Raw genomic sequence first — 144,179 nt, forward strand, 5'->3', positions numbered from 1 at the left:
ATCCCACAACTGGAGGTTTTTAAGGACAGGCTGGACAAACACTTGGCAGGGATGGTCTAGGTTTACTTGACCCTGCCTCTGTTCAGGGGACTGGACTTGATGACCGCTAGATGTCCCTTCCAGCCCCAAAGCTCTATGATTCGTGGATAGTTTAGACACAACAAATCCTGCACCTTGGCAGGGGGTTAGACTAGATGACCCTTGAGGTCCCTTCTAACCCTGTGGTTCTATGATTCTAACTCACCCCACCTTGCTCCAGAGCAGTTCTTATGCAGAGGACACAGATCACACGCTTCCCTCAGAGACCCTTTGCCTGCAAGGAGGATCAGGAACCCCTTAAAATTTAAAGTTATAGCTGTAATTTTGACACCATTTTCCACACACCACAGAAACAAGGAGGAGCAGCCAGCCCCACATGACCCAGCAGCCCTTAGTAGAACACAGACGAGTGTTCCGTGGGCTGCGGGCGGCCTGTGGACCACAGTTTGGGAACCCCCCCGACCTCACAGGCAGTCTGCTGTATTTGGAACCCTCTTTATTCCATGGGTGGCCACCTGGGTCAGACAGAGGTAGAATCCCTGTTGCAGCCAAGCAGCCTCAAGGTGACAAAAGCGCGCCTGGCTGAAGTCAGAAGCACTGCTGAGAGGGACGGGGCCAGCCTCCTAGCCAGACAAAGCTGAGAAAAGACTTTTCTGACTGGGTGTTGCTGCTGCACATCCGTGAGCAGGACCCGAAGGTTTCAAACCACCTTGGCAGTTGGAGGGCAGCTGGGCTTAACAGTTTCTGTGAATCCCTCTTGTTCTGTCATCTGCCCTAGGGTAACCAGACAGCAAATGTGAAAAATCGGGACGGGGCTGGGGGTTAATAGGAGCCTATATAAAAAAAAGACCCAAAAATCGGGACTGTCCCTATAAAATTGGGACATCTGGTCACCCTCGCCACCACTGAGAACAGCCGAGCTCCATCCTCTTTGGAACCCCCCTTCAGGTAGTTGAAGGCTGCTATCAAATCCACTCTCACTCTTTTCTTTTGCAGGCTAAATAACCTCAATTCTCTCAGCCTCTCCTCATAAGTTATGTGCCCCAGCCCCCTAATCATTTTTGTTGCCCTCTGCTGGACTCTCTCCAATTTGTCCACATCCCTTCTGTAGCGGGGGCAGGGCTGTCCCTACCTATATGCAAAGTACTCAGATGAGTAGGGCACCAGGCAATTTGGGGCACCACATTTCCTGGTACCCTGTGCAGCTGCGTGCTACTCCGCCCCAGCCCCTTCCTCACTCCCCTGAGAACTGCAGCAGCGCCGGGCCTGCACTCACCGGCAGCAGGAAGGGCAGCAACCTGGCCCCAGCCACACCGCCGGTGAGTGCTGGGGGGCGATTCATTCCACAAGCCAGCCCCACCCCACCTGGAGCCAGCCCCCCCCCTATGGAGGCCTGTCCCCCCCATGGGGGAAGGCTGCATAGGGCCCCAGAATAGCTAGGGATGGCCCTGAGTGGGGGGCCCAAAACTGGACACAATACTCCAGGTGTGGTCTCACCAGTGCCGAATATCTTGTGTCTTATCTGAGATGAAGGCAAATCTCTCTGTCACATCCCTATTCCCTTCAGACCCTGGTTAGCACAGAGGATAGCGCAGCCCATGCTAGACCAGCATACTGGGGCCTGTGCAAAGCAATGCACATTGGAAAACATAATCCCAGCTATCCATATACAATGATGGGACTAAATTAGCTGTTATCACTTAAGAAAAAGACCTTGGAATCTTTGTGATAGTTCTCTGAAAACATCCACTCTATGTGCAGCGGCAGTCAAACAAGCAACAGAATGTTGGGCATCATTAAGACAGGGAGAGATAATAGGACAGAAAATGTTATATTGCCTCTATAAAAATCCATGATATGCCCACATCTTGAATACTGCGTGCAGATGTGGTCGCCCCATCTCAAAAAAGATATATTGGAATTGGAAAAGGTTCAGAAAAGGGCAACAGAAATTATTAGGGATATGGAATGGCTTCCGTATGAGAAGAGATTAATATGATTGGGACTTTTCAGCTTGGAAAAGAGATGACTAAGGGGGGATATGATAGAGGTCTATAAAATCATGATTGGTATGGAGAAAGTAGATAAGGAAGTGTTATTGACTCCTTCTCATAACACAAGAACTAGGGGTCACCAAAGGAAATTAATAGGCAGCAGGTTTAAAACAAACAAAGGGAAGTATTATTTCACATAACACAGTCAACCTGTGGCACTCCTTGCCAGAGGCTGCTGTGAAGGCCAAGACTATAACAGAGTTAAAAAAAGAACTAGATAAGTTCATGGAGGACAGGTCCATCAATGGCTATTAGCCAGGATGGGCAGGGATGGTGTCCCTAGCCTCTGTTTGCCAGAAGCTGGGAATGGGGGACTGGGGATGGATCACTTGATGATTCCCAGTTCTGTTCGTTCCCTCTGGAGCACCAGGCACTGGCCACTGTCGGAAGACAGGAAACTGGGCTAGATGGACCTTTGGTCTGACCCAGTGTGGCCGCGCTTATGTTCTTATGTGGCAGTGGAGAGGGCACTACCAGCTCACTCTCAGAGCTGGCCATTCGACAGCAAGGTAGGCACAGCCACGGGGGAGGAGTTTTCACAGCTGCTGATGTCCTTCCACCTGCAGGGCAAGAGGGCCATTCCTATCTCTATGACCCATTCCAGCCTCGGCTGCTCTGCCCAGCCTGTCAACACGGGGCTCCATGTTCATTTCAAAGGGGAAACGCCATACAGCTGTCAGATGCGAAGGGCTTCTGGTCTCTATTGGCTAGGCTGATTTCTAAGCAGCAGTCGAGAGGGGGAAGGCTTGACAGCCCATCACCAGTCCCCACCCCTTAACCCCATTGTATACTATCGGGGTTGACATAAGTGGGAATGCAAACAACCATAGGACACAAACACTTCCCACCTACGTCTACACCACCCAACCCACCGCTGGTACCATTTACACACAGCACACACAGTGGGGCCGAGGCCAGGGCCAGTTTCTTGGCCATTCGAGTTGAATTGGGAGCTTTTGCTCCTCCCTTTCATTTCTTTTCCCCGTCGGCTGTGCTGACAAGTTTTTCACCCTGAATTCATTCTGTGAGTGCAAGAAGATGAGGCTGTTAGATGTGGTATCAATAGGTAGGTGGTAGAAAGCCCTTTACTGCCTAGGAACACCACCACTACGAGCGTGGAACATGTCTTCGCAAGCAATTACAGTTTAAAAAAAAACCACTCATTAAAGATGAGAAACATAAAAAAAATCATGGGCCTTTTCCTTCCCCCACCACCCTCTCTAGGCCGGGATTAGAAACAGATTGAAGTAGCCTGAGAAAACAGATTCATGTGTCCTAATTCTCCCATTAAACAGTAGGTGGTATGTCTTGCCATGTGTTTGATATCATCAGGGTTTGTTTCCCCACTCCCACCCCCTCTTTTGCTGTGTGACTCCCCCCCACCCCATATGAACAGAATTTCCCAGTGAACTTTATGCCTGTACTGTACATACTTTCTTCCTCCCTCAGGTTTGAAATGGTAGAAAGCTACCATTAGCGATCTTAGGGTAGCTTTTAGAGGCCCCCAGCTGGAATCAGGGCCGCCCTTGTGCAACGTGCTGTGTACATACACAGTAAGAGACAGCAGCATTAGCCATCCTTGTTCTGCTAGAAAGAGTTGTTGGCTAGTACAGACCATCTGCAAGCATCTTTTATAGCAAGGGGGTGTCCCACACCTAGCATACTTTAACCGTACAATTTATTTATAATTATAGGCAGTTAAAAGTTTTTGAAGTGAGAGAGAGACAGTGTGTGTAAAAATTGCCTTTTCTTAAAATCGTAAATGTTCATGACAAATCTTTGGAGGTTTTTCCATTTTTTTCCAGTGTTCCAAACAAACTGGAAAATGAAAATTTTAGGGGATTTCAGTGGAAAAAGAAACAAATGGGTCCTAAAGGGTGGAGGTATGAGGGTGGCAATAGGAAAATTAAAACAAACAAACAAATGAAAAAATGTTAATCCAAACATTGTCTAAAATGAACATTTTTATAGATGTTTTATGCAAAACTGTTTGAACACAAATAGTTCCGTTCCAAAACCTGCAGAATGAAAATCACCTTAAAGTTTTCTAATTTATTTGGTTTTGGTTTTTTACAAAAATTGTTTTCCATTTTTAACCAACTCCGTTCACAACATTTTCCATTCATCCCAAAGAACTTTAAAACCTACATACAGCCAGCCCTGCCTTCACCCATCCCTCCCTTGTGTTAATCATAGAATCATAGAAGATTAGGCTTGGAAGAGACCTCAGCAGGTCATCTAGTCCAATCCCCTGCTCAAAGCAGGACCAACATCAACTAAATCATCCCAGCCAGGGCTTTGTCAAGCCGGGCCTCAAAAACCTCTACAAATGGAGAGTCCACCACCTCCCTAGGTAACCCATTCCAGTGCTTCACCACCCTCCTAGTGAAACAGTGTTCTTAATATGCAGCCTAAACCTCCCCCACTGCAACTTGAGACCACTGCTTCTTGTTCTGCAATCTGCCACCACTGAGAACAGCCAAGCTCCATTCTCTTTGGACCCCCCATCCCCTCTTCAAGTAGCTGGAGGCTGCTATCAAATCCCCCTCACTCTTCTCTTCTGCAGACTAAATAAGCCCAGTTCCCTCAGCCTCACCTCATAAGTCATGTATCCCAACCCCCTAATCGTTTTCATTGCCCTCCACTGGACTCTCTCCAATTTGTCCACATCCCTTCTGTAGAGAGGGGACCAAAACTGGACACAATATTCCAGATGTGGCCTCACCAGTGCCAAATAGAGGAGAATAATCACTTCCCTCGATCTGCTGACAGTGCTCCTACTAATACAACCTAATATGCCATTGGCCTTCTTGGCAACAAGGGCACACTGCTGACTCATATCCAGCTTCTTGTTCACTATAATCCCCAAGTCCTTTTCTGTAGAACTGCTACTTAGCCAGTCCGTTTCCAGCCCATAGCGGTGCATGGGATTCTTCCATCCTAAGTGCAGGACTCTGCACATGTCCTTGTTGAACCTCATCAGATTTCTTTTGGCCCAATCCTCCAATTTGTCTAGGTCACTCTAGACCCTATCCCTACCCTCCAGCGTATCTACCTGTCCCCCCAGCTTAGTGTCATCTGCGAACTTGCTGAGGGTGCAATTCATCCCACCATCCAGATCATTAATAAAGATGTTGAGCAAAACCGGCCCCAGGACTGACCCCTAGGCACTCCGCTTGATACATCCTGCCAACTAGACACCAAGCTGTTGATCACTAGTCCACAGAGGGTGAGATTTTAACTCCCCCCCCCCGCACCCAGGGCAGGCTTGCAGAAGAGCAAGGGGAAGTAAGATGTATCACAGGTAGCACTGCAAGGAGGACAGCAGGATCCCAGAGCCTGCACAGGTGGGCAGGGAGTGGGTAGGACATTGGGTCTGGTTCCCACAATGCACCAGCCTGCACCACAGAGGGAAAAGCAGTGGGTGCCAGATATAGGTCTGATGCCAAATACTTCCCTACTGGAGCAAGGCAGAAACCAGGCACCAGACTGCAAGTCAGCATCACCGCCTAGCTTCTGGTCTGCCCCTTGCACAGTTCAGCGACATGCTTCCCTTTGCTCAGGGCTTGTGGGAAAGCCATAATTGAACCCTTAGGCTGTAGGCTCCTTGGGGCAGCGACCTGCGTTCTCATGGTAATTTATTCATGCAGTGAAATGCAGTCACCTCTGGGGTGGAGGGCAGCAGCCAAGCAGGCTTCATGCATTATATCGCGTACATGAGTTCACAGGAGGGGAAGTTTTGACCAAGGATACTAGGGTTAACACCCTTCTTTTCTGAAAAACCTCAAGGGAGCCACAAACAGCGGATAAAGCCTCAAGCTTACATTTTTTTAAATGGCTAGTGATTGTCTGTGCCCAAGTTGAGATGCTTTAGAAAGGGGGCCCGATTCTCAGTAATTGCCGAGCACCCAGCCTCTGAAAATCAAGCCTCTTTAAGGAGTCTGAAGCCAGGCTCCAAAAATCACTAACTTTTTATTAAATTTAGGCCACACGTCAGTCTTTAATGTCTCATCTGAAAGATCCCCACAGAGGATGAAGGTCCAGGGGAGTGCCGGTGTGACAATTAGACCACTAGGCAATCAAGCGCCTTCCCTGGCATCCGAACAGCTCCCCATGCTCCGTCACGCTGAATTTTAGCTGTGTGCTGGCCGTGACAGCATAGAGCATGTCCACAGCTATGTAATGTTTTGCAAAGCCAACCTGGCATGAGGGGAAGCGGAATCCCCATGGAGCTCATTTAAGCATGACAGAGTCCATCTCTTTAAATCCGATTTGGGAAAGTGGAGTCAAATGAACAGCTCCTCTTCCTGTTCTGGCCAAGCCTGTGGTTTTCCAAGGCACGGGGAGGAGGGGACACATACCTTCGGAATTGTCTTTATGGATGGGAATTCATCGGGATTTATTTTCTCAAGGCTCATGGCTTGTCACAAGGCCTTTTAAAGTCATAAGGCTGAGGAGGGTAGGGAGAGAGAGATTTTTTTTGGTGTTATTTTTGTTAACATAAGAAATGTTGAGTTAGTCATTCCTATTTCGTAAGCGAATGATTATAAAGCCACTTGGATGTTCTCATTCGCTGAGGTCTGGAACAAGTGGGGGGGAGTCAAAGGGTGAAAGACTCTCTTGGTACCGAGGACAGCCTTGACCCATGTCTGTGTGTCCTTGTAGAGCCTGCAGCTCTCTGGAGAACCTGGGTGGTTTTTATAGCATGCCTGCTTCCTGTCCTTTATTCTAAGCATGGATCTGATCAGCCACCGCCATCTCTTGGCCCACTTCACCACTGCTCTGCCAGCGTGAAGAGGATGAGATGTCCCCGCTCATTCTTCCCTTAGGGCAGTGTTTTACACTCACTCTGCACAGCTGTAAATGGCTGCACAAGGGGCAAAGCAAGGGAGAATCAGGCCCATAAGCCTGCCGTCCAGCTACTCGTGAACATTCAGCTGTCTACATGCCAATTATGGGAGAGAATTTGCCTCCTCTCCAGTGGTATAACAGCACAGAGGGCTGTCTAATAGCTATGTCTCTGGAAAGCATGGCAACATGTTATGCTATATTGAGGACTGTGTTGAAATAGCTATCAATTTAAAAGTAGAGTTCCTGGTTCTGATTGCAGGCTCCAGAGTGTGATCTGGGCCCAGCAGCGTTCAGGCTGGAAAGATCCAGCTTAAAGCAAGATGGGATGCATTGTGCCACTGTTTTAGGGAGCAGCCTGTTTTCTCGCTCTCTGGTTTTGGGTTCCTGTGTGAACATGTTCTGAATTCTAAGAAATAAAGCAGTATTACACTGCAGCATTCCAGCAAGTGTATTTATCTTTTTATCTGTGTGTACGCTGAGAACAAATGTCATTCAGGGTCAAATCTTGCAGCCCTTACTCAAGCGAAACTCTCATTGACGTCAATGGGAATTCTAACCAAAAAAGGATCTCCTACTACAAGGTCACGAATAACTTAATGTGATTTCACACCATTCCTTCCACTATAGTGTGGCATGGAGCAAAATACAGTACCTCTTGATAGGATGTTACCAATAACATTTGTGGGTAGTATTGTGCTTCCTGAAAGAATAGCATTGTATAATCATAAATATCAAAATAACCACCAGTGGTGTTGGAAGGCATATTAGCCCTTGAGCGCCAGGTCATAAATCAACATTAACTATTAGGGGTCAGGAGAAAACCTTTCCTGGGGGCAGACTATCCCATAACTGCCTATTACAGGATTTTCTTCTTTGAAGTAGCAGGGCCTGGCCACTGTGTGACAGGCTACTAGGCTATATGGGCCAGTATGGCAATTCCCATGCTTCCAATGTTACCACCAATGTCACAGCTCCACATAGTATCACAGCACCTAGTGTGATGTGAATCGTAATGTATACCATGAGCCCAGTCTTGCACCCACTGAAGATCCTTTCCCACAGGGCCTGAAGCAAAGCCCATTGAAGTAAATGGAATAATTCCCATGGACTTAAAAGGGGTTTGGAATAGGACCGTAATGTCTCCGAGTAATACGGTTATTCATCCTTGTAAGTTGCCATCTCTATTACAGAGCAACAGCCTCCTAACAGAGGGCCCAATTCTGCAACCCTTACTGACGTTGCATAGGACATGCTTCTGCAAGCAATCTCGCTTATTTCAATGGGGCTATTCACCGGAGTGAGCACTCCACCGTGTGAGAGAGGGGTGCAGAACAGGGCCCCGAATGTTACTCTATGGTTATTTGCTTCTGCTTGACATTTTATTTTGGGAGGTTAATTTTTACAGTGTTAGCACAACCCTCAAAAATCAACAGTTCTGAGCCAGTCCCATATCTCCCCTGCTGTTATCGTGAGACTGGCTTAAAAGATCGGGGGAGTTAAAAAACATTGGGAGTGGAGGGTACTTGGTTTTCTGGGTTTTGAACCTTTAGGGTTCACATTTGCAAGCTTTTCTCCACAACCGTGAGGGCGAGAAAAAGTGAAAGCCGAGAGTCTCACAAAACCCCATGACTCCAGCAGGTGGGGCTTGAAGGAAAACACTAGTATCGTGAGACTTGCGATACACTCAGGAGAGTTGGTGACACCGTTTTTTATCTTTTTTGATCCCTGACTACTTCACAACAGGGACCCCAGCATTTCTGGGAGCCACCGCAACTCATGGTGAGGTTATTTTAATTTAGGAAACAAACACTTAAGCTGCTCCCACCATAACATACAAACTTTGAGACTCTAGAGCTTTGCCCTGAATAAGGAGCAACAGGGTTGCTGTGTCATTCCAGGAACAGCCCTGGGGGTGACTCAGAGAGATACAATTTCCTCAATTGTTCCCCTCTAATTCCTGACGGGGCAATAATTTACTGAAGCACTTCATAGGTTGCAACATTCTTCCCACCTTGTCCCAGCTCTGCTACGCTGACCAAAGCTGCGCCCAGCCCTCACCGATCTCCTCTCACCAAGGCATGCTCCGCCCCCACCCCCCCACACACAGAGAGGTGATCTGGGTGGGCTGCATGACAGCAAAGGAAAGGCAACTGCCAATGGCATTGCACTTCATTACCCTACCCAACAACATAAAAGACGGTTACTCACCTTTGTAACTGTTGTTCTTCGAGATGTGTTGCTCATATCCATTCCAGTTAGGTGTACGCGCCGCGCGTGCACATTCGTCGGAAAACTTTTACCCTAGCAACTCAGTGGGCCGGCAGGTCGCCCCCTAGAGTGGCGCCACCATGGCGCTCCATATATACTCCTGCCGGCCCACCCGCTCCTCAGTTCCTTCTTGCCGGCTACTCCGACAGTGGGGAAGGAGGGCGGGTGTGGAATGGATATGAGCAACACATCTCGAAGAACAACAGTTACAAAGGTGAGTAACCGTCTTTTCTTCTTCGAGTGATTGCTCATATCCATTCCAGTTAGGTGAATCCCAAGCCTTACAAAGGCGGTGGGGTCGGAGTGAAATGTGGCAGAATAAAACTGCCGAGCCAGAGGCTACAGCCTCTCTTGAACCAGGGCATACTGCGAAGCAAAGGTAAGGACCGAGGACCAATGGAGCTTCGCGACAGGTCTCGTGGGTAGAAACACGAGCCAGCAAGGCGGCAGATGAAGCCTGAGCCCTGGTAGAATGCACGGTAATGTGGCTTGGGGAAATATGAGCCAAATCATAACAAGTGGGGATGTCCGCCATCACCCAAGATGAGATCCTCTGAGAGGAAAACAAGCAAGCCCTCCCTTTGGCCCGCTACCGGGGCAGAGCTGGGGCACCTTAGGAAATGATTCTGTCAGCACAACTAATGCGAGCACTCCACAGATGTCCAAGGAGTGCAACGGTTATGCCCATTGCGTTGAGCTGTGGGTAACATAAAAGGCCAAAACACCTTAGGGAGGAAAGCCGGGTGCGGTCATAACTGCACCTTGTCTTTGTGGAACCTTCGTAAGAGCTCTGATCTCAGAGACCCGTCTGGCCAAGACTAGGTTGAGGCCCCAGGGCGGGGCTGGGCGGCGCACCCGAGGGTGCAAGCGCTCCAAGCCCTTGAGGGACCTCGAACCCATAGTGGGACACTGAACGTCCATCTTAGCCTGCTGGAAGGTAGGGATGGCTGCTGAGAGTATCCTCAGCGATGATACCGCCAGATCCTGCCGCTGAAGGCCAGAGGCAGGCCAAATAGAGGGGATCGAGACCTCAGCAGGAGCAAGATCGAGCGTACTGCAGCTGTAAAGGAAACGCTTCCACCTGGCTCGGTACGTTGACCAGGCGGAAGGCTGCCTGTCACCCCGACTCAGGTACATGAGGCGAAGAGGCTGCAGGTCCAAGTGACGAAGCCTGTCATTGCCCTGAGTGATGAGGTCTGGGCTGACAGGCCGAGCAACGTGGTATGTCAGTGCTGCCTGGACCACTCTGGAGTGATCATGATGATGATGCACGCTCCGCCCCTGCGGAATTTGAGCAGGACGTAACGAACCAGTGGGAACAGCGGGAAGGCATAATGCAGTTGGCCGTTCCACGGCATCAGGAATGCGACCAAGATCGATTCCGAGGAGAGACCTTGGAAGGAGCAGAACATCTGGCATTTCCTGCACTCGCGGTGAGCGAACAGGTCTGCGTGAGGAACCATTTCCACTTCCGGAAAGCGGGACGCCTCACATGGGGCAGAGTGACGACTCGTAAGACAGGAAAGACCTGCTGAGTCAAAGAGATAAGACGTTCCGAACGCCTGGGAGAAAGGACGTCGCCAGCTCCATCGAGTGGGCCATGCAAAAGACCCGGAAATGGATGGCCTCCTGACAAAAAAGGGGGGAGGACTATGTCCCCCCTGAATGCTTATGAAGCACCTGGCCATTGTGTTGGCTGTAAACACCGAGATACAACGGCCTCGCAGCTGCCGATGGAACCCCTGGCATGCCAGGCGGACTACTCTCATTCTTGGGGCATTAATGAGGAATGCCAGCTCCCTAGAAGACCGAAGGCCTTAAGCTCGGAGGTGACCATGAGCACTCGAGCAGAGAGATGATGCGTCCGCCGTCAGGGGCAGTGAGGGCTGGGGCGGATGAAACCGCATCCTGTCCACACCAAGGAGGGAGTTAGCCACCACTCTAGGGAGCCTAAGGCGTTCGAGGGAACGGTGACTACCATGACCATTGGCTCCCTGTCCAAGCGGTACGCCGAGGTGGGCCGGACTTGGAGAGGACGGAGGCGGAGCTTGGCGCGTTTGGTTACAAACTTGCGGGCAACCATGGACCCAGGAGACTGAGACAAGAACGAGCTGAGGTCGTTGGGAAAGCCTTCAGACCTCAGATGATTGATGCCATCGCCTAAAACCGCAGTTGCGATAAGCAGGCTCCGGCTAGGTAGGAGACCAAGATAGCCCCTAGGAAGCCCAACCTCTGCGTGGGAACCAGAGCGGATTGCTCTATTAGTAATCGTCAGGCCTTGTTCTGTGAATAAGACCGTGACGATGCCCACGGGCTGAGTGGTTTGTGTGTCAGAGTCTCCTCGGATAAGCGAATCGTCCCAATACGGAAAAACGCATATCCGACATAGCTACGGTAGGCGGCGACTATGGCCGTAAACCGGGAGTATTCACCGCTGGCTATAAAGCGGAGGCATCTCCCATGCGGAGGGAAGATGGCATTGCAAAAGTACGCGTCCTTCCTACCCAGGGCGGCATAGTAGCCCCCCGGAGGCAAGGATGGAATAATGGTTCCCAGGGATACCATGCAGAACTTCAACCTTATCCCAAACCGGTTGAGTCCATGCAGGACCAGGAAGGTCTGACCTGTGGTCGAGTGGGGGACTAGGGCATAACGGGAGTAAAACCCCTAGCCCCTTTCGTCCGCTGAAGGGGGACAGGGCTGGAGCAATTTTAAGGTGGTACCTATGCTCCATCGTGCGCAGGACCCAGCGACCTAAAAGTAACTGGGGCCATGCCAGGAGAAAGCGGGATCAGGATCCCGTCCTGCGACTGGTACACCGCCCTCCGGTGAACCTTGGAAGGTCCGTCTTTGGTCCCAGTGGTAATTGCGAGGGACCTCGACTTTGGCTTTTTAGGGGGCCTGACGTTTGTCTGCGACCACCTTGGCCTTGCCGTTTTCCAGAGTTCTGCCTCTGGCTAGGCACAGAGTATGGCGGCTGGGGCCATAAAGGCCTGCGTTTGGTCGCAGGCGTATACATGCTGAGACGCATTAGGACCCTATTGTCCAGCAGGCTTCGCAGTCTGGGGCTGTCTCTGCCGCGAAGATGCCTTTACCAACAAAGGGTAAATTCTTTCCCCCGTCCTCCAAGACGGCAGCGAACTCTAGGTGGGAGGTTCGAGGGAGAAACTCCTCCACCCAGGTGCTATAATTATCGCAGCTAAGCAAGGCTTGTTGCTTTGCTACCCAGAGGTGCAGGGCCCCTGCAGAGTACACCTTGCATTCGCCAAGGCTCTTTCCGCTTCGGGGCTGGCGCCCGCTGGCCATGATATCAGGATCGTGGTCCTGAGCATAAAATCCGCGCATATGGGGTGACACGGATGCGTGTCCGGACGGCCATGGAGGTACTAAAAGAGGGCACGGGCCGAGTCCCTGACTCACTCGGACCTTGCCCAACTCGGCACCGGGGACCGGCATCGGGAGGCGTATCGGTACCTGGAACGAGATCCAGACCCGCAACCAGAACGGTGTCGGGAGGTCGACCGAGATCTCGAGGCTCGGAGAAGAGCTACAGGAGTCAAGGTACCTGCCCCGGTGCCAGATGTCGGAACGGTGCCGATAGCGGGTCGGCGAACGGGATACCGACCGGTGCAGTGAGTGTGACCAGTACCGAGGAAAACAGTACCGGGACTGCCAGTGGTGTCCGGCGTGCCGACAGGACTTGGAGCGTCTGCGGGACCGTGATCATAGACGGTGCCGCTCTGCTGTACTGACAGGGGACAGTCCCTTGAAGAGACTGTATTACCCGTACCGGCGGTGCCCGGGTCAGGCAGCACTGACTCCGTCATGGCACTGAGAGCCCTCGCCGTTGGTAACATCTCCGGCGCGCAGGGAACAGCAGGCTCAACCACAGTGCGTACTGGGGAGCTGTCAGGCACCGGATTCGACGGCCCTCGTGGGGCCGGGATCCATGGTACCGAGGTCATCAGAGCTTCGGTAGGTGCCGGTGCCGGGAGAACCGAGTTAGATAAGCCGTCTGGCTGGGGTGCCGTCAGCACTGAAGCAGCGGGAGTAATACGCTCAACCACGGCGCGTGCCGGGGAGCCGTCGGGCACCGGATTCTACGGCCCTTGCGGGACCGGGATCGACGGTGCCGAAGCAGGTGTCGGTGCCGGGCGATCCGACTTAGACTAGCCCTCTGGCCGCGGTGCCGTGGGCACGGAAGCAGCCGGAGAATTAGCTCGACCACGGCGCGTGCCGGGGAGCCGTCAGGCACCGGATACTATGGCCCTTGCGGGACCGGGATCGACGGTGCCGACGTCATCGGTGCCGCAGCAGGTGTCGGTGCCGGGCGATCCGACGTAGACGAGCTCTCTGGCTGCGGTGCCGTTGGCACGGAAGCAGCCGGAGCAATACGCTCAACCACGGCGCGTGCCGGGGAGCCGTCAGGCACCGGATTCTACGGCCCGTGTGGGACCGGGATCGACGGTGCCGACGCCATCGGTGCCGCAGCAGGTGTCGGTGCCGGGCGATCCGACGTAGACGAGCCCTCTGGCTGCGGTGCCGCTGGCACGGAAGCAGCAGGAGCAATACGCTCAACCACGGCGCGTGCCGGGGAGCCGTCAGGCACCGGATTCCACGGCCCTTGTGGGACCGGGATCGACGGTGACGACGTCATCGGTGCCGTAGCAGGCGTCGGCGCCGGGCGATCCGACTAGACGAGCTCTCTGGCTGCGGTGCCGCTGGCACGGAAGCAGCAGGAGCAATACGCTCAACCACGGCGCGTGCCGGGGAGCCGTCAGGCACCGGATTCTACGGCCCTTATGGGACCGGGATCGACGGTGACGACGTCATCGGTGCCGTAGTAGATGTCAGCGCCGGGCGATCCGACTAGACGAGCTCTCTGGCTGCGGTGCCGCTGGCACGGAAGCAGCAGGAGCAATACGCTCAACCACGGCGCGTGCCGGGGAGCCGTCAGGCACCGGATTCTACGGCCCTCGTGGGACCGGGATCGACGGTGCCGACGTCGTCGGTGCCGGGCGAGCCATCTTAGACGAGCTGTCTAGCTGTGGTGCAGCTGGCACAGAAGCAGCAGGAGCAGTAAGCTCTACCACGGCGCGAGCCGGGGAGCTGCCAGGCACCGGATTCCCTGGTCCTGGGGGACTGGAATCGACGGAGCCGAAGTCATCGGTGCCTCTGCAGGCCGGATAACGCAACTGAGGCGAGCTCTCTGGCTGCGATGCAGGTGGCACGGAAGTAGCGGGAGCAGGGGGCTCAACCACGGCGCGTGCCGGGGAGCCGCCAGGCACCAGCAGGAATCGTAGACTCTCTCGACCTCGGAAGAAGGGAACGGTGCCGAGTCGACATCGGTGCCGGCGACGGTCGGTGCCGGAAGGCCTTGGTGGTACCGGCGGGGTCCGGTGCCGAGGAGGCGCTTCTGCCCGCCGCTTGAACATCGCTCCGCGCCCAAGGTGGAGGGGCAAGTGAAAGTCCCGCACCTTTTTGTTCTCGGCTTAAAAGCCTTGCAAATGGGGCACTTATCTGTCAAGTGTGATTCTTCAAACAGGAGTCATGTAGATCTCTCTTCGGCCGCGGCTTCTGGCAAGCCGGGCCCCTTTTGAAAACCCGGTGAGCCATGCATGGCTCCGGCACTGGGCTCATGGAAGGGGCTACTTCCTGAACCCCGCTAACTAAACTAACCATGTTAGCAAGGAAAACACGTATAACCATACAAATATATATATATAAAAGTGTTATAACTGCATAATTATATACGAGAAAACGAGTAGCTAGGGAAGTGGAGGTCAGCTAAGCCGCGCTCCACTGTTCCAACGACCGACACGGGCGGTAAGAAGGAACTGAGGAGCGGGTGGGCCGGCAGGAGTATATATGGAGCGCCATGGTGGCGCCACTCTAGGGGGCGACCTGCCGGCCCACTGAGTTGCTAGGGTAAAAGTTTTCCGACGAATGTGCACGCGCGGCGCGTACACCTAACTGGAATGGATATGAGCAATCACTCGAAGAAGAAGGGACCGTTACAGTCTGGCCTGGAAGAGAGTAGGAGAGGCTACCAAGCTGTGAAGCCCGCAGCTTCCAACCGAGGTTTGACATTGCATCCCAAGAGCGAATGACTCCTACAAGTCAGCTCCTGGTTGGATGCTGCCCAGTGAGTTAACTCACAGTATCCTGACCCCTAACAGGCCACTCAGCACGCTGAGCTACATCTACTATTCACAGCACCGGAGAAGTACAGTTGCCAAAGAGTCTGCAAGGGGTTCAGGGAAGTCCTGCTTCAGTATGTGGTCTGCATGTGGATTAAGGCTCCGAGGTCTGGGCAGGACCCCCCTCTGTCCTGCCAACACGTCATGCTGTCCCAGGTCACTGATGAAATGGACTGCCTGGTTCCAAGCCAGCCTTTGGTACCAAGTTCTCTATCATCGTGTCTTTAACGGCGGTGAGACTCACCACTGTGGCGCCTCCTGCTGTCGTCCTGGGAATTATCTCTTTCACACCCTTGGAGCACCCTCTGTAGGCCCCTGTCTTGCCCTGCCAGGCCCCCATGTCCCTCCCGGACCCCGGTGCCCCTTTCTACTGGGGTTCTGCCCCTTGCAGTACCCCTACAGTCTTGGTGGGTCTCCCTTCCCCAAGGAACCCCTATCCCCCTCCTCACCTCGCCTCAATCTTGGCTACTGCCAGTCCCCATCTGCGCCCCGCTCACTGGGGCAGACTGCAGTATGATTGCCACTCATCATTGGCAAGGAGGGTTTGGGCCTGCTGCCTCTGCCTACCTGTGGGCTGCCCTCTGCAACCCCAGTACCTTTTGGCCTTGCACTAGGCCTGCAGCCTGGGGGTTTCCAGGCCAGAGCTTCCCAGCTCCTCTTGCCTTCCCCCAGCCCTGCTCCACCTTAGGTACCCAGGCACACTCCCCAGCAGCCAAGCCCTTCTCCCTCTAAAAGCAGGGAGAGAGTCTCACAGAGTGCCTGGCTCACAGCCCTTTTATAAGGGCCAGCAGTGTTCTGTTTGGGGCACGGCCCCAGCTGAGGCTGCTTCCCCAATCACAGCCCTCTCCTAGGCTGTTCTAACCCTTTAAGGTGGGAGCAGGGCGAGCACCTCGCTACAATGTCCCAGAATCCATCTCCCTGCTAGCATGTGGCAGCAACAGTGTAATCAGAAGCAAAGCACTCAGAGGCCAGAGTACAGGAAGGCTCCTCTGCAGAAGGTCCATACATGTTAGCACTTCTCCAGGAACAGAAGGGCCGTCCATACCCCTGTGTCTCTCACCCATATTGATCAGCAACGAGAAAACTTCAAGGGTCAAATAATCCAGCGTCTGGGTGTTTATTTTACCCCTTTGTGTCTGTGAAACTAGGATTTAGGTCTCCCAGCTGTCACCTCTCTGCTGATACTCCCAGTCTTTCCTGCTTCCAGATGACCAAAAACACCATCAGAATAAACCTCTCTCATGGCATGCTGGGTTCCCAAGCCCGCTGGCCCAAGGGAATAGAAGTAGTGTGAAAATGGGAAATAATGAACAATGTTAAGCCAACTTTTTCCAGTCTCAGAAACACTTCAGCTCAGGTTTGGTTTGAGTTTCAGGCGTGAGGGTTAACAGGGAAGTTTTCTTTCAGCCAGCCTAGCTCACTCATCCTGTGTGTGGTGCAGGGAAGAGGGTATAAACAAGAGGAACAGGATGGAGTTAACAGATGGAAAATTTAGGGTTTCATAAATTCAGTGATCTTAGGGCCAGAAGGAACTATTAGGATCATTGATTCCACAGCCTCGGGAGGTTGGGGTCCCTTCTAACTCTATGATTCTGATCCCCTGACATAACATAGGCCGCAGAATGTCACCAAGTGATTCCTGCATCAAGCCCATAACTTCTGGACGAGCTAGAGTATGTCTTCCAGAATGTCTCCAGAACATGGTTTAAAAACGTCAAGTGATGGAGGCTCTACCATATCCCCATGCTAACCTGTTTGACAGTGAGAGCTTCATGTGGAAAACCGGTTTCTGAGGAAGACCCATCTCTTAGGACCTTTAGTAAATGTACCATACACAGGGAACGTTGGCCAGGAGGTACATTGGGTGACTTAATAAATCTTTTCCATCTTTTTTCAGTGTGCTTATATGTGGCTGATCCAAATACCTTTGGAGTCAATGGGACTTCCCGTTGATTTGGGTAGGCTTTGGATCAAGTCAACTGATCCCTAATTCTGTCGTCCCATCCCCGCCCGGCCCGAAGTCCACTGTTACTCTCAATGCCTGCACCAGTCTGCAGAAGCTTCGTACGGGTCCAGTTGGCTCCTGAAGGCCAAGTCCCTTCTTTAATAGTCCAAAACCACAGGATGCCGACTAATTGCTTCTTGAATGACCCCAGTGTTACAGGCTCAACTACCATGGCTGGGAGGCCATTCTGTGCATTACGGTGCCTCATGCTTCCTGACATCTGGTTCCAATTTACTCTCGCTTCAGTTTCCATGGAAGCTCAAGTGACCTCTTACCTGTGCTAAGGTATAAATAATACATAGGGTAAATGTTCCCCAAAGCACTCTGATCAGAGTTGCTGCTTCAGCTAAAGCCTTATCTTGGGGGTTGCTATCACAAGAACCCCTACTCAGCCTCTTTGCCGATTCAGGTTAGACCATTAGCCACCATGACCAACGCTTTCTAAGGACCCCCATTCTCTCCCTCCACTCTGCTGCCCCCCTACTTAGATAGATTAGGTTCTTTTATGGCCCCAGTCCCCATCGGATCTGAGCGCTGCACAGTCATTAATGCATTTCTCCTCACAACCTCCCTGTGAGGTAGGGCAGTGCTTTTATCCCCATTTCACAGATGGGGGAACTGAAAGCACAGAAAGACTAAGGCTGATTTCAATGGGAGATAGGCACCTCAGTACATTTGAGGATCTGGGCCTAAGTGATTTGCCCAAGAACAAAGAGGAAGTCTGTGTCAGAGCAGGGAATTGAACCCAGGTTTCTGGCTAGCACCCAAACCACTCAGCCATCCTTTTTCTATCCACTCTTTTTGCTGCCATCTTGTGGCTCTGGTTGGCTGCTTCCCTCAGATCACTGATTCCATACACCTTTCCAAACCATGACCCCTCACCCACCCATTGTTTCCTAACCACTGTCAGTGGCCAATTCCCCTCACTGGTGGTTTTTCTTATGGCACCTCCGGCCTGCCACCTTCAGAATCACCAGGGCTACCTCCTGCAGCACAGCACCGTGCTGAGGTTTTGCTTTAATACCGACTCAGGAACGGGCACCCTCCGTTCAGTTGTCACTTGTGAAACAGGCTTCTCAGGTGTCCACACAAATAACCAATCCTGGGCTCAAAGTCCTTAAGAGCCCTAACAAAATACAGAATGCAAACTTAGCCAATCACCATTGCTTTGCAAGGACAGGCAAAGAGCAAGACTGCTTTCTCATTAGAAAGGGGAGCCTAGTCTAGTGGTGAAGGGGTGAAATTACTACTAAGGGCTTCCGGGCTCCCTTTGTACTAATACGTTGACTTGCGATATAGTATTCAGCCACTAAATATCTCTGTGCTGTATAAAGTTCCAGGCAGGGTGTGTGATCCCTTGTAAACATCAAAGACATGGCTGGAGCTGGAATTGCTCCTGGAAAGATGGTTTGCAATGTTGTTGTAGCCATGTTGATCCCACGGTATTAGAGAGAGAAGGTGGGTGAGGTAATATCTTCTATTGGACCAACTTCTGTTGGTCACAGAGACAAACATTCAAGCTTACCCAGAGCCAAAGTAGAACACAAAGACATGTGACTCAAAAGCTTGTCGCTTTTACCAACAGAAGTTAGTCCAGTAAAAGATATTACCTCACCCGCCTTGTCCCTGGAAAGACTGTCTATTGTTCTGTGTTGCCATTTTCCTTTCTCAAATGCCTCCTGTGTATGGACAATGGCTCCAGCACACCATTCACGGCTCTGCCACTGACCACTGTGACACCTTGGATAAACTATGTCATCTGACTCAATTTTCCCCCTCTGTAAAATAGTGGTAGTAATCATACCCACTTCCCTCCTGGAGGAAATCTGAATCTTGACTAGATAATGCTAACAGATTGCTTTGAGATGCTCACATTAAAGGCATTATGGAAATGCAAGGAGTTAACATTATTATTCCTTTCAATAAGTAGATGCAAAATATCCATCCTTGGAGAGTTCCCATGCACTTCCCCTTCTATTCTGGATTTCTTTAATATGTTCACAGCCCAATCCATTCTGACATTTTTTGCGGGGAAGAGTCTGGAACCCATCAGATCATATGGTTTCTGGGGCCAACACTGACAAATGCCTTTGTAACACAGCTTCGGGTTTCTGGGGCATTATTACTTCAGGTCAGAGACATGGACACAAGTGACCAAATTCACATCTGGAACTGGATCTGATTTAGGATCCAGTGGTCCAGTTTGGTCCCCCCCTTACCCCTATGGATCCAGCTGCCTGAGTGTGGTCCGGGCAAGAATGAACATTCGCCTACTCTGCAGAGAGCAGCAAGGGTCCAGAGCCTGAGCTGGCATGCACCAGCATACCGGCACAGAAGTTAGTGGAGAAATGTGGCACTCGCCATCACTGGAGTGAACAGGTTTACACGGGCCGAGGATCTGGCCAAGGAGAGACTGAGAAAGAGAGAGACACCAACATGATCAATTACAGAGAATAAGCCCAGTCCACCCACCACCACCAGCGTCCAAAACCAACACTTTCTGTTGCCTGTAATATAGAAAGAAAACAATAACAATTAAACAGACATGGGGTTTTTGTATGAGAATTCACCAATGCAGGGCTCTGCTCAATGCACCATGCTAGCACTATGTGCATACATATATGTAGATATATGCCTGAAGCCTATATACATATATATAGGCCCCTCTACGAGAGCTAGCCAAGAACCACTCAGTATTGTTTGCATGCAAGCCTCCTTGGACTGGCTCACATTTCTCTGTCCTATGCACTCCCCTGACAGGGGCTGCAGCCAAAATCATCTGTGGCGCTGCCTAGCTCCACGGCTGGCACGTAGTAGCCAGGAGGTGGGGGAAGAGCCCTTTGGCACAGATGGCGCAGTCCATGCTCGGAAAGCGCGGGAGAGGAGTGTTTGCTGGTGATTGACGCTGATAGTCAGGGCCTCTCGGGCATTTTGAGGCCAGGCAGTCCTTGATTTAAAAATATTTAGCACCAGGCAGCTGCACGTTCTCCAAGAATGAAAGCGGCGAGCGAGGCCAATGGAGTTTATTGCCGGTAGCTGCAGCCCTGCTTCTGCAACGCGTCTTCTCTCAGCAGCGAGGCCACATCCAGTCTGCAGGGGGCAGCATGACAGCATGACCAACTAGTGCTCTGATTCCACCTCCCCCAGGCCCATGCAGACGTGCAGAGCTGCACAAAGGCCCAGGCAGGCCCAAGCACACAGAGGTGCACGTGCACACAGATAGGAAATACACACACAAATTCACAGACACACACCCGCAAGGCCACCATCCTCCTACACAATGGCTCACTCCCTGACAAGGATATGCGGGCCCACATCCGGCTCTCCACAGGTGAAAGCATAAGTCATTACAGCTTGAGCTACAGAGCAGGCAGTCCAGCTAAGAGACTCGCATCCTCTGTGCACCAGGCAGGGCTGGCCTTAGGGAAAATGGCACCCTGGGTGAACTTGTATTTTGGTAGCCCTGGCCTCCATGGGTGCAACCCGCCCCATTTTTCCTGACTCCCGTGATTGCCCCTTATTGCCCCCATGGGCTCCCCACTCCCCCTTCATCCCTAACTCCTGCACTCCCCTTCTGTGCCCCAATCCCTGTCCCCTCCTGCAGCCCAACCCCTGCACAGTGGTCCCTTTGCCCCAACTCCTACATTCCCCGTTGCATTCCCCTCTGCACCCCCAACTCCTGCACTGTGTCCCCTTCACCCTTAACCCCTGAACCCCCCTCCAGCGCCCACATGGGGAAACTAACCTGGTAGGGTTGCCAACCCTCCCAGTTTAGCCAGGTGCCTCCCGGAATAAGACTCTATCTCCCGAAGGCTACTGAAGCCAAACCGGGAGATTTTAGGCTGCTAAAAGTCCGGCAGCGCAGCAGGGCTAAGGCAGACTCCCTGTTTGCCCAGGCCCCATGCTGCTCCTGGAAGCAGCCAGCACGATTATACAGCTGGCAACCCTATGACCTGGATACACGGAGCAGCTGGCATTGTTGCTCGCTCACACCCTCGAACACTGCTCCTCCATGCACCCCTAGGGGGACGCTGGAAGCAGGGTAGTGAGGAGCGACATCTGGGCTCCCTGCATCCAGGTCACGTTCCCCACTTGGGCAGTGCTGTGAGGTGAGCATCAGGAACTGCTGCACTCCTGCCCTCCCCTTACGTAGCCCAGGTGGGGAACGTGAACTGGATGCAGGGAGCCTGATGTCGCTCCTTGCCCCCTCCACACACACACACACACACACAGCCCCATAGGGTTGTGTGGAAGAACACTGTGGGAGCGAACTGTATCTGTGCATCACCACTCAGCTTCCCCACCCTTCCCCTGCTCCTCTGCCGGGAGGGAGCAGAGAGAAATCTGGGCAACCCCCATGTGGTATTCCCCAGGGAACAATTTCTAACACTACACTGGCAGCACGCATCTCTGCACTGCAGCATGGCACCCCCTTGACCACCGGATGCCCTGGGCAACCACCCAGGTGGCCCACCCCAAGGCCGGCCCCAGAACCAGGCAGAGAAGAGAGTCACATACCACACGTCAACCAGAGGGTGACATGAGCCACTGCCCCTCACACACACCCTGAGACAGCCCCAAAGTTCAAAGGCTTCCTGCAGCCCCAGACTCTCCCCACTGCACCCCACTTGGAGTCCAGGGTGGGTGCAGGTTTGTCAGCCTCCTTCCAATCTCCAGCAGCAGTTGGACTCTGACGGGGGAGGGGTCCCCTCGGACTTCCCGATCCATCAGAAAACTTAGGCATGTTGCCTTGAAGTCCATGGGGGTTGTGCAATCAATTTCAGTGGGAGCAGGACTAGACCCCATGGGAATACTCATGTGCTTAAAGTTAAGCATGTGCTTAAGTGCCGTCCTGGATCAGGGCCCTAGACTTTTGGGCAGGCAAGGGAGGTAATTTGTCCCAGCCATGTTGAGCACAGTGCCCCCTGCCCCTGCCTCAAGCAAGAAGGAAGGAGGGTAGCTGAAAAAAATTAAACCTAATCTAGAACAGAAGACTTCAAATTAAAGATTTATAACAATCATAATGCTCCCCGCCATCTCCGCCCCCAACAGCTGGGAGTTTGGCTGATTATAAACATCAATCAGCCCACACTTTGATCTGCGACTAGTAGGAAGGGTTAGTGGTTTCAGCACCATCTTCCTGAAGCCAAAATGACTGCAGCTGGCTGGCAAAACAAGGTTAAGCAGGTGGCAGGTGCACATGAAGACAGCGTGCACTGCGTGCCCTCCACATCTGTTCACAGGAGGCAGGAAGTGATGGAGGGAGAGCAGGGAACTACCTGTGGGCAAAGTGGTTGCCCCTGGAGGTTAAAGTCACAGCCAAATCCTTCCCATTGACTGCTATGGGAATACTGCCCTTAGAGCAGGTGTTTCTCCACAGATCCTGGCTCTTTGTGGCTTTAAAGCAGATCTTCTTCCTTTCCATTTTATTGTGGCATCGACTGGACCATCACTGGAGTTTCTCTCTCATCTGGGTGTCAGAGGTGCCCACACACAGGGTAAGTGCTCGGGAAGGACCCAGTGTCGCTGCAGATGAGCTGGGAGCTATCCTGGGTCTCAGCCTGTCACGGCACGTGTGCTCAGCTGCAAGTGGGTAAACACAGCATGCATGCCTGACCACAAGCACAGGGGACCGCAAGGGAGCCTGAACCAATCTCCTGTGCTGTGCATGGACCGTGAAAGCTGAACTAATAAACGGCTTCCATAGGAAACCAGCCACAGCCCATCGGCCTTTGTAACGTTAAGACGGGGCACAGATTTCAACCCATGCCAGATATGGGTCCCACCATCATATAGCAATGAAAGATCCCAGCTGGCATGGCTGTGTCAATCCATTGGGAACATCCCATGTGCAATTTATTAACAAGCTTTCAACATTTCAAGAGCTATAGAATACTAAGTAAGCTGAGAAAGCAGGCCTAAGTCAGCTCAAATTGGGCAAGCAAAATTAGTGGATGCTTTTGACTTTACTCTCTCTCTGCCTCTCTTCCCCATATGTAAAAGAGGCATAAAACCCCCTCCCCTCACAGGTATGTTGTGAAGATAAGTTAGTGTTTGTGAAGCACTCGGATATGCCAGAGATAAGCACCACAAAAAAAGCCCATTCGAAGCACTGCCCATCATGGCTACTGTGGGAAAAACTAGGATATGATCATGTAATTAAACACAGTGGGGCTGAATTACGGTTGCACATACAACCTTAATTCTTGCTGTTCCCATCTTTTCAATGCTTGACTTTGCAATTTTAATACTGTTCTTTTTCTATAGTCGTGTGTGTATCATTTCCTAGAATTTTAAAAAGCAAACTAAAAAAAAACAAATTCCATCATGTGGCATTGTATTGACAGGGTTGGAACATTTAGCTTCACCGCACAGACCTCTCTGCACTTGAGTGAATGGAGTAACTGACAGCAGGGGTAGATTATCATTCTCTGTGTGGACCAGCACTGGAGGAGATGGGACACTTTGCCAGAGGGTTTCACAGATATCGGCTGAGAGCAGAGAATGGTGAGACTCAGGGATCTTTGGTTCTGTTCCAGGCTCTCGAGGAGAGTTCTTCTGCCCATTTTCCCCCAGCATGATCCTGTCTACCCTGTCCCTTCAACCTGGCACTGTCTCTTCCCCATCCCTGGCTCCTTATTTCAATCCCAATCTCCTCCCTTAGCCAGTACCAGCTCCACTCCTTAGGCTTCTCATCCCAGTCTCCTTCTCATCCCAGTCAGCCATTCTTAGTCCGCACACTCCAGCTCCTTGTACCCAATGTCCTTACTCAGCCAGTCTCAGTCCCAGTCCCCCCTCGCTGCTCCCCTGGCTCCACATCTGATCTGTCTCTCTCCCTCACAGTGTCCTCCAGTTGTGCCCCCCTCATTCACTTTCCCCATTGCCACTGGTTCCCAGTCCCAATCTCCCTCCCCAGGCTCCTCATCTAATCTCCATGTTCTCCAACCCTGGGCTTCTCAGCCCAGTCACTTTCCCCAACCAGTCCCTGCTCTCCTGTCATAGTCCAGCTCCTCATCATATCTGTCTCCACTCCCTGCTCACCTACTTCCTCCTGCCCTGTCCTGACTCCCAGCCTCCTTGTTTAATCACTACATAATTCAGCTTTTCACCTGGGCAAGTGGGGACTCTCACAAGCAGTGAGAGCAAGAGTCTCTTGCACGGAACCCTACGTTCATATTTCGTGATGGAAGCTCCAAAGATACTTCACATAGGGTGAGGTGGCACCACTGGGCCCTAGTCATTTACTTCCGAAGACCTGGGTTCAAACTGTAATGGCTCATAAATGAGAAAGGGGGCAGGGTGGAGGGAGGGGGGGAACAGTGCCTTCACTTACATGCTATGGAGGTCTGAGGATGAGCCACCTCCTCTGGGATCATGAGAGACGGACAAAGCCAGGAGAAGACAAAGTACAAGGAACACCCATAACTTACAGCTGGAAGGGAGGGAGTTGCAGTTTGTGGCAGAATCAGCTCATTAGGGCTGCAGCTGGTTGTCTCTCCCAAATTTAAAGGGCAAGATGCCAGTGGCATATGCATGGAAAGGCTCCTATGAAAGGATAAACAGGGGAGTGGTCAGAAAACAAGTCACTCTTAGGGAAAAGGTGTAAGGCACTGTTGTGACTGAGCCATGTTGCCCTCTAAGGATTACTCTCTCCTCTCCTTTTGCACAAGGGATAGCAGTTAGTGTTTTGGGAGCTGAAGGAAGAGGTTTGAGTCCCAGTTCCCTTGTAAATATGATGCATAAAACCATCGTATCAGCTGGGTTTATTACTAGGGGGCTGAATTCTCTCTTTTTTCGGGGAAGGACAGCCTGAGATCTCCAGAACCGGAGATTAGCGTGCTATGTATATGAACTAGTCAGGGCTCTCTTTCGTTTCACCATAACATCAAGTGGAGACTTCCTGTTAGTGACACTGCAGTAGCACCTACAGGCCCCATATGAAATCAGGGCTCTGTTGGGCTGGGTGCTCTACATAGTGAGAGACAGATACTGCCCCATAGAGCTCACAATCTCAATAGACAAGACAGACAAATAAAGGGTGGGAGGGGAAACTGAGGAAAAGAGCGGTGACACAACTTGCCCGTGATCACAGAGCTAGGAGCAGAACCCAGGTTTCCCATGTCCTAGTTGCCTCTCAATACTGTACAGTAAATAACCAGGGCCTAATTGCTTCCTCCTCTTAATGTTTACCCTCTGCCACATGACTGTGGGAAGGAGCCTCCAACATTTCAGAGTCCAGGTTCACAATACCAGATGCTTCTTGAGCTACTCAAATCTCTTGAATCTGCAAAAGGTCCTGAAAGTCTCTCAGAATCTGCCTTTCCCATGGCATTTTAGCCCTCTGGCTTCTGGCTGGGAGTGCAGGGGCAGGCACGAGAAAGAAAAACCATGTGTCTTTGACCCTGAAAAGAGGTGCGTGGTTTGGGTGGAGCTCTGAGTCAGGGTTCACAGAGCGGTGTGAAGGGATACGCTATTGAAGCCAGCCTACTCATCCTAACTGAAGCAGGATTGCAGCAGTCCAAGCCTGTAAGGACAAGCCTACCACTAGTGTCTAAACCTGCAGACAAACCTCTTGAATTCCATCCTGGAGCTTTGAGACAGTGTTTTAAACCTGAGTCTCTCTCTCAGCAACAAAGGCGGCATTCTCCAAGGAGTAGCTGGTGACAAGTGTAACCTTGTCCCGGGGGAGGGGGGAATTACTCAGCCCGTGAAGGGGGAGCTCCCTGTTTGCTGGCACCTAGCTGAGGTGAAGTGAAAAAGTTGCCAGCCGTTCATGGTCAGTACAAGAAGCCTAGGGGAGAAGCAAACCTAGGATGTGCCAAGCAGCCCAAGACAGTAGGAATGAATGTGAGCCATCAGGGTTAAGGATCAGCACGGAGATTTCAGGGTATGGCCTGAATAATTCTCCTTGTCCCTTTTATGCCATTGTATAACTTTAGTCTAAAGGTTTAACAAATTATATCAAAATACATTAATATTAGCACTGGAGCTGAATCCCAAACCCAGATCTGGAGTCCCAGTTGGCAGCTTTGACTGCCCCTACCACAGGACAAACTCAAACATCGTGAATGTTAGGAAGCATTGTATTAAGCTCTGATTTCAAACCCCCTCAAGGGTGGGAGTGCTCAGATCTGGGAAAGAGCAGGGTTGGTTCTGTCCATTAAAGAAATATAGGGCCCAATTTTGGTCTCACTTATACTGTTGTTAATCAGGAGTAACTCCACTTCAGACAAAGGAGTTATACATTTCTAAACACGATGGGCCTGATTCTGCACTTACACTGGTATAAATCGAGAGCAACTACGGTGAAATTAATGGAGTTACACTAATGAAAGTGAGAGGACAATCAGTCTCTGTGTGATTAGATGGAAAGTCTCAGATGTACAACTGGATCTCTTGTGTGTGGATACTTAGGTTGGAAACCACATGAATTCAGGCTTTCTCCTTCATTTTCAGTGCTTCCTGACTTCATTCAGGCCATAGGTACCAGTACAATGAGAACAGGCTCTCTCACAGTATTTTGGCATTTCCCCTTTTGATACCAGTGCCAGCGGTAAATACTATAGGCTTGACTCTGCTCTCACTTAAACAGGTATAAATTGGGAGAAACTCTACTGAACGTAGTGGAGTTACACCCCAGTGACAGTTCCTGCTGCCCACCAATGTGATACAGCTGTGTCTGGGCTAGAAGGTGGCAGCTGTTTGGCAGCTCACAGCAAGGGTGACCAGATGTCCCAATAAAGTCGGGACTGTCCTGATATTTAACCCTTTGTCCTGATCAATGTACGATTGGGATGCCATTTGTCCCAACATTCAGGTAAGGAGGTGACTGGGAGGGAGGCGCTGCCCCATGGGTGCTCTGGGACTGGAGCACCCACAGGGAAAAATTGCAGCCAGGCTCCCCCCTCCTGACCTCCTTCTCCCCTCGTCTCCCCAGTGCTTCCCGCCACCTAACAGCTGTTTGGTGGCACTTAGTGCTTTCCAGGAAGGAAGGGGGAAGAGAGGATACGTGGTGCACTCAGGGGAGGAGGCGGAGAAGATGCAGGGAAAGGGGGTGGAATGGGGGCAGAGTGAGGCGGTGGAAGAGGCAGGGGGTGGGTGAGCACCTACCCAGCATAGGGGAAGTTGCTGAGGGGGCGGGAGGGTGAAGAGGCAAGCAGGCAAGCGAGTGGGGAGGTGAGGGGTAGGTGGGGGACTGGGGAGGGATGCAGTAAGCCAGCAGCAAGCCAGGGGATCAGGAAGGGTGCAGCTGGGGCAAGGGCGAGCGGGAGGGAGCGGGACCTGGGGCAAAGTGGGGCCAGAGCCTGGGAGGAGTGGGGGTAGACTGTGGGCGGGGCTGATGGCACCCCAGAGTGTGGTGATCTGGTCACCCTACTCACAGCAACACTATCATAGTTTAGGACAAGGCACATAAAACGAAAGGCAAGAACCAGAGAAGAGACTTTCACCTTTAAGACTTCCAGTAGTGAGTATATGAAATAATACCATGCTGATAGTGGTTAGACCAGAGGACTTGGGGCCAGGACTTGTGGGTTCTATCCCATGCTCTGACACGCACTTGCTGTGTGACCATGGGCAAGCCCCTGAATCCCTCTCTAACTTGCTCTCCATCTGTAAATGGGGAAGTACCACCTACCTGAAGGCGGGTGTGTTCGGGGGGGCTTGAGTCACTACTGTCTATAAATCACTTTGAGATACTCAAGTTAAAAATCCTCTTTTTGTTATTATTCCTGTCAATGCCCACCCCCATAAGTGAGGGCATTTGCCTTTGATCCCTGGGTTACTCAAGGAAGCTGAGCATTCCATAGCTACTTGTTGTCAGGTAGCTACCGATGTGGTGTTCTGCTCTTGTTCGATGATGATAACAGTCGGCTGCATGCATGTTCCCGCTGTGCGTTGCCCCAGCTCTGTGCAGATAGCTGACACAGCAGACCCCATAAGAACCCCCAAAGACCACAGACTCTAGTAAGGTATGAAGGAACCCGAGCCAGGTTTATTGTCAAATGAAGCACAGTAATAGTTTCCTGTAGACTCTACAAGACATACTACGAATTTGTGCCCCCGGCAATGGACCGGCTCAGTCAGTGGCGGGACTTTCCACTGCCCCCTATACCAGACAAAGAGGCGCACTCTGTTATACAGTTACAGGACAGATTACTCATCCCTGCTGATGTACTGAGGTACAGCCCCTTGGCTATTAGGGTGCTGTCTCCCCCTTTGGTCATGTTGTTTCAGACAAACAGATCTATCCATCATGCTGTCCTTTTGACCCTGTCTTTAAGAAGCACCTGCCTGTTCCTTGTTATGTCTATGGAGTTACTTTGTATCAGGCTGTCCAGGTACCATCTTGGCACAAGTTCCTCTTATTAGCACTTACATGTGAATGCACCCGCTTCTAACAACCCTCTTCTCGCCAACTTCTGTGAGTGAGGTCTGCCTCTGGCTCACAGCCCAGTTTTTGCTTAGCAATGCCTGAAAGTACTTTGGTTCAGGCTTCAGGCTTCAGACTGGGCCTATGACACAAGATTTATGTTTCAGGGCCTCATCTTACTACACTGCTGATCTACACAAAGAAAGAAAGAACCCAAACGGCCTCTTCTTTCCAAGTGTGTGGCTCAGCCAGCCAGGGAATAACTCCTGACTAAGACGGCATCGCCAGGAGAGTAAATAATCCACAGACTGCAAACTAAGAAAGTGCCTCGAGTCTTGAAGTCACTCTGGAGGGCTGGACTGGTGCTTTTCTTCCTTCCGTCTGAACTGGGCAGCCAGATTTTGACTCGCATTTCAGGATCATTGAGACAAAGTACCACATCCACTTTGTTTAGCTGTCTGAACCAGGGACCTGACTATGTCTAATACTGCCCTGCCCTTCTCTTTTAATAGACAAAATAGTATGGAATAAAATGGCGATTTGAACGCTCAGCCCCCGAACTCCCCCTTCTAGGAGGCAGCAATATTAGACGCTAAGATCCACCTAGCACAATGGGGTTCTGAACATGATTAAGACCTCCAAATGCTACTGTAATATAAATATTAACAAATAATTATATTATACAGAGGTGTAAGGATTCTCAGGCTTTGATTCAGCTCCTTATAAATATAGGGCCATTTGCAAAATTCAGATCAGGCTGTTTAGATTGGGTCCATCTCCATTTTACACATAAAGGACCAAATTCTGCTCTCAGACCAATGTAAATCCAGAGTAATTCAATTAATGTCAGTGGCTTCATTCCAAATTTATGTGGGGGTAGCTGAGTGCAAGGTTTAGCCCAAATAAATCTGTGTAGTAAAGCTATTCTATTATAATCCATCTTCCTGGTCACTGGGCCCGAGCTTCACCTGATGTAAAAATCAGGATAGTCTTACTAACATACATGGAACGGTACTGATTTACACCAGCTGAGGATCCAGCCCTTATATTTATATATGGCTTTGATACAAGGTGTTCTTAACACGAAGTGGGTTCCATTCACGTTTTTGGCACAAAGGGGCACAAGGTTAACCCCTGCCCTTGCACTGACTGGGCCCAAATGAGAATTGACTCCTGCAGTGCTCATACCATCAACTTCCATGGGATTTCCACTAGGGGAGGGCAGCTTTGCTTTCCAGGTGGGTCTCAAACAGAATCTGGCCAGCGTAGGATCCCCTGGCACATATAATCAATCAGTCAATACACCCCTCAGCCACAGTGGCCATATCCCCTTCCCAGGCAATGCCATCTTATTTTATGGATCATCTTTTCCTCCAAGCACACACCCTTTCCCTCAAATATCAGTCCGGCTGTTCCATTCCTCAGGTATGTTGGAACTGACATACTGGCTCAGACCTGTAGGATCCCAGACCCAAATCCTCAAAGGTATTTAGGCACCTAACCAAATATATTTGACAATAAGGGCACCAGATACTATAGGGATGAGCATGGAATAAACACCTATTCAGAACAGAATAGAATTGTCCATCTCATCCAGTAACCTGTCTCTGACAGTGGCCAGCATCAGCTGCTTCAGAGGAAGGTGCAAGAACCCCACAGAGACATGAAGATTTCATCCTAATCCCTAACAGAGATTAATGTAAAGACTAAAGAGTGAGATTTTATATTCCTTCAAAAACTCTTTTCAGCATTAACCATTATAACTCTGGATATTCTTGTTATCCATAGAAACATATAATCCAACTTTAAATCTTACTAAATTCTTGGCCTCAAGCACACCTTGTGGCAATGAGTTCCACAGTCGAATTACAAGTCGAGTGAAAAAGTGTTTCTTTCTGTCTGTTTTGTATTTGCCACCTTCCAGTGTCACTGCATGTCCCCTTGTACTTGTGTTATGGTGGAAGGCTTGGAGCATGGAAAATCTCCAGCAGGAGCACAGGGACAGCAAAGGCGTCAGAGGCACATTTTAAAATGCCAGACTCCATTTTTACTGGTGTAACTCCACAGTAGAGTCACACTAATGTAAAAATGGAGTCACAGGATGATGGCTCTAACCCTTTGAAAGTGGAAACCCCACTTTTAGAAGATTTTGTACATGACGACCCCTCAGGTCAGACGATTTTGTTTACATTCTTGTAACCTAATTAAAAGTTGTCTGTGGGCTCCTCTTAACTCACATAGATTGAAATTCATCCTCCTGCACAGGGAAGGACTACGTGCAAGGCCTATGCATGACACAAATTCCTCTTAAATTCTTAAATTAGGTCTTAAGTGGCACATAGACTCATACTAGCCCTCTGTAACCAAGACCAGAACAGAACATGTCTCTTAAAGAGAGGAAATTAAGAACATTTTAGTATCTGGATATCCAGGAATTGTATCCTGGGACAGGGATGCTTTGCATTCTCCTGCTGACTTTCTCAAAAGGGGTTCGGGAGCTAGACTGGAAACCTGCACTGGATTCCTTTGCATTGGTCTTTCAATGTATTCTTTTATGGGAAACGATTATGGTAATTAAAATGCAAAATGGCAAGTAGGTCAATATAAATAAAAAACCTGTTTACACATGGATAATTAACCTGCTTTGGAAAGGGTTCAAACCCACTCTTTTCCCCTGCAAATTTTATTAGTTCAAAAGTAGAAACAGAGCCGGGTAGGCCTCATGCACTTTAACTGCATTTGTGGTGGAAACTCAAATTTCAACCAAGCAATTTGGAACTTTGCATGCTAGCTGGGGTAGGGACTTGAATCCGTTTCACACAATGCAAAAAAGTGCTTGATCCTGAGCTGTTGTAACAGTTCCACTGGTAACAACAGTTAGGGTATGGCTACATTTGGAATTTCAAGGCGCTGCCCCGGCAGCGCTGTGAAGTGTGAGCGTAGTCAGAGCGACAGCGCTGGGAGAGAGCTCTCCCAGCGCTGCATGTAAACCACATCCCTTACGGGTGTAGCGTGCAGCGCTGGTAGCCGCGCTCCCAGCTCTGCTGCCCTGATTACACTGACACTTTACAGCGCTGTATCTTGCAGCGCTCAGGGGGGTGTTTTTTCACACCCCAGTTGCAGCGCTGTAAAGTGTGAGTGTAGCCAAGGCCTTATATAACACTTTGCCTTTTCCAATGGCTGCAGAATCAGTCCCTAATTAATACCCTGGGAGACAGAGAACTAATACTACACCATAGTACAAAAGGGGAAACTGAGGCACTGAGCTGTTTGGCAGCATGAGGGTGCGTGGAGAACCTGGATGGAGTGAGGGAGGAGGGCATACCTAGGAAACTGGTGCACAGGGAAAGAGGAAGCTAGGTTTAGTCTTCAAAACAAGACTCACTTGCAACTTTCCATTGCCAAAGGCCTTGCACATCCATCCCTAAAAGCAACTATTTTTAAAGCTCTATTCAGACCCTGGAATGTACTGGCTGGTGCATACGTACCCATCCCCTTCTGGGTGCCCCACTCCTCCCTGCTGCATGGAATCAGACCTTGCCCTACTGCCCCCTGCTGGATGGAATTAGACCTGGGGTGGATGGGTGTGTGTACTTGTCCTACTGCCCCCTGCTGGATGGAATTAGACCTGGGGTGGATGGGTGTGTGTACTTGTCCTACTGCCCCCTGCTGGATGGAATTAGACCTGGGGTGGGTGGTTGTGTGTACTTGTCCTACTGTTCCCTGCTGGATGGAATTAGACCTGGGGTGGGTGGGTGTGTGTACTTGTCCTACTGCCCCCTGCTGGATGGAATTAGACCTAGCTAAGTGCTTGTGATTGTATTGTTTTTCAGTTGTTGGAGCTTACAAAGCGGCTACAAACTCAACTTTCAGTGACTGCTAACGGGAATCCCTTTTATTTCAAGCAGTATGGGAATCTGGAGCAAAAGATTGCCTATTCTATTCTATTCCACTTTCAGCAATATGTAGCTTAAAGCCATGGCAACTCCATAGCCACACGGTTACAAACACATGACACAAAGACGTGATGCAACACAATCAAAAACTACATACAATGTCAGTGGGTCCCCTGCACAGGATGAGAGTCTGTTCTAGCCCCAGCTACAGAAGCTGGCTCTTCAGCTTAAGCGTTAGAGCAGAGGTTCTCAAACTTTTTTTCATAGACCATTTGAAAAATTGCTGAGGGTCTCAGTGGACCACTTCATGATCTTTCCAAATGTTGTTTGTACCATTAGCTAACTATTGTCAAGTGCTTTGGATAAAAGCACTATATAAAAAAAATTAAACTATTAATTTTTTTGGTTCTACAAATAAAAGAACACAACTCGTCAGGGGCTGCTCCCCAGATCAGGTTCCTCCCTCCCAGCCCCCTGAACTCCCCTGGAGGGTGCACAGCACTCCCATGAGCCCTCCCCACCCCGAGTCTAGTCATTGGCTTTGCCGGGTTTGGGCTGCTGCAGCAGCTCGGCAAGGAGGAGCCACCTTCCAGAGGCACGGAGAGCCAGAGCGGCAGCGAGCCCCAGCCATGGAGGAGCCGGCGCAGTGCAGGGGGGCAGGAGCCCTGCAAAGGTGGCGGCGCCGCTAGCGGGGAGCAGCCACACCCCCCTCCCAGGGCTCCTGCAGGCTGCAGCAGATGCATGCAGGCAGTGGCCCCCATGCGCCCCCCTCGCCTATGGTTACCATATTTCAACAATCAAAAAAAAGGACAGGGAGAGAGCCCTGCCCCCATACATTCCCTCCCACTTCCCACCCCGACAGCCCCCCTCAGATCCCCCAACCCCCCCCATTCCTTGTCCCTACTACCCTGTCCTGGGACCCCTGTCCCTAACTGCCCCCCAGAAGCCCACCCCCTACCTAAGCCTCCCTGTTCCTTGTCCCCTGACTGCCCGCTCCTGAGACCCTCCATCCACCCTAACTGCCCCCCTAAGACCCTACCCCCTGTCCCCTGACTGCCCCAACCCTTCTCCGCCCCCAGACAGACCCCCGGGACTCCCATGCCCCATCCAACCACTCCCCACCCCCTGACAGGATCCCAAGAACTCCCAACCCATCCAACCCACCCTGCTCCCTGTCCCCTGACTGCTCCAATCCCTCTCCAAACGCTCACCCCCGAACTCCTGACCCATCCAACTCCCCCCCATTCTCCCTGACTGCCCCCCAGGACTCCCCTGACCATGCCCATGCCGGTCAGACACCGGCTCCACGTGGAGGCAAAACACATTGCCCGCTGCTGCGCGCACAGCCCCTCCCCGCAGAGTGCTGAGGCAGCGGGAGGGGGAAGCTCCGAGAGGGGCAGCGGCGGCGACAAGCCCGGGAGCCCCAGAGCCTGAGCATGGCGAGAGGGGAGACAGGAGGGCGTATGGGGGCCGCCACCTGCATGCATCTACTGCAGCCTGCAGGAGTCCATGGAGGGGGGTGCCAGGATGCAGCCTGGGCGGGAGAGGCAGGGGGCGCAGCTGCTCCCCACTAGTGGCATCGCCGCCTTTGCAGCACTGCTGCCTCCCTGCACCACACCAGCTCCTCCATGGTTGGGGCTCGCCGCCTACACAAGCCAATACTCTGGCTCTCCGATGCCTCTGCTTTTTGGCGCCCCCAACCACTTGGCATCCTAGGTGACCACCTAGTTCGCCTAGTGGTTGCACCGGCCCTGGGTCTCTCCCTCTCTCCCGCACCGCAGCAACCCGAGCAGGGGCTGGGAAGAGGGGGGTCTCTCCCTCTCTCCCACACTGCAGCAGCCCCCAAGCTGGGGCTGGGAGGGTGAGAGGGGGTCTCTCCCCCACCACAGGAGCCACAGAGCTGTGGCTGGGAAGGAGGGCTGTCTCTCCCTGGCAGCCACAGCCCTGGAGCTGGAGAAAGTCACCTTTCTCTGGCCGCCATAGCCCTGCACGTCCCAAATTCCCTCCACCCCAGCTTTTCACCCCACTACTCCCTCCCACCTAGCCCCTATTCCCCCAAGGCCACCACCTCACCTTACATGTGCATCTTCTCCAGGGTCCAGGCACCTAATTTGACCCCTGCACAGCTCCACTAATTAGGTGGGTGGCCCCCTTCATTGTCTCGTATGACCGCCCAGGCGTGCACCTTAGAGGAAACTATCAGTGGACCACCTGAATGGAGCTTGCAGACCACTGGTGGTCCACGGACCACAGTTTGAGAACATCTGCGCTAGAGAATGACAGACGCTCTCAACACCAGAGTTCCCAATTTAATCCCTGGTATTGTCCAAGATGCTGGTTATCTCACAAGTGGCAACTTTTCTGGTCATTACAGTAAGAGCAGACATGCCACTGTTCATCTTAAATTTTGTCTTTCATGCAACCATTCACAATCCACAAAATCAGATCCTTTAATAATTCAAGAGTACCTGAACAGCATTTCTGTTTATCTCCAATTGCTCTATATAGCCCATCTCCATCATGTATAAGCACATAAAAATAGTAATCTTTTCCTACTGAGCACAATAATTCCATGCATGTGTAATATTGCATGCATGCGACAAATATTGTTAGAGGAAAAGCTATGTATGAACGTAGACTAAACATCATTCTTATGCCAGATCATAAAACTGTGTTCATTACATTGAAAGAGGAACTGCTGATGCCACATCCATCCAACATACTTCAGAACAAATATACTAAATTATCCAGATTTATAAGGCTGAAAGGGCATGAAAGCCTGATCCAGCTTCCAATAAAGGCAAAAGAAAGACTACCATTGTCTTTACAGGAAGCTGGATCAGGTCCTGAAACAGTAACAAACCCAGCGGCACAGTTAAGGTTGTTTGGATGCTGGTCTTTGAGAGTGGTCTGTGTGAGTGAACTGAACATTCAGGTTGGTGTCAGAATTGTTTATATAATCTTAGCTTGTAGAGGTCATAGTCCTTAATGTTTGTGAGATTCTTTATGGAGATGTTCAATGATAGCTTACTTGAATTTCACGTTAATTTGTTAATTATGTATAATTTGAGTGATTTCTGTGTGAGCTTAGTGTTCTGTAAACATACCTGCCCCAAGAGCTTTGCAGTCTTATTCACACAGACCAGGCACACTGCTATCAGTAATCCTCATGACCGAGCACAGTACCTCTTTGCACTGTGGACTTGCAGGCTTTTTACTGAAAAATCAGTGTCCTAATCACATTTGATCCCAGGCAGAAATGGCAATCAATTCCATTTTTAAATACATTTAGTCTGGGTGAAAGGTACAGGATTAACACTCCTGGTGACTGAAGTTCCCCGTTTATCCACAAAACAGGGTTTGGAGGTTAGTATTAAAACAGGTATTTATCTCCCACTGAAGATAAGAAATAAGAATCTGTTCTGACAGATATACAGAGTATTCTCTACCGAGGCTGCTTGACACAGGCATGCATACCCTGTAGTACTCTAGCTCTCACAACGATTAATACAGCCTTTGCTGCCTACTATCACCACTTAGGGTCTCTCTATCCCTTGGACTGCATTAAGCAATAATGGCAAGGACTGCTCAATGTGAAGCCTGAGTCCAGAGCTAAACCTCCCCAGAGTCCAGAGTTGTCCTGATCAGAGAGTTCTGCTTTGAATCAATATCTAAGTTGATTATGTTAAGAATGAAGCTTCAGAGAACTTCCCTCTCCTTCCTGTTCCCTGTTTTTACTCCATAGTGTCTCCCAGCAGTTCGCACAAGGATCATTCCTGTTGGTTACATCAAAATCCACTGCAGTGGAAATTACCCCCAACAGCTCAAAATGTGTTGATTTGTGAATGGATGGTGGCAGAGGGTTCAAAATGAGCACTGGATATAGAACCGGAAAGGTGGAGTAAATCAAACACAGTATCTTAAGCTTACTCAGAAAAGTGACTAAAAACGGGGCCCCATTCAACATAACAAAGAGAAATTTAGAAATATTTTTCTAATGCTGTGATTGTGGAATGGTCTCCCCAGGGAAGTGGTGGAAGTGTTGTCGCTTGGCTCGTTTAAAATAGAACTGGACATAGCGTCAGAGAGTTGCTGCAGGGAACTATCTTGTGTTTGGCCAAGTAGAGGAGGGGTTGAAACAGACGAGATATGATTTCATAGGTCTCTTCCTCCTCTAATAGATTAAACTCTATATCTGTGCTCAATCTGCCTTCCAGTCATTACAGTTAACCCCACAGAGCCACCACATCTATGGGAGGATCTGGTCTTGCACATCTTTAACAAACCCATTAGCTAAGTTCTGATTGCAAAATTTTTATTACTGAAGCCATCAGTTGCATCTAGGTACTTCAGTCAAGGGTACATTTGATATGCTTTAGCTCAGAAAAGATCAGATCACAGCTTAAGTAAACTCTTCAGGGTAGGGAACATCCATCTCTTTGCTTTATGCTGGTATACTGTGTAGTAGAATGGAGCTGGGGCCTCTACATTCTACTGTAACACAAATAATTAATTGCAATTTTCACATCTTCAGTGCAGTTTGCAGGGCTGGCAGTTAGAAAAATTATCCTTTGAGTTTGATAAATTTGGTAATCTTGCTGAGAAATCATTGAGAGAAAATAAGAATGGAACCTCACTAAGACGTTATTTTTTTTAAATCATTATTCAGATATAACTACAATTTGAAAATACTAAAATACATATAAATTGCTTTTAAAAAGAAAGAAAACCAACCCCTTCTACCACAACCCTTTTCATATCCATTCAAAAGTTTATTCATATCCATTCAAAAGTTTAGGCTGTCATAGCAAACCTGCAAGGCAGAGCTTTTCAGTAAGCATGAAAGATGCCATAAATGAGAATCTGACTCTCATAGATGAACATTTTCATTTCTGTCTACAATCAATAGAAAATCTTTATATTTTGCAGAGGGGAGGGAAAGACCTTCAAAGAAATCAAAATTTTAGGCAAAAATTCATTTGTCACTCAATTGTTATTCAACATTTTTTTCTGTCATGTTTGGCTCAGAACTGGGCACTGGACATTTATAGTTATATTGGACATTTACATTTCTTAAAATTGGGATTGGATATTTATATGGCTATCAAGAATATTCAGAGGCATAATTAATTACAACAGAATTGTAGACGAGATAGCAGATCTCATGCTTCAGGGCATTAGCCAATTTCTAAGTATTAGACCAGGATGAGATCTAATGTGAAGGGCAGAGTATCCCACATCTGCGTACTGAAAGGTTCTTGCACCTCCTCTGAAGCGTCTAGCACTGGCCATTGTCAGAGACAGAATACAGGACTACCATGACTCCAGATGTGCTACAGTCTGGTATTTCCTATGTTTCTAAAAACTGCAAATCTGTACCTACTGAAGTCAATGGAAACAAGAAGATAAAAATGGCCAGAACAATGGTCCATCTAGCCTAGCCCAGCATCCTGTCTTCCTACAGTGGCCAGTGCCAGATGCTTCAACAGGAATGACTAGAACAGGGCAATTATCAAGTGATCCATCTCATTCCCTCTATCCCAGCATCTAGCAGTCAGAGGCTTAGCAACCTCAAAAGCATGGGGTTGCATCCCTTACCATCTTGGCTGAATCTGATAGGCACTGGTGTATCAACTGTCACCTAGGTTCTCAGCAGGGACTCAATCCAGGACCTCGAGAGCTAACACACAAGCGACTACACATCTTGACTAACTCCTGTAGCTGCCAGCTGTAACAGACTCCTAAACCCTGTGAACCAGAAATGGAGAAGTGTAACAGATTGAAAGGTGAGTTACACAAGATGAATAGTCCCTCAAAACCTCCTAGGATCATGCAGGGGGATGTCTGAGTCCAAACAGAAACAACCCAAAACTCTTGTTCTAAGATTTATTTTTAAAATAATTCATGAAAATTTTATAGTTCAGTAAAATTTTAACTAAACGTTGGACCCAACTGCTCTGCCACTGTCCCTTTAAATTTGCCCAGTGCAATCCTCCCTTGTTAGGAATACTGTGAATACGACCAAAGCCTAACGCCTACTCTTGACTTGTAAATTAAAGCCATACCTCAGCCAGAACAAGGGGAAGCAAACCTGCTCCTGCAGCCCTTTTCATTTCACAAGCAAGGTGTCTCTAGGGGCCATGTTCAGAAAATAACCCTTCTACATGCACGCACACACACGAAACCTTTAAAAAGAAACTTTCCAGGAGTTCAGCTAAAGTTAAAACAAAGTGAGTAACGTGAAACGCAGTGTTGGAGCAGAATGGAAAGTACACTTAGTATGAATGACCTGCCCTGCCATATGGAACCCCCCATGAGACCAACCTATAAAGCTCTGTGCTTCTGTTGGAGCGAGGTTAGCCACATCAACTCTCTCTAGGGGTGGTGCAGCTTTTCAATAAAGTCATAAATAAAAAATAAATAAAATGAAGGGGGGAAAAGAAATCCCAGGGAGAAAAGGCCAAAAGGAAATGACCTTCCCCTCTATTAAGTAGGTGACAGATGGGTATTATAAACGCATCATGGGTTGGAAGGGAAAAAGTGCAAGGAGGTGACACACTGGCCCTTTCAACATGGGTAGAGTCTGGGAGTTGGATCTAGCTATAAGTGAGCAAAAGCCTGGGACAGTTTTCTTGGCGACAGACATACTGGACGCATCGAGTTCATCACTGGCAGGATGCTTCCATAATAGGCGCCCTTTGCTTAGAAAGGAAGTGGGGACTCAAAGCACCAAATGGGAGGAAATGGAATCTTGGATTATCTGGCGAACTTAAGGGGCACAGTCTTGGAACACATGGTCATGTTTCCAGTGAACCACAAAGAGCTCCATTAATTCCTCAGCAGTTCTCCTTCCCTTGAACGAGACTGTGGCAAAGGGTTTGCAAAGCTGCCCATTCTCCAGATCTCCCTTTACAGGCAGAGGCCAGGTTGAAATCCTTTCTGGAGAAGCAAATTTCTTTAATAATAGTGTGTGTGTCTCTCTCTCTCACACACACACATTTTCTACTGCATCCTACATCACAGTCTCTAGGTGTCAGTAATACTTACCAGTAGCCTTTCCATAGCCCCTTCCACCTGGGCTTTGCTAGCACTAAACTGAGCTCCCCACAACTTTGTGAGGCAGTCTACAGGAGGGCTAAGGCTAACAGTTTTTAAAGCTTGGGTTGGCTCCAATACAGGCATTCAGACTCAAGGGGGAGCTGGTCATGCAGGGGACATTTAGGGCTGCTATTTTATCATGCCCATATTGTCTGAGCCTGCAGTGCCTTGAGATGGGGCTGGGGTGAGGCACGTGCACCCAAACAGAACTGTCAGGAGCTCAAAGAGTTACTCTGGGCCTTCAAAGGCTTGTGATGTCAGTGATGTGACTCAGCTAGGAGCAGCAGCAGCAGCCTGCTATCAGGGCACCCTTGGAGCAGACAATACGCAGAGCTCCACGCTGGCCTCGCAGATGAAACTGAGGGGCTAGAGTAGAAGAGGAACAGGAGAACCAGGATAAGGGCAGGGAAGCAGGAGGTGGAAATCAGCAGATGGAAGCACCACATATGCTGGGGTTTCGAGTGGAGGAGTCCCAGCAGGTTGGAAGATGCAGGGGCAGTACCGGGTTTACAATGGCGCCAGTGGTGCTATGGAGCTGGGCCCATGCTCAGAAGGGGCCCTGGCCAGCTCCACTTGCATTGCACCCTGAGACCCCGCTGGCTCCCCCACCACCACTACTTGTTCCTCACGGCCTGCCTGCGGGCCAGGCAAGGGCTCCTCTCCACCCCCTGGCCCCACCCATCGGCTTCTCTCTGCCTCCTGGCCTCCAGCTCCGGGCAGCTTCTGCTTCCCCTCCACCTGTGAGGCCCTGCCTGTCTCCCCAGATCTGAGATGCCTGGGACTGGTGCAGAAGCTTGACCAGTCTTGGCCAGTTGGGGGGGACACAGTGTGGGGGGCTTGGCTGGGCCCCTCCAGGCAAGTGGGTCCTAAGGGAGCCTGGCTGGGACAGACTCTGGCCTGGCTGATCGCACCACTCCTGAGGGACCGGAGTGATTCCCCGCCCTGGGACCAGCCCTTGCTGCGTTGCCGGCTCAGCCTAGCAGACACAGTCGCCTCCCAGCAGGGTTGGTGAGTGTGGCTGGGAGGCAGGGCATAGGGGAGTGGGTCTCTGGAGGGCTTTGTGGGGGATGTTGGGCTGGGAGGGAGAGGAGAAGATCTGTGTGTGCTGGGGCACTAAGGAGTGGGGGTGATGGGTGGTTGTGGTGGCTGTAGGCGGGGGGGCACTGGGCAGTGATAGTGTTGTGCTGGGTGCTGTGCATTTTTGGCAGGGTCTACAGGGGGTGGAGCTGCCATACAAGTCTGGGGGAGCTCTGGCCATAGGGAGTCAGGGGAGTGTTATGGTGTTGGGTGAGGGGGGCGGGGCTGTGTGACATGGCATGGACCCACCCGAGGGGAAGGGGCACACTGGAAGTACAGGGCTGAGCGGGCCATTGTGTGTCTGGCAACTGCCAGTTTGTAAATAGTGCCCTGACACTAGACTGGGCGGAGCAGGACTAATCCCCCTGCACACACCATGGGTGCCCACAAATATGTTTGGTACCAGGCCCACAAAAAGTTACTCTGGCCCAGGGGGCGGGGATTAAGGTAACAGGGGGTAGGGGTTGGGGTGTGGCTAAAAGCAGAGGGGCAGCGGCCCTGATCCCCGTGACTTGGGAAACCAGCATCCCCCCCGCTCACAACACCCCTCCAACCCAGGGGGGGGCAGCAGCACCCCTCTCCCTCAGGCCGTCCCCCTTCCGACCCCTGGGGGGCAGCAGCACCCTCCCCCCAACACCTTCCTCCTTCCGACCCCTGGGGAGGCAGCAGCACCCCCCCACACCTTCCTCCTTCCGACCCCTGGGGGGGCAGCAACACCCCTCCCCCCACACCTTCCTCCTTCCGACCCCTGGGGGGGCAGCAACACCCCTCCCCCAACACCTTCCTCCTTCCGACCCCTGGGGGGGCAGCAACACCCCTCCCCCCCACCTTCCTCCTTCCGACCCCTGGGGGGGCAGCAGCACCCTCCCCCCCACACCTTCCTCCTTCTGACCCCTGGGGGGGCAGCAGCACCCTCCCCCCACACCTTCCTCCTTCTGACCCCTGGGGGGGCAGCAGCACCCTCCCCCCCACACCTTCCTCCTTCTGACCCCTGGTGGGGCAGCAGCACCCTCCCCCCAACACCTTCCTCCTTCCGACCCCTGGTGGGGCAGCAGCACCCTCCCCCCAACACCTTCCTCCTTCCGACCCCTGGGGGGGCAGCAGCACCCCCCACACACCTTCCTCCTTCTGACCCCTGGGGGGGCAGCAGCAGCAGCACCCCTCCCCCCCCCCTCCGACCCCGGGGGGGCGGTGAACGGCGCCCCCGCCATCCCACCCGCTGGATGCCCTGTGAGGCAGCACCTCCGCCCCCGCCCTCCCCCGCCGCGCTAGGCAGCAGCTCCCGGGGCGCCAATCGCGGAGCGCAGCCTTCGCGCACGGCCATAGAGACGCAGGGCTCTGGGCGGCACAGAGCGGCACCCTGGGGCAGGCACGTGGCCGTGTCTCTATGGCCACGGGCGGGGAGACCCGCGCCCCGCGCGCCCTGTGCACGTTGGGGGCGGGGCAGGCGCTGGGGGGGAGCCCCGGGAGGGAAGGGTGTGAAGAGGGGGGCAGGGGCATAGGAGTAGGGGGGGAAGGGCGGGAGGAAGGGGGAGGGCGGACAGCTGGGGGGAAGGGCAGGAGGAGGGGGGCAGGGGCGGACAGCTGGGGGGAAGGGCAGGAGGAGGGGGGCAGGGGCAGACAGCTAGGGGGGAAGGGCGGGAGGAGGGGGGCAGGGGCAGACAGCTAGGGGGAAGGGCAGGAGGAGGGGGCAGGGGCAGACAGCTAGGGGGAAGGGCGGGAGGAGGGGGGCAGGGGCAGACAGCTGGGGGGAAGGGCAGGAGGAGGGGGGCAGGGGCAGACAGCTAGGGGGAAGGGCGGGAGGAGGGGGGCAGGGGCAGACAGCTGGGGGGAAGGGCGGGAGGAGGGGGGCAGGGGCGGACAGCTGGGGGGAAGGGCGGGAGGAGGGGGGCAGGGGCAGACAGCTGGGGGGAAGGGCGGGAGGAGGGGGGCAGGGGCGGACAGCTGGGGGGAAGGGCGGGAGGAGGGGGGCAGGGGCAGACAGCTGGGGGAAGGGCGGGAGGAGGGAGGCAGGGGCGGACAGCTGGGGGAAGGGCGGGAGGAGGGGGGCAGGGGCAGACAGCTGGGGGGAAGGGCAGGAGGAGGGGGGCAGGGGCGGACAGCTGGGGGGAAGGGCGGGAGGAGGGGGCAGGGGCGGACAGCTGGGGGGAAGGGCAGGAGGAGGGGGGCAGGGGCAGACAGCTAGGGGGAAGGGCAGGAGGAGGGGGGCAGGGGCAGACAGCTGGGGGAAGGACAGGAGGAGGGGGGCAGGGGCAGACAGCTAGGGGGGAAGGGCGGGAGGAATGGGGCAGGGGCAGACAGCTGGGGGGAAGGGCAGGAGGAGGGGGCAGGGGCAGACAGCTAGGGGGAAGGGCAGGAGGAGGGGGGCAGGGGCAGACAGGGGGAAGGGCAGGAGGAGGGGGGCAGGGGCAGACAGCTAGGGGGGAAGGGCGGGAGGAATGGGGCAGGGGCAGACAGCTAGGGGGGAAGGGCGGGAGGAATGGGGCAGGGGCAGACAGCTAGGGGGAAGGGCGGGAGGAATGGGGCAGGGGCAGACAGCTGGGGGGAAGGGCGGGAGGAATGGGGCAGGGGCAGACAGCTAGGGGGAAGGGCAGGAGGAGGGGGCAGGGGCAGACAGCTAGGGGGAAGGGCAGGAGGAGGGGGGCAGGGGCAGACAGCTAGGGGGAAGGGCAGGAGGAGGGGGGCAGGGGCAGACAGCTGGGGGAAGGACAGGAGGAGGGGGGCAGGGGCAGACAGCTAGGGGGGAAGGGCGGGAGGAATGGGGCAGGGGCAGACAGCTGGGGGGAAGGGCAGGAGGAGGGGGCAGGGGCAGACAGCTAGGGGGAAGGGCAGGAGGAGGGGGGCAGGGGCAGACAGGGGGAAGGGCAGGAGGAGGGGGGCAGGGGCAGACAGCTAGGGGGGAAGGGCGGGAGGAATGGGGCAGGGGCAGACAGCTAGGGGGGAAGGGCGGGAGGAATGGGGCAGGGGCAGACAGCTGGGGGGAAGGGCGGGAGGAATGGGGCAGGGGCAGACAGCTAGGGGGAAGGGCAGGAGGAGGGGGCAGGGGCAGACAGCTAGGGGGAAGGGCAGGAGGAGGGGGGCAGGGGCAGACGGGGAAGGGCAGGAGGAGGGGGGCAGGGGCAGACAGGGGGAAGGGCAGGAGGAGAGGGGCAGGGGCAGACAGCTAGGGGGAAGGGCAGGAGGAGGGGGGCAGGGGCAGACAGCTAGGGGGAAGGGCGGGAGGAATGGGGCAGGGGCAGACAGCTAGGGGGAAGGGCGGGAGGAATGGGGCAGGGGCAGACAGCTGGGGGGAAGGGCGGGAGGAATGGGGCAGGGGCAGACAGCTAGGGGGAAGGGCAGGAGGAGGGGGCAGGGGCAGACAGCTAGGGGGAAGGGCAGGAGGAGGGGGGCAGGGGCAGACGGGGAAGGGCAGGAGGAGGGGGGCAGGGGCAGACAGGGGGAAGGGCAGGAGGAGAGGGGCAGGGGCAGACAGCTAGGGGGAAGGGCAGGAGGAGGGGGGCAGGGGCAGACAGCTAGGGGGAAGGGCAGGAGGAGAGGGGCAGGGGCGGACAGCTAGGGGGAAGGGCAGGAGGAGGGGGGCAGGGGCAGACAGCTAGGGGGAAGGGCAGGAGGGGGGGGCAGGGGCGGACAGCTGGGGGGAAGGGCAGGAGGAGGGGGTGGGGCAGATAGGGGGGAAGGGCAGGAGGAAGAGTGCAGGGGCAGACGGGGGGAAGGGCAGGAGGAGGGGGGCAGGGGCAGACAGCTGTGGGGGACTCTGAGGGGAAAGGGGCAGACACCTGGGAGGGACCACAGGGGAAAAAGGCAGGAAGAGAAGTCCAGAGAAAGACAGCTTGGGGAAAGGGCAGGAGGAGGGGGCAGACATCTGCAGGGGAGTCTGTACATTTTGCAGGGTCTGCAGGGCAGGAAGAGGTGGGCAGAGACAGACAGCTGGGGGGCACTCTGAGTGGGAAGGGGCAGACAGCTGGGAGGGACACTAGGGGAAAAGGGCAGGAAGAGGGAGGCAGAGGCATATGGCTCAGGGGAGACCCAGAGAAGAAGGGGCAGGAAGAGTATGAGAGAGACAGACAGCTGGGGGACAGAGGCAGACAGCTGGGAAGGGACATTCGGGGGGAAGGTTCAGGAAGAGAGGGCAGCTCGGCGTGGGGGAGTCTGTCTTACATTACAGGATGTGGGAGAGTCAAGTACCAGGGTATGTTCTGAAATTTCTGGTCATTGTGAAACAAGTTGAGGCCAGTTTCAGTGAGGAGGGGAGCGCCCCTGTCATAAGTAAATCATACACATTTCAATACATAAAATGCAAGGTAATAAATGTAGGAACAAAGACTGTCGTCCATACTTACTGGATGGGAAATTCTATCCTGGGAAGTAGTGACTGAAAAGAACTTGGGGATCATGGTGGATAATCTCCTGAATGTGAGGTCCCAGTGTGTTGGAGTGGCCTAAAGGGCTAATGAGATCCTTGGATGTATGAATGCGAATCATGAGTTGAAGTGAGGAGGTTATGTTTTTTCTGTGTCAGTCACTGGTGTGACCACTGCTGGAATCCTGTGTCCAGTTCTGGTGTCCACAGTTCAAAAACGATGTTGATAAATTGGAAAGGATTCAGAGAAGAGCCACAAGAACGATTAAAGGACTAGAAAACCTGCTTTCTAGTGACAGACTCACACTGAATCTATTTAGTTTAACAAAGAGAAAGTTAAGGGGTGACTTGATCACAGTTCATAAGTATCTACATGGGGTACAAAAAATTTATAATAGAGGACTCTTCAATCTAGCAGAGAAAGGTATAGCATGATTCAATGGTTGGTAGATGAAGCAAAACAAATTAAATGAAAAAATAGTGCAAATTTTTAAGAGTAATTAATAATTGGAAGAATTTATAAAAGGTTGTGGTGGATCCCCATCACTGGCAATTTTTAAAATCAAGATTGGATGTTTTTCCAAAAGATCTGCTCTAGTTCAAACAGGAATTAATTCAGGGAAGTTCTGTGCCCTGTGTTATATAGGGCAGACTAGGTGATCATAGCGTCCCCTTCCGGCTATGAAAACCCAGAGAGATGCCAAAGAATGGGTCAGTGGAAACTGAATTGTGTTTTCCTCCCTAGTGGCAGTCCCTCTGGGTAATGGATTGAGACTTAGCCTATATCTACACTTAAAACTCTACAGCAGCATAGCTGCATCTGCACCGCGGTAGCGTACACACCTACTACAGCAACAGGAGAATCGTAAATCCACCTCTCCGAGAAACGGTAGCTAGGTCGAGAGAATTCTTCTGTCAACCTAGCACTGTCTACACAGGAATTTAGATTGGCTTAACTATGTCGCTCAGCGTGGATTTTTCACACCCCTGAGTGACATTGATGGGTCAATCTAATTTTCTAATGTAGACCAGCCCTTATTGGGGGGAGGAGGTGTGTGGAAGAGTTTGCATTAAAGCTTTGTCCTTGTGTACTCAGTACTAGTACAAGGGGCTAATCACATGGATCTGCTGGTAACAGAGAATGCTTCACAGCGTGGTCACGCAGGAATTGAATTGCCAGACTAGATCGGGCCCATAGGCATCTAGTTCAATATCCAACAGTGGCCAGTACCAGATGTATTACAGATACAAGAAATCCCCTAGTAAGCAGATTTGGGACAACCAAAATCCTAAATATTGGGAGTAGGATTATGTCCCCAAATGACTGCTGGTTATTTTCTATAAACTTCCTAAAGAGGTATCCAGCAGAACTGCAATTAACAGAGAATGTCTGGAGATCCAACTCTTTTATTATGGAAGTCTATAAAATAGCCACATTGATTATTTTTTAAGATCACAAAATACACAACATCCATTTTAATATGTGACACATAATATTATATACACATTAAAAACCACATGACTGAAACACATGTTCACACGGCACCAAATTCATAACCAAAAAATCCCCACAAGTGCTTTTTCTTAAGATTAAAAACAACTGCAATAAAAACATATTAATTTTTTTTCCAGACAAAGTTTACAATAAAGAGAAAAAATTCATATCTTACTAAATAACAAATATTTAACAGCAAAACTTTTATACTAAATATCTATTTTGAATTATAACAAAAATAGTACTTATAATAGTTTATAAAGACAGACCAAAAAAAATTGTGTATAAAATAATATTATAGCGAATTGGACTGTGCTAGGAAAAAAAAATTCTGAGATTCAAAGTGCTTTATTCTGCAAACCCACTGCAGCAACTTTTTTTTTAGTCAAGTTATATTAGTTAGGAATGGTAAATCAAAAGCATGATCTATTTATATCTAGATAAAACACACACACACACACACACGCACACACACACGCAATAGATAGATGTATGCATCTTACATTATCTCTCTCCGGTCATTTATTCATTCAAAAGCGTGTTTGGTTTTTATTTTGTAATGAAATTTTAAAAAATGAAAACCCTTCACTGATCTCCTGAGACTCCAATGCCCTTCTAAAAGTATCTCAGAAAACACTTTGCTAATGATTATTTGACGGGGTTTGATCTGAAGTCAATGGAAAAACTTTAATGGACTTCTGTGGGGCCTTTTATCCCTCCCCACCCTGCTCTTCTCATTACCTGTGGCCTCTCACTTCTCCTTCCCTTGTCCTCTGTGTTCCCACCAAATAATGTTTTCAAAAAGATCGTGGGGTTGCAAGTGGCTTTTACAGACATCTTGAAAACAGAATTTATCAAGGCCTGAAAACTGGGTATGACATATAAAAAAAGAGTGGTTCTCTAGCTTTTTTATCCTATGGACCATCTCCACTCTCAACGCCCTCTTCTCCATGATTCTCAAAATTTTTCAGTGGATCACCAGGAAATATGTGGAGACCCACAGACTGACACATTTCTATCCAGGACAGGAAATGGCAGAAAGTTCACAAGAAAGCCTGATCTTGTGAAGTTTTCATCGAAAGTTAGATCCGGAGAGTGTGAAGACCCAGACTTGGATTGCAAAGTTTCTGAGTGTGGGACATGAGCCTGAGCCACGCATAGGTGTGGAGGATTTAGATCTGTGTTTTGGTTCAAACAGCCATAAAGATTACGGGCTAGCTGCCAAATCAGAATCTGGATCTGAACTTCAGAGTTCAGAGGCTACAGCGTCTTGGTTCAAGCCAATCCCTGTTAAAATAAAAACCTGCTATGAAACGGCCAGAGAGAGATTATAGAGCAGCAAGCCTCAGAAACGACCACATTAACGCTGAGTCTCCCAAGTCACATGCACTCATGGAAGCCAGAGCTCATATGTGTGTGTGTTTGTCGGTCTATGCGCTTCTATATGATTTTTGGCAGCATAGTTTAAAGTGATGATTAAATCTTTAGTGTCTCCCCTTCCAGGGAACCGCCAAAGTCTTTATTGATCCTGGACGGATGAACGGCTGGCTAGAGCAGCCTTCAGCATCTTTCACTCAGCACTGCCTTAGAGCCTTCCACTGACTCATCCCAGTTTTCAAAAGCCACACCTGCAAACCCTGCACAGGCCTGGTGGGAAGCTCCCGCCCCTCCTTCCTTCAGATTTCAGCTCCTCTGACTTATCCTGACAAAAAACGAGCCGCCCACCCTCAACAGTTTCATTGGCACTCAGGTCAAGGGAGTTCTCAGCTCTGGCTCTTGTGTTTCTCCTTCTCTGCCTGATGAACTGTATGAGGTGCCCCTGTTACAGCAAATATATCTGAGAGAGAGGGTGAGCACACTGAAAGGTCTGTATAAAGTCAGTGCTTGCAGCTCAGATGAACAGCATGCCTGTCTTGGACAATTGCGAGAGAGATTTCTCTTCCCTGAGACTGCCAGTCATTGACCATGGCCGCTACAAAGTAGAAGCGGTACATGTGGTTTGCCTGGTGTCAGCTGCCAAACCTGTGCCCTGCCACTAGTAAAGCAAAAAGAGATGTTGCTTCTCAGGGCAGAAGTGGTGAGTGCCCGCCATGCCAGCTGAAGCAGGAATTGGGCATGCTCAGCACCTCTAAAAAAAAAAAAAAAATCAGACTGGTAACTTTTTAAATTTCGAGATGGCCCTGAACCAAAACACCAGATCCAAACATGTCTGAATGCTGAGAATCCAAATACTACAATACAGGCCTTGCTTTCTTTCAGAAAGGAACACCCCCATTTCGAATGTGACTGGGCAGTATACAAAGTTCCCAGTGTCTCTAAAAAGCCATTGCATTGATGGCAGCTCACATGCCCTGACAAACACTCGCAGGACAGCTTCTCACTTCAGTTGGATGCCGCAGAGGGAAGGTTTAGCTCAGAGGGAGCCTTCCACTCATCACTCTTTAATGCAAGCACCTCTGTGGTCAGGGGACAGTGGCAGCTGTGGGTGTGACGACCAGTTAATTTTTAGAGGCTTAGTTCTGCAGCAGTTCCATGAACAAAACAACTGCACGCTCTGAGCAACGTTATTTAGCAGCACCCCAGTACAGTTTATGAAGTACATGTGATTCAGAGTTCAGTGCACACACCGAGGGGCCTGAGAGATCTGGAGAGAAGGCAAAAACAACACAGCTCACCGCAAAACTCGGGGTTTGGGAGGGATCAGACAGGGTAGGGGGAATGGACAGTTACACACATGCCATGTAGCAGCAGCAGGCAACTTCAAAAACGTACACATCGGAGACCACAGTTCTACTCTCTGAACTGAGATCAGCTCACGCTGAAGCGGGTGAGAGATTCCCATCAGAGGGCAGAATTTGGCCATTACTTTGTCCCACAGTACAGATCAAATGGCTTGTTTGTTCACAAAGCACAGGCAGAATAGAACGCCCTGTCCAGCTGACTCTTCAGTGGCCGAGTGGTCCTCGCAGCAACACCAGTGGCCATGCCAGAAGCCAAACTGGTGCTGGGTTCAGTTTGTGTGCCATTACTCAGAATGCACTTCCCAGCATTTGTGGGCAGGGGCCGCTGTCATCTGAACACAGAGTTCTTTTCCCCACATGCTGTGAGAGACAAATCAGAACTGGAAAGCGTTTAGAAGGGTTTAGGGATTGGGAATGGGGGGGAATCTGTTCTTCGTTCTCTCCAAAGAAAGCAAAACAAAACAAACACTGTTATCACCAACTAATTTAACACTGTTCAACAAGATCAAAGGCCACCAGAGGTAGCAGCCTGCCATCAGATCTCACCAACACCTCCTGGCCTGGTTTCAAGGAGGCGAGTGGGGCAGTCAGACCTCTGATCGCTAGCTAATTTCAAAAGCTTTTCCCGCAGCAGGCATCCTCTGCCCTCCTCCTTGCAGCAGAAAGGTTTATATATATATAATATTTATATACTGTGTATGGTCAGGCAGTCCAAGCTCTACTAGTGTTTGAAATTCTTCTTAAAACAAAACAAAAAAACCAAACCAGCCAATCTCCTTGTACTTTCCCCACAGAAATAACAATCGTTTTGGCAGCTTTGCTGTGGGAGAAAGTCTCGACCAGGAGGTTCTGCAAGGTTAGTGTTGTGGAGAAGCTTCTTTTCCTGTTTTCTCCTTTCGTTCTGTCCCTTTTCCCACCCACCCCCATTGGCCCTCCCCCGGTGAAGGAAAAGTCAGCTTACACTGTTGCCCCCAGCATGGCTTCTGTCTCCGTCAGGATCTCATTCTGATTGGAATCCAGTCCGAAGAATTTGACCTTGAGTCCATCGACGGGGTGGACCACAGGGACCAGCGTGATTCTAGGGAAAGTCCTGGTGGCTAGCTCGAACCGGCTCGTGCTGGCCAGCTCAATGGCTAGCGCCTTGAGGAAAAGCTTGGCCAGGTGCTTGCCGAGACAGGTCCGTACACCCCCACCAAAGGGGAGGTAATGAAACCTGCCATCTTTGTCTTCGGTACGGTCTTGCCCGAAGCGGTCAGGATCAAAGACATCCACGTCCTTGAACACCGGGGCGGTGTCGTGTGTGTCCCGGATGCTGTACATGACGCTCCAGCCTTTGGGGATTTGAAAGCCCTACAGAGAGGGAGACGGGGGAAGAGAAAAACAAGAATGCCTCAATGGTAATGTAGCCATCCACAGAACGAGTCCATGCAAACTGGGTGAAGCCGCTGTGCGGGTGAGCTGAGACGCTGCTGATACTGGGAACTCTGTTTGAGATCCCCGATCATGAATAGAATATACTAACAGCTTAACGTGGAATCACCCTGCCTTGAGATTATGGTAGGACTGTAGGGTTCTCTTTCTGACCTGCTGGGGAATCAATTATCTATTTGTATTGTGGGTACAATCCTCATTATGGGCCAAGACACAATTATGCTCAGCACTATGTAAACACAGAACAAAGACACTTAAGAGGACTTCGGTCACTGTGAAAGTCCTTCTGTCTGAAATATTTTTACCTACTAGCGTTACATGTGGTATCCAAGATATCCAGAATTTAATGACAGAACAACTTTATTTTTCCCAGTGTGTTTTCAGTCCATGTGATCTAGTATGTAGGATGCTGGACTGAAAGTCAAGAAACCTGGGTTCTCTTCCCAGCACTGCAGTTCTCCTGCTGGGTAACCCAGACAAATCATTTCTTTCTCTGTGCTTCTGTTTCCTCTCTCTTCCTTTATCAGACTTGTCTATTTAGACTGCAAGCTCTTTAGGGCAGGAACTCATTGGGTGTCTGTACAGCACCTGGTGTAATGGGGCATTGACCTTTCTGGGATCTGGATGCACTATCGTAATACAAGCAAATACTAATTTGTACATTAGTGAATGTGAATAGTCAGTTTTGAGGAGTCCTTGGTGGAGTCTAGCTAGGCTCCAATCCTGCAGACACTTCGCCGCCAGTGCAACCTTTTCTCGTGCGTGCAAGTGGTTGCAGGATTAGAATCTCTGCTTCCCTTGGTGCTTGCGTGGGTCTTTCCCAAGAACAGGAGAGTGAATTTGCAAAAGAAAAAAAAAAGTGTGCCTATAAAAGCACAAGGAACGGCAGAGGGCGGCTGAGGCAACTGTAGAACATAGAACTACTTCTAACTCATTTTTGAAAACTAGCTAGATTTAAATCACTGCCATTCCTTTAATCATTGTTCCTCTTTTATTAAATCTGGAGTAACTCCATAAGCTTTAGATTTAACTGGTGAAACAGACATCACCATCTACCCCACCATATGGCAAAGGGGAAAACTTTTCTCCCATCTCTGCTGTTATCCCTCACATTATTCAGAGCGCCCCAAATCAGTGTCCAGATAAGCTGTATAGTAGTCCACAGCATCACCTATTCACATACACATGTAGTTTCACACACCCATAATGTGTGAGTGAGTGCGTGGGTATGCAAAGAATGCACCGATGAGCAAAAAAAGGGTGATTTATCATCTCGTTTACTTGAAAAGGTTTCAACCTCAAATCATGCTGTTAGCAGGGTTTACTGTGACTGACAGGTCTCAAGACTTTCTTTTGCTAGCACAAAATTCCATCCATTATTATGAGTAATATCCCTATCATCCAAAAATTTGTAACTGCCCTCTGCCCCTTTCCCCCGTCACACCCCAATCTCTGGCTTCAGAGATCACCACATGTTTCTCTTTTAGAATATCAAACTTTTCTCCTCCTTGATTGCCTGAAAGTTCTGGTGCCAAATGATGGGCGAGATTCTGATCTCAGTTCCACCAATGTAAATCCAGAGTAATTGCACCGATCTGCCAGCGGTATGACTTTAATTTGTCCTCTTTGCGGGCCAGATCCTGCCTAAATTGCTAAGTGACTTGCAAGTCACACCCAAGAGTTGTGCTATTGTGTGCAACCCCTGTAATATCATGCTGCACAAGTCAGCCCAGGAACATGCGTGAACGTGTAGACCGGGGTAGGCAACCTATGGCACACATGCCAAAGGCAGCACACGAGCTGATTTTCAGTGGCACTCACACTGCCCCGGTCCTGGCCACCGGTCCAGGGGGCTCTGCATTTTAATTTAATTTTAAATGAAGCTTCTTCAACATTTTAAAAACCTTATTTACTTTACATGCAACAATAGTTTAGTTATATATTATAGACTTCTAGAAAGAGACCTTCTAAAAACGTTAAAATGTATTACTGGCACGCAAAACCTTAAATCAGAGTGAATAAATGAAGATTCAGCACACCACTTCTGAAAGGTTGCCAACCCCTGGTGTAGACAAACACAAATGTCCTGTGTGCAATTGGGAAAATGCTTTTGCATGAATGAGGTCATCTGATCTCCTCCTAAAAAGGAGATTTCATATATTACAAAAACTTTCCTCTTTGAGAGAGCCTTTTACCACAGGTCAGATTCACAGTACGAACACCCCTTCTACTCCAAACCCCTATCCGCTCACCAAAAAACTACCCCAACCAAAGCTTTGATTCTGAAAAGGGAGAAGAGGCAGAGACTCCATAAAGTCCACTGGGGAATTCACTATTGCTATTGATTTTATGTGGAAGATGCTCAGATGCTATGGTGATAGGTGGCAGTATAAAACCCCAAGATAGATATAATGTGTCTCTATGACTTCCACTGCTGGGAATGCATTATTATACTACCATATTGGCCAAATAGTTCTGGTTATGGGGGAACTTTCTATATAAAACTCTTCCACCCAATTTTCACTTCCTTATAATTTTCTGAAAAATTCTCCTTGGGGGGTGTGTGGAATTGTCCATGTTTGATCTCAACCCACAACTGACTTTTTTTAAGCTTCTCCAACAGGCAGATTATTCTACAATTGACTATTACATGGCACCTTTCCTTGACATGTCCAGTACAGGTAGCCTTCTACATGCAATATTCCCCAGTGACTCTGATGGGAGCTGTACCAAGCACAGCTCATGTGCCTTGCAGAGCATGCTGGGACACCCTCTCATTTAGATTGGATGTGACAAAGGGAAGAACTAGCTTGGAAGGAGATTTATGGAATCAGACCTGTGGTGTATCTGGTCAAGTAAAGTAGTTTCTAGGTCCCTTTGTTTGGAAGTTTGAGCGAAATCTGTTCAACCATTTTTGAGTTATGCTTCAACATTCAGACAGGTTCACTGATAAGCACGCAGATTGGCAGGTGGATAGTTCTACATCCCTACAGGCCTGGTTGCAGAATAAATACAACATCTATATATCAGTTTCCAGCTTTCAGAAGTTTTGTATGTGGTAGAATCTTTCACTTACATTTAAGTTTCTTAGACAGATTATATCCCCTACATATACATTGTCATTGATTGTAGCACATGGTACATCTTGTAATGTTCCATTGATCAATGGACTGTTCGGATGTTCTTGCAGAGTAAGGGCATTCTACCTGGATGACTCAGCAGCCTCTGTGGGTTAATGTTGCGAATCCACTAGACTGCAACTTCAGCAGCACAAGAGTGAGATCTGGTCTGATTTCATGAGCTAAGCAGGTCTGAGCCAGAACTGTCATTGGATAAGACACCTCTGAGGGGAAAAAGTCAGGGTGACACAAGCATAGGCGAGTCAGCAGAAAGTGGTCCTCTAATAACAAGAATTTCCGCTATAACCTGGCAGTTCATCAGTTGGAAACGACAGAGGAGGAGAAAGATCTGGGTGTACTAGTCGATCACAGGATGACTATGACTTACCAATGTGATGAAACTATAAACAAAAAAAACCCCACAGATGTGATCCTAGGATGCATCAGGCAAGGTATTTATGCCACTGAACAAGGCACTGGTAAGACACCATCTGAAATATGGTGCACAGTTCTGGTCACCCATCTTCAAGAAAGAGGAATTTGAAGTGGAAGAGGTGCACAGAAGGGCTACTAGGACGATCAAGGGACTGGAGAGCCTGTCTTTCAAGATGAGACTAAAAGAGCTGGGCTTATTTGGGCCGAGAGGGGATCTGATTGCTCTCTCTAAGGACATCAGCAAACACCCAGGAGGGTGACGAGCTATTTAAAATAAAGGACAAGGTTGGCACAAGAGCAAAGGAGCATAAACTGGCCAGGAGTAAACTGAGGCTGGAAATGCGAAGAAGCTTTCTAACCATCAGAGGAGGGAGGTTCTGGAACAGCCTCAGAATAAGAACAGAGACAAGGGGCAAACAACCAAACTGGTTTGAAGATGAAGCTTGAGAAGTTTAATATGAACGGGATGATATGACGGGTGACCTGCGATGGCAGCGACTGGACTCAGTGATCCAGGAGGTCCCTTCCAGTCTTATGTTCTTTCTGAGTCCGTACTCAGCCCATGCCCCTGTGTAGTGCTGTGCCGTTGGAGAGGCGGTCTTGCATTTCTGCTGAAATGTAAACCCAGGCCCTAGTGCTTATGCTCATGTCAAGATCCGGCCAACCTCCAGTGTCAGAACACTTGGGAGAAATATCCTATTCCCTAACACCCCTTCCCCCATACTTTAAAATGGATCTAACACATCTTGCCCCCTGTCCTGCACTTGTGTAACATTGGCCTACACAGTTATAAAACCTGCCAGGTTCCACCCCAGAGGTGGCTGTATTCCAGTCAGAAGGTGCAGAGATTCCTGCCTGCTTCTCTATAAAATACTCTGAAGCCCCTTTTCGGGGGAGAAGGTGCACGAGACACATCAAAACTCTTGGGCTGTTGTACTCACGTCCAGCTCGAAGGTCTGCAGCACCGTCCTGTACCCACCGGAGATGGGGGTGAAGAGACGTAGCACCTCCTTGATCACACAGTCCAGGTAGTGGAGACTGCTGATAGTGTCCAGCCGGAGGGAGCCCTCGCAGATGCAGCCGTTGTGCAGGATGCCCTTGCTACGGAGCTCTTCATGAAGCTTCTCCAGAACCCTGGGGTGCTTCAGGAGCTGCATGATCAGAGAGGTGCTGGCGCTGGCTGTGGTAGCGTAGGCAGCAAAGATCAGCTCCAAGGTGCCATCCTGAAGGCCAGAAGGAACCCTGGATTACACACTGGGAAGGTCACAGCCTCAGGTACCCGGCCCCATGCATCACGCTGCTGCAGTATGTGCTTCATATGGGGCACATGCTAAGATGGGTTCATGCCCCAGCAGTCCACTAGCAGAAGCTAGAATCTGGCACAGCTGGAAGGACTTTGGTTTAGCCTAGCCTGGTACCCAAAGAAATTTTATTTGCAACATACAATTTGGCGCAACAGGAAAGCTTTCCTCAGGGCTGCTGCACATCAACGGGGTAACCCATGGGAGGTGCCGCAGAGCAGAACTGCGGGGCGTTGGAGGAAGCTCCCGCAGTACTTGGCTTGTACGCCCTTAAGGGCAGGGATCTTCTCTCCAGGGCGCGTGTACAGAGCCTCGCACAGTGGGGCCCAGATCCCTGATGGGGACCTCTAGTTGCTACAGGGGTTTACCAATAAACCGCAACAAAACTAGTTCTCACTGTGCCTGGCTCAGTCTCCCGCTTCCATGAACGTTATAATTCATCCTCCCCAGAGGAAGGCCACACAGTGGAAAAAAAAAACACCATCATCAAGACGAGAGGCGGCTGAGGGCCACTGGGAGCTTGTACAGAGCCACGAGCTGGGGGCGGCAGCAGAGCCTGGATCCCCAGCCCAAGCCGTTAGTGTGGCAGCCAAGCTGAGAGGACGAGGCAGCCAGCAGCAGCCTGGGGCGGATCATTTCTTCCTTCCCCGTCACACGACGTAATGGGCTTGGCTGCGTTTCCAATCCCCCGGTCGAGCAACGTCCCAGCTCCTCCTGCAAGCTGCCACCCCAGCTCGCAAAAGGACCTTCCCCACCCCTCCTGCCAAGACAGGACAACTCAGGAACAGCACGTTCACCAGTCGCTCAGTCCTGCTCAAGTCACTTAAGCTTTCAGGGATTCTTTCCCAGCCGCTGACTAAGCCGGAGGGAGACATTCCCTCTCTGCTTTGGAAAGGGACTCAGGCCCAGCCCGGCCTTCTCCCTGATGGAACTTTGCAAAGTCCATTTTGGAAAAGAAAAACAACAGCTCATGTCGGGGCTGATGCTGGCTTCCTCCTTCCCCAGCTGCAAGAGAATACATGCAGCCCCTCCCCGCACAGATAGCAGTGCAGCTTCGGGGGGGAGGGGGTCCTTGGCACTTACCAGCATATGAACACACCCTTATCTATCTGTCCCCAGAGAAAAAGGAACAAACAACATCCCTCAGGCATGCCTGTCACGCACACAGAGTGCCTGACGCTGATCTCCCTTATGCCAGGGTCAGCCCATTGACTTCACTGGAGCGATTCCTGATTTACACCCATCTACACCATGAATAAGCTCTACATCATGTCTGATCTGCGCAGTGCCACCCCCTGGAGAGCAGCCTGGGTCTCCTAGGCCTGTCTCCTGAGACTGCTAACAAGGGCCTGGGATGGGTTTGCACTGGTGCCCATGGTATCAAAGCCTCTCTCCCCTTGCGAAGCATTCCACTCTGTACATAGCCTTTCCGTGCCAGCTGCAGCTGGACGGTGGGCTGATGGCTCTGGAGGTTTTCAAAGAACTGCCACCCCTAAAGCACTCCTGTCCAGCATTGTCTTACTTAGGGTTCTTCTTTCTCATGTGGTCTTTACCTCCCTCCCCCACAGATTGAGCACCCACTCAGGGAAAAGGACAAACTTCATGCCAAAGGGAGCAGAGGGTTCCCCACATGATGTGCTGCCTGGCCAAAAATATCCCCGTTCAGTTCATTTACGTGTCACGGGAAGCAGAAAGGACCCCCAAGATTCTCCAGTGGCATTTCTTTCCTCTCCCTCTCCACATGGCCCGCCCTGCAGTTTATAGCTATTTACTGGTTTTGAGCCAACATTCAGTCAAACAGAAATAAATAGCCATGCTGCAGGGCATTCCTGGGGGTTAACAATGGGCTTGAAGGAGCTGATGGCCTATGATGTAGCTTACGGACCCTGGGCAGTCATTAACTGAGTGAAGGGTGAGGCTAGTGGTCCAAGCACAGGCCTAGGCACCAAGAATGCCCAAGTTCTAATCTTGGGCCAGACACAGACTCTCTTCCTTCTCAGTGCCTCAGTTTCCCCACCTGTACAATTGAGGATAATAACCCTGATCAGCCTCACAGTGGCACTGTGAGGATGAATTAATGTTTGTTAAATGCAGGAAAAGAAAGAGTGCCACTCTGTAATAATAATATTCCCCAGAAATGATCTTCCCCAAAGCCTGGCCAGGATCTTCACATAAATGTGGCTCTTAGGGGAAAGAATGGTCTGCTGGCATTGGGTTTGATCCACACAGAGTCCAAGCAGGTGCTGTGCAAGTGCTTGCAGATGGCTTTGCTAATACATCCCTGCTATTCCAGCCCCTGGGGTTTTCACCCCAGCTCTGCCAAGGCCCCTCAACCCAGCCCTTCAGCACCCGTCATTAATCCAGCCCTGAGCCTCCACCCAGCTCTGCTGCTGCCTTTCCTTCTCTGCCATTCTGCCCCTCGGTGATCCCAGCTGGTGCTGTTCTTGAGCACAAGCTACCCGCCAGTCACATGGTGTGGGTGGGACGGGCACAGCCGTGGGAGACTGGGGAGAGTGAAGGAGGAAACCGACCCTAACCAATGGTGACTTAAGGGAGGAATTGACCCAAGGTTGAGCTTCCCCAGGGGATGCACAAGACCCTGCTCTTACCTTCAGCTCCTGCATGGTCAGCTCTTTGCCATGCTCCTTGCCGCTTTCTATCAGGATGTCCAGGGCATCGGAATAGTCCTTGCCCTGCGTGTTCTGCAGCTTCTCCCGAATGGCTTTCTCCAGCCCCTTCTGCAAAGTCTCCCGAGCTCGGATCCCCTGCAAAACAGCAAGCCGTCGGTCCATGAAATAGCCGCTCAGCAGCCCCGGCATTACAACGGTTCCTCAGGTCTGGGGCTCCCCGAGGAGTCAGCGTGAAGGCTAAATGAGTGTTTAATTGGCCCACAATTAGTCAGTCACCAGAGGGAGAACTATAGATGGACAGTAGGACAGAAAACCTTTACTGACAAAAATCTGGGAATGGCTGGGTTACTCACCATGGATGGAAGCTGTGTGGGTCATTCCAAACTCATGGGCAGCATCAGTGCTAGAAATTGGACTATTGGCAGCTGGCCCAGTGGGCTAGAACCAATGCAAACACAAATGGCTTATCGTGCCCACGTTAGCCAGGCTAACCTGGTCCGAGAACCACTGCCAGGTACGTCCCTGTTCCATGCTAGAACTGAGCTGTAAATCCCGCTGGGGATCTACTGCCAGTGTGGCTTCTGGGAGACTTCTAAAGGCCAACAGTGCATTGAGACATAGCAAGAGGTGTATTCTGGAACCATTTGTGCTGTTCCACCAGTGACCTATGTGCTAATTCAAACAGGAATGAATTCATGGAAACCCTATAGCCTGTGCTATGCAAGAGGTCAGACTAGGTCCATGACTTGTATCCACATTGTTCCTACCTAGGGGCAGGATCTGTTGAAAGAAGGCCTATATTTGGCATAGGGGTACCCTGTTGCAGACAAGAACTGGGCATGTATGTACCCAGTTCAAACCACTTGTATGCATGGAAACAAACTGCTTTACAAGCATGCTGGAAGGAACAAACAGCTCTTAGAACAATACAGTTCTCTACTGCAGACAAGGTTATGCCAATCAGATCCTTATCCTACCCCCATAAACCAGCCTGAGCTCTGACTGCGCCACATGACACACAAGCTAGCCATTTGGGGAATGCTAGAGAGTCTTAAAAAAATACTGGGACTGTTTCTTTTAACCTCACCTATAAGTGCCTTAGTTATCATGATTCCAATGAAATGTCAGACTTCAATGCCGCAGCATCGCTAGATAGAGAAAACCTGCCACTTTTGCAGGGCTGGATCTTGCATTTGGGGAGGTGCAGGGAGGAATCTGACGAAGGTTAATTTGTTGTTGTTTTTTTTAAAAGACAGCTGTTGGAAGTTGCTTGCGGGGTTGAAATCCTAGAAAAATCAGTCCTTGGCAAAATCTCTTTGACGTGAGTGGCCAACTCCAGATTCACCCCAGTGCAGACGAAGGCCCCAAATATGCAAGATTCCACAAAAGTCTAATTGGCACCACCGTATGAACGTCGTGTTTTAAAGTGATAGCCACAACAATTATCCCCAATTTTTGCCCCCCCCTCTCTCCCCACTTCTTGTCCCACAAATCTTTAGGAAACTTTACCTCAAAGGAATGTATCCAATTCCTCTGATGGAGTTCTCTTCCCAAGAACCCAATCGAATTCCCAAACTAGCTCTCTCACTAAAAGAGTCTCAGCTTTGTAATGACACTGTGCTCTTATCTAGTGTTTTGTCTGCAGAGCATCTGAAAAGTGCTTTAAAAGGCAGATTGACATCTGTATCCCCAACTTTAGGGCAGGTCAGAAAATGAGAAATATTGCAACAAATTTTGAGAGAAATGAAGAATTTTCATTTCTTTCTAAATTTTTTGGGCTTTAGTGTATAAAAACTGATTTTTTTCCCCTCAGTGTTTCATTCAAAGACTGGGAAGAAGCTAGAAATTAGGAAAAGGCCGTTCTGTCCCTTTTCCACAGGGGAAAAGGCGGGGCGGACCGAGGCCAAAGGATATGCACTCGGGCAATAATGGCAAAGTCACACACCAAAATAACCAGAAAGCCACCACCTTATCCTCCTTTATATTCAGCTGTATAGCTCCTAGCACAAAGGAACCTTGATTGGCATTCCTAGGCGCTAGCATAATGTATGGATTAACAAGGAACGCCAAGCACAGGATCTCAGGCCCCTGTCCACTGAACCTCACTGCCTTCTCCTTCAAGGCCAGAAATTTCTGGTTCCTTCCCACCTCCATCATCTAAGTGTGGCCCTCATCACTGCAGTATCTGAGCACCTCCCAATCATTAATAGATTTTATTCTTGACATCTCTGTGTGACAGGGGGCTGAGGCACACAGAGATGGGGAACTGAGGCACAGTGACTTGCCCAAGGTCACATAGGAAGCCTGTGGCAGAGCCAGGAATTCAACTCAGGTCTCCTGAGTACCAGTTCAGTGCCAGATCCACTAGATCATCCTTCCAAGCTATGCTCAGTGTCTCTAGCTCAATGTCATGACCCTACGTGGTGCCAGAGGAGCCTCTTACCCTCCTGTAGCCACTGAAGGGCAGATCCACGGGCAGCGAGAAGACGTTCTCCACAAACTGCTGGTAGACCTCGAAGAGACGGGTGAGGTCCTCATCAGAGATGCAGAAGCCCAGCAGAACCCGGATGGCCATGCGGAAGGTGAGCTTCTGCGCCTCGTAATAGACGTTGATAGGCTCCGGGGTGCTGCTCCACATCCGGAGCGTGTCCTGGATCACCAGCTGGATCTTTGGCAGGTAACTCTCCAGGGCTTCATGGCTGAAGATTTTGGAGAATACCTGCAATACAAACCATACATAGATAGAGATGAACCCAAGGTCTTCCAGCCTTCCCTAACAGACAAGTGTTGCTTGCATTAAATGGTGTCTAAGGGCACCAGTGGAGAGCAAGGAGCCCATTATGCTAGTTGCTGTGCAGACAAGCAGGAATACAAGATCCCTGCCCCAGAATGCTCACCATTTAAATAAGCAAGATGGCAAAGGGTGGGAGGGAAAATGACTTCCCCAGGGTCACTGAGTATATCAGTGGCAGAGCCAGGAAGACAACCCAGTCCAGTGTCCAATTCCAGAGCTTGCCAAAGACCCTCCAACAATAAGCCAGCACATGGGCAATCCTACAACCACCATCTAGTATGTCAAGCCCCAGTGCTCAGCAGTGAGCCAACAATAACAAAGCAGCATGTGAGCAACCCTACAATAACAAAGCAGTGAGAGAAAGAGAGGAGAGAGAGAGAGGAAAGTCTATGTCAACAGACAGCATTCTTCTAAACTCTGCGATTGAGTCGGCTTTGGAGTGGACAGACCCAGCTCCCCTTTCTGCTACAGGCTCTGTATTATTGTGCAAGGACTCCAGCAATGCAAGGAATGTTCTCTGCTCTCTCCCCGCATCCCTTCCCCTCCGCTATAATCCCAGTTGGCTAACTCCACAGCACACGCTTTCATTCTGACCTCCCCACCCCGTAGCCCAGAATGCATGGGTGGAAAAGCGCTGTTTGTTTACTTTTTATTAACTCTCACCCACGCTGCCACGCTCCGGGCCTCCAGGAACTGAGAAAACAAAATCAAATCAAGCCCCCATAGAGGGAAGCGCGCGCCAAGGTAAAGGTCAGACGAGACGGCGCAACCTCCTCCAGCTCCTGCTTGAGAAGGCTTGGGCTTGCCGGGAGGGAGGGGCGGGGCCCCATTTTATCAAATTAAAAAAAAGAAAACCCCCAGCCAAAGCCCCTCCAAGAACGTAACCTTTCAAGCTGTAAATGTGAGAATTTCCCCCACAGTCAGCACTGGAAGGGAAAGGTAACATTTTCCTGGCCGTGACCCTGCATTGCTAATGCTCGGCGTCGCTCGCTGGAGTTTGTTTGGTGAAATAACACCCCTGGCCCTTTAAAACCTGGCCCTGAAGACTCAACAATCGCTGGTTCATAAAGTGCTCCAGTCCCTACACGTACTGACCTTCACGCGGCGCGCTGGGCGACAGGAGGGGCTTTTCCCTAGGAGCAAAGAAAGAAATGAAGGAAGAGCCTGCCCTGGGGCCGGCAGGCTTTGTGGCTGTTAATAAAAAAAATTCTCCAGCCAAGAGCTGGCGGGGGACGAGGAAAAGCAGAAGGGGGGATGAGAAAGAGCCGAAAAGGGCAAGAGAAATGGATTGATCTTGTCCTGCTTTCTGGAGCGCAGAGCCTGCCTGGCCCATGGCGCTTTGGCTTAGTCTATTTTTAAGCCTTGGAAAGAGACGTGTGTGGGTGGGTAAGACACATTTCTAAAAACCATAGCTAGTAAACCTGACAACACTGCAGCCCCGCCAAGCTCCGCTGCCAAGCTCCCCCTCCCCCATCCCCGAGATCCCCAAATGCCCGGGCTGCACCAAACGAAGAGAGGCCTCCCCCTGTTCATGCTCCTCCAAGATCCACCTGGGCCAGGGCAAGCAGGGAGGAGAAAGAAATAAACAAGCGTAGGCCGGTTCCAGTAGCTGGAAAAGAGACACTTCCCTGGTGGCCGTGACCGGGACATCGGGCTTTGATACGGCGCCAGGTGCAGAAATGTTGGCGGCTCTTAGTGATTGTTGGCACCCGGAGCCCAGGCGCTACTGCGCGGTGGAAACCTCTGCCACCATAACGCAGAAAGGGAAAGGGGTGTATTTCTGCTGTCCCCGCCTGGCAGATGCCAAAGTTCAACCCCCAGGCTCCTTCTCTTGAAAGAAGCTCAAGCGATCTTGGCTCTCCGTGATGTTGTGTTGAGAGAGATGAGATTTGGTAAAGCGGGATGTGGCCCAGCAGCACAAGCCTGGGCATCAGGAACTCCTGAACTCAAATCTCCAGCTGTTGCATACAAGCAACTCCCCTAGAATCAGCCCCTGGGAGTTCTGGTCCTGGTTCTGACACTTACGAGAGCTTGGACAAAACATTTAACCTTCCCTGTGCCTCAGTTTCCCCCATCTGAAACACGGGTCTGATACGGCATTGAATGAGCTGGGGTTCAGGCTCCAGACACCTGGGTTCAAGTCCCTGCTCCCCCAAAGACTTCTTGTGTGACCGTGGGCAAGTCACTTCATCTCTCTGTGCCTCCATTCCCCATCTATAAAATGGGGATAATGACATTTCCTTCCTACCACCTTTTTCTCCTGTTTTGCCTATTTAGATTTTAACCTCTTCAAAGCAGGGACCATCTCTTATCTTGTCTCTGTGCAGCCCCCAGCACAATGGAACCCTGATCTCAGCTGGTGTGCAAGCAATAAACCACAACAGTGTGTGTGTGTGTTACTGCACACCACTGCCATTTCCTGGGTGGAATCAGGACTGCTGAGCTGTGTCCATAGTCCCCTTACTGTGCCTGTGGGTGCATGATGCTCCTGCAGGGAGCATGTGCTTTGGAGCAGGAGCCCCCAGTTCTACCCAGGGAGCCATCATGAAGCTGCACGTGATCGTGGTTGTGCGGCACGGTGGAAAGGTTATTGTCCCTTTGAAGGAGAAGAATGCCATCCAGAGTGCTCAGCACTATTGCAGAAGACGGCTATTTGTATAGCTCCCCCGTCCTACTTTTCAAACCCTAGCCCCTCAAGGGATCCCTTCTATTTCACCCCCGCCGGCAGGCTGGCTAGCGACACAGAGCGACACCGCTGGGAGTCCTTCCCTTATTCCATTGGTCTGTGGCCCGTGTACCATAAGATAGGGCTCAGCACAAAAACAAACTGCTCCCCCTGGCAGACTCACTGGTACCTTTGTTAGCCACCCTGGCAACCAGACCAATGGACTATAGAGACAACTCCCCGCACACCTATAGGGCAGGTTTGAGGCACATTGGTGGGGTAGTGGATGAGGGAAGCTACCTCAACCACTGTTGATGCCATACCTATTCTCTTGCATACACAATACCCCCACCACCACCACCACCACCAGCTACGGTCATGGTAACTCACTAAGCAGCCAATGTGCAAGGCGTTCTCTCCAGTGCCCCAGTGATGTCTGTCTGTATAAGAAGCAAGCTAGGTATAACTGGATGCCTGGTGCGGGGAGGGCACCCCCAGACCCAAAAGCACACTGGGCAATAGGGGAGGTGTGAATACAGGAACATAGGGATGGCCAGACTGGCTCAGCCTCAAGATCCATCTAGCCCAGTATCCCATCTCTGACAGTGGCCAGCGCCAGCTGCTTTAGAGGAAGGTAACCTGGTGAGAGGCAGCTGTGGGATCCTCTGCTTCCACAGCGCAGCCTCAAATGCCTGGAGAAGAGGGACTGATGTTGTCATTGAGCCCCGAGAGTTGTGCAAATTCCTGGGGCTCTGAAAGCGATTTGTGCCAGAAAATGCAAAAAACAAAACAAAACAAAACACAAAAATACACTCCACCCCCGCACGAACACCCCGACACCCATCATCTGCCAAAGAGATGGGGCAGGTTAGTCTAGAGATCCCTTCCCAACTCTGAGGAGAAGGTAGGTGGCTACGCTGACACTCAGAGAGTTGATCCAGTGTCAGAACTGGAAGCCCACCTCCCCTGCCTACCGCTCTCTTCTTACATATGTCACCTCTTTGTCTCCCAGCAGCTAGAGCCAGGATAGACCCACTGAGTCTTGTATAGCCCATCTTGCTGCCAACGAGGGTTTGTTCCCTGTTGTAGAAGATGGTCCGTACCCGGCACCTCGCAGCTCCCAGGAAGTTTGGCTGGCTGGACAAGCCACTCCCTAACTCAGGGTATATCAGGATTCATTGCACTGAGATTTATCATGGGCTCGCCTCCAATGCGTTTACACCTACACCTCAAACAGCGCCCACTTAGACCTTTGTAACCACCCTGGCTCCTTAAAATACTGCATCTCTGTCCCCCCCTCCAGCCTCTTCTCTCAAAACTAAATAATCCCACTTGCCAACATGTTCTTCTGTACATTCCCCTCCCTGGCCTGGCCTGGCCTGGCCTGGCCCCCCTTCCAGCTCATCAAGAACTCTCCAATGCAATGGAGCGGCTTCCCAGTTGCAAGGGGGATTCAGTCCCAACAGGTCTCTCCTTCGCAAACGCATCCCTTCCTGCTTCCAGGCTAAAATCCCTGCGCCCTCTAGTGAACATTTATCGAATAGCTCTGGTCTTCTAGGCCAGGGAGTCAGGGAGGAAGGGAAGGTTAAAGCACAGAAGGGAAAAGGAGGCAAAGGAACCTCCTTTTCAGCAAGAGTTTATTAGGCTGCAGGATGGTCACCCAAGGAAAGGGGCAAAACCCCCCTTTGCAGAGTCATTTAAGGCTAGACTAGACAGGCCCCCGAGGCATGGTCTTAGGGAACAGTCCTGCACTGCCAGGGGAAACCGGATGGGCTGACCTGATCTATAGCGTTCTGTGGCTGATAGGAGAGGGACCTAATTCCAAACTCACCCAGGCCCTGCCCAATTCTCCACTTAGAGTGACCAGACAGCAAGTGTGAAAAATCGGGACAGGGCGTGGGGGCCAACAGGTGCCTATATAAGACAAAGCCCTGAATATCAGGACTGTTCCTATAAAATCAGGACCTCTGGTCACACTATCCCCACCTGGAATCCATACCTTAGTCAGGAGGTACGTACGTCACTGGGTTTCCGACCCAGATTTATTCCCCTATCTTGTGCTACACAGGTCTGCTGTGATCCTTGTGGCTTGTTAGTCAAGAGCTGACTCTGGAGTCAGAGGGGATAGAAAAATGCGTACTCCTCAAAGAAATTACTTACCCCGCACACACGCATGCACCCTTTCGCCCATGGATCAGAAAGAGAGCCCACCATCCATCCAGAATGCGGATTAATCGACCCTGTCTGGAAACTTCCAAATACGCCTCTTCTTGCAACAAAAACAGGATATTTAAGGATTTACGGTTATCCTAAGGCAGAAAATTCTTGCCCGGTGTCTCAGCTCCCTGGATCCACAGAGAGTTCCGGCTACGCACAACAATGAGAGGTGCCTCTTCCCTGTCTGATGTGAACCTCACAGACCTATTGCATTTCAGCTATTCCCTGAGGCACACCAGAGAGGAGAAGCAGCATCCCTTTATACTTGTATACAGCATCCCTTTGGCTCGTACCCACAGTATTTTCATGGACAGTTATCTTATAGACTCATAGACTCATAGGTCAGAAGGGACCAATATGATCATCTAGTCTGACCTCCTGCACAAGGCAGGCCACAGAACCCTACCCATCCACTTTTATAACAACCCCTAACCCAGGACTGAGTTATTGAAATCCTCAAAATTGGTTTGAAGACCTCAAGCTGCAGAGAATCCACCAGCAAGCGACCCATGCCCCACGCTGGTTTGGTTTAGGGGAAGTTTAGTGCATGCATGGTTTCTTTTCAGGCCCTGAGAACGAAACCCTCCATTTATCCCATGACAGTACAGCTGTCATCACACTGCCCACTCCAGTGTGCCTTGACCCTGGCCTCTCGGAATGGAAGAGAAGCTCAATCTCCATGACCCATTCAGTTCCTGACCTCAGCTCTTGCTGATGCTGATGGAGAGTTTGACAACACGGATGCCTGTCCAGCAGGATCCGGATTGAGATCCATGAGACTGATTTCACATCGGCCACTCGGCCACTCAACAGCCATCTGGCAGTCACTACAGACCTGTGTGGGACTCGAACCAGCGACTGAGTGGCAATAGGCCTCCTGATTTCACCAACACTAGGCCCAGAGTTGCTCTCTTCCTGCTGCTCAACCCCAAAAAGGAGTGAACAAAGACAGTTAATGAAAAGCCCCATAGGAAGAGGACTGGCCGCTTTTGAGAACAGGCCTCTGGAACATGGCTGTCCCATGAGTGGGGACTCAGTGCTCCCCAGACATGATCTGAGTCCATCAAACTCGCCTCGGCGGTGTTTAGAGTGGGATGCCAGCTAGGACAGGTTCGTATTCCCTGCCTCCCCTGAGTTGTTGGTCCAGCCCTAGAAAATGAATCAGCTAATAACACGTTAACACAACACTCTCTGTTGAGCTCCAAAGGTTACTTTGGCTGCAGTGGTTGTCTCTCAGTGACTTTAATTATCCACCGTTGCTCTCAGAATGAGCCCAGGAAACACCAAACAGTTTCTAAACCTTGACACAAGAGGTTTATTCGGGCTAGACAAGTATTTGCTCCAACTCTGCCTTCCCAATTGTAGCCACGTTATAATGGATGTCCTCCTTCCTCCAAAGCATCTGTTCTTGGCCACAGCTAGAGGCAGGATACCCAATTTGATGGCTCAATGGCTTTGCAAATCTTAGGTACCAATATTTTTGGATCTGGCTGCCTGGTTCACGAGCAGGAGGGTTTATGGAAGGGAAGGGAAAACAAAGTAAGATGCTGAGCAGTCACAGACAATGCCACTGAGCCAAAGGTGTTCAAACGAAAAATACTTTTTCGGCTGCTATTTTTACATTTGGTAATGTATGTAAATGGACTTCTTCATTTCACTCACACACAGACAGAGCAAAGATAGGGGCTGATCACTGCCTTTCCGGCACTCTAAAAGCTGGTGCTGTGCAAGAGATAAAGAGCCTCTGGCCGGAATATCAGTGAACAAGACCAATGCCACGTGCCACATGCAGAAATTGACTAGTAGCCTTTTAGAGTGGCCCTTCTCATCCCCCATTCCCATCTTCCTCAGTGGCATATTGTCATCAATTGGCAAATACATTGTTGGAGGGATTTACGGCCTCTTGAGAGAGAAACTGGTAAGGTGGAAGCTAAGAATCTGAACTACATGGAGTTTGCTCATCAAAGCCCAGCATTCTCCAAACTGTGGGGCTGTGCACAACCTGCCTATGGGGTGTGTTATGCAGAAATTTCTCCCAGTGGAGGATGAGAGAGCAGTGAATCCGGTTGCAGCAGAGACCCCAAGTCACAGGTCAAAGCCAAAGAGGTTGCTGTCAGACTCAAAGGACCATTACTGGAAACACGAGTTGGCTGGAAAAATTTTGAGAGAACAGTTTTCCATCGGAACGTGCAGCGTCATCGGAATGGAAATGGAATGCGTCAGTTGTCATTTAATTTTTGGAGGGAAAAATTTTAAATGCATCACTCCAACTTTTCCTTGTTTCATTTCAATTTGTCTCCATTTATTTTGTTTCCGCTTTGATATTCTATTAAAATTAAAATGTTAATACTATACTAGAGCTATATATTACAAATATATATAAATATTGTGTAGTGTAATATAACATTTCAACACAACTGCCACAAAACAGTTCAGTGCTAATGAAACAAAATGTTTCAGTAGTTTCAAACTGAATTTTTTTCGGAATTTTCATTTCGCGGGAAATCTGGGGGGAAGGGGGTGTTCCAATTCGGTATGAAAACAAATGAATGGACATTTCCGATTTCCGATCAGCTGTCCTGAAAACCCACTGCTTCCTTGGTTCTGAAGACTAAAGACTTCCTCCAAAGCCCAATCGAACCAATGGGAGTCTTTCCACTATTTCAGCGAACTGTCGATCAGGCCCTAATAACAGGTTGGTTTTTTCCCAAGCATTCGTCAGAAATGGGGACTGGCTGCCTTACAGGGACCAGGATACAAAGCCTTAAACCTACATGGCAGCAGCGACCAAACGCTATTACCCATCCAAAGGATGTTCATTAGACGTGATAAGAGGAGCTCTGTTATCTCTGTCCAATCCCGGTCTGTCATGTTTTACATCCCAACCTCCCCCTAATCCTCCCCTCTGGCTCAGTGGCTATGGGAGACTGAAGTCTCCTGCAAAGCACGTTACTGAGCCAGCATGTAGCAAGAAGTGCCTCTAACCCTGCCAGTGCTGTGCAAGTGTAACAAGAACACCAAGAAATCAAAGCCTTTCCCTACGTCCGATAAGTCACCATATTACCAGGGCCCTAACCTGGCTCAACAACATGGGTTCTATTTTAATCCCCTCTTGAACCTTCAACATATATCCCTCGTGAAGTCAGTGACCCGCACTGGTATTGGCCGCTGGGCGATACAGCTGCAGGGACACCTGTGGCCGGCAAAGCTAAATTAGCTCACACACTGATCCCCAGTCGAGAGCTGCTGCTCAGCTAACAAGGAGCCCGGGGGCCCCAGCCCAGACAGATCGTTTGATTTTTTTTTTCCATGGTGAGTTTCCGAGACTCCAGGCTAGGCCTAGAGTGGCAGAGAATCCCATTAAGTGTATTTGGGAAGGATAATAGCCAGCGTCCCTCTGTCCATTGCCCTTGCAGTAGGTTAGGAGAATCCAACCCTGGGAAAATAGCTGTTGTGTGATGCAATCTGGCCCATTCTAAAGGCAGAATAAATGTGCTCTTATGAGTACCAGGCAGGGATGGGTTAGCAGGATTCAAAGATGAGGGTGACTCCATCAGAGAGGGAGACATCATCCCAGCCCTGCCTTCAGCTTTGTTGTCTGAATCTTCAAGTGGGAGCGGAAAGTTCCCAAGAGCTACATCCAACACATCCCTGGCAATTACAATATTTATCCCAGTACAATAGGTTGACCAGACAGCAAATATGAAAAACCGGGACGGGGGGCGGGGGGGTAATAGGAGCCTATATAAGAAAAAGACCCAAAAATTGGGACTGTCCCTATAAAATCGAGACAACTGATCACCCTACAGTACAAGGGTGCTTAAACACTCTTCAATTTCCATCAATAATTAAGGTTCCCTCGTTTTCAGTGGTATTCCCTTGGCACTTTGCACAGGTGTAAAGAACAGTGCAAGGCAGCAGAGAATAATGCAACTAGAAATAACCACATGAAATTAAGGGCAGGAAAATGGAAGCAGAATCACAAGAAAAGCTGCCTAGACAGCAAGATTCCTTAGACTGGAAGAGCACTCAGATACCAGAGCAATGAGTGGGATAACACCACCTGAACAGAATCGGGAGTTAAGACACTTAGAAGTGGAGGATGGATTAGATCACTTAAAGTTGCTACCCAATCTCTGTGATTTGCACATGGCGTTCTGTATTCCCTCCGCTCTGTTGCAGTACACTGTTGAACCACTGCCATGTTGCACCCCAGAGATGGTTGTGTTTCCAGGGTAGGCAAAGAGCATTTGGGGTAAAGCACTACTGTAAATTTCTAGATGTCTCAGAGGACATCTGGCATCTTTGGGTGAATACCCAGCCCTCGTATAGTGCTTTTCGTTAGCAGACGTCAAAATGCTTTACAAAGGAGATCAGTATCCTTATTCCCATTTTACAGATGGGGAAATGTAGGAACAGAGAAGGGAAGTCACTTGCCCAAGCTGGTTAAACAGGGCTCTAGTGGAAGGTGGAGGAAGGCAAGGTGGCCTGCTTAGAAAAGCCTGTGCTCCCAGGATATCTGTATGATTGCTGGTGTATGACCAAAGGGATTGCACTGTAAAGCATCCTTAAAGCTTGCAAGGCATTTCAGGATAAAAGGTGTTATGAAAATGCAAAATATTATAGGAGGCAGCAGATCCACACTGGTGTTTTTTGTTAAAGCTATTGGAGTTACCCTGGATTTTCTCTGAGAGTCAGAAACGGTCTAAACTCAGGGAACCAGCCTCAGTGACAATCTCTCAGTCAGGACATGATCCTGCACCCTTTGAAGTCAATGGGAGTCTTTCCACTGACTCCAATGGGCTTTGCATCAGGCCCTTTGCATGTGAACTAAAACTCATTGGGCCAAATCCCCTAATGATGCAAAGTGGCGTAGCTCCACTGATGTGCCAGCTGAAAAGTCCATGGAGCTCTGCGGATTCAAGCCAGCTGAGGATCTGGTCCCATTGGCTCAGGACACAGGAGATGGTTTCCTTTCCGCCATACGATTTGTACTCCATGGCAACATGGGTGAAAAGGTTCAATGGAAACATAAAATATTTTAAGAACTTGGATCAGGGCTTTCATGATGTGAAAAGGTACCTTCCCACCCCCCTCCCTTTGCTCCTGCCCACAGCAGCTGGTTTGTATTTGGTTGTAAATTTATGGCCCCTTTTGTGTTCTTAATCCTCTCGCAAACTATATTAAAGCCTCAGACCTTTCTACTTGGTGCTAATAAGCTCAACACTTGTATGCCTCCGAGGCAGAACATTAACTGTGTTGTGTTAATGAATGCTGTAGTTTTGGACACTGGAGCAGTGAAACAAAGCAGGCCACTTGGCTTATGCCACAGTTTGCTTCCTCCAGAACTCCCAGGGTCTGGGACTTGGGGGGAGGGAGGGGTTTGAGCCAGCTGTGTCTGTTTTTAGGACTACCATGCTGGAACAGACCTAGAGTCTATCTAAAGTAGGATCCTGTTATCAATACTGAATGTTTCAGAAGAAGGTGTTACCCTTCACCCCATACACACACCATAATGCAACTATCTGTACAATGATACCCCATGCAAGAGAAAATTCCTTCCTGACCCCAACTGGATGACCTGTCTATGCCCTGAAGCATAAGAGCTGAGAGCCTTCGCAATTTTTTTTTTTTTTTGCTAGCTAAGTTTGGCTGCAGAAACTATTATTATTCATAGAAGCATCTGATTCATGTTACTTACATTTCCTTATTGGTCATTCACAGTTTACAAAGCACAAACCCATTACCCCTAAACCCCACCACACAGCAGATTTTTCTCCTCATCTCTTACAGGAAAATATGAATTTCAAGTCATATTCTCCTAGGACACAAATCCTTTGCCAACCCTAAAATACATAGGGCCAGATTCTACTTTAGCATATGCTAGTATAAATCCAGAGCAACTGCATTCACTTCAGTGGAGTTGTCCGGGTGTAATGAGAATAGAATTCAGTCCATAACATTTAACTATTTAAATATATAATAGTGTCCTCTCTGCATGGCATGTAGGATACAGCATTCAGTTCTGAGTGGTTAGGAACCGGAGAGGGGCCAATACATTAAGGGGAATTGAGTGAAGTGTAACAAAAATGAGCAAGGGGCTGATTTATTAGAAGCCTCGAAATAGAGTGAATGTGAGCAGCGAGGATGACCAAGACTGGGGTATGACATCAGTCTTACAAGTACTTCAGAGACTGAATTGGGGTAACACCAAAGAGGGAGAAGAATTGTTTAGGGGGATCTAAGAAGGGATAGCCCAGGGGGTAAGACTGAGTAAAGGAAAAAGAATAGACTAAATATCCGGCAGATGTCTTAAAAGTGTGGCACAGTTCAATGGCAGGAACTCCTGTCAACTGAGGAGCTGATTTTAAAAAGCGATCAGCACCCGGGATTTCAGTGGGCGAGACAGGTGCTCAACCACTATATAAAATCAGGTCCTTAGACAAATGTATTGTACTGCAGGGAACAATCCTGCACTGGCAGATGAATGCAAGTGCGGAACCCAGAGCAGCGTGTCTTTGCCTACTACGCAGACAGCGCGTGATTTCGGGAAAGCAGCATCTCATGCTGGACTGTCAGCAGTGTAGAGCAGGGGCTGTTCTTTCATTCTGGGTTTGTCCAGTGCCTAGCACAATGGGGCCCTGGTCCATGACTGCGGCTATGAGAAGCTGCCATAATACAAATAATAAACAACAACATTACAACAGCATCGCCTCGCTGGGTAAACTAGCGCCTGTATTTGTGACAGCTGGAGTGTTTTCTGTACCCGATCACACACCCTAGCAGAAGGGAGCCTCGGCTGCAGTAGCTATTATCATTCTCACGCGCTTGGTTTGGTTTGAAGTGGCAGGCTGTATATTTACAAGCTCCCTCCATGTAGGTGCATGGGGTTGCTGCTAGTTTGCTGCATAAGGCCAAAGCTGGAAATGTTTTTTTCAAAGCCAGCTAACGCTCTTCTCTGACTTCAGTGTAAACCCTGTGATCCAACAGCAGTAACAACTGCTAGGTACATATTGACCTGGGGCTTCCAGTGCATGCAGATGTTCTTACCCCTCAGTTTTATCTTGGGCCAAGGATGAAGCCACCTTTGATGATATCAGCCACAAAGAGATATGATTGCTTAAGTGTGCAGTCCTAGCAAGGAGGCTGCATGCAGCTCCTTTCTCACCTTTCCACCCCAGCCCGAGCTGTTTGGTTCTGGAGCAAAGCAGTTCTTCAGCCACAGATGCACACTCCAATAAAGACTGACAAGTTAATTTCCCAAAGGCGAGCTTTCTCCAGTTTATATTCACTTGGACAACTTCACGCGGAGGAGTTTTAATAAATGGGGGAAGGGAAAGCCGTGCACTGCCAGAGCTACAAATTTTTTAATACAGTGTAATAGGAATACTTTGTTCCTCTTTAGCACCTTTCATCCCAGGATCTCAAAGCACTCTACAAATGTTAAGAGATTCAATCCTCAAGCACAGAGAAGTCAAGTGATTTGTCCAAGATCACAGGCTGTGGAGAGAACCTAGATCTCCTGATCCAAGAGTCATGGCAAAGCTAGGGAATAGAAGTGCCTAATCGTCCTAGCTCCCAGATCCTGGTTCTAGTCCCTACTCCACAATAGCTCTGCTTCACCTCAAACATTCTCATTGCGTGAGACATTTTGACCTGGAATGCACAAAGTGCTGGAGATGAATACTGCAGAGAACAATCATCATTCATTTCGCTCTCCACTGGGGATAGACTAGATGATGTAACACATCATCTTCTCTGGATAAGGCACCAGAGAAACCCTGCCACATAGCCTAGGCTGTTAAAGTTGTCCTAACTATATGGCTTCCACTTCCTCACATGCCCTGAAGCACATTCTTGCTAACACTCCCTTAAACACCAATAAGAGGATGAGAAGAGTTAGAAATTATTAATAATAATAATAATAATTGCAAAACAAATAGCAGCTGGCTCAAGACTGCTTTATCCAAAAGAAACCTGAGACTACCATCTATGGCGCGGCATCTGGCCTGATAGGACCATGGGCTGGTCATCATCTCCTCTACACCAGCCAGAGTACAGAGATACAGCCCAGAACAAAATGATCTTTGTTTTCTTCGTGTTTGAAATATTTGTCTGATCTCTAAGGGAGTAAATTACTTAGAACTGCCTCCCATGCAGGGCAAAGATATGCTTGTGTGCATGGAAAAGAATGGTTTAAGTGACTGCCAGGTAAATAGCTGCACTTGGGCACACACCTAAGGGCGTGAAACACACCAGATGCTGACAATCAAGAAAACAATCATTGAGAGGAAAGCTGACCAGGAAAGGCAAGGGAACCAGACTAAGCTTTTTCAAAGGAAACTGATCCAGCAAGCTTAATGTATTGGTACAACAGTAGATGTTGCTGAAAGAGAAAATTTAACAGTCACCACAGAAAAATACCTCATTAAAAATGTTTAGCATCTAATAATGTCTCTCATTCTCCCTTCCCATCTCCCAGGCCCCTAATCCTTGAAGGTAGTTTGTGTTTATTTATGATGTCAGCCAGAATTCAAATGGAAGGTAGGCGTAGACTAGCTGAGGAACAGCGTATAGGGTTTGGATGACATCAAAATCTTATTTGATTTCAGCTCCGCTCAAGTCAAAATGTTGTGAGCATATTTGGTGTCATGAGGTTCTGGCCACATCCTAACTGGAAAATAGGCCCACGAGTTTTGGATTAGACATGGAACCAAACCACATGAGCTGGGGTTTTCAGATTGAGGAATTTGGATCTTAACATGCCATCCCTTCCCACACTCACAAAACTTGGCCTGCATCTAGGGGATGTTGTTCCCCCTCGGTAAAAATAAAGTAACTGGTTTAATGTGTTGAGAGAGAGTAAAGGCGTAGGATGGAAAACTCCCCTTATGAAATGCTTATCATTCAAGTTCTGATGTCAGCACCTCAGTGTTCAGTTGCGGTACAAATTATTAGTAAACCTGAAGGGCTCTATCAGCAGGTGTGAAGACCTTTTAAGTGTATTCCCTTTCCATTACCTCATTCCCATAACCTACCCTCTTCCCCCAACTCCTCTATTTTTTTCCTGAGATCTAAACTTCATGGTTTTATTAAAGCTTCCACCTACTAGGATTTCAACCAAAGGTCCTCAGGTCCCCCTTGTTTGCAATAAAGAAACATCTTTCCTTCCCGGAGGGAAACGAAAAAATATTTCCATGGACCTTCGAGTAATTGTTTAACTCTGCCCCCTTCCTCAATAGGAAACTTGAGGGAGCTGAAATTGCGGGGTTCAGTACAGCTCAGTTTCCTTCCTACAGCCATCCCAAAGTTAGCATCGCTTTTTCCAGCATTGTATAACCAGGCCTCCTCCCCTCTCCCTCAAGCATCCCAAGCTACGCCCCCATCATAGAGGGAGCAGGGTCATCTCTTTTGTGTGCAGTATCACACCCACATCCTGATACTACAATGGGGTGCATTGCTATATACTTATATAGACACAACAAATCAAATTTGCAAACTGGAATCTGATAGAATGAATTCTATTTAATTCTTTGTAGATTCTTATACTGTGCTCATCACCGGAGTGTCTGAGCATCTTCCAATAGTGCATTAAGAGATGAGATTAAAATCTCTCATCTTCTCTCCAGGGGGGTAAATGTGCATGGTAGAGTGTTTTTGTTTTGGTAGGGTGTCCCCCTGCTCCTCCCCCCCCCACACACACACACAGCCTGCTTTGTGTTTATGTTAGAGAAGGCAAGGTCAATGAACCATTATGGGTCTTCAGTGTACAACAGTATCCCATACCTGGGTCCATTCAGCATACAGCAGTATTGTGAGATAATCATTATAGTCTAATATATTTTGTGACTCGTATTCTACTGTCCAAATGAAAGAAAGCTCAGAAAAAGCCTATTTTCTGGTGAGAATCAAAGGGTACACGGGGGAACCAATTGCCTCTCTGTAATCTATGAAATCCACAATACAAATCTGCACTACCTTGACATCAGGCCATCATCTCATGCTAATGCAATGCATTATGGGCCCGAATGCTAGTATTTGTCTGCTAATGCCCAGATCTTGCCATGAGCTCTGTGTGGGCACCTGGGTGCAGAAATTCTGCCTGCAAGGAACACATTGCAGGATTGGTGCCTGGGACTGTAAACTCTAGGGAGGAGCAAATGCTGCGATCCTGGTCTCTGTTACGCCAGAGTAATTGTCCTAAAGAGAATGGTTCCCTACACTGTATATTCTAATAATTGCCCTTTCCTCTGTGCTTAGATCAGATGTATTATTATGAGAGAGCTGTTAGCATACTGGGCAACGCATAGGTGACAGAGGGACAGGTTCTGCTCTCAGGTTACCCTGGGGGTTAGGTCTGTGAATCAGAATCTGAAGTCAGTCCTACAGCATCTCATTTCAACCCTTCCTGAGATCAGAATCTAGCCCTAGGAGGTCACCTGCATTCAGTGTAATGCTGATGAAGCTCTATAAGCAGGAGACTGCTTGAAACACACTGAAAGGAACCACACTACATGCATCCGATGAAGTGGGCTGTAGCCCATGAAAGCTTATGCTACAATACATTTGTTAGTCTCTAAGGTGCCACAAGCACTCCTATGATTTTTATAAGGAACCAGTGGCTGCTGGCTGGAGACTCCCTTCTCTGACTCCTGGCTCCAGGGCAGGGAGGCACCGTTCTGCGCCTTTGAAATAACAACGTCATTGATCACTTAATGAGGCTGCCTCTCCCCTTTCATTCACAGGCACAGGGACAGCCTCCCCGCCCAGCTCTCCCACCACGGCACAGCCCTGGCGGTGCCCTTTTAAGAGAGGGGCGGATGGACAGAACTCGATGGGTTTTCAGGTTACTGCGGTTCAAGTCACACGTGCCACCGGCTGCAATTGGGGGATGTGCCTCCCCCCCCGCCCCATAATAAATCCATGGATAAATCCAGAAGCGCTGAGGAGCCCGAACTTCCACCTCATCCCCCATCCCGCTCTCCAGCCTCAGAAAGAAGCTGGCGCTGCCGACGCCCCTCCCTGGGCTGAGCTCGACCCGCAGCAGCGCCTTCCTAGCAGTCGAGCTTGGAGCGCGGCCGGGTGGGCCCCCGAGTGCTGAGCCCCTCGGTGATCGCCCTCCTCCCGGCCAGGATGCAGAGCTGCGGGGAAGCCCGGACCAGCCGGTTACCAGTCCCGTCCCGCCACCCCCACCAGAGCCGCTCGCCTCTCTCCATCGCCCTTTTAAATTCCTCAAAGGACTGGCGGGGCTGCCGGCAGCGTTCGGCGTTTCGAACGCTCGCCCTGCCGCGTTCCACCGTCCGAACGCCGCGACTCTGCTGGGGGCGCCCACGTGCTGGGGGCGGAGCGGCCCGGCCCGCGGGGACCCGGGCTCACAAGTTTGCTGCCCCGCCCAGGAGCCGGGGGTGGGCAGTGCCCGTGCTCCCCTCTCCCCCTTCTGTGGCGGAGCAGGGACCCAGCTACCGGGGGGGGGGCGGTCTCTGGGACAGGGGCCCACTCGCCTGGTTGGAGCCCCCCGGGGGTTGAGCGGCACCCTAGTCCCTCCCCACCCCCAGCTGCTCCCTGTTGGTGTGGGGGGAGGGCCCCTTACCTTTCTCTTGTGCCTGTGGATGTCCCCGATGGAGTTGGCCACCGTGTTGGGTCCTAGGAGCATCCTGGTGCTCCGGGGCCACTCCGTGCTCACCAGGTGATGCTCTCCCATCAGGATCTTCCGCACGTTCTCGGCGCCGGTCACCCGGATCAAGGGGCGTCCCAGCAAGTGAGTCTTAAAGACGTTGCCATATTTCTCCCTCCTGGACGACTGGAAGCAGGATCCCTAGGACAGACACACACACACTGAGCCTGGGGACAGACATCCACTTATGGGCCCCGAACAGGCACCGACTTTGATGCCTAAGCACAGGCACCTTTACTGAGAGCTCTGCGACTTTTACTTAAAGCCGGGGAGGGGGTCAACATGTTAGGACAGGGATGGGGGCGGGGTTCCTCTCTATTCTCACCGCGGCCCCCCACTTCCCTCAGGCTAGCCCGGCTCCCGCTTGCGGTGGCAGACGGGGAATGCCCTAAAAGGCGCTCCGTGGGATTTCCCAGCGCTAGGATGAGGAGGGGGGCGTGCAGTGCGCTGGCTTTTCCAATATTCGGGCCCAGCCAGGAAAATGTATCCCGGGCGAAACCTCCCTCTTTGTTTAAAGTTCCCGGAAAATATTGTGGAGGGGAAAATAGATACTGAGCCTGCAGTGACACCCACCCCAGTGACCTTTGATTCACCCCCCGTGGGAGGGTGAAGGCTCCTTTAACCCCAATCAGAGAAGCGTGTTCCAAGACCATCCATGTACTTTGCAGCCCCTCAAGAACCATGGCCACTAGCCAGTGGCTAATAACAGAAGCCACTGATCCCACAAGCTCTCCATCGGATTTATGATGAAACGCCTTGAAAAGCACTTTAAAAGAAGGAAAAAAAATATGCTACTGTAGTTGCAGCGCATAACAAGGAGGAATGCAAACTGGCTGCTGTGCAGGGAGGGACACATAACCAGACTGACGCCAAGCAGGTCTTGGGCGCGGTCTGGAGAGAAGTTTGGGGAAAGAAGGTGGACTTGGAGGGAGGGGCTCCAGACCGGACCGAGGTCCTCGATGTGTGCGAAAGGTCAGCGAGGAGAGACGGCATCGTTTAGCGGGAGGCAGAGGGAAAGTGATGATTTGACAGAGGTTTGGCCGTGGGATGGGTTGAGTAACGTGAAACCAACAGGGCGTGTGATTCTATCCCAGCAAGACTGGGGCCGTTTGGCTGGATTGGGTAATGACTGCCGTTGAGGTGCATGTAACCAGTGCTAGGGAAATGATCACGAGCCACGGGCTCTTGGGAAATACCTTGCTTGGTGGGGGGGAGAAAGTGGGGGGGCTATAGACCGAGACAGCCTGGTGGAATGAACGTATCTGTCCAAACACGGTTTTGTATAGCTGCGTGAAATGAAGTATCCTTAAAACTCATCCGGTTGGGCTACCAGGGGTGTTGCCGGCTCCCATCAAGCTTGGAGGAAGAAGTGTTTGTCACCTTGATACTCTCACGTTCCCTGGATCATCAGGCCAATTGGGAGAACTCCCCTGTTGTCCACACCCCGTCATTGAGTGAAGTGCTGGACCCTGGGCGATAGGGGGGCATTGTTCTCTCTGCCTGCGCCCCAATGAAGTTAGAGGGTCTTCCTATTCCTAATCTTATCCACTCCCTCTCGACAAGAAACGTACCGAGCTCTTGGCGTCGTGTTCCTACCCCCTTGCCATGAATGCACAAACTTTACTTAATGTACCGTGAGAGCGAATAGCACGAACACTGGTTGTAAGTTGCTAGGTCCCCAACACAGGTAGATCTGTTTCATGCTATTCTTCTCTGTCTGCAAGGGTGAATTAATGACCAAGTCTTCCAATGAGGGCGGATTTAATGGACCACGGATTGATCCCATAAAGAACAATTCATTCAGGAAACCAAAACAACTGACTGCCTCCTCTTAGTTTCATAACATACCAAAGCTTTAAAACTTTTCATGAAATCTGAATGACTTTTAAAGGGTGTAATTGTCTTGGGCTAAGTCAGTCTGCAGATTCTGGAGTTTTAATAACTTTCCCACATGCGCAGAGGTTCTTTTATCATAGAAAAGGGGCACAAGGAGCCCCCTCCCGGAAAAAAAAACCCAGAAACCTTGTGAGAAACTTTCTATCAAGTTTGCAAAAGGAGCTTCTCCTTTAAACACAATCGCTTGGAAGAAAAAGTTCCAATCTGCGCTTAACCATTGTAGCTACACAAACTGAAGTGATGTGTGTGGGTGGGGGTGTGTGTTTATTTTTAAACAAAAGGGCGGTTGTGAATTTTCGATGTTTCAGGTGACCCTGTTTCTTGATCTGCGTAAATATAATTAAAGTGCTTTTTGTGGCGTTAATAAAGAGTTATTTGTACAGCATTTCCACTGCAGCACAAAGGACACCTTTATGTGGTAGGAGTTTCGAGTGGAGTCCAATTTATACAACATTTTGTATTTTTAGCCCTGGACTCTGTTTGGATGGAGCCTGTGGAAAGGGAGAACCCTTTTCTGGTCCCCCTGTAAAAATCTGATAAATTTCTTTAAAAAATAAAGCGCTATTGAGAGCGTGCAGTTAACCCTTTAGCGGCTGCCAGGAGCGCGCCTCTTTTTTACAAGCCGGCTGGCGTGGAAAGAGAGGCTCTCTGGCTGGGTGTTTCCAGAGTTTGTTTTGATTCTGTAACTTGTTATGGCTAGAAATGTTGGGGTCCGGGGGGGGAGGCAAAGGTGCTGCCGGCATGCACACACACCAGCCCGATATTAGCATCGAAATGTGCGAGGGAAGGAATCCGCTCAGAAACCAAGACCGTGTAAACCGGTGTAGCCGCCTCTTCCCAAATCAACCAATGAAACCTGACCTTTGCTCGTTAGAGCATCCTTAAAATAATACATTTGCTAATTCCAGGCGGGTTCCCTCTTAAACCAGGCGAAATCTATTTAACCGCAGTGGTGAATGAAAGCGACAGATTTGTGCATCGAGCAGCCTGGATATTGAATGTAGATGGTCTGGACACTTCAAAGCGTTCGTTATTGACAACAGATTGTACTGTGTTTTCACAGGGGATTGGGGATTGTTCCTTAATAACCAGCCACGCTTCATCAGCACCGCTAAAAGTTAGTTCTCGGACTAGCACACACCGTCGCCCAGTGGTGACTTTACCCAGGTCTTTCGGTCTGGAGGTGATCAAATTCCACAAAACGCTGTTCAACCTTTAACAAGGCTAATCCCGGGTTAATCTAACGATTACCTACAAATGCTTCCCACTCCAGTGGATCTGAGTTACACTGTTTATACATCTAATCTAATCCATGGCAACAACTGCAAATCAGAATCACTTCCCTTCTATCGCTCCTGAATCGACAGTCACCGATGTTTAAACAAGCAGCCCCGCTGCCAGGGGTCGGGATTCGCTCCAGTGTGTACTCTGACTTTCAGAAATGAGCTGATTTTACCTGGCTGACTAACGTAACTCTGTCCTAGCCTTAAAGGGGCAATGCACCCACTTGGGTCATTTTCACTCCCAGGCCGGCTAAGAGGTACACAGCGGGGCAGAACCATGGTGACCCCAGTCCCTGGCGATGATGGGACCCACAGAATTACAGTAGTGAAAACAGTCATCTTTCTGAAGTCTTAAAAGTTCACAGTTCACCCAGCCATCTGCTTGGGCAAAGGGGATAATTTGTAAAGGAGACTCACTATTTTTTTAGTGGCCAATAAAACACAATTTCAACGGTCCAGATTTTTTGCCTCCTCGAGCAGTAAATGATCCCGATTCTTAAATGTACGCTGCTATTGAAATGAATGCAATTCCTGTATGAGACCTGCCTCAGAGCGCCCTGCTCAGAGCAACCCGCTTGCCATGGACATAAAATGTTGCAGGTCGACAGACTTCCATTCAGCTCCTCACTCTGCTTTGAAAATGACCCCCCCGCGCACACACACACACCCTCACAGAATAAAAGTGCCTCTGAAATCTTCCCCGTGCTCCTGCGAGAATGCATGATGCAATCCCACTGGTGCAAACCAACTGTCCCAGACCACCTTAAATGAAGGAAGGGGAATCCTTACCTGTAGCAGCCAGTGGAACGTTTCTCCGATTAAGGGGAATCCCATAGACCCTTTAGGGATCGGTAACTTGCAGCTTTTGTCCCGAGTGGCTGCCCAGCGCAGCTGCCACAGCTGTTGGGACACTGCCAAGAGCAGAGTCAATGATACCAGGCATGCAGCGAGGGTAGCCAGCGCAGAAACCAGATCAAAACTTTCGAAAAGCATATTTGGAAGGAGAAGGAGGAGGGAAGGGGGGGAACAACCCAAATCCTCTGAAATGCACCGCGCACAGGCACAAAAAGGCAAATAAAAAGTCACCCACTGTAGCGCTTCATAGAAGGTGAGCTCAGAGCAGGGAAGAGGGAGGAGATCAGAATTTGGGGGGTGGGGTAGGGAGGTGTCTGGTTCTCTTCCCCCCACCACCAGCAGCAAAATAAGATTCCCCTCTCTGAAAACTTTTAAAGTAAACTTTTACAGAGCACACAGCCAAAAAGAAAAAAAAAACAACCCACAAACTCTGTGTGTGCAATCAATTTTTTTTAAAAAAAGGAAGAAGAAAAAACCCCTATGCAAATACTATAGGTCTCTTTGCTGCCAATGCAAGCCAGAAAAATATAGCATCTATCTATATCGTGAAATAATTCAGCAAAGATCTGGAGAGATGGAGCAGGAATTAAATATATATATAAATAGAGAGAGAGAGTTATATAGCTATATATAGGCTGGTTATTGTAAGCCCTAGACTTCTGTCCACTGGATTGCTGTAAAGAGGGAGGTTTGGTTGTTAAATCCTCTCTCAATGTGAGTAAAAAAAACTCAAATGTGTGTGTTTATATAGAGGCAGGGAGGCTGAGTAATGGGCAAGCAGCCAGCTGCTGGCTGCTCCCCCCCCCCCTTCACTTCAGAGGACTTTTTGGAGGCGGGGTGAACGTCTAGGCAGACCGGGCGCTGGAGCGTGCGAGGTTTGGCTTCAGTCCCAGAAAAGAGACAGCCAGGGAGGGTTGTAGAAGGATCAAACTGAGTTTTTCATTTTTCTGTCTGCTGGAATCCACACCTACAACAAGGAGATAAACAGACAAGCGCTCAGCCATGTGGGGGCATCTTTCCCAGCCCTGGGCTTTTGCAGCAGCTTTCACCTGGAAAGGGGCGAGGGGGGTGACTGGGGCATCACCCCTGTTTGCAGCCGCTTCTGTTTCTAGCTTCACTAATTTATTTTTGAATGAGATCTTTCTTTCCACGGTGTCTCATTGACACACCCCCTGCCGCAGCAGGAGGCGATCCCAGGAGCTCTGCAGCTGATTTCCACCGGTGCCTCTGGAGATCAGCCCCCCAAAGACTTTAAAATTACACCACAAAATGATCTCAGGGTCCGATCCGACTTTCTTATTCTGCCTGAGCCGCCCTGCGGCTGGAGGAAAGGTGTGTTTGAAGAGACACCATTGCATTTTATAGAGAACTGAAGTTTTGCCATCCCAGTTCGAGGGAGACTGGCAAACTTTCTTTCTCTCCTTTGATTCCTCCTAAATCTAATAGTTATTGCTATGGAGAGTCTCTCCCGGCCCCACCCCTCACCACACCCAAAGATTGCTACCCACACGCCAGGGAAAGGTAGTGTCAGGGCTGGGCAGTGACAGGCAGATTGGCCAAGAATGTGCTTCAGATTACAGGAAAAACAAAAGTTCATTGACTCTCCCGCCTCCCCCAGCGGGTTTGAATCTGGTGGGACACAGAAACCAGAGCTGGCTGTCGCTCTGTCTCAGATTGTCCTGTTTTCTGTGAGCCAGGGGCCCCAGGGAAAAGGGCGAGTGCGTCGGAGCGCCTGAAGGACGGGCTGGTTTTCTGCCCTCCATGCACGTCTAGCCCGGAGCAGTGGATGCGAGAGGCGCTGCCCTCTCTCCCCCTCCCTGTTCCGGCGCTTTTCAGAGCTGAAGCGAAGTCTCGGCTCCCCAGCCTGGAGCATCGCGGCTCACTCTTTGCCCTGTAACCCCACCTGGTGGACAGTTTGGATAGTGCACCGCTCCGAACCGCAGGTGAAGGCCGAAAAAGAAAAGCGCATCTTTGCATGCTGCATTCAAAAGGGGGTTCGTTTGAACGCAAAAGGACATAGGAAACCAGGCGATCTCTTTTTTCCCCCTTTCCCTCCTGTCCACTTTTCACTTCTGTCTGTTCCTGGTGCCTATTCAGCCACTGCTAAAGTATCTCTCGTTTTAAAAAATGTATCATAATCTGTGCAAACAGCTGGAGAATTGTGTTCCCGGGTTCTAAAGGATCGGATGCCTCTACGGTAGGTTGTTGAAGGTAACATTAGACTGTCCCCCAATCTAACCTAGCAGGTCTTTGCAGGACCTACTGTCCAAATTTAGGGGTCAGCACTAGAAACAGAACCCTGTCTCCCAGTTAAGTACACCTCTCCCTCGCTGGGCACTGCAGGATACAGGCTGCAGTTTCAACAACTACCCTCTCAGAAGCTCTTTGGGCCAGGGTTTGTCTTTACTGCCCCCTCCTCCCAAAAGAGGAAGGGATTGTCACTTGCAGAAAGGAGACCGAAGCCATCCCAGACTGAATTTCCTGCTAAATAATTCTCTCCTCCAGCTGCTGGGGGGCCTTTCTGCAGTCAAAGGGGTGCTGGGAACTGCTAGACTGCTCTCAGCAAGGCAGGTTCCAAGAGCAGCAGCAGCCCATGCCCTCCTGGAGGGCTGCTTCCCAAGCAGCAGGTTCCCAGGCCCCTCTACCTTCAGCAGGAGACAATGCTAGAGAGTCTGCCCTAAGGAGCAGTCCTGGGTTGGGTGGAGGTGGGAGGGACTGGATGTCCTAGTGGTTGTTGAGCTGTGTCTAATGTCCATCTGCCTTACTGTGCAAGTTCCTTGGTCAAACAGTAGCTCAGCAGGGAGTGGGGTGATCTCCAGGGCCTATGACTAGGGTCAATGGGGACCTGGTGCCCCGTTTTTCACACAGGAACCCATGTCTCCCCTGCATTCCCACCCCTTTGGAGAACAACATGGAGAGACCAGTGTGAGCACCGGGCATCCACTGAACTCAGCCTTGTGCGGTGGTTCTGCTTCTCTGGCCCAGCCTTTCCCCATCTTCCTTCCTGTGCAGTTGCTGCAGAAGCATCTTCCAGATAAGTCAGCTAGTGCATCCCCCCACATGTGGAGTGATCCATTCCCCCCGCCCTCCAGACCTTTACTACATAGGGCTACTGCAGGGCAGTATGGCCAGGAGGGCTACCAGTTAAGCAGAGAACCAGTGACTTGCTTCTAGCCTTGATTCCATCAATCAACTGCTGAGTGACCCTGGGCAAGTAACGCAAACACTGTGCCTCAGTTTCCCCAAACATGGCAATAATAATACCTGCCTTTCAGAGGTGCCCTGTGTCCCTCCCACTTTCCAAGCAAAAGCAGGAGGGGCAGGGAGGGTGGAAAGGTGGGAGCAACTGCTTCCTGGCTTCCTTGTGAACAGAATGCTGGACATCATTAAGAAAGAGATAGATAATAAGATAGAAAATATCATATTGCCTCTATATAAATCCATGGTATGCCCACACCTTGAATACTGCATGCAGATGTGGTCACCTCATCTCAAAAAAAGATATATTGGACTTCAAAAAGGTTCAGAAAATGGCAACAGAAATGATTAGGGGTATGGAACGGCTTCCGTATGAGGAGAGATTAATAGGACTGGGACTTTTCAGCTTGGAAAAGAGACGATTAAGTGGGGGGTATGATAGAGGTCTATAAAATCATGACTAGTGTGGAGAAAGTAAATAAGAAATTGTTATTTGCTCCTTCTCATGATACAAGAACTAGGGGTCACCAAGTGAAATTAGTAGGCAGCAGGTTTAAAACAAACAGAAGGAAGTATTTTTTCACACAACACACAGTCAACCTGTGGAACTCCTTGCCAGAGGACGTTGTGAAGGCCAAGACTATAACCAGGTTCAAAAAATAATTTGATAAATTCCTGGAGGATAGGTCCATCAATGGCTATTAGGCAGGATGGGCAGGAATGGTGGCCCTAGCCTCTGTTTGTCAGAGACTGGGAATAAGCAACAGGGGATGGATCACTTGATAATTACCTGTTCTGTTCATTCCCTCTGGGGCACCTGGCATTGGTCACTGTTGGAAGACAGGATACTGGGCTAGATGGACCTTTGCTCTGACCCAGTATGGCTGTTCTTATGCTCTTGGTGCCTGGTTGAAGTCCCTCCCTCCAGCACAGTGGGCCGAGCTGCCTCTCTCCATGATGTGCTCTCCTCAGGCCCTGATGGATTTCCAGTAGGAAATCACTGTGTTAGTCAATGCGTCGGCCAAGCAGCTTTCATTCTCCCTTCACATCTTCAATGCCTTCGAGGGAGGGAGGGTGAGCAGAGGCAGTGCCAGCGGGAGCAAAGGGGAAACCTGGAGCACCCACCTCACCACAAAGCTGCCCTCAGGATCTGTGGGTTGGAGGGAATGACGTCTGGTACTCAGAGCTCAGGACTAGGAGTCACAACTCCTAGGTTCTATTGTCCAACAGTCCCACCCTTGGCTTGTTGTGTAACCTTGACCACTCTCTGAGACTCAGTTTCCCTGTCCCCAAGCTGGCCTTCTGCCCAGGGGAGAATTTCACACATAGTGACCTGAGTTATCTAGGGTACATACAAGCACCTCCAACTCCACAGGCTCAACACTCCTCCCACGGGTCGGAGGCTCCTGAAGGTGGTTTTTCTACAGTACAGAACTTACAGCAATGCACACACTGAGACTGTAGGTCTCTGGGGCAGGGGCTGCCTATTTGTTCTGCATTTATACGAGTCCACTGAGGCCTTTGCCCGTGACTACAGCTAGGAGGCACTACTGCAACACATGTAATAAAATAACAGTGGGAAGAAAGGCCAGTAGCAGCCAACTCTCTGGCCCAGGGGATGGCTCCTCTATTCTAAGGCTCAGGTTTGAAAGTCCTAGACACCTTGGCTTCAAATCCTCATGGGGAAGTTCTTTGGCCTGCATCATTCAGGAGGTCAGACTAGATGATCGCAATGGTTTTTTCTGGCCTTGGAATCTATGAAAGGATCAAGTTAGTCCATCACCCCTTCTTATGTACGTAATTAGAATACCTTGCAATTTACTGTGTTTGGGTCTTTGGGATGAAGCCTGAAGTTGTCTCTGCTTAGGGTGAGGCATCAAGAATCCCATATGAGCTTGTCCCAGTGTCTTTCGCCAGCATTTTCCCTCCCCCTTCCTGCTTTGGTGGAACAGGCTGGCAAGTGGCCACCCTTTGCCCCAGAGGTGGCTGCATTTCAGTGGTGTGGGAAGCATTTTGGGATCCTTCAGGATGGGAAGGAAGTAAGACTGCAGACAACTATAAAATATTGGGGGGTGGGGTACGTCTGGTGGTAAATTAGCATAAAATAGCTTTGCCATTCATTTGTCTGACCACAATAGCTTAAATGCCTGATGGACAAGATCTAGTTACATCCCTCGTCTTCCACCCTGGACAAAGTGCCGCAATACTGAATCTCAACCAGTTCAGAATTCATGCCCCCACCCCTCCTTTCCATGGCCCAGACCACATCTCCCCATCCACCACCCCTTCCTGTTCCCTGTCTCCCTGCATATTCCCCATTACCAGCACCCTGCCTCCCCTCCTGTTCATCATCACATAGGCACCGACAGCACTTGTTTCCCTGGCAAAGCAACATTGGGAAAGTATTTAATGTCAATGTAATTGGCTTTTAATACAATTTAGCAGCTGGGAGCAAGGGGAATCCAGCACCAGGTGATCAGCCGGCTTTCCTGAGCCCCTGGCACAGCGTTAGAACCGCTGAAGTAGGACTTAAAGTTTCAATCTATCAGCCTCGGTCAGTTAGCAAGAAAGGGGAAGTGAGGCATCCCCAGAGCAGCTGAGATGGCTATTTTAGTTACACCTGTCCTGGCTCAGACTGCAGGGAAATGAGGACAAGACCTTGACACAGACCCCACCCACCACCCCCATAAAAAGAAAAAATAATAATTAACTTTCCTCAGTACCTGATTGTTAATATTTCTAAGTTTCCTGGAGCAGCCATGTCAATTTCATGTGTGCTGCGTTCAGAGGACTCACATGCAGCCGTGTTTGCACCTGTCATCATTCATGAATTCGGGAGCAGTGCCACATTGACATTACAGGCTTCCTGTCAGATGATGGGCCTTTCCCCTAAACCCAGAGAAAATATACAGGCAAGACAGGCTAACCCCCACTAGTAGTGTCTTGTAATTAGAGCTGGGGGGTTTTCTACCCTGCAAAAAATTTCAAGTTTTTGATTTTTTCCCCCCTATTCTGAATTGGGACACAAAGCTTTTTTTTTTTTTTCACAAACCAAAATTCTAACAAATTTGCTTGGAGTAAATAGCAATATTTTGTTATTGTTAGTTCAAAAGATTTTGTTTCCATTTTTTAATGTAAAAATAAAATACATTATATTAATTAAACACAAAATGAAAGTTAATTCGAAGCAGAAAACTGAAACTTTTCAGTCCCTGAATGTTGAAAGCCAATGTTTCAACTTTTTTTTTTATATTTTCCCATTTATTTGAAACAAAATTTTGATGAAATCAAAGGGATTTCATGAAAAAAGAAGTCAATTTCGTTGAAACAGCATTTTCCAATGCAAAACTGTTGCAATGGAAATTTGTTAACACGCTCTACTTGTAATGCCAATCTCCACTGACCAGGCAGATTTCAGGCAAAGCGCTTTACAAGCTTTCCTTAAATCAGCCTTACAAACTCACTGGGTGGTAAATAAATATCCTCCTCCCCATTAAAACTTTCATGAAACTTTGTTGTTGGGTTTTTTTGGCAAAATTTTGGTGACAAAATTAGAATGTTCCAATTTGGAATTTTTTGGTCAGAACTAGAGCTGGTCAAACAAAAGATGAACATTTCTGTCAAAAATCCCAACCTGTTTTTTTCACCGAAAATACAAGTTCCAGGCATTTTTTGACCAGCTCTAATCCCCGCTTTATGGAGGAGGAACTGACCACAGGACAGGCAAGTGTCCTGCTCTGGATCATGCAGCAAGTCACTGGAAGAGCCAGAAATAGAACCCCAAAATTCATAGAATCATAGACTATCAGGGTTGGAAGGGACGTCAAGTGGTCATGTAGTCCAACCCCCTGCTCAAAGCAGGACCAATCCCCAGACAGATTTTTGCCCCAGATCCCTAAATGACCCCCTCAAGGATTGAACTCACAACCCTGGGTTTAGCAGGTCAATGCTCAGACCACTGAGTACTGATTCCTAGGGCCCTGCTCTAACCAGTAGAGCCCACTCTCTGCCACTTCCTGAAAATTCTTTTTGTGGTTGTGCGAAACCAAAACACCTTTCCTAAGATGACACAGAAACAGGGTGCTGGAGTGAAACAGCCAACCAGGAACAGCTCTGCCTTTCGGTTTGGTAGCAACAGTGCATGCGACTAACTCCCAGTGCAATCGTACATTGGTGGCTCTAACGGACACTGACACTGAATTATTAATATTTGCATTACAGCAACACCTAATCCATTTGAGACCAGGGCTCTCTTAGGCTAGGTACGGTATGTACAGCCCTTACAGCTTGCACTCTAAATAGACTGAACTGGCAACGGCAGAGATGGGAAACTGAGGCACAAGGAGGTGGAGGCAACTTTCCCATAGTCACCGGGCAGATCAGTGTCAGAGGCAGGAATAGACCCCAGGTCTCCTAAGTGCTAGGACAGTGAACTGCCCACTGCTGCCTCTCACCCTGTCCCTATTTTTGCCTCCTCAAACACTGGCCTCGATGTGGAAAGCAATGGCACACATAGGCCATGCAGGAGAATGGCTCCACATGGGAGCAGGCAACTGGGCTCTGCCTGGGAACAGAGAAAGCCCATGCTGAAATATAAATGTTGGCTCTTAAGCCCCACGGACAGGAAGGAAAATGACAGGGGCACGGCTGGAGCCGTTTGTCATTATTCATTCTCTACATGGATGTGCCTTAGCCCCACCATGACTGTGTGCTGCGTCTCACCCCCTTGCAGCTCAGTGACCACGTGAGGGGCTGGATTGTGCTTTTGACTTTCATGGCGGTGCGTAGGGAAGTAAGGAGAGGCGCCCACAGGGCTCACTGAAAAGGCAGGGCATGACTGCAGCCTTGCCTTCTTCCCAACAGCAACACACCCACACCGGGGGAGAGCTATGGAGCGCTCAGGGTGTCAGATGTCTGCCCCGAAATAATCCCTGTCCAGAAAAAGCAGTTTCCTCTGCCTGACAATTAGAGCACCCTTGCGTTTCCCCTTCCCTCGCCCATAGGGGCAGGCCTGTCCCCTGCTGGTATTACCCTGCCAACTGTTCCTCCTTCTGGGGCCACCTGAGTATTAGAAGCTCTCAAGCAGAAGTACTATCCCTGTTCCCCATGCGTCACTCCCCTCTGCCCCCCCCTCCACACATGCCCTTTGTATCTGTCTACCCACAGCCCATCCCAATCTGCAGCCCCTGGAGCAACCCCTCACCGCAGTGGTGACCTGGCTGCTGAGTTAATCATTCCCAGGCACCATTCCCTCCAGTCAGAAAGTTTGGGGTTAACACAGAGGACCACACCGTGCTTCCCGCCCATCGGAAAATCCTCCAGGCTGGGAGGTGACTCTGATGTTCCCCTAGGGGAATCCCCAACAGATTGTTCCACCAGGAAGGGGGGGGGTGTCACTCCCTGAGAAGGGGATTTGGAGCCAGCACCTGTAGATGTTGGGGATATATTGGAAGCCAGCCCCCACTGCTTCCCTGCCGATCGCCCCACTGCCCTGACAGCACAGCTCCATTGCTGTTAGCGTGGCTGTGCTGAACTGTATTGTCCAGCCATATTCACTGGTGCCTGGGTTAAGGGCAAAGTGTGTGCAACCCCAGCTTGCTTCTCTCACCTTGCCCGACACATGGAACCTCAACCCCCCAAAACATATGGGAATGGGGGTGGGTAGGAGCTGTGGTGGGGAAAGGGTGCCCCTTCTACACAGAGTGAGAAGCACTCATAGATCCATGGGGGACGATGCTGTCCCGTCTAACACACGCTACCACCTGGCTTGCTTTTGGACTAATCTTAAGGATTGTAGGAAATGCCATGGCAGCTCGGATCAAGGGTTCATCTAGCCGAGTAGCCTGTCTCTGACAACCACCAGTGCCAGATGCTTCAGAGGGAGATGCAAAAAGCCTTCACATTTTGAGCAACTGTGGAATAACCTGCTCACAGAGAAAGTTTCTTCCTGACCCCTGTCAGTTAGTGATTGCCCTGAAGCATGGGAGTTTATATCCCCTTCCAAGGTTTTTATTTAAAACAATTCTGTTAAATGTAACTGGATGTTCTCATTGTAGCTGTACAAATGTCCAGTTTTTTTTTGAATCCTGCTAAGCTCTCAGCTTGGAGAGAATGGCAGAGTCCCACAGGTTAATTATGCATTATGTAAAAATCAATCTATCTACATATATATATTTCTTAATTTTAAATTTGCTGCAGCCTTTCATTTTATGCGTGCCCCCTCATTCCTGTATTATGTAAGGGTAAATAGGAGCACCTGATTTACTTTTCTCAACACATCGTTCCTCTATATACATTTTGTGTTCCCTCTTTTAACTACACAAACTCTCCTGCTACACTTTTACATGCCTGGCTATGAACATTAAGCAGGCAAAACTGAATCCACTTCATGTTAACAGATATATATTTTTAGTACATACCATGAAATAGTCTTGAAGGGCACTTGGACATTTCTAGGTACTGTTTACTTTTGAAATATAGCATTTGCTTCTGAAATTATTTTGTATTTTATCAAGCATTTGTTGCCTTCTGGCTCCTGTCATCTTTTTAACATACTGATCTGTTTCTATTAATATTTTAGCCACCATAGTAAAAAATAATTGGAAATGCACAACTGCTATTTTTGATTCTGGTATGACCATTGCAGAAGCGTTCTTCTTATACGTCATATCTAACTACACACAAAAGCATAATGTTTGTATTTGATCTAAAGTCAATTTTCAGCAAAAATCTGAAATCTTTGGACATATATTGCTCTCTGCTCTACTTTGTTCAAAATGGATTTCATTTTGCTTCTCTTTTTTATTTAGATTATTTGCTTTATTTGTTCTAGGCTTTAGTTTTCTTTCCTTTAACCATAAGGGTTTTATATTTTTATCGCATATTTCACATGGGTGGATTTCAAAGCACTTTACACACCTAACTGTCTGTGTAAAATTACAACAAATAAATGTAGATACTTTAATGGGAACCCTACATCCAGAGCAGCCAGACAAACAGAATCTATTAAAGATCTGATTTAATTTAAATAAAATCTCCAATTTCTCTGTAATTTAAGTATCATCCTTGCTGAGTTATTAATTGAAAAAACATGACCCTGCAATTTAATTTCCAGCTGGCTTTCTGGTCACTTTTTTTTTTTTTTAACCAAAACAATTCTAAAGTGGATGGGCTAGATTCTCAGCTAGCATACATTGCTGTAACTCCGCTGACTTCAGTGAAGTTACTCCAGCTGGAGATGTTCCTTATAGATCCATTTTTGCCAACTAGGAATCTGGCCCTGCGTTATTAACAATCAGACAACTGCAGTGAAATTTACAAGTTGCTGGGTAGCTCACCCTAATATGAAAAACGTTGACTGAAGCAATTCAGAAAAAGAGAAGGATAAGAATGTTTAGAGAGCAACTGGCTCAAATTCCCCAGATCTGGAAACATCAATCATTTGATGCCAGCCCCAGCTAGCAATATTTTCTACATTCTATAGGCTGGGATCTCAAATAGGCAAAACATTTCAGAGTTCAAACAAACAAACAAAAATTTGTAACTTACCAAATACTTAGAGTCCAACTCGACTTGAACAATTTACTGCTCCCCCACCCCCCCCGACCCAAATCTACCTCCTACAGATTGTTCCCCCCTTGAAAGAAGCCGAGAGCATTTTATAGAATAAAAGCTGGTGTGGTATCCGCCCACAGCATGATGTCTGAAAATGAGTATTCATAAGCACTTAAGAGCTGTGGCAAGGTAGGGCCCACCCCCCCACACACACCCTGCCGCCCCTCACATGAGTGTGCACATTTCAGATCGCAGATTAAACTTTTTTTTTTTTTGCTTGTTGTTCTTTTTCTCTCCCCTCCAACCCCCACCATGAAAACATTTTTTTAAATGTTCAATTGAGATTCTCAAATATCCTCCCTCTCCCTCTCCACACCCCTTCTCCCTGCAGTAACAGTTTTTGAAAAGACTCGGAAACCAGTATGTTTCTGCAAAGAGTTTATCAAATTACATTTGGTGACAAAGAGCTAAAGTGCGTTTTCTTGAAGGCTTGACAATTGGGGATCCATCAAGGAAATGAAAAGAATGACAGAAAACCAAGGGCTTTTGTCAAATGTTGAAACAGCCGCGTGAAAGGCAAGGATTTGGGGCCCTTTGGGTGGGTTCGCTTGATTTTTGTTTTGGTGGCATTTGGTTAATGTCTCTCCTGCAAGTTAAAGTCTAACCCTGGGGAAGAAGGCAAATTCGGGGGGCTTAAAATTCATGAGCTCTTCTTGTTTTTAACAAGATGTCAGTGTTCAAAAGGCTGGGGCGGGGGTGGGGGGGAAGCCCTTTAGAAATGTGAAGCTTCAGAGATAATGACTGATCGCTTTAAGATTGCATGGAAACAGGTGATATTTTTCCCCTCCTTTCCTTCGTTCCTTTTCTCCCCATCTGTCTTTTGTTTAATAGGATACTAACAAGAGAAAGGAACCAGATCATTTTGATATTCTTCTTTTTGTGTGTGTGTGTTCTCTTGAGAAGAATGCAGCATGGTAGAATTCCAACCTTTTTCAGAAACCGTGGTGAAAGAGCTACAAAAACCACCCCAAAAAAGGGCAAGGTGTCTCACTTCTTTTCTTACTACAGAGGAACCTGCCCCGAGTGACCAGCTACAATCGGTGGCTTTGCAGAATTAGGCTTTAAACTGAGCTTGAAGAAAATTGTATTTGGGGCCTTGCATTGGGAACGGGGTGACTAATGGAGATTCAGCTGACAGATTCTCATTTCCACTAAGGCCTCTTTATGTAAATGTGTAAGATATGTTATAATATCATTTACATCCACTTTTTTACATCATTTACATCCACACTGCCAAAGAGATATAAAGGGGCCTTAGGGTAAAAGGGAACCAGATCCTCAGATCCTACTCCCTTTACAGACTTCTGCAAAGCAGGATCCAGGTACTTAGTACAGATTTCATCAATACTTCCCTGGTGCAAATAGAGCATAAGGTTAGAGGGCTAGGGGCGCTGGAAAGATATATTAAATGAGTCCGCACACTAACAATCTATGTATTTGCTCCCATTGCTGCTGCTAGCACCAGAGAAGGATTCCCCTCAAAGGCACAGAGGGACTCCGCCTGTTATGTACACTTTCCGTCCACAGATCTACTTGCTAACGTTCCTGGCTTGAATGGCATTTGTCCTCTGCTGCTTCCCTATAGAAACATCCTATGTAAGAAGGAGATCAGCTTGGGATCTGCTCCCTATACAGGACGGCTTCTGAGTCCAGACACTTTTGCACCACTGTTCCTTTCTTGGTTAGTTAGGACCAGTTTGTATATCTCATTTCTGTGCGGGAGATGCTGAACACACAAAAAGCTCAAGCTTCTTGCTGGTGCAGATGAATGGGGAAAGAATAGTCTCTTTAAATCTTTAACTGAAAGACCAGACATAACTACATATTCTTAATAATCTCAGGTATACAGAGGCTTTAAATACATTTTCCTGGCTTTGAGATTCTGATGGGGGAATTTCCCACCTCCCCCACAGATTTTGATTCCTTTTGTTCATTTTTCAGAGTTTTCCTCCTTTCTTTTCCATTTTTTATCTTTCCTTTTTGTTTCTCTCTTTTAAAATGTCCATTTGGAATTGTCTGGATGCCTTTAAGCCTCCCCTGTTTAAAAAAAAGGGTATGAATTCTTCCTTTCCTGACACGCTTCACTTTTATTCCACTGCCACAGAAATCTCTCCCCCAAATATCAGTCTCCTTTGCAAACCATCTGGCTTTTCTGCTGCCTAGATCTTCTGCACACAGCAGATAATTTACTCGAAAGACGGGGCTGCCTTAGAATTTGTGCATCAGTGCAAGAATGTAACCCCTGTTATTCTGCATGCTAATAATTTTGTAAAAATTTGTAAAATTAAAAAGGCATAAGGAGAAATATCTTATTCTGCTCTGGAGGGAAAATAAATGAGATTGAATTCCCCCGTTCACCTCAAATGAAAATACCAACATAATCCAAGGCAAGAATTGCAGGTAAGGCAAGTAGTAGATGTATTTTAAAGGGATCATAGCTTAAAGATGTTGCTGCAGAAATTTAAATATTATATTATATCCACACACACACCAGATCCTTTAATATAAAGCATTGCTGATGGGACAGCTTCAAGGAGATGCAGTTGTGAGGGAATCTGAAGAATTTAAACTTTGCTCGGAAAGTACCCTTTTTAAAGCCAAGGTTGCCTGGGTGCAAATGCTGAGTGCATTTGGCTGTTAGTTCATTTGTAGTTAGGACGTGCTATCCATCCCGGTGTTACCTCACATCGTTTTCCTGGTTTTCACCACTTTGCCCAGCTCTTCGAATCTCCTACTCCCCTCATTACAAGCCTGGAGAGAAAGTTAAAAGCATGAATAGAAAGGGAGCGTTGAAGAGCACTGGCTTTTGCGTTTCAGCCGAAGGGACAGCACGTAATTTTATATTAGCGACAAACAAAGGGCTGCAGATGCCATGCTTTTTAACCCACCAGAACGGCCTTTTCCTCTGCCCTAAATCATGCCTTGTTTACTTATTAAGTTCCTGTCACAAACAAAGGGAAGCTCAATGTGGGATTCATTGTCTCCTTCAATGCTGAAACGAGACGCTCAAGATGTGTCGGATTCCTCATGAGCTCCAGGATTGGAATGGGGTCGTTTGAAGGGTTTGAGGGTGGATGGTGTGGGCAGGAAACCCTGGTAGGTCTCCTCTTGAGAAGCCACTGACCGTGCAGCTCAGGCGGCTGCGTTTCCAAAGGCCCCCAACAAAATTTGCTCTTCATTAGTGCTTTTTATGAGCTAGGGACAAGAATCAGCTCCAATCCAGCTTGGATAGTTCAGTAAGAACCAGAGAGAGTGAGATGGGGGCAGAGGGACGACTTCATTACAGGCAGGGAACTTGCCTTCCTCAATCCCATTTCTTCTTCATTTCATCTTTGGCTGGGATCCTGCAGTGGGCAGACCCCTGCTTCCTGCATGGTGCTGCACTTTGAATTAACGAAGACCCTGCTTTCTCTGGCATCAGAGCCCGATGCTGCTAGAACATCACTTCTGAGCACTGGCTCGCCGCTGTGAGCGGTCCCCATCTACTTCAGCAAGGCCTACGCATCACAGCAAGCCCTGCATTCACTCATCAGCCTTTCACCCCCAGCCCGTATTCCGCGCCTGCGTGTCTTTAAGCATGTGAGTAGTCCTGTGAGACATAAGCAAAGGTCTGAAGTTAAACATGTGCTGAAGTGCTTTGCTGAGTATGGCTGTGGACCAGGAATCAAAGGCCTACGTGACGGCAGGGTCGGGCCCCAAATCAGGAACCTTTGGACTGAAACCTATGGGGCGAGCAGTGTAAGTGGAGCAGAAGAGAGGTTAGCCCTTCGCAAATGGCTTGTTTTACACAATGACCTTGTCGCAAGGTTTATACCACTTCTGTGTTCCACACAGAGCCCCAGATCCAGGGCTAGTGTCTAACATGCATAACGCACCCACTATCCATAGCACAGAAAGACACTGATGAGTCAGAAGGGGGAAAAGGTACAATGTGCCAACCCATAAAGGCAAACCAGCAGCCAGCCAGACCCCTCCCCATCTCAGTCACCTACAGAAAACAAGAGTGGGGGCTCGCTGATGGGCTCCAAGCTGGGCTCTGCTGGACAAAGCTGAGAAAGGCAAAGATGGAGCACAGCCCCCTCACCAAGCCTGCCCTGCTGTACTAACCTGGGGGGCTGACAGCAGGAGAGTCACAGCTGATCGCAGGGTCAGAGTAAAGGAGAGAGCAGGAGGTGGCTTGGTCCAGTGATACATTGAGCAGCTTCAGCTCCCTTCGACCTCGGCCCTCCCAAAATCCAGCCCGTCATTGGAAGAACTGGTTGAAATTCTTTGAAGGAAATAAACAATAAACAGGCTTTTGTAAAAAATGGATCTTTTTGTGAGAAATTTGTGGGATTTAAAAAACTTTTTCCATTTTTTTGACAAAACCAGAAAATGATTTTTTTTTAAATTTTCCTTTCCCTATCTTCAATGCCAAAATTGAAAAGTGGCAGGCAGGAGGGAGGGCGGGCATGCGTGTGAGAGAAAGAGAGAGAGAGAAAAAACACATTTTAAAAACAATATTGTTGATAAAAAACAGCTGAATAAACTCAAAGTTGTTCCCTGTTCAGGGCTGGTGGAATGAACATTTCAAATTTTGTGGATATATTTTTGGGACAATTCTTCACCATGTTTCAGCCAGAGCTAATCCTTAGTCTCACCCAACCTGGATTTCTCTACCAAGTGTTTATGTTTTAGTGAGTAAAAGAGAGATGGAACAACCCCACCTAAACCTGCAGCAGAAGCTCATGTGACACTCACCTACTAGTTAGTTTAACAGACACTAATTATTTCTTCATTTTATCTATTTCTGTCCCACATCCTTATTGTTAGTGAGTTAGGGAAGTAGGGTGACTGCATAGCAAATGTGAAAAATCGGGACAGTGGGTGGGGATAATTGGATACATTTTCACACCAAAATATTGGCAACTCTCTATCCATGCTGCATGCCCAGATTATGATATTCAGTAATATATTACCCAAGGATCTAAAAGCACTTTACAAACACGAGCCAAATCCGGTTCCACATTCAGTACTTTTCTCTCTCACACACAGATGGGTGTGTTTGATTGATAATTGTCATGCTGTCTGTTAACTTCCCTGCCTCTCATCAGGAGGGTTGTGAGGCCTGAATGAATTAACGTTTGCAAAGTGCTTTGAGATCCTTAGATGCAAAGGGCTACAGCAAAGCAAGGCATTAGGAGTCATGTTTGAAGAGCAGCATGGATAGGGAGTTGCCAATATTTTGGTGTGAAAATGTACCCATTTATCCTTTCAGTGTATGCGATGCCCTTATCCCCTAGACCCAGACAGGGGAACAATTATATTTAAGAGCACAAGACACTGACATAAAATACTGTCCAATGCCGCAGCTGCCAAAATCCATTCACATTCATTAAGACGAAAACCACATTCATCTCTCTGACCCTAGAATCTGCTTTCCTTCCTCCCAACCCCATCTTCATTTAACTTGCCCGCCTGTTTGAAAGGTGGCTCTCCCCCGCTGAAGCTCAAAGGATGGTGCTTGGCCCACCTAGCTATCAAATGACAGATAAATTAATGAGCTCTGAAAGAGGACGCGTCCCAAAGGCCATCGACAAACAATGGGATTTTTGGTAAGCGCCATGGCTGGTGGTGGTTGCAGCATTATGCACTTCAGCCCAGTGCATACTGGGATGTCAGGGCAGCCGCACGGGGAGCAAATGCCTGGAACAGACACGATTTACACTGAGGCAGTGTGATTTACACAGGGGTTTGCACCAGTGCTGGTGGCTAAAACCCCATCCCAGGTGACAAACAGCCAAGTAAGGGGTGTAGAGCGAAAAGGCATCACAATGAAAAGGGAGGCGAGGGCTTAATGGCCAACGTCTTTTCCTTGGCTCCACCTTGTAGCAATTCATTGCTCCCCACTGCAAGTGCAGCAAGACTAGGGAGAGGAGAATGTTGCAGCCAGGAGCTGCTGCGTGGAGCCAGGAGGAGATTTTTGGCTCTATGAGAGGAAATCTTCAGCAATGTTATTTCTGTCGAGATGGTGCCCAAGGACCCCAAACAGGGCCCCACAGTGCTCGGTGCTGTACAGACAAGTGCCCTAAATGACCGGAGTCTCAAGAAGAGATGGCTACATCTGCTCATGGCAGAGGGATGTGAGAGGAAGGGTGGTCCTGGGGTCAGGACTCTTGGCTGGGACTTAGGAAATGGAGGTTGAATTCCTGACTCCACCACAGCCTGGCTGTGCCCCCTTGGGTGCCTCTCAGTTCCTCCTCCCCAACATGGGATAATAGCACTGCCTTGCCCGACAGCACTCTTGTGAAGGTAGACTGTGAGGTGCTCTGATGCTATGGGAAGAGACGGCCAAGAGATATCATGTGTGAGAGCATCACTCAGAGGTGAAGTTAAACTCCCAGTTGCTAGAGGAGTCTTTTTCGGTTCTCATTCCCCCCCCTGTTGTGGCTAGAAGGTTCTTGTTAAGTGTTGCCTTTGGTCTCCCATCTTTAAAGAAAATGAGAAAATAAAGACAACTGTCCCCCTTCGCCCGCCCGCAGGAGCAGAGCTGGATTTAATTTCTTTTCCTTTTGTCGTTCGAGTTCAAAATTTCACTTTAATGGCTCTGCCTCCCCCATCCTGTCCTTTGCTTTTCTGGGACAGGAAAATTCCCTGTGTGCTTTTTATTTTTCCCTCCTTTGTTCTCCCATCATCCCATTTATGTGATTTATTGATTTATTTTTCTCCTTGTTCCTTTGGGGTTTTTTGGTTTGGTTTTTTTTGGCCTGTCCCCACTCCATTGTGTTTTTGTTTTGTTTTTTGTTTGGTCATTAACAACGTCCCATCTTTGCATGGGAGAGGTTTCAAGAACATTTCTTTTTGTGTTGACCACCAGCCTGAGTCAGACAGATCCTGCTCAGATTCAAATCCACTCCTGTGTTCGGTATTAAGCACAATCCCACATGGTGCGTGGGGTCCGGGGAACTGGCCAGATTAGAAGTAAATGGGGCACGTTCTCAGTTGGTGTAAATCTGGAGAGCTAGTGTAAATTGGCCTGGCTCCAATGCAGTCAACCAACTGGAAATCTGTCCCATATTATCTTAGCATCCTGGACTGGTTTACAACAGGGTTCTGTGCAGACCGGTGGATCTGCCTCCATAAAGCCTAGAATGGGTTGAAATTTTTCAGAAGAAAAGGGTTGAGGTATTTTGGGTAAAAAAAAAAAAAGGCACCTTTTCTGAAAAAAAAAATGTTGATTTTTTTCAAAAATTTTCATGACTTTTCTGTCCACCCCATTCGTGAAAGGGTCATTGAAATGTCTCAGGTATCAACATTCAAGAATGGTTTCAAATTCATTTAAAAAGCAAAACAAAACAAAAAATAAAAACCGGATTGGTTTCAAAGCCAGAGAAACGACATCAAACATTTCCCAAAAGCTGGTAAGCGCGTCTTGGGCCCAGTTCTACTGGATCCGACTGCAGGAACCATGGCTCCACTGGCTGGGAGCAGGAGATGCAGTGTGGAAGTGTCCCTCTGCGGGAGGGGAGAAAATGGTATTTGTATAGTGCCTGGCATGACAGGGACCTGCTGCACTTTCAGCTGTATGCTGCTCAGGGACGGGGCTAGCAGGGCAAGAAAGAATGTGGCAAGAAATGGATACACCAAAAGGATAAGTCCCCCCCCAAAAAACTCGAGGTTCCCCTGTAAATTTTCTAGGCCCTGAATTGGAGTGAGTAGCTGAATCCCACTGAGTGGCAGCAGCCTGTTGGAAGCTAACTGGATATCTGCCTGGTGCTGCTGTGAGAGCCCTGCTATAAGAAGCAGGTAAGAGGGGCCGCTGACCAAGCTCTCATTCATATGGTAAAACATTCAGGGCTGCCCTGTTGAAGCCAGAGCCCAGCTGAAAAGTGGAGAGTGGGAGGGGATGAGAGTGTGTTTTCAGATTGGTTTTTGATACACAGCCTAGAATAAGGCACAGAGGAGCTTCTTTTAAGAGTGATGGCACTAAAATAGCCCTCTCCATTACACAGACACTAATAGAGGCTCAGTGTATTATTCCTATCAAAGTGCAATTTGCATTTACAAAGGACTCCTGGGAAATGATGGATGGGGAAGGAATGGAGAAAGCCTTGTAAAACTGAGCGCGCTCGCCTGAGAGTAAATTTCAAGTACAAGGCGTTTTTTCTTACACCTTCCCCTCGGCAGAAACTCGTGATGTCTGCTTAAATGAACATTCAGCTTCTAGCCTCTCACCCACAGCCCATCAATAAAAGACAGACGATCCAAGGAGAAGGATCCTCATTTATCTTCATTAGAACTCTGGCCAGCTCCTCTGATCACAACGTCAAAGTAGCCAGGGATAAAACTGCTACTGTTCAACTCGCCAGCTTTCATACCCACACATACACTGAACCGTGTTTGCAAATATTTACGGGTGGAGAACCTGCTTTTCACATCACAACCACCTGCCCTAAACAGAGGGAGAAAGATAAATTCATCAGCCAAGGAATCTTCTTGGACTGCAGTCTCCAGGAATTAAAAAAAAAAGGAAGAAAAAACACGCAAACAAAGGTTTATGAGTATGAAACCTCCATCCATCATATCTTCTTGATCTAAAGCCAGATTGCGAGGCGAGGCACCTTATTAATAACACCCATGTGAGGGAACATAAAACCTGCACATGGACAAGGCAGTAAATTGCATATACAGGAGTTGGGGTGTGGGGAGCTGAGATGTTTTATTGCAGTGGCTCTCAGACGACTGTACTCCCCTTCAGGAGTCTGATTTGTCTTATGTACCTCAAGTTTCACCTCACCTAAAAACGACTTGCTTACAAAATCAGACATAAAAATACAAAAGTGTCCCAGCACACTAGTACTGAAAAAACTGCTGACTTTCTCATTTTTACCATACAATGCTAAAATAAATCAACTGGAATATAAATCTTGTACTTATATTTCGGGGTATCGTAGATAGAGCAGTATAAACAAGTCATTGTCTCTATGAAATTTTAATTTGTTCTGACTTTGCTAGTGCTTTTTATGTAGCCTGTTGCTAAACTAGGCAAATCTCTAGATGAACTGATGTACCTCTTGGAAGAGCTCTGCGTACCCCTGGTTGAGAACACTGTTTTACTGGAACTCTCTCTGTGCCTAACTCACAGGAGTAAGGGATTAGCCGCAGGTTGAAGGAAAGATTTGGCAACACTTTATTCGCCATCCTTACCCTTTTCATTAATCGTTTAATTGATGCTCTCTAGTTCCAACATGAATTATTCCAGGGACATTCTCTCGCCTACGCTATGCAGGATGTCAGACTGGATGATCGCAATGGACCCTTCTGGCCTTGGAAGCTCTGAACATAGGACTTGCTAGACTGAAGTAGGCCCATGATCCACCTAGGCTAGAATCCTGTCTCCCACAGCTGTAGAGGGACCTACAAGAAACACTGCATGCAGGAAGCAGCTGTGGGATAATCTGCATCCACATTAGGTCTTCTCCTAACAACCAATAATTTAAGACTGATTTAAACCCTGAAGTCTAAGGTTTAATATCTCTTCCAAAAAGTGCCAGAATTCACTAAAACAACTCTGGACATTCTAGATACCGTATAAATATTCGATCCCTCTTTGAATCTTTTGGAAGTCTGAAAAGTCTTCTGAATGTTTTTGGCCTCAATGACATCCTGTGACAGTGAGTTCCACAGTCTAATGAAGCCCCATGTGACCATGGATTTCCTTGAATGGGTGGTGAATTTTGCCACCTTTCAATTTCCCTGACTGTCCCCTTGTTCTCATATGCTGTGTTCTTATAGCTCGGTTGGTCCCAGGATATTAGAGAGACAAGGTGGGTGAGGTAATATCTTTTATTGGACCAACTTCTGTTGGTGAAAGCTTGTCTCTTTCACCTACAGAGATTAGTCCAATAAAAGATATTACCTCACCCGCTTTGCCTCCCTTGTTCTTATGCTTTGAGACAGGGACAACAGTGGTTTCTGATCTACCTTCTCTAGACCATTCACAGGGCTGGCTCCAGGCACCAGCTCAGCAAGCAGGTGTTTGGGGCGGCCGAGGGGAAGGGGCAGCACGTCAGGCTCTTCAGCGGCAATTCGGTGGCAGGTCCCTCGGTCCCTCTCGGAGCGAAGGATCTGCTGCCGAATTGCCACCATAGAATGAAGCGGTGGTAGAGCTGCCGCTGAATTGCTGCCGATCATGATCACGGCTTTTTTTTTTCCACCGCTTGGGGCGGCAAAAACCCTGGAGCCAGCCCTGACCATTCATCATTTTATTTGCTTCTAGCAGGTCTCCTTAATTCATCTCCCTTCCAGGGTAACACTCCCACTCTTTCCAATCTCTTTCCTATTAGAGTTTTTCCAGACCCTGGATCATTCTCGTCACCCTTTGCTGAATCTGCTCTAGTTCTGCAATATCTTTTCCAGGATGGCGTAACCAGTTCTGCACACTGTATCAAGACAATGCCACACCATTAATTTATATAAAGACATTCCAAGTATTTTCCATATTATTCACCATCCCATTTGCACAGCCACTACCTGACGGTGGAACTTTCATGCGGGAGCAAATTTTAACACACAGCATTACAGCAATTAAATCATAGGGGCAGAACCTGAACGGGTGTAAATGAACATCACTCCATTAACTTCAATAAAGCGATGATGGTTTACAACTCACTGAGAATGTAGCCCATATCAAATGTGAGAAATTGAGGTTCACCGCCTTATCTGTGCTGGATTAGTGAAAGATCATTCCTAAAATATATTCTCCAAGGCTCTGTCCTCAGTGCTTAGGTTCCCATGACATCCCTGGGAGAGGCGCATTCTGCAGCAAAGCTCACCCTGGGGAAAAAAACTTCCATCATTTATTTCCCTTGTAATAGCATCCTGTTGCCTCAAGCATCATATCCTGGGCACCTAAAAGACACAACCCTAAACCAGTGGTTTGCAAGCTTTTTTTAACTTTGAGTTACACGTTTTGCTTGTGCCCCAGACAAAACCAGACACTTGCAAAGGTAAGCCTGATACCCAACTCATAAACGTAACGGAGACCCTAACAGAACTTTATTTAAATTAGCTACACTCTGGTCTACATGGGGGGGGAAGGGGGAGAGATCGATCTAAGTTACACAACTTCAGCTACATGAATAACGTAGCTGAAGTCGACGTACTTAAATTGACGTACTGCGGTGTCTTCACCACGGTGAGTCGACTGCTGCCGCTCCCCGTCGATTCCGCCTGAGCCTCTCGCAGTGGTGGAGTACAGGAGTCAACAGGAGAGCACTCGGGGATCGATTTAATCTAATCTAGATGCGATAAATGGATCCCCGCTGGATCGATCGCTGCCCACCTATCCGGCGGGTAGTGTAGACATTCCCACAGATACTTACCCAGGGCACCAGCAAGGCTTCCTCAGCAGAGGGCTGCTTCTACCTTGCCACCAGGCTGCACCCCTAGGGCAAGGCCAATACCTGCCCTTCTCCCCTCGGGTTTTCAGGGTGGGGAAAGACATGTGCGAAGGTTTCTGGTGGGGGGGCCAGCGTTGGGCACAGAGGATGTTAACACTGACCCACAGGCTGGGTGGCCTGTTGCGGCAAGTCAGGGGGTGGAAGTGATGCTCCCTCTCTGTCCCCCCTCAACTCCCATGTGGACTAGCCTGGGCTGCCTGGCATCACTGCCCACGAATGTTCCTCCATGCCTGCCTTGGAGGGGGGCATGCCCCACAGTTTGAGCTCCTTCCAGTTTAGGGCGGAGATTTTCAGAGACTTCCTTCAATTGAGGAGCCAAAGCGAAAGTCAGAGCTGAACTCCGCATGGCTCACCCAACACTAATGAAATGGATGATGAAGAGGGAGGGGGCCTAGCAGAAATGGATGATCCTGCGGCTAAGATGCGGGTGCCACCTAGGACTCAGGAGCTCTGTGTTCATGTCCCAGTTTTACCACTTACTTTCTGTGTTAGAGTCTCTTTGTACCCTGTGTGTAAAATGGGCAGAATAATCCTTCTGGTCTCCCACCTGTTATCTAGTTGATTTAGACTATAAACTCTTCAGGAGATGGGCTCTCTCACCCTGTGTGCATACAGTGCCTCGCAACCTGAGGCCTAAATTTCCTGGCATGGTTGTCACACAAATGAGAACTACCTAGCTAAGCAGCAGTTCTGCAGAAAAGGACCTGGGGATTACAGCAGACAAGAACTTAGATATGAGTTAGCAGCGTGCCCTTGTTGCCAAGAAGGGTAATGGCATATTGGGCTGTATTAGTAGGAGCATTGCCAGAAGATCAAGGGAAGTGATTTTTCCCCTCTATTCAGCACTGGTGAGGCCACATCTGGAGTATTGTGTCCAGTTTTGGTCCCCCCGCTACAGAAGGGATGTGGACAAATTGGAGAGTCCAGTGGAAGGCAACGAAAATGGTTAGGGGGCTGGAGCACATGACTTACGAGGAGAGGCTGAGGGAACTGAGCTTATTTAGTCTGCAGAAGAGAAGAGTGAGAGGGAGATTTAATAGCAGCCTTCAACTACCTGCAGAGGGGTTCCAAAGAGGATGGAGCTCGGCTGTTCTCAGTGGTGGCCGATGACAGAACAAGGAGCAATGGTCTCTAGTTGCAGTGGGGGAGGTCTAGACTGGATATTAGGAAACACTGTTTCACTAGGAGGGTGGTAAAGCACTGGAATGGGTTACCTAGGGAGGTGGTGGAATCTCCATCCTTAGAGGTTTTTAAGATCCGGCTTGACAAAGCCCTGGCTGGGATGATTTAGTTGGGGTTGGTCCTGCTTTGAGCAGGGGGTTGGACTAGACCTCCTGGGGTCTCTTCCAACCCTAATCCTCTACGATTCTATACCTGGCCATGCACACCCTGAGGAGGAACAGGGCTTATTTCAGAAGGTCTGAGAAGGGGGAATTATTTTTACTCATGCCCATACCCAGGCTTGGGTGTGAGGCTCTGAATCACCTCCCCCACCCGCTGTCCCCTCTCTCATGCTCAGCCCAGAATTGCATGAGGTAATAGGTGTTTTCCACCCCTGACATCTAGGAGGCCATTACTTTGTCACGTCTCTCCTGACTGCTGATTATCAGGGGCAGTTCCAGGCACCAGCATGCCAAGTGCGTGCCTGGGGCAGCAAGCCATGGGGGGCGCTCTGCCGATTGCAGCGAGGGTAGCAGGCAGGTTTCCTTCGGCGGCATGCCTGTGGAGGGTCCGCTGGTCCTGTGGCTTCAGCAGACCTCCCGCAGGCGTGCCGCCGAATCCGTGGGACCAGGGACCCCCAGCAGGCAAGCCACCGAAGGCAGCCTGCCTGCTGTCTTTGGGGCGGCAAAATACCTAGAGCCGCCCCTGCCGATTAGATGTATGTCTGAACAAGGGTTTTCTTTGCAGACAGCACACAAAACATTGCTCAAGGCTGTCTGGCCAAAGGTGACCTTTAGGACTAACTTGCTGGACATGCCACTGAATTCAAGAATATACCTATCTGCACACAATGTACAACCTCATTATTCTTTTCTGTAGCCACTTGGTAACACTTTCTCCTTTTGCTTTTACTAAATACAGCTGGGGTCATCTAGTTCTATATCCCAGCTGTGGCATTAACTGGAACCTGAATGCTTCAAGAGTGAGAAGTGAAGGGGAAAAGTCCATAATGCATCTGGCAAGTCGTGCAATGTTGTACGTAGGGGGTCATTCCTTTCTGACATGATCAGTTTATGTTCTGAAGCACGAGATTAGTAAATGCTTTACCCTGCTTTTAGAATACTATATTTCACAAAACTATCATCCAGCCTTTTAAAAATCCAACTACAATTCACAAGTCTCTGACTTCCTGGGTTATTGTGAATTCCACAGGCCCATGACACACTGGATGAAGAAGTATCTGTTTAGTTTATTGCTGAGAAAGTTGAGAGGACTTGATCGTACACAGGGCGAAGGTATCAGATGTTAAAAGGCTCGAGTTTAACGTAAGAGCCTCTGGCTGGAAGTGGAAGCTGGACAAATTCAAATGGTAAATAAATCAAATTTTTAATGGGAAGGATAATTTGCCATTGGAACCAACATACCAAGGAAGGTGGTGGTTTCTTCCTCACTTGGAATCTAAGTCAAGACTGGGTGTTTTTCTAAAATATACACTCTAGGTCAAGCTGAAGCGATGGGTTTGATGAAGGAGGTGTTGATTGAATTGTATGGCTTGTGTTACACAGGTCAAACTAGGTCATCAGAGATGCTAAGGCCAGAAGGGACTAATCTGACTCCCTGAATAACACTGGTCATTGAGCTTCTCCAAAATAATTCCTAGCACGGAGCTTTGAGCATCTCATCATGGTCCCTTTTGGCTTTCAGATCTGTGGCCTTCCTTGTATTGGTTCTAAATTTGCCTGGCGCCAAAAGGACATCATACAGAGTCAGCGTATGCCCAGGCGGGGTCAGTCCCACTCACTGCAGTGGGGTGCAGACTGTGTGCACCAGGACTCAGCTCTGGTTTTGCATGTTAACATTTTTTTCAAGTCCTTAGCCGTGTTTTAGTAATGATGCCCTAAATGATTTAAACCGGAAGAATTACAAAAATCCTTCAGGATATGGAGTGGCATGGAAGGAGGGGTGGCAGATGGGGAGAGGGAGAGGGCAAGGCTGAAGGGAAAGGGATCAGGGGTACAAAAGCAGGCACCAGAATGAGATCAGGAGACGAAGATTCAGTCTGAACCGCACAGAGGAGATCAGGCGCCAGAGCTAAATCAAACCACGGAGCTAGCTGATCAAAGAGTAGTGATGATTTAAAGCAGGTGTCACGCTGTCTGGAGGGGCTCACAACTGTGAGTGCCTACCTCAGGGCAGACTGTCAGCAAACAGGGCAGACACCCCAGACTGCTCGTATGTTCTGTAAGATTTCACCAAGCCAGTGACAAATGCAAATTCCTGGATCACTGTACCAGTCTTACCATGGAGTCACAGACAGTCCCTTTGCACTCTCCAGACTATCTTGCCATCCAGACAAACTGCACTCAGTGATAAAATGGTCACTTCATACCAAAAATCACATTGCATTTAGGTTGCTTCCAGTCCCATGAAACCAGTCACTTACCCTGGATCAACTGGTACTCCAGATCTTACACCAAAGACAACACTGGCAGCCCATTCCAAGGTACAGTGACTAAAGGTTTATTGGCTAAGGAAAGGAAATGAGAGGTTAAAGCAGGTAAATAATATAGCACAGGGAGTCACAGTTTGTAATTCCAAATGGTGACAGTGATGCAATAAACTGCCAGTTTCTCAAAAGTCTTTTCAGGGTACCTGAACTGTCTCTGTGGACCTCTGCTTTGCGTCTGATACATTTCCCTGTCAGAGTCCAAATGGTCCAGAGACCAGGATCTTCTCTTGAATCCATATTTACAGCTTCTTCTCACAGAAAACTTCTGGAGGAACCAACCAGGGGTTGTTCTCCTCTTGACCTGCTGCTCACAAACAGGGAAGAATTGGTAGGGGAAGTAGACATGGGTGGCAACCTGGGTAGCAGTGACCATGAGAATGTCGAGTTCAGGATCCTGACAGGAGGAAGAAAGGAGAGTAGCAAAATATGGATCCTGGCATTCAGGAAAGCAGATTTTGACTCCCTCAGGGATCTGATGGGCAGGATCCCTTGGGAGGCTAATATGAGGGGAGAAGGAGCCCACGGGAGCTGGCTGTATTTTAAAGAAGCCTTATTGAGGATGCCGGAACAAACCATCCTGCCATCCTGATACGCAGAAAGAATAGCAAATATGGCAGGCGACCAGCTTGGCTTCACAGTGAAATCTTCAGTGAGCTTAAGCACAAAAAGGAAGCTTACAAGAAGTGGAAACTTGGACAGATGACTAGGGAGGAGTATAAAAATGTTGCTCGAGCATGCAGGGGTATAATCAGGAAGCACAAAACACAACTGGAGTTGCAGCTAGCAAGGGATTTGAAGGGTAACAAGAAGGGTTTCTACAGGTATGTTATCAACAAGAAAAAGGTCAGAGAAAGTGTGGGCCCCTTACTGAATGGGGGAGGCAACCTAGTGACAGATGATGTGAAAAAAGCTGAAGTAGTCAATGCTTTTTTTGCCTCGGTCTTCACAGACAAGGTCAGCTCCCACACTGCTGTCCTGGGCAACACAATATGAAAAAGAAGTGAGCAGCCCTCAGTGGTGAAAGAAGAGGTTAAGGACTATTTAGAAAAGCCGGACATGCGCAAGTCCATGGGGCCAGATCTAACGCACCTGAGGGTGCTGAGGGAATTGGCTGATGTGACTGCAGAGCCAGCGGTCATTATCTTTGAAAACTCGTGGCGATCAGGGGCGGTCCTTATTTGAAAAAGGCAAATATAGTGCCCATCTTTAAAAAAGGGAAGAAGGAGAACCTGGAGAACTACAGACAGGTCAGCCTCACCTCAGTCCCTGGAAAAGATTTAGATAAGTTCATGGAGGATAGATCCATCAATGGCTATTAGCCGAGATAGTCATGGATGCAAGCCCATGCTCTGGGTGTCCATAGCCTCTGTCTGCCAGACACTCAGAGTGAATGACAGGGATTGTCCTGTTCTGTTCATTCACTCTGAAGCACTTGGCACTGGCCTTTATCAGAAGATAGGATACTCGGCCAGTTGGACCATTGGTCTGACCCAGTCTGCCCATTCTTAGAGTCTTATGTTCTTATGACTGTTTCTAGTACAACAGGGCTCAGAGTTTGGTTGATGTGCCTACTAACTGCAACGTTTCTCTTTCCTTCCACAACATTTCAGAGAGGAAAGTAGTTGTGCTGACCAACTAAGTGAACCTCCTCAACTTTGCTGCTGTTTTACACAGATACACCAGCGATGTTTCTCCTGTCTGAAATTTCCTTATGAGGGTTGGGAAAGGGAAGGTGGAAGATGGTAAAACATATTTAGTCCAAGGCCGACCAATCTAGATGTGTCAGATAAAGGACAGCAAGGTGTATACTTTAGAAAGTGGCTGATACCAGTCAGCTCTGTGTTCTTGGGAAACCAGGGTGCAGTATCCAACTTGACTCATGAAAGACACCCCCACACACATCCCCCCCCCCGCCCTCCAGCCTCTGCTTAAACCAAAACCCATCAGATGAAAAAACTTGCAGAGAGCAGTGAAGGGCGTTGGGAGACACACCTAGATCCCGCCTGACAAGGGTGACAAGATTAAGACGTCTCCATTAGCATACAGAATGAAGAACAGAGACAACTCTCCTAGCTTTATCTGCATGAGAGAAGGGACAGGGAGACATCTCAATCTGCATACAGAATGGAGAACAGAGAAACTGTACTGAACTCTGGGACCAGAAAAGCAGGGAAGCACTGCATCATGGGAATCTCTGCTCCAGATGCTAATGAACCTACGCCTGCCCACAGGCAGTGGAGCAGTTATCAGATCAATTCTAGTAATGAATCCTTGATTGATATCCAAAATACTGAAGCAGCCTAGCTGCTTTGTAAGCTCCCTGGAAGAAAGCACCGCCCATAGCCAAGAGTGATCAGCTCCTATTGTGTAGCCTAAAGAAAACCCTTGAGTCACCAGTTTACTCATAAACAAATCTAGTGTTCTCCCTTGGACCATTGTATTTTCTCTACAAAAATCCCTACTCACCATCCAGTCAGTGTTCTGATGCTTAGATCCAAACTATGCATCAGTTCCACTGGGACTCCATATTCTCCTGACTGATCCTGCTGAGGACTCTGTTTGTCTCCTGCCCTCAGGACCCTGAACTACCACCATCATCTGGGAACCCCGACCAGTTCAAGCTTCAGGGAGCAGTGAGATCCCCTTCTTTCTTTCTCTCTCTCTCTTTGTTTTCCTTTCTACCTTAGGTATTAACCTGTAATAATGTAGGTTATTTTGGTTTAGCCTCCTTGTGCAGTTATCACTATTATTCAATAAATATCTTGTATGGTTAAGTTGGTTGCTTCTCTCTCTCTTGCTGAACTTTACTTTTTTGTGTTTTTAGCTTCCCCCATTCTCTCTACTGCAACGCCTCTTTTACCTAAGCTAAAGATTCCTGCAGCACCCAAAATACTGTGGGGTTTGCTCATCAGATAGCTTACTGCCAGTACAACTGTGATGTGAGAGTGGGGATAGGGACATGCTGAATCTGGGATGCGTAAGGGTAACAGTTTGACAGTGCTGACTGACCCGGTCCGCTCAGACTTGCTCTGTTAATGTATGTGTGTGTGGGGGGGGTGTTCATCTGGTTCCGGGCCTGGAGAAACCCAGCCCTGGGGAACCTAGGTCCTGCAGGATAGCGCCATTGGGAGAGGACTTGCAGAAGGGGGAAGTAGACCGTGACACAAGCAGGACATTGATAGAATTACAGAACTCCCCTTCCCCCTGCCCCAGAAGAGTAACCCAAATAAATGAGCATACCTCAAAGTAAAGGGCAAATCTGATAACATGGCTCATGTACCGTAAGATGGGGTCACAGTGGTGACTACAAGGTTAAGGCAATAAGACAGTTTCCATTTTAAACTTTATTTTCACATCTCCTCCTCACCCAACCAACTCTACTTTCCACATAAGGCAGGTGGGAGGGGAGAGGGTCTCCCAAGATGAGGAGGATTGTATGTAATGGGAGGGCATTGCAGATGGGGAATCAGTCATTTTAGGGTTATGTATGATTGGTCTTCTCCTATTGCATGAGTGCACCAGGAATGTCCAATTTAAGAGGGGGAAGGGAAGGGACTTTCCCAAGGTTACAAAGCAGGTCAGGAAGGAAGGGATGTTACTGTGTATATCTAGCCATCCATCATACAGGGATTGCTACCTGCCAACAGACTGGAATGGACTGCACCTGTCAGGAATTATCATCTCCCAGTTTCAGTGCCAGCTATTAGATCTACGGCCGTAGGCAGTGGAAATAAGTTACGATGCAGAAGTCAATCATTCCTCCCAGCTGAGTTCATTATTATGTACCCAGTAACTGTGGGTTTCGATCATCAAGTCATATAGACTTGAGAGGTAGGTACATAAACTATGAGCTTTGTTGACTGTGTCTGCACTGCAGGAGCCTTCACATCGTCCTCACTAAAGCCCTGGTTCAAGAAAGCATCCTTCATGCAGGAAAGCACTTAAGGCTTCTAAATCAGGGCCCATTGGCCTGCTCCAGACCCAGCTGAAGTTAATGGAAAGGCTCCCTTTGACTGCAGAGGGCTTTGGACAAGGTCCTAATAATCTCAAAATCCTACCCCAGTATGCATGGGGCTCAAACTGTTATGGACTTCCTAGAGTTCAGTGACCTCTTTGGCTGGTCCAAAGCCTTAGTCAGGAACCTGAAAGAGATGTCCCCAATGATATTATCTCTCTCCTTGTACCTGGATAGACCAGCAAAGTCATAGCTTTGCCTGCCTGCTATGAAGATCATTATTAATCATGACATCTGGGTAATCTTAGGTTGAACACGAGATGTTATTTCAAAATTCCCTTTGCAATGCCACACATACCCCAGACCTTTTGACTCCAATAGTCTAGTAAGTGACGTACAACAGTTGATTCAGAACAATCAGTTACAAACATGAGAGTGGCAAGAGATTATTTTATTAGGTTTCTTTTGAATTGTAATCGCTATCATGAGACTGAAATAGCAGGGTGTGTATTATTGTGAATGATGGGAGGGCATAGCACACCTTGCCGTCTGATGGCCCTGAGCCAGGCAGACCCACCCACATCAACATGGAACTCCTTTCCTACGTGAACTTCTACCCTCATTAGAAGGTCACCTGTAATAACATTGTCTCCTGCGCTAATATGGGGGGTGGGCACACTTCTGTAATTAGCATGCTTGTCTCCAGGGTCTGCTGTACAGGGCCTCCTGAGTGGGGGCAGGGGCAAGTGGGGCAATATATAGTATTCTATAGTATTGCAACTTATTTTTTATGGAAGGGGCCCCAGAAATTGCTTTGCCCCAGGCCCTCTCAATCCTTTGGGCAGCCTTGCTGCTGTACCAATAGAGGATGCTGTAACTATGCTTGTCCATGCATGGAAAAATTCTTGTGCAGAAAACTGAAAGCCAAACATTCTTCTCTAGGACAACTGAAAGGAAAGCTGGCTTTCTGGTTAAAGGCACTAGGCAAAAGTTCAGGAGACCAGACTCCATGCGTGACCTCAGGCAAGTTGTACAATTTCTTTGTGCCCCAGAGCACCAGCAGTAACATGGGGATAGCGTGGGGTGTCGTGAGGACTCCTCTGCATGTAAATGTGTAAAGCACTTTGAGAGAAATGAAATGTACTCAGTGCAACTGCTCTTTACCTGGAAAGGAAGACAGACAATAAAATATCCTGATTGGGGGCAAACTCTCAGGGGAAATACACAGCAGGATCCTCTCTGGTTCTATAACCATTCACTCTAGACTCTAGCATGGATCTGTTTCCTTTCATTTCGAGGGTTTTGTCCAGGCTCCCACCACTCAGACAATAGGACTTCCACAACTTTCCTTGAGAAACTATTCCTCAGTCAACTGGATCTCGCTATTGTCTCCAGAGATCTCAAATTCTCCCTTCATTAATGAGGGACTGGGGGTGTAACAAAGTAATACGATGAAAGGGAAAGTTAAGCTAAATATGGGAACAGATTTAGGAATTACCAGATTAGACCTGCAGTCCATGTAACCCATTGTCCTGTCTCCAATGGTGGACAGTACTAACTGCTTCAGAGGAAGGTGCAAGATATTCTTCAGATCTGGGATTATTGGCCCCCAGGGAAAGTTTCTTTCTGACCCCAATAGTTAAAGGTTGCCTTCGGCCCTGAAGCGGGCCCTAACTGTGACACTTTCTGAACTGTGGAAAAATCTGCCAAGGGAAATGGGACACTGAAAGCTGGAATGGCTGAAACATTTGTAAATATTATATCTTGTTGGAGCAAAGGGCACAGACTCAGAGAAAGTAATTAAAAAACAGTGACAACAATGATAATAAGTAAATAAAAAGATTTAGGGGTCTGTACAAAAGCCTCTGGCCGTCCGGATTTGGCCTGCGGTCCGCCTATTGACTATCCCTTAGGAAAACTCCTATCTTGAATGGTCATGATGTCACCAAACACAAAAAGCAGGTCCTTGCCAGGAGCTGTTTCAGGCAGTTACATGGCCCCTAACACAGTCTTCTGCCTTCTCGGGAGTTTAAGGAGAGATGACTAAAGAATCCAAGCTAGAGCAGTTAGACTAGATCCCACCCCTATGGAGCTCTCACCAGCCAGTCAGAACCTTCCTTTTACAACCTATTTGCATGCAGCTGATTTTTTAAACCTATGGTGTGGTGACCCAGGGGAACGAAGGTGCCAACCCAAAGCAATATGCAGTTTCCCACCGATAGCCTCCTGAAAGTCCCTCCACAGCAATGATCTAAACTTTGCTACTGTCTGTAGGGTTCTGGCACAGTTCTGTAGAGCACACTACCTTAAGAGTTTAAGGCCAGACGGGACCAGCAAATCATCTAGCCTGACCTCCTGTCTATCACAGGCCAACACCACCTTCACATTAAACCCAACCACCAAAACAAGACACAAGTGTCACAGTCCGCAGAAGATGAGGCTGTTCTGTGCCACAGACAGAGAATAGGAGGGATCAAGGGGCACCAGTGCCCGAGGTCCCCCGCAATAGTGGGGAAATAATTGTTTTTATCTGATGAAGTGCTCGGAGATGGGAGCCGTGTAAGTTGGATGGATGGAGAGATTAGACAGATAAGTCCTCACTCCATCCAAACTAGGTAGATGGGAGATTCAGTGCGTTTCCTATCCAGCCTCCGACCAGCCAACACTGATGTCTGTCCTGTATTATCTATAATCCTCAAGTGCCTAGAAGCCCCAATCACGGACCAGGGCTTTATTGTGCTGGACGCTGCACAAACAGAACAAAGAGATAGATTGTAAGTTCTTTGAGGCAGGGACTAAGTATCAGACAAGAGACAACAGATGGAGACAGAGACACAAGCAAACAATGGGACAATACTGGGCAGTGGTCTCTGCATGCCAGCAGCTGAACCAGGACTTTGGCAGGCTTCCCAGCAAAGGAGAGCTTTGAGGAGGAATTTGAAGGACAATGAGTTGGCTCTGTGAACAGTTATAGGGACTTCACCCCACACGTGAGGGGCAGCGGAGGAGAAAGATGAAGGTGTTGGCTTGAAACTGTAACATGTGGGAAAAGGAGGTTGGCAGCCTGAGCCGATGGAAGGTGGGAGCAGACAGCTCGATAGCGAATGAGAGTTGACAGGTAGGACGGGGATAGGCCCAGAAGTTCTTTGAACATGAAAACAAGCAGCTTGTGTTTGATGGGATAGAGAAGGGGGAGCCAGTGGAGGGGCAAACAGAGGGGTGAGCTGGTCAAAGCAACAAGCCTTTGCAGCAGCCTTCCGGATGGATCTGAGCGGGTCAAGAGAGCATTTGTCAAGGCCCAGAGAGAAGGATGTTGCAGTGATGGAGATGCAAGCTGAGGAGAGCCTGGGTGAGAGTTTTAGCTGCGTGGATGGCTAGGAAAGGCTGGGTCTAAGAGACATCGAGCAAAAAGAACTGGCAAGAGGCTCCTGTCAAGGTTCCTTCCCCACTCTGAACTTTAGGGTTCAGATGTGGGGACCTGCAATGACACTTCTAAGCTTAATTACCAGCTTAGATCTGGTATTGCTGCCACCACCCCCAAGCACTACTTTTCTCCCCTGGCTAGTCTTGAGAGACTTCACCAATTTCCTGGTGAACCTAGATCCAAACCCCTTGGACCGTAAAACAAGGAGAAATAAACCATCCCCCCTCCTTTCTCCCACCAACTCCTGGTGGATCGAGATCCACCCCCTTGGATCTAAAAACAAGGGGGAAAAAATCAATCAGGTATTTAAAAAGAAGGCTTTTAATTAAAGAAAAGAAAGGTAAAAGAAAACCCTCTGGGAGAGATTAGCATACCAGCTACTCTCACAGACAACAGATTCAAAACACAGAGGATGTTCCCCTGGGCAAAAACTTTAATACACACAAGAATACCCAAATCTGATAATTCCCTTAATGGTACCACGACAAGTTACAAAGAAAATAAACATAAACCTATATATCCCTTTCAAAAACTTACTACTCTGATAAGAGGTAGGTTCCTTGATCTTTTTCACTCCAGCTGAAACTGAGGAAAAATTCCCTCCTTCCATTTGAAACATCTTGTTTCCCCATTGGTTCCTCTGGTCAGGTGTCAGCTAGGCTAGGTAAACCTCTTAACCCTTTACAGGTAAAAGAAGCATTAACCCGTAACCATCTGTTTATGACAGGCCCCCCAAATCTCAGACAGTGTTGAAATACACTTGCAGTAATTTCTTCCTAGAACTTTAGAATAAACAGATTAATAAAATACATGCACCTTTACATATACTACTAATTATGTAAAACTACAAGATTTTTCACATTTCAAGGACAATTTTAACCAGTTAACTCTGGGAAACTTTCATGGGAGAGTGCATCAGCTACTTTGTTAGAAGCTCCTGAAATGTGTTGAATTTCAAAATCAAAATCTTGGAGAGCTAAACTCCATTGAAGAAGTTTTTTGTTGTTTCCCTTGGCAGTATGAAGCCACTTTAGCGCAGCATGATCGGTTTGTAGCTGGAAACGCTGCCCCCAAACGTATGGGCATAGCTTTTCCAGGGCATACACAATGGTGTAGCATTCTTTTTCACTGATTGACCAGTGGCTCTCCCTCTCAGGCAGTTTCTTGCTGAGAAACACGACAGGATGGAATTCTTGATCCTGTCCTTCCTGCATTAAAACTGCTCCTACACCACACTCAGATACATCTGTGGTTACTAGGAATGGTTTGTCAAAGTCTGGGGCCCTTACAGGTAAAAGAGGCATTAACCCTTAACTATCTGTTATGACAGCTCCAAAGACACCCTAGGCTCAGCTAGTCAAGCGGTTTGTGGAGCAGGGTGAATGTGCATTGGCAAAGCTGCATGTGGGGCCACTGAACTGGAAAGAGGGGGCTCCTTGGGAGAGCTGAATATGGTCCTTTCACTGCACTAAGCCAAAGGCTTTGCACCTTATCACTGAAGTGCTTTGCCAGGAAGTAGCAGCAGGAAGAGCTTGCATAGCATCTGCTGTCCTATACCTGGCACAAGCCAGCATTGATAGGCTGAGCTCAGGAAAGGGACCATACTGAAATAGAAGGGGAGCCCTTCTCCCATTTTCACGCTTCTTCTTCCTTGGAGACACTGGCTGCATCAACTTAGTGGGCTGGTTCAGTAACACCTTCGCCCATCACCACAATGCAGCCACCTCTGGAGTTGATTGTGGCAGCTGTTTGACAGCAGCACTGCACAGCAGGTAGAGGAGGCGCTGGGGAGCGAGATCAAGCAGGCCACAATGCTCCATCCAGGATCATCAACAGTGGGCGGCAAAGGGTCGGTGCGTGCATGCATCTATGTGCGAACCATCCAAGGGCAGGGGAACCACTCCAGCGTGAGGGCTAACGAATACAAATGAGCACTCCGTGCCCTGCAGCGGGGGACATTAACACTTCGCAGGTCTCGGCGGACGTTGAGCGATCGTTTCCTGCGGCGCCGCATACATGGGATTTAATAACTCTGCCCCAGCGCCCCCTCTGTCCCACGCCGACCAGCGTGGAGATGAATGGGCACCAAGATGACACGGTCCCATGACAATTTTTCCATCCATAGCATTGCTCAACCTTCTGTGAGCAAATGAGATTTCCCCAGTGTTGGGCCCCACCGTACCTGGAGTAGCCGCAACTGGGTCAGGGAGAGACACCAGTGATTGATGTCGTCTCCTGGCTAATCAGATTCTCAGCAAGGCAGATATTGATGGGCCCTTGCAATTGATGAACGGCTCTCATGAGCCTTCATTCAATTACTCCCCCACTTAAGGCAACGAGCAGGACCGCTAAAGCACGTGTGTTGCATTTCCTAAAAGTCACAGCACGTCACAAAGAGGGAGGGGATGTGGCCAAAGGGAAGGTGCACCGGCCCTGCCTGGGGAGGGGAATATGTAACTAGGGTGGCATGTTCTAGCAAGCCGATGGGAAAGTGAGAGGAGGATGAAACGGGCAACTCTGCAGAACAGAAGCTGGCTTGAGAGCTTCTAAAGAGAGGGAAGTGAATAGGCCAAACACACACAAAGTGTATTGACATTCTGAAGCCTGCTCTACATCTAAAACTTAGATCGACCAAGCTACATCGCTCGGGGCTGTGGAAATTTCACACCCTGAGCACCATAGGTAGGCGGACCTACCCCCCAGCGTAGACACAGCTAGGTTCATGGAAGGTTTCTTCTGTCAACTTAGCTACTGCCGCTCAGAGCTGAGTGACTTACAATGACGCAAAACCCCTCTCACTGCTGTCGGAAATGTCTACACTACAGCGCCGAAGCTGGGCTGCTGTAGCAGCTGTCGTGTAGACACGGCCTTACTCGGTGAATCCCTGGGGAACATTGTCTTGGGTTCTCATCTCAGTCTGCTTGGGGCCTGCCTACCTAGAGGGAGTCCCACCAGTGCAGTGCCACCAGCACAAACCCCTCATGTAGATGCACCACGCTGGTGCAAGACAGATGGGTCATCATCTCTAGGGATCGCATTGGGGATCCCTAGGTCTAGTTGCATTAACTCTTTAGTGCCTGAGCTCAAAGGCCCAGCTTTGTTCTCTCAAAGGCTGTGGAGACTCAAACTTCTATGTCAGGGGGTGAGGACCCTAAGGCCCATGGGCTGGATCCATCCCCCCTTCTTAATTTCATCCGGCTGGAGCAGTGAGCACTGGCTCACCCGACTGTGGTGGGAACTGCATAGGTGTGGGAATTAGGGGTGCTGCAGCACCTCCGTGTTTTACGTGGAGTCCTGGCTGCCGGCCCTGTGCCTGCCCCCAGCTGTGATCTCAACCTTGGGCCCCTTATCCCTGTCCGGGTCCCCCCTCCTAGAGATACAGCCCTGCTCCTGGCCACAGCTCTGGGGTGGGAGTGGGGGCAGACAGAGGTAAGGGGGCTGGCTTTCAGCAACCCTACTATTAAAAATGTTCCAGCACCACTAGGGAGGAAGCCCTGAACCTCTGCACCCTGCCCCCACATCCAACAAAGTGGGTATTCACCCATGAAAGCTCATGCTCCAATACATCTGTTAGTCTATAAGGTGCCACAGGACTCTCTGCTGCTTTTACAGATCCAGACTAACACAGCTACCCCTCTGATACCCTCCCCCCACACCGGCAGGTGAGTGGCCCATGACTGATTTTTTTCTGTGGGTCAATGGCCCTGATAAAAAAAAGATGCTCTACTCCTGCTCTGTAGTGGCTGGACCACATAGAAAGTGAGACAGCCTGTGTAGGTGAAGGTTACATGCCCGCGTTACTTACCAGAAGAAATCTCCCTGGTACAACATTTGTATTGATGCAAATTTCTCTAGTGTAGACATGTCTTTAAGGCTGGATCCCCCTGAATAGCCAGTCGGAGATATTGCATTAAGGGTTCCTTGTTGCCTATCTCATTCAAAACACTGCACACTCCAGCAGGACCCGCACAAATAGCTAAACTCCTTTCACAGCCAGCAACAGCTTTCCCGGTTGGTTCACACCAAAATCAAACAGATTTATAGGAGAAAACAAAGGGTGGTTTTTAAGAACCTGGGGACCTTTTCCCTTCTTCCAAGTGAATCATTTTTTCCTTAGACCCTGGCTAGGAATAGACCTTGAGGCGGATAATGTGAACAAGTGGTACGGTTCATCGCTGCGCCCAGCGGTGCAAAGTGTCAGAGCGGTAGGATTTCTACACTCACTTCTGCACTGGGACTAATGGATGACACAGGGCAGGACCAGTGATTAATTAAGCCTGTGGGGCTTGGAAGCTTTTCAGATCAACTTTCTTTTCTGTCCTTGTTTGGTTTCCATCAGTATTTTGCCTATGAAAATGCTATAGCAGCTCCAAGCCAAGCCAGTTCCCAGCTTAGGGGAAGGTGGCTCTAACTAAAAAAAAGCAACATTCCTGGACCACATTCTGTTGGGACAATTCCTCCAACAAGCTAAGAGATAACAGAGGCATCATTATGTCACGGTTCCGAAGAGGATGGAGCTCGGCTGTTCTCAGTGGTGGCAGATGACAGAACAAGGAGCAATGGTCTCAAGTTGCAGTGGGGAAGGTCTAGGTTGGATATTAGGAAACATTATTTCACTAGGAGGGTGGTGAAGCACTGGAATGTGTTACCTAGGGAGGTGGTGGAATCTCCTTCCTTAGAGGTTTTTAAGGCCTAGCTTGACAAAGCCCTGGCTGGCATGATTTAGTTGGTATTGGTCCTGCTTTGAGCAAGTGGTTGAACTAGATGATCTCCTGAGCTCTCTTCCAAGCCTAATCTTCTATGATTCTATTCAGATGAAAGGTGGGCTGCAATCAGTTCATCCCATTCCCTGGAGAAACCCCGTCGAGCTCAGAATTACCACCACCACCACCGCAAGGCTTGCACCCCAAGGTGAGAGGGTGCCGGAGGCAGAACAAAGACCAGTGTGGATCACAAGCGACCCACTACCCCTCTGAGGTAGGTAAATATGATCTTCTTTTCGCAGATGGGGAGAGATGGAGGCACAAAGAGATAAATGGAGCTGCCCGTGGTCACAGAACTAGAGAAAGAGCCCAGGAACCCTAGTGTTCTACGTTGGAACCCTGAAACATGTCTACATACTTACATGGCACTTATCACCATGGTTTCTGAGCATCTCAGTCATTGATGGATTCAATCCTCTCAGATGCCTGTGTGGGAGGGGCAGGGCTATTGTCTTTCTTTTACAGTTGTGGGAACCAAGGAACAGGGCAGATAAAGTGTCTTGCCCCAGGGAATCTGCGCTGAGCTAGGAACCGAACCAGGTCTCAAGTCCCAGGGCATCCTTCCTCCTTGGGATAATTTCCACTCACAGGTGAGGAGGTCAGTCCTCCGGTATGCACACGCTACTGCAACGCAACATGACAGCAGCCTGCTAAAAACAGTCTGGAAGGAATGTGGATACTGCAGTAAATTCAGGATCCGCTGCAGGCTAGCAGCTCTGGAGGGGCTGTGAGGGTGCATGTTGCTTTGAAAGGCACCCCCAGGATGGGTGCCGAAGAAGGAGAAGGCGCAGCCCCTCTCTGGCTGCCTTCTTTCCCTTACAACAAAAGGGACGGTTCCAGATCTAGAAAGAGAGCAACCTGCTGGGAAGTTAAGCCACGGGAGATTACGAGGCAGACTGCACTATCCGGAGCAGACGGTGCATCTGGAGACACACGGCCTACAGGCAAGTTTGGACCCACTGCAAGGTAGTGGGAGGACTTAGCAGCAAAACAACACAGGATCGAGCTTTGGCACCCGCTCAAATAAAGGCCGGGCCTGGCTCCTCGACCACAGACTTCCCTGACATGAGAGCTAGGTCTCTCCAGGGGTGCAGCCTGGGTGAGGCCCCTCTCAGAGACTCCTGAGGGGCCAGCTGGACAGAGTCCCCAAAAGGAATTCCTCTCAGCAGGGACGGCTATCCCTTCATATATAAATTGTGCGTGAGTGGGTGCATAGAACCCTCCTCATTATAATGTAAATAGCATGGATTACATAGCTACAAATTGAACACATCTGGGCCTTTTCAACCTCAGCTTCTGCACCTGTAAAGTAGCACCGTACCACATACCTACTTCTGGGACCGGGTTAAAGGGATGGGCTGGGGCAGTCACAGGAATTAATCCATTAACTTGCTTTGAGACCCTCAGCTGGAAGCACTCCACACCTTCCCCAGTTCCACTCCACGCCGAACTCCAGACCTCTGCCCGGCAGCCCGTGGGGCAGTGTGGTGTCCGGCTGGCACAGTAACTGGTTGTGAAATGTAGCTGATCCTGGCAGGAGACCAGCTGTTGCTGTAGCGTGAAGAATTGAATGGTTGGGTCTAAAAATCTAACAGGCCACAGCATCCGATTAGCGGGAGCATCTGCAAACCCCATGGAAGCCAACGAGGGCAGTTCTCAGAACCGGGTCCCTTCTTCTGTGACTTTGGGGACAAACTGGGTGAGCAGGGAGTTGATTCTCCCCTACCAAGTTATGCACAGTCCTGAACTGGGGCCTTGGAGTGTGAGCTCTTCAAGCCAGGGAACGCCCTTTCCATGTGCAGGTTTCAGAGTAGCAGCCATGTTAGTCTGTATCAGCAAAAAGAATGAGGAGTCTTTGTGGCACCTTAGAGACTAACACATTTATTTAGACATAAGCTTTTGTGGGCTACAGCCCAATTCATCAGATGCATGCAGTGGAAAATACATAGGAAGATATATACTGTGACAAAGTTCCTCGTCTATCTTGGTGGGTCCTGCCCTTATTGGCAGATTTGTTCGCCTCAGAGATTCACCATGCGGGTCAGGGAATGGTTCAGAGACCTTCCCCTCTGATAGAAGCCACAGTCCACGTTAATTCCTCCAGTCTGCGCTCAGGAATTGGGAGGCTTGGGGGGAATCTGGGCCCGCCCTCTACTCCAGGTTCCAGCCCAGGGCCCTGTGGATTGCAGCTGTCTATAGTGCCTCCTGTTACAGCTGCACAACAGCTACAGCTCCCTGGGCTACTTCCCCATGGCCTCCTCCAAACACCTTCATTATCCTCACCACAGGACCTTCCTCCTGGTGTCTGATAACGCTTGTACTCCTCAGTCCTCCTGGAGCACGCCTTCCCACTCTCAGCTCGTAGTGCCTCTGGCTCCCAGCTCCTCGCATGCACACTACAAACTGAAGTGAGGTCTATTTTAAACCCAGGCGCCCTGATTAGCCAGCCTGTCCTAATTGATTCTAGAAGTTTCTTCTCAATTGGCTCCAGGTGTCCTAATTAGCCTGCCTGCCTTAATTGGTTCCAGCAAGTTCCTGCTCATTCTGGAACTGCCCCTGTTACTATACCCAGGGGAAAGGGATCTACTTAATCTGGGATTAATATATCCGCCTTCTAACACTCTCCTGTATCCATCTGGCCTGACCCTGTCACAATACACACAGAGAACGTGAAAAAATAGCTGTTGCCATACCAGCACTAATGAGACTAATTGATTAAGATGGGCTAATTGATTAAGGTGCATGTATCACACCTGGCCCAATGGGGCTCCAACTTGGTTGAAGCCCCTTAGTGTTATTGATAATAAACAATACGATGGCCCACAGGACAGATGCTACACAAGCCTTCCCTTGCTGTTCTCATGCACGTCTCATTAGGGAAGTTAAAGCATTTCTTCCCAGCCAGTCCTTTTAAGCGTCAGGAGTACACACATGCAGGCAGGAGTCACTCCCCATTAGCTCACTGGGCTTGGGACTCTGTCTGCTTCTCCGGGGACATAACAGACCGTGCAGGCACTTTAACCCATCCCCACAGCCTTAGGTCATGCAAACCCTTCCAGCTCCCGGAGCAGAAAGTGACAAGAACGATAAATCCAAGCCAGCTGTCAGGCGTCAGCGCCCTGCTTGCTGTCGCCAGCACAGGGCCACGGACACATGCAGTAGCTGTTCTCCCATTTCCATGGGAAAAGCTGACAAGCAGCCCTTCCATTTGTTTTGAGTGTGCATGTGTCAGGCCAGACGCTGTCACTCCACTGCAGGTACCATTCTGAGAGCTGATTGCCAGGAAAATTAGCCTCAGAACATGCTTGTAAGTCCCTAGGTTATAACTGAAGGGATATTTATTTGCTTAAAGAAACATGAGGCAGATTATTTCCTACTGGGTGAAAGGAAGCTTCATTAGGGAAGTTTAGCAGATTGAATGGGCATTTTATCCTACTAGATATGAATATGACCACCTTGTTTTACTCATTCAGTGCCAGGGATGTGCCTGGTGATTAGTGGACAAATAAAATCGACAAGTCTATAGATTTGTATAGGCCCCTCCCATTCAAGGATAAAATATATGGAGATATACCTTTCTCATAGAACTGGAAAGGACCCTGAAAGGTCATTGAGTCCAGCCCCCTGCCTTCACTAGCAGGACCAAGTACTGATTTTGCCCCAGATCCCTAAGTGGCCCCCTCAAGGACTGAGCTCACAACCCTGGGTTTAGCAGGCCGATGCTCAAACCACTGAGCTATCCCTCCCTCGAATCTGGCCAGCTTCTCAAAGCAGTTTATAAACTTATTGTGTATTAAGCCATGTAACATTTGTGGTGAAGGAGGAAAGACTCGTAATGGGGCGGCGGGGGGAGGGGGGGGTTGAACTGAAGGTTAAATATAACATGTTCAATACGGTCACAAAGCAAGCGATTAGCATTTTTTTTAACCAGAACTAAATTTTTCCATGCAAATGTTTTTGTTTTGGTCGAAACATTAAACCTGTTTTGATCAGAATTCAAAATGATCTTGAAAAAATGGAGAATTGGTCAGAAAATCAACAAGATGAAATTCAGTGAAAACAAGTGCACAGTCCTACACTAGGAAAGAAAAAATCAAACGTGCAACTACAAAATGGGGAATAACCAGCTTGCTGCAAAGGAGCTGGGGGCCACAGAGGATCACAAACTGAATATAAGCCAACAACGTGACACAGCTGTGAGAAAGGACAATATCATTCTGGGGTGCATTAATAGAAGTGTCATATGTAAGACCTGGGAGGTAATTGTCCTGGTCTCCTTGGCACTGGTGAGGCCTCAGCTGGAGTTTCAGGGTGCCACACATCAGGAAAGACGTGGACAAATTGGAGAAAGTCCAGGGAAGAGCAACAAAAACGAGAAAACTTTAGAAAACCTGACCTAGGAGGAAAGGTAAAAAACTGGGCATGGTTAGTCTTGGGAAAAAAAAAACAAACCTGGGAGGGTGGGGTGGGGTGGGGGACACACCTGTCTTCCTCCAACAATCTTCAAATATGTTAAGGGCTTCTTATCAAAAGGATGGTGATCATTTGTTCTCCATGTCCACTGAAGGTCAAGAAGCAATGGGCTTAATCTGCAGCAAAGGAGATCCAGGTTGCATATTAGGAAAAACTTTGTAACTCTCAGGGGAGTTAAACTCTGGAACAGGCTTCCACGGGAGGTCATGGGATGCCCATCATTGGAGGTTTTTAAGAACAGATTGAACAAACACTGGCCAGGGATGGTCAAGATTTACCTGTCCTGTGTCAATGCATGGAGCGGGACTAGGTGACCTCTCCAGGTCCCTTCCAACCCTACATTTCTATGACTCTAATGCAAATGTAACCTATGCTGTCAGCACGGTGCATTGTTCCCCTCTAGTGAGAACCATGTCAAAGAGCCATTATGGTTCTCCTACTGCGTCCAAGCTAAAGGCACCTGGTCCTTAAACTCAAGCAATCAAGAGGCTCATGTTTTGCAGAACACATAGTCCACTCCTCCAAAGCTGCGAGCACATGGCACTGTCAGAAACAGACCCAGCACACTGAGGAGGCTGCCAATAGTCAGGCTGGTTTCCTTAGGTTTGACTTTTCCCTGGAAATGGTGAATCTCCAACCACTCAGGTATCATGAGCAAATGCAACATCCACTTTCTTGGCTGATGCAGGGATTGAACCGGCTACCTTCAGAGCTAAAAGTGCCTTAGCTGGGGCCGTAACAAGACATATCCCCTCTGGATCGCGCAACACACACTCAGCAGTGGGTTTGACAAATGCAGCGTTTGGACTGTAAACCCAGCTGATTCTCACATGGCCGTGTAGACCCTGGACTTTAAGTTGATACTCCATCTACATTGAAAATCAGTCTCTCGCATCAGGTTTAAGCCTCAAATCCCAGCGCACCCTTAGAGTGTTTTTTTGGTTTTGGTTTTTTAAAAACACCATGACCAACAATTTGTGTAACTAACAAAGCTGGGCCAATTTTTCACTATGCTTGAATGTTCTAGCTCCATCTCCCCACCCGTCATCTACTTGTGTCTTTTAGACTATAAACCTTCCAGGGGAGAAGATAGCTCTGTGTCTGTAGGGGGTCCTGCACAATGGGGTCTCGATGCCACCACAATACAAATATTTACTATTAGTTGCACTTTTTTTTCTACTTATTTCTCTTACTGGTAACAAGTGGGTTGAGGGGGACGAAAGGAGGAGATGTGTATTTTAAAAAATGTTCATTGATTTAGTTAATTTCAGATGGTGGTTTTGTGTGTCCGTTAAACTTGCTTAATTTAATCAAGTGCGAGAACCCAGTTTTGATCCATAATTGACACTTATCTTTGTGATCTCTGGGAGCAGACACATTTTTGGCATTGACTGATACTTTGGACCCTAAGTAAGTGGATCCGTTTTTTTCTTTTCCAGTAAGATACAGTTCTTTATGTCCTTCAGCCATCCAGGCAGGAGAGGGATTCTTATGAAGTAGCAAAGGGTAGGTCAGGAGAAATTCCCAACTGTAGAAGCTTCATCAGTTGGGTCACATAGAATGGACTGGACAAAGCCCTGGAGAATAGATGGTGGGATGGATGGTAGGAGGGATTTTCATGAGCACTCAGCATTGGCCTAACATTGCTCCCATTGAAATGAGAAGTAAAACTCCCACCAATTTCAGTCTCTTTTAGGTAGGTAGGTAGGGGTGTGTGTGTGTGTGTGTGTGTGTGTGTGTGTGTGTGTGTGTGTGTGTGTGTGTGTGTGTGTGTGTGTGTGTGTGTGTGTGTGTGTGTGTGTGTGTCCCTTGTCTTTCTATCAACCTATGCAAGGCACCAATATATCCTCTTAGCTTCACACAGACCACTCATAGATCAGACACTCATAGGCCTGGAAGGGACCTCAAGAGGTCATCTAGTCCAGTCCCCTGCACTCAAGGCAGGACTAGGTATTATCCAGTACTCAGAGATCTTCCCTTTTGTAGATACCATCGGGCAGTTTGTTGATATTGTTTCACTCTACCTCCTTTACGTGCCAGTGTAGGCACATTGTAAATACTGTTATCCAGCTTTACTAACCCTGGTCTCCTAAAGGAAGGGGTAAGGGAGGTGTGTCCTCTCAGGGAATTCCCTTTGGTCAGGCCCTACTAGTCTCTGTATCCTGCATCTCCTCCCCTGCACGTCCTTCCTGTGCTCTTCACTCTCCTTCTTAATGGGCTAATTAGCTACCCAGCCCCAATCTGATCTGGTGATCAGGAACTCCTCTTCTTAATCATGCTATTCCCCAGGGCCCTCGCTGGTTAAACAGTGACCCGAAGGCTGGGCCAATTGCTGATTCCCAGCACTCTGTCACAGGCCCCCCATTACCACAAGATCTGAGCCCCTCATAGTCTTTAGTGTAATTACACTCATTACCCCCATGTGAGGCAGACAGAACCATCACCCCCGTGTACAGAGGAGGAAACCGAGGCTCAGGGAGACTAAGTGACATCCCCAAGGTCACAACAGGGAGTTTGGGGCGGAGCAGGGAATTGAGCCTGGGGCCAGAGGGAACCACTGTGCTCATGTAGTCCGGCACCCTGTATAACACAGGCCAGAAAACTTCCCCAGAATAATTCCTGGTTGAATTAGAGCATAGAATTTAGAAAGACATCCTAGCTAGCTTTAAAAATTCTCAGTGGAGAATCCACCAGAAACCTTGGCAAATTGTTCCGATGGTTAATAATCCTGTTAAAATTTGCACCTTATTTCTAGTCTGAATTTGCTTAGCTTCCACTTCCAGCCACCGGACTCTAATATCTTTGCTAGAATGAAGAGCCCCTCTATTGTCAAATTTCTGTTCACCAGGTAGGTACATGTAGACTAAGATCAAGTCACATTGTAATCTTCTCTTTGTTAAACTACACAGACTGAGCTCCTTGAGCCTTTCTCTGTAAGGCTTGTTTTCCAATCCTTTAACCATTCTCATGGCTCTTCTCCGCTCTCTCCCCAATTTATCAACATCCTTCTTGAAGCATGGACACCAGAACTGAACAGTGTTCCAGTCGTGCTTGCACCATTGCCAAATACAGAAGTAATATAACCTCTCTACTCTTACTTGAGATTCCCATGCGTAGATCACATTAGCTCATTTGGCCACAGCGTTTTACAGGGAGCTCACATTCAGCTTTTACCCATCATGAGCCGCAAGGTTTTTTCAGAGTCACTGCTTCCCAGGACAGTGTCCCCCGTCCTGTAAGTAGGGCCTACATTCTTTGCTTCTAGCTGGTTAACACTTAGCCATATTGAAACACGTATTGTTTGCCTGCACCCAGCCTACTCTGTAGTAGTGAGCTGCCCTCTTCATTGTTTACCACTCCCCCAATCTTTGTATCATCTGCAAACTTTATCTGTGATGATTTTATATTTTCTACCAGGTCATTAATAAAAACGTCAAATAGCGTAGGGCCAAGAATCTGATACTTGCAGCTCCCCCACCGGAAACACCTGTTTGATGATTCCCCATTTTCATTCTGAGACTTATCAGTTAGCCAGTTTTTAATCTATTTAATATGTGCCAGGTGGACTTTATGCTGTTTAGTTTCTTAATCAAATGCCTTACAGAAACTAAGTTTACTACACATAGTGACAGAACTGGAATACACTTGTCGAATCTTATCTCTTGCTGCAATAAGGCCAGACAAAGATGCTAATATAATCACATTGAAAGGACAATGAAGCAAACCGTGCAACACAAAATATCAGCACTGCTCTAACGAGAGGGTAAAACATCCCATACAAGGTTAATGCAATTCCCCTTCCCTTGATGAACTGGCTCCCATTATGTCAGCTCTCGCTTCAAAAGCTTATTTCAGGTTCGGTATTGTTTTTCCCATCTGCGATCACAGATTTAGTCACAGATGAGCAGGGCTCAAAACGCAGAGTCCCTGAAGGCAGCTACTTACTTCAGCTGAAGAGTTGGATCCAATCATCCTTGTTTAAGGAAGAAAGATAATTAAAACCACCACTGGATTATTGGTGATTCAAAACCAGGTTTCAACTGACAGTGAACGAGGGAGATGGGAGTGGGGTAAAGGAATGAGTTAAAGGCTATTGCCCCTCGGGACCAGCATTGTGAAACAGCCCATGAAACAACAGGAAAAGTTTCTATTATCAACTAAGCAGTGGAGTTGTTGTTAGATAAAAACTTCATGTGAATTTTTGAAGGCAGGATTTGCTAATGACCTCCAGTTTAGCAAGAATGTGGCTGGGTGACAAGATGCAACTCCTGTCCCATACCCATGCTCGCTGCTCTCTCACCTTATGTTTCGAATAGCTGCACATCTGAAATGAGCTGGCAGTACAGGATAACTGGGCTTGGCCTGAAATGCGCACTCCAAAGGGGACTGTGTTAATGGGGAGGCTGGGAGGAGAAGTAAAAAATCATTGGGATACAAACGTGGTCAGGTTAGAACCCAGGAGCTGATTTTACACACCCCACAACATCCCAGCCAGGTGAGTCAGTCACCAAGTGTAGGTCTCGCCCCAAAACAGAAACATTGGAACTGAACCAGAGCAGGGCCTGTCTAATCCCGTATTCTGCCTCTGACAGTGGCCAGTACTAGCTGCTCCGGAGGAAAAACCCTTGCAATAGACAATTTTGGGATAAGCTGTCTGCAGGAAAAGCTTCCTTCCAGACCCCAGTAGAGATTCTGCCTGGAAGCAGAATGGTTTATATCCCTTCCAAAGCTCTTGATTGTTTCCGAAGCGTTACTATAACACCACTGGATAGACTTGCTATCCATAGAAATGTCTAATCCCTCATATGAATCCTGGTGGGGGGTTTTCGGTGAGTTTTGGGGAAGGAAGGGTCGGGTTTGGTGGAGCCTGGACATAGATGTGAACATCTGCCAAGTGCAGTAGGGCTCAGGCTGAGTGCTTCAGCTTCCCACTGGGCTAGATCAGGAAAAACAGCCTTGAGGTTAAAAGTACTTGCAAAGTATTTTTGAACTATCAGGTCTGTGACCATTTGTGCTTCTTTATGACTGATAAAGGACTGATAAAGGATGACTGAAAGAGGATTTCACCCCCTTCCTTCCTCTCCCCATCCCCAGCCAAAAAAAAAGTTCTTCTCTCCTGTTGGCTTTTAACCATAAGAAATATCGGGTCTGGTCGTCTCTGGAGTTCCTGATGGTCCCTAGTGAGAGATCCATTATGGGCTCTCACACTTTAAAAGAAGGGGTGAAGGTGTCACATTTTTAACAGAGACACCTGCTCTCTCAGATGTTAATTAGGCATTGGAGAGAAATAAATATCTGACCAGATCCTTCCCCTCTTAAGTGCTCAGCTTTCAGCCTCTTGGGATGTCATAATCTCACCAGTTCTTCAGTCTCCATAGAGTCTTCCAGGGTAGACAAAACCTGAATGTCTAAATAAGTAGGTTTTTTTAACACACACAAAACCCTTTTATTAGGACATCTTTATCTATCAGAAGCACCAAACGGAAGGGCATTAGCCCCTTTCTCCTGCTTTGCAGGTCTCCTTTAAAGCCCAGTACGGAAGTCAGGAGACCCTGGTTTTATTCCTGGCTCTGTCACAGATTCCCTGTGTGACCGTGGGCCAGTTAGTTAGTTTCTCTGTGCCTCAGTTCCCATTCTGTACCAGGGAGATAACAGCACCTGCCTTGATCGCAGCGGGGCTGGGACGCCGAATCCACTCATACTTGTGAACTGCTTTAAGAACCTGGGCTGGAAAGCACTAGAGAAAAGTCAAACTTTACGTTAAAATTCCACTCATTAGGCAAAAATAAAGAGCTCACGGAGGGAGGAGAAGCTGTGAGTGGGGATAGTATTAGAATAAAGAAAGGTGCAGTGCTAGGTTCAGAAGAGACTATACACTAAAGTGCATTTGCAGCTGGTACCTGGCCTGCATAATGTCTCATTGGAAGCCCTGTGATGAGAATCCAAGGAAGAGGTCAGAAATCCTAGACAGGGGCGGAGATCCCTTTTTCCATCTCAGCAGAGGAGAGTTCTGGTCTCGTATCGGATGGCCCCGAATTACCATCATAACAGCTGCACATCAGATGACAACATCATGGACTCTTTAGCCAGCCGGGCACAAAGAGAAGGGTAACCCGAACCTAGCAGCTAAAGCAAGAGATAAAAGGGCAGATAGGGGAGGCACAAATGCACACAAGTTCCTTGATTCTCTGCTTTCCTCCTCCTCATTAGGCCTCAGAGTCTTTGTTCCACCTGTGAGATTCCCTCCAGTGAATAATACCCATTAGAAATAAATGGGTGATAATGGGTTGAGGTGGGGAACAATGCCAGGATTGCTCGAGGAAATCAAACAAAACCCAGAGATTTTAAAGGATCTCCAATACTGGAACTCACCCTCCCCCCACATCCCATTATAGTCTATTAGACACCAACCCAGCAAGGCAGTTAAACACATGCTTAAATGTAAACGTGCTGAAATCCCATTGACTTGAAAGGGACTTTTGCACGTTCAGAGATAAACACATACTTCAATAATCTGCTGAATAGCACAGGTGCTGGAACTAGGGACTTGCAGGGGGGAAGGGGAGTGCTGAAGCACCCCCTGATTTCAAGTGGCTTTCATTTACAGTTCGGTTCAATGACTCTCAGCACCCCCACTATTCACATTGTTCCAGCACCTCTGCTGAATAGTGGTGGTTTATGGACTCTCAGAACATGGAGCAAGACCCCTTGTCTATCAGGCCCTGGAGAGGAATTTAGACTGACCAGCTGATGGAGGTTATTTGTTGGGCAGCTTGTACATTTCATCAGTCCAGGGGTAGGTCAGTGCATTCCAAAATATTCACCTGTGGTTTGTACATTGCAGGGAGTTTTAAGAGTCCTAGAGCTGCTGGGATGGGGATCAAACAAAACTAAATCCGAAGACAGAAAAAAAATCTCAGAAATTAGGAGGACAAAATACAGAGCTGGCTCCTGTGGTGAAGAGTGACTGCATAAAGACAGCTGGCCACTTCTTCCTCATCAGTCCCTTGGCATGCCTCTGGAGTCACACCTGCTAACTGCAGTGACAAAAAAGGTTTGGGCTTCCTCTCACCCTGTTGACCTTGCAAAGCCCGAAAGACGTTGCTGAGGGTAAGAACTGAGCAAGATTCAAAGAGGGATTGAACATTTATACAGCTAACAAGCACATCCAGAGGTTATAATAGTGAATGCTGAGAAGAGGAGTATGAGAGGGAGACAAAACCTTGTCTATCAGGGTTTAAACCAATCTCTCGCTATCAGAGCCCAGGACAAGACCTTCATTAGGGCAGATTTCCCCACAACAGCTACTGCAGGATTCTTATGCAGCTGGTGCTGGCCACTGTCAGAGGTGGGATACTGGGCTAGGTGGACCTTGGGTTTGATTCAGTCTGGAAATTCCTATAGGTAACAGAGACTGAACTGGATTCTATTCTGGCTCATGCAAACCACAGCCAATCTATATACATTCAGCCAGTCCATAAAACCATGTGGTAAACGTAGGGGGTCTGTACAGGCTGTAGCTGGGCTAGATATCCACCGACGGAAAAGTTATTTTCTTCCAAGGCGAAGGGTGGAATGTATGGCAGCCGCAGGGCACACAGCAACACGTGGATTGCTGGGTGGGCTCCAGCCAGTGGCACTGAGCTGAGAGGAAGAGGATCGTGTGAGTGTGGGTTCCCCTGGGCCGGGCTGCGCCATAGGAGTGATGGTGCAGGTTCTGGTATAAGGACAAGCCTGTGAATGCTGCCAGAGGAAGGCTGGTCCAGTGATTAGGATGCTAACCCAGGACTTGGAAGACCCAGGTGAATATGCAAAATTAACCCCATGCCAGCAAGCTCCTGCAAACATGTCTCCCTGGCCTCAACTCAGTCTTGTCTAGGGGGAGTTTGAACTCAGAACTGTGTCTTCTGAACAGCAGCCGTAGCTAGTTATTTGGACAGCCAGGAAACAGGATAATGAGCAGGCCTGGAATTGCATTTCACCAACATCCAGGTGATACTGCAAGTCTGATCTCCTGACCGTCTCTCCCAGCAGCCTCCATACACAGTGAAGAGGACAGACAGAACGGAAGCCATCCCCTAGGTCAAAGTGAGCAATCGCCCATCATCCTGCTTCCAGTCCACCAGCTTTGGCCCCCTCCGTGAAGCACTCTGTATGAAATTCACTCACAATTCAGGCAGTCAGTTGCTTTGTGATCAAAGTTTACGGACACACAGAATTTCAGCACATTTAACCAGATTTATATGATGTATTATTTAATAGAAGTTACAATAGGATAAATGTACAGTTGAAATCAACACGCTAATTTCTAATGCATTTTAATCTGTAAACCATGCAGTCCATTTTTAATCAGTAGCTCCGCTAGAGAGTTTTAAGGAAAAAACATGTTCCCTTTAAAGTTAAACCTAATTTACTAAGTATTCCCCTTATTGTGCAACGACTTGTGCAAAAAAAGCTGTTTTCACCACATTAGGTTATAAAATAAATCTCCCCTCCCACCCCCTGCCCATAAAGGCAACACGAGCAGCCAGTGGACACTGAGGGGTGCATGTGGGGGAGGGGGGCAGGATATAAAATCAGAGGGACAAGCAAAACTAGAAAGCAATTCAGTGCAGATGTAAATCCTGATTAAGTAGAAGCACTACCTCACTAAGCGCAGAATGGTCTAGACAGAAAGGTCTGCAGGGCTGTCCCTTTAAATTCAGAGCAGTTGGAGGGCAGGTGTAGAGTCCCATTGGTATGAATCTCAGTTATGCCAAGGCCCCTTTACACCAAACTGGCAGCTTAAAAGGGCCTTATTGTAAACGAGAATCAGGGGTGTGTCTAACAAGGGCAAAGGCGGGACCAAGGGGACACCTGGAATAGCTGCGTTGTCTCAGCTCCTTGTGATTAAACCCAGCTGGAACCAGGGTTTAACCCATGACTAGCTAACTGCATGTTGACCACAACCACAATCAGCGTCGGGTCAGCTAACTCGACTCTTTACACCCATGTTATAACCTAACATTCTGTGGTTAGGACCAGGCCTTGGATGGGAGGGATCAGGTAAAAAAAACCAAGCAGCAACAGCAAATGTCTTCTGCTGTTTAAACCGATGAAACAGGTGTGAGATGTAGTCTCTGTTGATCCCTTAGTCTAGTGTTTGTTGAGTGAGCACTTCACCCCCTATATACACAAATGCAGACATCCGCAGAATCATCCCACTGTAAAACACAAAACCCATGAAAATGGCTCAGAGTTTGCAACATGGAGGGTCTTTCCCACCTTGAATTCAGTAATTAGATGGTTTCCCTTCGCCTCCCAAGATTTGGGCTAAAACACAATTCACACCCCATCGCTGGACGGTGGGCAAGGGCGTTTTGGTATCCCAAGGGCATGTAGAAACTGGTCCTGAAAGTGAGGGGGAGTAAACGAAGCCTTGGAACATGTTCTTCTTTGATGAGGTGTTTGCCTAATAGAACTGGCCCAGCCCATGGGTGGGATAAATGGAAAATAGCCTTCTTGCAAGTGCTAGTACTGGAAACAACTAGAAAAAGCCGGGCAGTGACTTCAGAGGAATTGCAAAGCTAGGGAAGAAACGATCTAGAGATACTGTAATGGCAAAGTGAAGATAAATGTGGCAGAATTGGTCGCTGCTTGAGAAAATGAGTGGCCCCTCTGCCCCCTTTAATCAGCAGAGTTTTGGGAGCGGAAAATAACTCCCATTCCCAAAACACCATCGCTTGCCCATTTTCCCCTCATTTAAGTCTGGTGCTGAGATAAACGATGTTACACTCAGAACGGCTTTGCCTTGGGGTTGGAAATTAAATTCTGATTTGTTGACGACAACTCACTCCAACTGAACCATCGGAAAGGGAACAGAAGTCTTTGAAGGCCAAGATTATTGATCCATGCTAGCAGATTTTGGAAGGGGTACCATCCCCTCCCACCCACACATCCATCCATACATGGAATCGTTGGCCGAACTTGTAATGCCTCCATTTAAGCATCAGCTTTGAATGTGACTCAGTGTCCCATACTTTTAGAACTGGACAAAAATGTCCCATATATCAGATCTGACAGTTGTTAATGCAGTCATTTTTGTATGTGCGCAGATAGCCTAGCTTTTAGCAAACACTGAACAATGCAATGGACAGCTTTCCCACTGGAGAACAGGACTGGGGTCAGATTTAAAACAAAGTGCAAAACTGCTAAGAGCTTTTGTGACTTGAACTCCAGCACTAGAGAATGAACACCCACCCACCCACCTCCCTATGCACTGGTACAATGTGTCTGTAAGGTAATGCATTAAATACAAAATACAAAACATATTCCCAATGCATAGGCTGTCAGAAGCATGTCACCTAAGTTTACAAAGAAGATACCTGGGTACGTCTCAGGAAGCGGAACTGTCTTCAACTGGTGCTTAGACATCTTTGCAGGGGGGGAAAATAACCCCCTCTTCTCTACCATGACTTAAAAAACCGAAGGGCTGTTGATATATGTACATGGGTATATTAATAGCAGTATTGTTTGATTTAGGAGGCACAGGTCTATCGTTAGAGTGGTGGGTTCTGCTCCTGCCCCCGTCTTGTGCATTTATAATAATCGTTCCCTCGTAAGCTCTACCATTCGTATCAGAGGATACAAATCATTAGTAAGAGAGTTAGAGGGGATTTTAAATGTCTTCCAAAGCTTTTTAAGCAATCTGTTTAAAAGATTAATTTTATTTTGAAGGGATGGGACTGCATCTCTTGGAACAAAAAGTTAATTAGGAACAGAGCACCAAAATTCAATTTTTCATCCCTGTTAAGTGACTTGTGGTTAGGAGTTTGACCTCCCGAAATCAGAGGCTCTCTGAATCTCCAACTTGGCGGGGGCTGCTTTCCCAGCAGAAACTCCTCAACGCCAGAGCCAGTTTACATGATCCTGGTCCAGGCATTTTGCATGGCCTGTCCAAGCAGCATTCATTTCCTAGCTTTTTAAACTCTGTGCAGGCCACTGTACTCCTCTTTAAATTAAGCTTGGTGGAGACAGGACAGAGCTCAGCTTCAGGTCACGGAAGGTTCGGTGCTGGCTGGGGTCACGGCTGAAAGATTTGGCTCAGGGATTCTGTTTACTTTGTTTTTTATATTAATTAGGCACCAAGTGGAATCTTTCAATGGAAAATGGAGCCTACACCTTGGAATAATTCTGAATTTTAAAGCCTGAAGTATGAGTTTAACAGCTGGCGGCTTTTCTCTGCTAACACCTACTCCAGCATGGTAACCCCTCCCCTAGCTATCAGCCTGAGCTACACATTTGGGGGTGTTTCCCACTCTCTCGTTCCCCCCCTTCCACCCCGCTTCCCATCATCAAACAAGGAGTGGAGAAAAAATAATCACCACCAGCAAAATCTACACCCTGCCCAGCAGCAAAGTCAGTGGCTGACAAACACGACTAAAAATTGTGTTTGACAGTCTCTCCTCCTCCTAATATCAAACTGGAAATGCCAGAGCGCCTTATTTGTCATGCTTGCTGATGCTCATTTATACTGTTGCCAGCAGCTGCAGCAGCATGAGTCCGAAGGATTTTAAAGTGCTCGTTACTATTTATGGCCCTTAAGTGCCTTGTGGACTCAAATCTCTCCGATTTTTTTCAGCACGGGGCTGCCATGGGGTTTTGATTTTTTTTTTAAACCTCTATATTTATTTTAATGTGGGAAGTTTCTCTCGCATCTGATGCATGTTTGCGTCTCAGTCATGTCCCCCCCTCCTGCATCCAAGTAGAATCCCTCTTCACGGCCCTGCAGAATGTGACAGAAGCACCACAGAAGGCAAGAACCTGCCTTTTCCATTTGTGGGAGGAGTAAATCACATCTTTGTCCCCTTGTGTTTGATACTGATGGGACAGAGCTTTGCAAGAGTACTGGGAACTGTGACTGGCGAGGTGTCTGGTGACACTTCCTGGGTTTGCCAAGAAACCAGGCCTTCTGGCCCTTACACTAGATTTTCAAAACAGATCTGCTTTTTCCCTTTTTCAGTAGCTAAGAGGAGTTTTCACTGTAGGCTGTCTTGTCCCAGAAGCTTGTGAATTCTCCTCCTGCCCTGAGCAGCACCCTGAAACCAGAGATGCTGCAGACTCTCCCCTGGAGACAGCACTGTTCATCTAACTCTGCAACCAATGACTCACAAGACTTTGCAGGTGGGGTGGGTTCAGGACACTCAGACTCTCAACTGTTTTCATCAAGTCAGGTGAACCCAGGGGCTTGAGGAGTCTGCATACAACAACTTCCTGGCATGGGAGAAGCTGGGTTTGCCGGCTCCACCTTCACAATCTCGTTGGTCACAGTACAAATTTCTATGTCGAAATATAAAGGAACGGGCAGAGCACAGAACTCCTTGCTGGCAGTTTGGAGCACGACCAAACGTAGCATTTTAGAGCTAGCGTAGGGTCTGAATGGGGAACCAGTCCAGTTCACATCTGTGCCCCCCATGTTGAGGAAAGCGTTTGCTCGCAGAGCAGTTCTTTGGCTTGCAGATCCCTTTCCACCCATGCCAGTTTCCAATTCACTCATGTCGCTTTCACCATCCTTCAGAACCTGTGTTTCGGAGGCATTTTTAAGCTATATTCAAAAAGAAAACACAAGGGAAATGCCAATATACAACCCTCCCAAGTATTAAAAAGACCTCGCATACTTATCCCATCACTTGGATGTAGCCAGTAGCAGAAGTTCGCTGCTTACAAACGTGGCTATTGATATTCAGGCCAAGTAACACGTACCCTTATAAAAAACGCATCGCTGAGGAACATTGGAAAAAATCGTCACTAGGAAAGACAAACAAAAAATAACCTCCTGGTCCACCCTGTGCTTAAATACGTGTTGGACAGTGGCACCAGCACTGTAGTCAGAAAATGCAGAATCAGCACGCGTGGTCGAAAGGAAGAGGGACTGAACGCAGCCTGGAGAGCCAGCCATCACCTTGCAAATTATAGACAATTTGCATTGTGCATCGTATTTAAACAAGTTCCATCACCTGCATGATATGAAGACTTGAGGGAGAAAGAGGTTAACACTAAATCTCTCTCTGAAGGCTAGAAAAGATGCATTGGCTTCTTCAAAAAATAATTGTGGTGAGAATAAAAACAACCGAACTAATTTAAACCAATGTAAAAAAACAAACAAACCCTGTACGAAGTTTATGGTAGGTGCTGAAGTAGCGATACTGATGTGGTTATGTATACATGAAAGATCTTAATGGCTCCCTGTAATGGTATTAGTTTTAGGCAAATCTGGAGCTTGGCATGCCTACTCCTACAGAAAAGGGATTCTCTATCACTAGAATATTTTTGTATCGGGATTTGATATTAAAGAGGGACCCACAAGATGTGTGTCCCCCCCCAGAGTAGTTACAGTCTGGTAGGTAAATACAAGGTAAGGGCAAAGTCTCCTCTATCAGGCAGAGTGGATTTCTCTGCTAGCATACATTCCGTTGGCTTCAGTGGGAGTCTTATGCAGAGGAGGAGGGAGGAATATGGAACAGATACTTGCTACAGACAAGAGAGGAGAATTTTGCCCTTAGGCACTTTTAACCAAGTGGATATTTGAGACTGAATATTCAGTGGAGTGCTCTTGGAGTCCCATGTGACTCAGGAGTGCCCAGAAGTCTGTTCAGATCTCCACCAGAGTTATGGTAGTAACAGCAGTACCCTGCATTCTGCAGAAGTCTGTTTGCTCAGCGCTCCCCACAACCTAACTACAGTCACTGGGATGTCCCTCCAAACATTCGGGAAGGGGGAAGACGGGAGACAGCGTCAAACACAGTTGCAGAGAAAGGCAAGATTGTGGCACCATGTCCTCACGCTGTTTGCAGAGTGTTGGTTTTCTTCCCTGCAACGTTAGCATCACAGGACTATGCTGAATCACAATGAAGCGACAGCCCAGTGCAAACTTGGCACCACAAAGTCAGGCTATTGGAGCAGTATTATTCTGTGGCTCTCTCCAGTCCCATTTGATGACGATGTAGCTCTCAAGCTCTTTCAGGTAGTGTCTTTGCAAAAGACAACAGCAGCTCCTAAAGAGTTATTCCAGATTACAGCATCCAGGTCCAGTTACAGACCTGATGGATCTATTTAGTGTCCTTCTCCTGCCAGGAGTCTGCAGACTAAGGATGAAGTTAGCATGCACATCAACAAAACAAAGTGAATGGTTTTGCATTTGTTTACCCTCCCTTCCTAAATACACCCAACACACTCATCTGCATTACAAGCTCAGAAGCCGTACTCTTTCCATTTGCAAAGGCGGAGCCGAGCTACAGGAGTGGAGGAAAAGCATCGGAAACCACAATGCTCCCTACATTTTTTTTTCTGCACTTGAATAACTTAACAAAAGAAAAGTCAAATGGATTCTCTGAATTTGGTTACAAAAAATCCTTGGGGCATGAACTTTTATCTCAAGTTTCAGCCTTTACGGTCAAGTTATAAACCCCTGAAAATAGGAGCTTATAATGGGAAACCATGACCCCACCCTTCACTGCAGCAGTACAAACAATGCTGCAATATCACCATTTGATTATTCACCTAGTAACATTTTTTCATAAGGGTCGGTTCCATGAATACTATACATGTGAATAAAAAAATACATATATTCTCTTTAAACAGGAATCCCAAATGCAGGCGCATGGAGGCTGCAGTGCAGAGATTAGCACTGTCCTGAAATCCCAAAATCCCATCCCAAGCAGCTGACTACCCTCACAAATGGTGGCTGTTGATCAGACTTCGGAGCTGTTTAGCCACAGTGTCTATCAGCTTCTGCTTGTCCCTCTCATTCTTCCGGAACTGCGCAAAGACATTGTTCTTACGGCTGGTATCTTTCATCCTGTGCAGAGTGGAAACAACCAGTCAGGTTACTTCATCTCATACATCACTGCTAGGTACCCTACCTCAGAAAAACCTCCTACAGAACAGCAAGTCTGCATTTCCCTAGGCCAGGAGTCAGCAACCTTTCAGCAGTGGCAAAAGGTCCCGTGGCACCTTATAGACCAAGAGACGTATTGGAGCATGATCTTTCGTGGGTGAATACCGACTTCGTCGGATGCATGCACCCACGAAAGCTCATGCTCCAATACATCTGTTAGTCTATAAGATGCTACAGGACTCTTTGCTGCTTTTACAGATCCAGACTAACATGACTACCCCTCATACTTTCAGAAGTGGTGTGCCAAGTCTTCATTTATTTACTCTGATCTAAGGTTTTGCGTGCCAGTAATACATTTTAACATTTTTAAAAGGTCTCTTTCTATAAGTCTAAAATATATAACTAAACTATTATTGTATGTAAAGTAAATAAGGTTTTTTAAATGTTTAAGAAGCTTCATTTAAAATTAAATAAAATGCAGAGCCCCCCGGACCGGTGGCCAGGACCCGGGCAGTGTGAGTGCCACTGAAAATCAGCTCGTGCACCGCCTTTGGCAAGTATGCCATAGGTTACCTACCATTGCCCTAGGCTTTCAAGGACAGCTGTGTTCATATAGTAGTTTAATATCTGACACATCCACAATAAGGTGACACTCTTATACTGCCAGAGAGATAGTAGATGATCTAGAAGGTCTTTCCCATCTCTGGCTTCTACGCTCTGGGTGCAAACAAGGATGTACAAAGCCAGCACCCAATACCATGCTCAGGCATTCCACTGCACAAAAATATCTACAGATTTGTTCTTTAAACTGTGCAGTCACAAAAAAGAGCCCATCTCATGGCAGTATGTTAATTTATGTGGTACCTTAATGCCAAACCACTGTCTAGGTTTATGTTATTCTATTCTGTGCTGGTTATGCCTCAACTGGAGTATTGTGTCCAGTTCTGGGCACCGCATTTCAAGAAAGATGTGGAGAAATTGGAGAGGGTCCAGAGAAGAGCAACAAGAATGATTAAAGGTCTTGAGAACATGACCTACGAAGGAAGGCTGAAAGAATTGGGTTTATTTAGTTTGGAGAAGAGAAGACAGAGGGGACATGATAGCAGTTTTCAGGTATCTGAAAGGGTGTCATCAGGAGGAGGGAGAAAAATTGTTCACCTTAGCCTCCAATGATAGAACAAGAAGCAATGGGCTTAAACTGCAGCAAGGGAGATTTAGGTTGGACATTAGGAAAAAGTTCCTAACTGTCAGGGTGGTTAAACATTGGAATAAATTGCCTAGGGAGGTTGTGGATTCTCCATCTCTGGAGATATTTAAGAGTAGGTTAGATAAATGTCTATCAGGGATGGTCTAGACAGTATTTGGTCCTGCCATGAGGGCAGGGGACTGGACTCGATGACCTCTCGAGGTCCCTTCCAGTCCTAGAGTCTATGATCATCCAGTTTCCTTTCCCTTTCTTAGATCTATTTTGCTGTGTCCATGTAAACTCTTATTACGTGATAAATGGCAATACTGCAACACAACTGCACAAGAGTCAGGAAATTCAGAAATCTGGAATTAAGCGTATGGCATTAACTTTTACAACTTAAAATATACATCACATGTGGCTGAGTTTCACAGCATCTGTGAGCCCACCAAGTTCCTGATTTGTGAGTTTAAAAGATTATGTAATTTTACACACTGGTGGAGTTTCTGCATTGGCTTCCCTGATTTAGGGATATGTTCTTGATGTCTGTATTTTTATTAAAAGTCTAAATATGAAAACAAATCACTTTTATTTGTCTCAGCATCTTCCCTGAGATGCTGGGATCTCCAACTGCGTCAAAGAGAAGGAGAGAGAATAATTGTGGGTCAGAAAGCGAAAGAGATACAGCTACATTTCTTCCAACTTGTGGAGGTCCAGATTCATGCATGCTTGTATAGGCACATGTAGGGGGCACTGTGCTTGGCTACATGGTTATTGGCAGAGCGTGTAACATTGGAGGCCAGTGACAGCTAAAGTAGGCAAGCAAGGTTGACAAAAAGTGTCACTCCGAGCCCATTTACAATAGCTGCTGGAGATGGCAATGTACTGGATTCAAAGCAGGTAAGGATACTCTGTGTGTCAAGCTGGAGGTGTAATTTCCAGTGTGAGGCAAAAAAGTAATCTGCTTTTCAGAGGTGCTAAGCTCCTATTTAGCTGTCTAAACACGGATTGAGGTGTCTAGCTTTGAGCACCCAAATGGGGAAACAGTGATATTAGTCCCTGGAAAAAATTGCAGTTTTCCAAATTAGAGGCTTTTGAGTTATCCAATCAGAAAACAAACCTCTTGAAACACCTCTGACAGATAAAAAAATCCACTATGTTCTCATGCTCCAATCTCACAAAAAGAGTGGAATCTGAAACATTCAAAACACCACAAACCTTGGAATTATTAACTACCTTTATTCCAAAGGATAATTATTTGCTAAAGTTATAAATGCCTGAAGACAGGGGCTTACAGTGGGAGTGCTTTTTAACTATATAGCCTGTGACGATTTTACTCAGCAAAACAAATGCTTTAGTGCACATCTTAAAAGAAAGCGTGTGATTGCCGGATGCACCATGACATTAACCAGGGAGCGTGTACACGATGGGAGATGATGTTAGTGTTGCTAAGTGCTACAGGAGACAATATTTTTAATGCTACAGATTTCACGTTTTGAAGTGTTATTTAAAATAATAATTAGCACTTATATTAGCACCATACTTCTTCAAAGTGTCCAAGGGGGCTCAGAGTGATTGCAGACAGACACCTTGCATGGCTCCAACTGCGCGATCAGGGCCACAATGAGTAAAATGGATAAAACGCTGACTGAGGCAAAGGTAGGTAAGCTCAAGCTCTTACATTTGGGGCTGGATCCAAACTTTCTGAAAAGTTGGATGTTACCAGATGGGATTTTTTCCCCAAAGATTTCAGTAAACTACAGAAACTGAAGGTGTGTGAAAGCCTTGTATAGTCCATGCCCGGGACTGAACAGAGTAACGACAGTGCATTGTTCTAAAGTATGGCAGAATGCAGCCCTCTGGAAGAATATTACTTGAGTTTACTAGATGACACGGAGTATAAAGAGGTATGCCATAGAAAGAAAACATGCACTTTTGGAGATGGTTGAATTTTTATATTTTGATTACTGTTTGATATGATAATACAGGTTTTAATCCTGCCATCGGTACTGGGCCAACAGACCTGTGAGCCTGCACAGATTCTGACTGATGTCAACTGTAGGATTGGAGTCTTAGATGTCTGGTGTATAATGTAATTAACTCTGATTCCAGCAGCTGTGTAATATTATACTGGGACCTTTGGATGACGTGCATCTATTGCTGATGCAATACGATGCTATTTTGCTTTGCCATGGCAATCGCTACCTAGAAAAATGACAAAGCAGCATTGTAATGATTTTTTTAAAAACAGCTGTGCATTCCTTTGGCAGTTTTATCTGTATTCAAAACATTGTGGGCAGTAAAACTTATTTAAACTGGGCGCCTGTACTACCACTTGTATGTGGCTGGATTTCTTTCCTCTGGACATAGATTTGAATCCATAAATTGAAGCACATGGGCTTGTGTAAACTACGTGACTCATATTAACCCATGCATACAAAGTAATTTCACCTCTATCTGGCTAGAAAAATCTAATCATCTTTTTTTAAACCTTTCCATAAATTCTAAGGGCCACATTTTTTATTTTAATTGTGTATTCTAGGCTCCCAATCATGCCTGAGGGTTCACACCAGCACTGAGGGCAGAGTTTGGTCATAACTATGTGTTTTCACTCAATCTCATGTGGTTAGGCATCAGTGTTCTGGAGAAATTGCTGAATTCATGGGCCAAGGTCATTTCAACATTAGGCTGCAGAAAATTCCATAAAGAATTTTGGTTGAGGGTTGTACTCTAGCATGCAAAAAAGCAAACAGTGCTTCAGGAATTGTAAGCTCTTTGGAATAAGGACTGTCCCTTTCATGATGTGTCTGCTCAATGCCTAGCACAATGGGGGTTATAGGTACCATCATAATAGAGTTAACAACCAAAACAAAGAAAAGTTAAACTTCGTCCCCATCCCAGCCAACACCATCTCAGATTGAGACAACTTCTGTTGAAATGAATCCATAAAAAAGCCACACGGGAAAAGCTCCTCTTTTAGTCGTATTTAGTGCATTTGAGACGATAATGTTACAGGGGGGAACAGTTTCAAAGAGAGCTTGCATTTAGATCGTTTAGTGCTCCATTTAAATCAAACGATAAAGGATTCATTGCAAGGTGAACGTAAAAGCCCAAAAGAGCAGCATACTTACACTCGCGATATCCTATAAAAGAGGTGAGATTAGGAAAAGAGATAATCATGAAAATAAGTTAAAAAATTAACCAGCAGATCAGACTGTCCTGTTGGCAAAGCTAGTTACGTTCAGGTATGGCCGCAATTCTGGTCTCGATGTCTGGGGGAGGAGAGGAAATGTAGACACGTAAAGTCAATGACTGGAGTTCAGTGTGGAACTCCTCAGGAGTCACTGAGACAACATACACTTTGGAAGCCATTGGGACAATGGTGCGAGATGGAGTCTGTGCTACATTATACACAGAGTCCACAAGGTGTGTCTAGAGTCTGATGGGGGTGTAAAAGAGGCTGCGGAACCAAGCACCTGAATGTCAGCATGAACCTTACAAGTTGAGGTATGTGCCAAGCCATTTGATGCACTGGGGTGTGCCTGGCAAACCAACTGGACACGAGAAACTCACTTTGACTAGATCAAAATAAGACAAGTCCCATGACACTTGGGAGCTCCCCTCCCATGGGTTTCCAGCTAGGCAGACTAATTCCCGACTGACCAGGGAGTGGATTCCTCACTTTCCATCAACTTCAGTCACTTAATTTATGTGCACCTTGCAGCTCCCACTTGTCTAGCACTTTGCCTGGGGTAAACTGCATCTTGCTAAAGCACTGCTGTTGCCACAGTGTGAACCAAGCCTTTTATGCAAATGATTATTACC

The 144,179-nt window shown here is 48.5% G+C and overlaps 2 protein-coding genes across 3 annotated transcripts in view; both read right to left on the minus strand.

Annotated features, from left to right (window-relative positions):
• Positions 1-46,657: 46,657 nt before the first annotated feature.
• On the minus strand, positions 46,658-92,576 carry LOC115652758 (cytochrome P450 26B1). Of its 2 annotated transcripts, XM_030565179.1 has the most exons (7): positions 92,502-92,576; positions 81,690-82,722; positions 77,638-77,862; positions 60,815-61,090; positions 58,351-58,506; positions 55,382-55,663; positions 46,658-50,805 (listed from the first exon to the last, which is right to left on the minus strand). In XM_030565179.1, the coding sequence occupies exons 2-7, from the start codon at positions 81,891-81,893 to the stop codon at positions 50,413-50,415; spliced, it is 1,536 nt and encodes a 511-aa protein (XP_030421039.1). In that variant the 5' UTR covers positions 81,894-82,722; positions 92,502-92,576; the 3' UTR covers positions 46,658-50,412. The 2 variants fall into 2 exon arrangements, with proteins under 2 accessions (XP_030421039.1, XP_030421040.1); XM_030565180.1 differs by lacking the exon at positions 81,690-82,722 and having other exon boundaries at positions 92,502-92,545.
• Positions 92,577-132,521: 39,945 nt separating this feature from the next.
• LOC115652963 (exocyst complex component 6B-like) overlaps positions 132,522-144,179 on the minus strand; it is a 176,894-nt gene continuing 165,236 nt past the window's right edge. Inside the window, exons 8-9 of the mRNA XM_030565625.1 lie at positions 143,486-143,497; positions 132,522-139,129 (exon numbers count right to left, since the gene is read on the minus strand). Coding sequence (XP_030421485.1) covers positions 139,003-139,129; positions 143,486-143,497 — 139 coding nt within the window. The 3' untranslated portion in view covers positions 132,522-139,002. The remainder of the gene's footprint in view (positions 139,130-143,485; positions 143,498-144,179) is intronic.

Source organism: Gopherus evgoodei, chromosome 5 (assembly GCF_007399415.2).
Source record: "Gopherus evgoodei ecotype Sinaloan lineage chromosome 5, rGopEvg1_v1.p, whole genome shotgun sequence".
In the NCBI taxonomy this organism is placed as follows: Eukaryota; Metazoa; Chordata; order Testudines; family Testudinidae; genus Gopherus; species Gopherus evgoodei.

What these genes read in the sequence shown, in the direction of transcription:
- LOC115652758 (XM_030565179.1), bottom strand. Translation starts at nt 81,893, where the DNA reads ATGCTTTTCGAAAGTTTTGATCTGGTTTCTGCGCTGGCTACCCTCGCT. An exon ending in CCTTCAGTGGCTACAGGAGG is followed by an intron (nt 58,507 to 60,814) that starts GTAAGAGGCTCC and finishes GCTGTTTTGCAG; the next exon opens with GGGATCCGAGCTCGGGAGAC. An exon ending in TGCAGACCTTCGAGCTGGAC is followed by an intron (nt 50,806 to 55,381) that starts GTGAGTACAACA and finishes CCCTCTCTGTAG; the next exon opens with GGCTTTCAAATCCCCAAAGG.